The sequence below is a fragment of the Bos grunniens genome, chromosome 3 (assembly GCF_055505025.1).
Source record: "Bos grunniens cultivar Pamir isolate PY7600 chromosome 3, Bosgru_T2T1.0, whole genome shotgun sequence".
In the NCBI taxonomy this organism is placed as follows: Eukaryota; Metazoa; Chordata; class Mammalia; order Artiodactyla; family Bovidae; genus Bos; species Bos grunniens.
Genome location: NC_141167.1, coordinates 62,187,994 through 62,309,889, shown reverse-complemented (window position 1 = coordinate 62,309,889; position 121,896 = coordinate 62,187,994). Strand labels below are relative to the sequence as shown.

The window sequence follows — 121,896 nt, the reverse complement described above, 5'->3', positions numbered from 1 at the left end:
GCATCATCATTGCTAGTTAGGACAGATAAGCAAAATTGAACGGTGATTCAGTTCAGATACTTCCCAAAGGTAAGAAAGACAAATCTATGAGCCCCTGCCCTATACTTGGAGGTCTAAGCTGAGCTGGGGGCAGAGGAACAGGAGCCTCTTTTCATAAGTCCTGAGAGGAAGAAGTCCTGCCTGTGTCCTGTTTTGCTTCTCATCATGGCAGCTGGCTGACCTGGTTTTAGTTTTGTTTGCTTGTTTATTTACTTTGCAGCATTTATTCCCTGCCAAGTAAATGCTGGCTGACACAAGTTCTCCAAGGTCATAATTGTTCTTCCAGCCATCACTACTCCATTCTATCAAGTATTGTAGAATCCATCCCCTACACTGGCCTGCCTTTCCCCTCATAGAAACAATGTTATAAATCTTTGGGTCTCCAGGAACATAAACTAGACCAGTTTGTATACAGGAAGCTGATCAGCAAATGTTTGTTGAAAAAGTTTTGAATGATTTTCCAGCCAGTGATCTTTAAGGCAAAGTATATCCTCAGGCTTTGTGTTTACCATTTTTTGCTGTTAATTTTAATTTGGTTTTACTGATTAAAATTTTTTTTTTTTTTTAAGAAAAGTGAGACACTCTAGGCCCTACAAGGATTTACAGAATCTGGTGGATAATCCCTCCAAAAAACTAGAATTTAGAGCCACATTTGTCTCTTTACTTGCCCTTTGCGTTCTGTCTCCTTTTTCCTGTTCCTGCCTATAGGTCAATAAACTAGCTGTTCTTCCTGCCCCATCCCCTCTGCATATCTTTCTCGCATCACTTCCTTGTCTTCTGCTCAGATTTATTAAAAACCATCTAGTTAGAATGTCTTTTTCCTGTTGCAACACAGTTCACCATCTTTCCTTCTCCTTTCTCCCTTTTAAGGATTCATACATCAAAGGTAATCACATCTGGCCTACAAGATCCCTGTTCCACTTTGCGTTGCTCCAGTTCAGCAAGTTCCCAAGTTACAACATAATGAGTTGCCAAAATCCCTTTGCTAATAAGTTGTTTGGAACTTGGAACAAATTTCCCAGCAAAAAGAAGGCTCTAAGTGGTGTTTACAGTTCCCAGTCCAGCCTACAAGTTACTCACTCAACATACTACAGATTTATTGAGTCAAGCATTTGGTAAGTGCTGGTGGTTGAGAATTTTTGTGTTTACCACATTGCCCTTCAGCACTGTTATTTGAGTTGAGCTGTTCCCTCCCCTGGCCTCATACTCATATATATCGTCTGCAAGAGTTTTGCTTGTTCCGATAAACATGATCTTTAGCACTAACTACAAGTTGTATCTCTCTATATACAATTCATCTGTAAGACAGCACAGTCGTTTTCTGCACACCCAGAAGAAGCAATAATATTTTGGGCACATGTTGATGAACGTATAACCCAATCTCTATGAAAGTTTGAAGCACACTAGGCTGTCATGGCCTACAGGATGAGATCCATTGCATAAAGAATAAAACATTATTATTTTCAGAGGAAGCAGAATTTCTTTAATGGTAAGAGGGAAGTTATCATTCAGATTGTTTCCTGGGATATGGTTCCTAGTTAGCATACAAAAGGGCCCGATATCAGCATCGAATGATGAGTGAAAGAATGGATGAATGAATGGCAAAGGGTTACAGGAAGACATCTCCGCTTCTGTCTGGGTTTCCCAAGGTTTTGAAGTATGAGGAGGAAGGACCTCACTTCACCGTATTTCCCTCCTGTGTGGTCACTGGGAAAACGCGACTCTCTGCACGTCTGTGCCCTTTTTGCTTTGCAGACTTTAGAGAGAACAAAGTCTTCATGACAAACATTGTTTTACTTTGCACCTTCCTTCTTTACCAAAGGTGGGTCAATGGAGGCTTTATATTTCAGCTTTGAGAAACAGTATCCAAGACTCTTGACCCCAAGAGGCCCAGAATTCTCTTACAAGAAATTTAAATATTTTTTGTTCCCTGTTGCAATAAACAGGTGCCTAGGAAAAGGCCCCGAATCAAATGTCTGTAAACACCCTTAGCTTCTGGGACTGCCTGCTCCCTTAAAGGGCTTTGGGATTCGAGTTTTAGAGCAAGCGGCCAGCTGCCTCCCACGTGGTCTGTACTTTCCTGAAGCCACTTCAAAGGAATCTCTCCCCGCAGAATGAGGAGAGGTACAGGGGGACAGTGCTTTAATACAGGGCTCCAAGCTATGGCTCTGTAGGGCCTGTGGGTGCTAGGGGTCCTTCAATGAGTGCCATCTCCTGGAGGCCGGTCGCACTCCTGAGGACCAGTCCCAGGCAGAAGGGCATCTGCAGAAGAGCCCCGAGCGCCGATCCGTGCCTCGCCGGTGGGGGGCGCTCTCCCGTGGGAACAGTCGGGCCGGGCGGAGCGGGAGAGGCGGAGCTGGGCGGGACGCGGACCCTCCGCCCCCTGGGCGCCGCCCCTCGCTCTGCCAAACTTTGGGTTCCCAGCGGGTCTAAGCGGCCACTGGAGAGGAGGCGCGCCGCCGCCCGCCCGCCCGCCCGCCCGCCGCGTCCTCCGCCGCTGCTAGCGCTCGGCCCCCGGTCGCCCGTCGCGCTCGGCCCCGAGGGCATGCGGCAGCAGCAGCGGTCCCGGTTCCCGGGCTCGGCGGCGCGGGCGAGCGTGAGCGGTGAGTGGGGCGCGGAGCTCGGGGAGGGTTCCCGGAGCTGCAGCCGGCCGGGCCGCGTGGGGAGGTCGGGGCGCATCTCTGCCGGGCCCAGCCCGCGGCTTTTTTGGGTTGCCTGACGTCTAGCCCGGACCCCAAACCTATTCCATGTACCTTGGACAGACCTCTTTGGGCGACGTGGAGCACATCTTGCCCTTTCCGCCTTCCTTTTTTCCCTGCTAGGAGTAAAAAGCCGTCGGGATGCAGAATCCGCGCTGCGTCCTTCCCTGCTGTGAGCTGGTGGGCTGGGCTCAGAGGAGCGGAGAGCCGGGCGCAGGTTCCGCTGGCTTTGCACAGGTGCTTCTTTTCCAAACTCGATCTTGCAGCCGTCGATGGTGAACTTAGGTTCTCCCGTAGAGCCCACAGATAGAACATTTTCCAGCCATCAGCTCCTCCCGGGAGTGGCGGTGTGTTAGTTAGGGAACAGTTCGAACCATGCGAGGTATCCAAAGATTTGGGAAATGGTTATTATGAATTCACTAGTAACTCTGTCAGGGGCAGTGCTTTGAGAGTAAGTGAAGGTCCTGACGGTCCCCCTCACCACCTGCAGACAAAAGTGCTTTGTTCTGTAGCAGTGTTACTTTATTGCTTTCCTTCAACAAGTTACAACTACCTAAAATTGCTTAGAAATTTCTCAAGCAAATACTTTGAGGAGTGACTGTGCTATTGGAAACAGTTTAGTTTTATTAAGGGAATCATTAAAACTGCCCCCAAAATATGTGGGTCATTTTTAAACGGCATTTTCCATGAAATGTTAGTTGTTACTGTCACTGCGGTGCGTTTCACCCCCCCTACTTCTTTGCTGCCCTGGGTATTACCTGGCTTTGGGATATTATTTTAGAAGTTAAGAGCTTCTTTCAGCTTCTCACGGCTCCTACTTTTGTAAGTCAGAGAATAAAGTAAATGCCAGTCACAGGTGATCCCTCTTCACCAGTCGGTTATTACTTCATGCACTGCACAGCATGTCATCAATGCATGACCTTTTGTATTGCTAAGGAGAGTTACTGGGTTTTCCAGTGAGCTACTTAATCAGGGGTTGCTAACCTTGCTTCCGATGAGGAATTTCATCCAATTTTGTGTGTTCTGATCCAGTGAATAGAATTTTCCTTTTTTTGAACAGAAGTGATAGTTAGAAACACACCACTTCTGCTCTACTAACACCATGCTTGTCCAAACAAAGTGGGCTGTTCTAAAATACACCGCAAGCAACCCCTGCCAGTGAGGTTTCTATACTTGAGATAAGCTTCTGGAGGTGTCTCTTGTACCATGCGACTGTATATATCATATAGTGATATCCAGTCATCTGGACATAACATATTCATTGTTATGTCAATATAAGTACCAAGTGCGTGCGTGTGTGGTATGCGTGCTTAGGCATATCCGACTCTTTGCATCTCCATTGACTGTTGCCTGCCAGGTTCCTCTGTCCGTCCATGGGATTCTCCAGGCAAGAATACTGGAGTGGGTTGCCATTCCCTTTACCAGGGCTTCCTCCCAACCCAGGGATCGAGCCCATGTGTCTTATGTCTCCTGCATTGGCAGATGGGTTCTTTACCACCAGCGCTACCTGGGAAGTCCATATAAGTACCAAGTACCTAGAAAAACAGATTATTTGAACACATTTTTCAAGTTTTATATTTTTGTCTTTAGAGTTCAAAACTTTGTAGCTTTAACTCTAAGTAACACATTTCTTTTCTGAATCTTACAGATGCATGAATAGTAGTTACCAGTCTCTTTATATTATTAGGTCAGGTCTAGTTAAATATCTAGGTTTCCCTGGTGGCTCAGTGGTAGAGTCTGTCTGCCAACACAGGAGACTTGGGTTTGATCCCTGCGTCAGGAAGAATCCCTGGAGAAGGAAATGGCAACCCACTGGGAAATCCTATGGACAGAAGAGCCTGGTGGGCTACAGTCCATGGGGTCACAAAGAGTTGAATAGGACTTAGTGACTAAAGAACAATTTACATATCTGGATGATTTACAAGGTGTTTAATTGAGCAGATCTACGTATGTTTTCTACAAATGAAGACTAAAATGAAAACATTTCAAAATGGGATAATTTTCCATTTATGTTCATCAGAACCTATTTGAAAATCTACATGCTAATCCTCTCTCATTTTTCCAAAACATATAGACACAGAGGAACCCCTGCACACATAGCACCATAGCCACTTAGCAGTCAAGGCACACACCCTCAAAGTGGTGCACCCATGCCCGAGGCTGGCTGCCTCTCCGCCAGGTTTTTCATCTTGGAGCAAAAATCCACCATAATCTAAGCCTAGCGTCTGATTTCTTTGGGCTGTGGCTGGGGGAATCATTGTAACTCGAATGGGAATTGCTATAACTCAAATTACCCATTAGCCATTCTCTGTGGAGTATACATTAATTCAAGATGCTTTCTGGACTGTGATTATACCCAACAGAGTGGTTAAGTCTGATTGCAAGGTTCTAAATGGCAGAGCCCAGGCCCAGGGCATTATTACTGTGGTGTAAAGAGAAGAGCTGGGCTTTGCAGTCAGACCAGCCTTTGTTCCAGGCCAGGCTTTGTGACTATGAATACTTTGCTTCACCTCTCTAATTTCCTTGTCTGTAAAAATGAAGATTATATCCACCTCCCAAGATGAAAAGAGAAAGCACTTAGTGGGGTCTTGATGTATAGAAGTACTCCTTAAATGTTGGCTGCCCCCTTTCCCTCCTGCTGCTAAGTCGCTTCAGTCGTGTCCAACTCTGCGCGACACCATAGACGGCAGCCCACCAGGCTCTGCCATCGCTGGGATTTTCCAGGCAAGAACACTAAAGTATTGACATTTCTATAAACATGCTGCTAATGTACATTGTACTGGTTAGAGTGCAAAGAGAGATTCCCAAGTCCTGAGTGACTTAGAGATGTTCTTCTCACTTCTCTTACTCATTTTCCTGCTTCCTCGCCATGGCCCTTTTACTCTTCTGTCCATTGTTTCTCCTGAAGATACTGAGCTGCCCCCTCTCTGACCTTTGTCCCTCATCCGGGATTCTTTGTGTATGTGGAGGAATCCCCTGGAACTTAGTCCTGCCGTGGCTGGGAAAGGTGGAGGTGAGGGGCGCAGAGCTGAGTGAAAGCCCCAAGAGCTTGTGCCCTTACAGTGCTGGGTTAGAGAGGCAGTTTGGTGTACAGGGGTCTGAGTTCTAACCCCAGCCACACTTGAGTGAACTCTTGTGACCTTGAATAAATTGTGTATCATCTTTGAATCAGTTTTCTCATTTGCACAATGGGGATAATGATTCTTTTTCTAGCTACCTGCATTGGTTGTGTTGGGTCCCATTAAATCAGGTATGCAGAAGAGCTTTGTGCCCGGCCAGGGTCACATAACAGAGAAGGCAATGGCAACCCACTCCAGTACTCTTGCCTGGAAAATCCCGTGGACGGAGGAGCCTGGAAGGCTGCAGTCCCTGGGGTCGCTGAGGGTCAGACACGACTGAGTGACTTCACTTTAACGCATTGGAGAAGGAAATGGCAACCCACTCCAGTGTTCTTGCCTGGAGAATCCCAGGGACGGGGGAGCCTGGTGCGCTGCTGTCTACGGGGTCGCACAGGATCTGACACGACTGAAGTGACTTAGCAATAGCAGGGTCACATAAATATTGGAATTAAAGAGGCAGGGCCTCCAGATATGGGGCAGACAGGCTGTAGGGGTGGGAGGATCTCCACATGGGTGTTGGACATGCTGAGTGAACTTGCTGCCTCCTCAAGGAAGAAATCCTGCCAAAGGCTGCAAGATTGCTCCATGGGAAATATGAGAGGAAGAGAAATTTCAGGACCAAGATTACCTAACATTGTGTGATCGAAGGTGCAGGGCAAAGGTCCAAAGAAGTTTTCATTCCATCTTAGAATTACCTGTGCTGTCTGCTCATCTCAGTTCTTAGTAGACAGAAACATAGAGTTAACAAACCAGCCAGTGAGTCAGAGCAGAGTGGTACTGGCGATCATCAGACATTAAATTGGGGTGCCCTATCCTGTCCCTGGGCTTCCCAGGTAGCACCGGTGGTGAAGGACCAGCCGGCCAATGAAGGAGACAGAAGAGATGTGGGTTGATCCCTGGGTCAGGAAGATTGTCTGGAGGAGGGCATGGCAACCCACTCCAGTGTTCTCGCCTGGAGAATCCCATGGACACAGGAACCTGGTGGGCTACAGTCCATGGGGTCGCAAAGAGTTGGACACTACTGAAGCAACCTAGCAGGCATGCTCAAGCCATCCTCCCTGGCCTATGCCTACTTGGTAACTTGAGTCTCCAAGGCTTACTCTGCAAAGCACTAAACCACTCAAGGCATTTCCCCTCCTACCCCAAACAATTAAGCTTATTATTTAATTCAGTCTGAAAGGTGTGTGTTGCTGTCTGTCTGACTTGCCTGGTGAGCCAGGAGAACAGAGCCCAGTGAAAGGAAAGTCTCACTTCCTGGCTTGTACCCCCTCTTCCCTCTCCAGGCTGATGTCTTCATCCTTATTGCTCTTCATCTCCTGGCCTGGCCTCTGTGGCCCCAACCCCTAGCCTCTTGTCCCATTAGCCTACTGCCTTGAACTCCTCGCTTGCCTGTTCCCCTCCCTGCTCCCGTAGACCTTGCCTCCCATCCTCAGATGTGAATTATTCATACAGCCAGGTCTGGGCCAGACTGAGAGTCACTCTGAAAAACAGCCTGCCGCACCCCTTCCTAACGATGTTAGTCAGCCCCTGAAATTACTCATCAGCTCTCCTGTGTCTTTATTGCTCCCTGGATGTTTGGCTGGAGGACCTACTAGCCCTGGTTGATTCAGCCTTGTGCAGCCTGATATGGCATCATCAGGGTGGCTTGGCAGGTGGAAGGGATGGGTTGAAGGGCATTTTATCTCCTCCATAAGTGCCACTAGTTTGCCCAAAGGCTCTCCAAACAAATATGCAATCTGAATAAAAGCAGTGTGCTTGCTTTGTAAATGCACCTTTAAGGCCATTCCCCTGGTCTCCCCTTTCAGTCATGCTGCCTCCAGACCCCTCTTTTTCAGAAAGGCTTGAGCTGTCCCCAGATGGACTCAGAGCATGTAAATCAAAGGTGGGCAGTAGAGTCCATCACAGATGTTCACTTCCCAAAGGGAGCTAGAATGCAATGTTAAGGCTCACAGCCCTTGAGAGTAACTAGTTGTTGAAGATCAAAGCAAGGCACTGGGTATAGAACATCCCTGAATAATTTGCCTCCTGCCCTGGTTGATTTCTAATAGGTCAATCCTTTGAATAGGAACCCTCTCCCTGAACTAAACTGTCACATGGATCTGGCAAGGAGAAAATAAGTATAATCTTTTTCTATATCCCCATGGCATTAGGCGGAGAAGGCAATGGCACCCCACTCCAGTATTCTTCCCTGGAAAATCCCAGGGACAGAGGACCCTGGTGGGCTGCCGTCTGTGGGGTCACACAGAGTCGGATACGACTGAAGCAACTTAGCAGCAGCAGCAGCATGGCATTAGGATTAGTCAGGGTTCTCCAAAGAATGGAACCAATGGGATAGCTGTTTATAAGAGGGTGTTTGTTTCAAGAATTGACGTAGGGTCATGGAGGCTGAGAAGTCACACAGTCTTGCCATCTGCAAACTAAAGAACCAGCAAAGCAGGTAGTGTAATTCAGTCTGAGTCTGAAGGCCTGGGAATAGAAGCGCTGATGTCTGAGGACAGGAGGAGATGTTATCCCAGCTCAGACAACAGGGAATATTGGCTCTTCTGCCTCCTTTTTGCTCTATTCAGTCTCTCAGCAGACTGGATGATACTCAGCCACTTTGCTTGAGGATCATCTTCTTTACTCAGTCTACAGATCCAAATGCTAATCTCTTCTAGAACCACCCTCATGGCACACTTACTTACCAGCTACGTGGGCATCCCTTAACCCAGTCAAGTTGCACATAACAATAATCCTTGCATCACCAAACCAGGAAGTTGCCATTGTTACAACAGTACCATCCAATCCACAAAGCCCACGCATATTTCATCAAGAGTCCCCCAGATGTCTCTTTTTTTCCTGCCTGATTTGGGATTCATGTTAAATTTGTCATATTGTTTTCTAGAATAGTTACTCAGACTTTCCCTTTCCTAAAGCCCTTGCAGTTATACAGGTCTTGCATACAGTAGATGACTCTCAGACTGGGTCTGGCCAGCATTTCTTCCCAACCAGACTTGAGCATATGTTCTTGGCAGGATGCTCTGCTCTTCTCAGCACATCACATTAGAAGATACACAATATCAGCCTATCCACCACTGGAATTTTGGCCCTAATCACCTGATTATGTTGGTGTCTGCCACATCTCCCCACCTTCAATTCACCATTTTTCCCTTTGAAATATATTGGTGTTTGTGAAGAGGCATTCTGAGATTATTCTAATAGCCTGTTCCTCATTAAACCTCTACCTAAAGCCTTATTGGGATTCCCTGATAGCTCAGTTGGTAAGAATCCGCCTGCAATGCAGGAGACCCGGTTTGATCCCTGGGTCGGGAAGATCCACTGGAGAAGGGATAGGCTACCCACTCCAGTATTCTTGGGCTTCCCTTGTGGCTCAGCTTGTAAAGAATCTACCTGCAATGCGGGAGACCTGGGTTCAATCCCTGGATTTGGAAGATCCCCTGGAGAAGGGAAAGACTACCCACTCCAGTATTCTGGCTTGGAGAATTCCATGGACTATAAAGTCCATGGGGTTGACGAACAGTCAGACATGACTTTTTATTCTTCCCTGCTGACTTCTGCCAGAATCAGCTACCTCTCTGAAGGTTGCCAAATGGTGATTCTTTAGTTCCATTACTCCTTTCACATTTGTTAGTTGGCATTCAATTATAAGGAAGAACTTTCTTTCTCCTTCATGCATTTATTCATTATATTAGGACGTATTTGTGGATTCTTTTTGAATACAATATGTTGAGATCTCATACTATCATTACTTATTTTGATGCTCAAATTGTTCTCAGTTTGACCAGTTGAGAGTCCCTCTGAACTTGCTCCTTTGTCCTTTTGGCATCTTTATCATTCACTGAGCATTTTAAAGTTTTCTGTCATCACGAGCTATCTCAGGCTTATCTTGTACTTTCCCTGACCTGGTTAGTCATCCCTTTTGGTAGAGAATGCTATTTAGAAAACAAGATATGGAAGGTTGGTGTGCCATTGTTACTGGGGTATTGTTGCTTTAGATCTCTCAGAGGACAAACTAGGAAATATATGTATATATACATATACATTTATATATTGTCTACATAAGGCCATATATTATAAAATCATGAGTTCATACTAAGACCTCCAATTCCAATCCAACACCCAAGGATCTTTCTAGTCTTACCTGTTTATATATTTCTACATATCATCTCTGGCAGTTAGAAACTTGACTCCCATTGCCTTCAGTATTTTTACTTATTTGTTCAAAGTAGCTCATCTCTCAGCCACAAAGGCCATCCTGCTTCCCCTGTGTCCACCTCTCTTCCCACTGCTGCCTGTCTTTGACTGCCAGGCCTGTTAGCTCAGGCATGTGTGCAGCTTTATTATCAGCCTCCAATCCCTCCAGCTCCCTATGGTTCCCCAACTATAGCCCATTCTTCCTTGCAACTCCCCAGACTCCCTTTCATCATAACTGCATTCTCAGCCACCTGCTGGCCCCTCAGTTCTGGGGAGGGAAGAAAAGAGAAGGTAGAGAAAGAGAGAAGATAGGAATGATAGAAAGCAAAAAGAGAAATAGTATATACATTTTAAAAAGTTTCCATGGGTTGATATTAGGTCAACACTAGCCTTTCTTAGTTAAGTTCTAATCTAACTTCGGTAGTCAGATAATTGATGTCTGTGGCCTAGTTCAGCTGGTAAACTCTGTTGAGATGATGGGGAAGGTAAAATTCGTTAGGAGAAACTATTTCTTAAATTATATGATTCAACATGTTAGAAGTAAATTGAGTTGCTTGCTCTTCTGAGTTTTCTCTGAAGGAGGCAAACTAAATAATTGTTGCTATTTTCTATCTGTACTTAGAGTTTTAGCCATTTTCATTTGATAATGGATTTTCCCCATAAACTCTTGTCAAAAATTCCAAGTAGAGATACATTTACAAATTTTATTGACATTTACCACAATCATATTACTTCTAGAATCACTAAATGCTTGCAAAAGGCATTAATGTCATTACAAAAAACAAATCTGCATATTTTATTTCTCATGGGGTTAGAGGATTAACTACTGAAAAAAAAGAGGCTGCAGTGGTCAGAGTGGTGAAAAGAGCCCTGGGCTCAAAGGATGAGAGCTGGTCAGAGTGAATCAGTGTCTCCTGGTTTTACTTTTCTCCTCTGTGAGAGGGAGAAAGCTATCCTGCCCATCTCACCATGGGCTCAATGGGAAGAGACATGAACTCACCTCGAAAACTGCTCATTAGTCTTTTAGTGAATATATTTTGATGGGTTACTCTAAGATCCAAAGTGGTAGAGGAAGTGTAGTAAAATTATTAGAAGATTAAACATGGGGTTTAATTTCATCGGGTGAAGATTAAACACCCAGCTGGCTAAACTCCATTTATACTTTTTCTCTGGGGCTGCATGTTTCCAACTGGTAGTGAGAAACACCAGTTAGTGACCCTGGACAGGGTGGTAGAGGGGAGATGTCTTGAGGTTGTAACGCCAGTGACCCACCCAGCCTGAGGGAGGGATTTCCTCCTTTGATCTTCCCTCCCTGGTCTCTCTTGGGATCCCCGCCCCCACCTGTTGGGAACAGACTTGCCCTGTTGCTTTACTGGACTTGTCTGACGCCTCTGGACCTGGAAGTGGGCTGAGAACTTTACACTGGCTGTTTCGTTCACTTTGTCCCAATAACCCAATAACCTGACAAGTTAGTCTTGTCTCAGTTTCATAACAGAGAAAATTGAGGCTCAAAGAGGATAAGTAACTGTCCTCGTGTGTGCATGCTCAGTTGTGTCCAACTCTCTGTGACCCCGTGGAATGCAGCCCGCCAGGCTCCTCTGTCCATGGGATTTCCCAGGCAAGAATACTGGGGTGGGTTGCCATTCCTTCTGCAGGGGATCTTCCTGACCCAGGGATGGAAACCCAGGTCTAGTGCCACCTGGGAAGCCCAACTGTCCTCAGGCCCCACTGACAATAACAATACAGCCTCTATGTCAGAGACTACTCTGAATGCCTCATTAAATCTCACAGTAGTCTTAGGAAGAGGGTACTGTTGTTACCCCCATTTTACAGATGACACAATTAGGTACAGAGAGGTTAAACCTGGTAAGCAAGGCTTTAGGTTTACCTGTTGGCTCAGTGGTAAAGAATCTGCCCACCAGTGCAGGAGACATAGGTTGGATCCCTGGGTCAGAAAGATCCCCTGGAAGAAATGGCAACCCACACCAGTATTCCTGCCTGGAAAATCCCATGGACAGAGGAGCCTGTCAGGCTACAGTCCATGGGGTCACAAAGGGTCTGATACAGCTGAGTGACTAAACAACAACAACAAAAGCAAGGCTTTACACTCAGGCCAGTTATCACCAGAGGCCATATTCTTTTTGGTCTTTTGATATCCAGTTTCCCCAACACTATTTGTTGAAGAGACTGTCTTTTCTCCATTGCATATTCTTGACATCCTTGCCAAAGATCAGTTGATCATATACACATGAATTTATTCCTGGGCTGCCATTCTCTTCCATTTGTCTACGTGTGTCATTCACTCAGTCGTGTCCGACTTTGTGACCCCATGGGCTGTAGCATACCAGGGTCCTCTGTGCATGGAATTCTCCAGGCAAGAATACTGCAGCAGATAGCCATTGCTTTCTCTAGGGGATCTTCCTGACCCAGGGATCAAACCCAGGTCTCCCACATTGCAGGCAAATTTTTTACCATCTGAGCCACCAGTGAAGCCTCCATTTGTCTATTCAGTTCAGTTCAGTCACTCAGTCGTGTCCGATTCTTTGCAACACCACGAACTGCAGCACGCCAGGCCTCCCTGTCCATCACCAACTCCCAGAGTTCACTCAAACTCACGTCCTTCGAGTCAGTGATGCCATCCAGCCATCTCATCCTCTGTCGTCCCCTTCTCCTCCTGCCCCCAATCCCTCCCAGCATCAGAGTCTTTTCCAATGCGTCAACTCTTTTCATGAGGTGGCCAAAGTGCTGGAGTTTCAGCTTTAGCATCAGTCCTTCCAAAGAACACCCAGGGCTGATCTCTTTTAGAATGGACTGGTTGGATCTCATTGCAGTCCGAGGGACTCTCAAGAGTCTTCTCCAACACCACAGTTCAAAAGCATCAATTCTTTGGCACTCAGCTTTCTTCACAGTCCAACTCTCACATCCATACATAACCACTGGAAAAACCATAGCCTTGATTAGATGGACCTTTGTTGGCAAAGTAATATGTCTGTCTTTATGTCATACTTTTTCTCATCACTGTAACTTTATATTGGTTTGAAGTATGTTTTGAAACCAGGAAATATAAGGCCTCCAGATTTGTTCTTTCTCAAGATTGTATTGGCTATTTGGAATCCTTTGTGTTTTCACATGAATTGTAAGATTTTTTTTTCTATTTCTGTAAAAAAAAAAGTGCCACTGAGATTGTGATAGCAATTGCTCTGAATTTGTTGTGTAGGCATCTTAACAATCAATTCATTTAAGTTCAGTTCAGTTGCTCAGTTGTGTCCAATTCTTTCTGATCCTGTGGACCTTAGCACACCACACCTCCCTGTCCATCACCAACTCCTGGAGTTTACTCAAACTCATGTCCACTGAATCGGTGATGCCATCCAACCATCTCATCCTCTGTCCTCCCCTTCTCCTCCTGCCTTCAATCTTTCCCAGCATCAGTCTTTTCCAATGAGTCGGCTCTTCACATCATGTGGCCAAAGTATTGGAGCTTCAGCTTCAGCATCAGTCCTTCCAATGAATATTCAGGACTGATCTCCTTTAGGATGGACTGGTTGGATCTCCTTGCAGTTCAAGGGACTCTCAAGAGTCTTCTCCAACACCACAGTTCAAAAGCATCAATTCTTCGGAGGTCAGGTTTCTTTATAGTCCAACTCTCACATCCGTACATGACTGCTGGAAAAACCATAGTTTTGACTAGACGGACTTTTGTTGGCAAAGTAATGTCTCTGTTTTTTAATATGCGTCTAGGTTGGTCATAGCTTTTCTTCCAAGGAGCAAGCGTCTTTTAATTTCATGACTGTAGTCACCATCTACAGTGATTTTGGAGCCCAAGAAAATAAAATCTCTCACTGTTTCCATCTTTTTCCCATCTATTTGCCATGAAATGATGGGACCAGATGCCATGATCTTAGTTTTCTGAATGTTGAGTTTTAAGCCAGCTTTTTCACTCTCCTCTTTCACTTTCATCAAGAGACTCTTTAGTTCTTCACTTTGTGCCATAATATCTTAACAATATTAGGTTCTAATCCATGAGCACAGCATGTCTTTCCATTTACTTATGTCTTCTTCAATTTCTTCCACCATTGTTTTATGGTTTTGAATATACAAATATTTTGCTTCCTTGGTTATATTAATTCTTAAGTATTGTATTCATTATAGTGCTATTGTGAATCAGTTTGTTTTCTTAATTTCCTTTTCAGTTTGTTTATTGTTGGTGTTTAGAAATGCAACTGATTTTTGTATGTTGATTTTGTGTCCTACAACTTTACTGAATTAGTCCATTAGTTCTAACAGTTTTTTTTTTTAACGTATGTGGGATCTTTAGGGTTTTCTACATATGAGATCATGTCATCTGCAGACATATAAGTTTACGCCTTCCTTTCTGATGTGAATACCTTTTATGTCATCATCTTGTCTGATTCTCGCAAGAACTGAGATACTGTATTGAACAGAAGGGGCCAGAGTGGGTATCCTTGTCTTGTCCCTCCTGATCTTACAGGAAGAACTTTGAGTTTTTCACTGTTGAGTATGATCATTGCCGGGGCCTTGCTCTTTAACCACTCTGCTCACCTGCTTTACTAGTAGTACTTGAACCCAGAACCCAAAACCCGTGTTCTTCCACCACACCACGTCGCCTCTCCTCTGCTTCCTCACCCCCTTCTACCTGCCCCTTCCTGCTTCCCTGCTTTGTTTCAAGCAGCAGAAGAGGGAAGCAGCAGTGCCCGAGGCCTCATCACGGCAGTGCTGGGCCCATACTTTCAGGCAGGGGACGGGTCTTTCCTGGACTGTAGGTAGTGTCGTGCAGGTAAAGGATGCCTTTGGTATTGGTCCTTGTTAAATTGAAGTGTTAGAGCGTGAACAGTGATTCCAGAATGCCAGCTGCATATTCCACTGAATTTGGGGGAAATTTTGAGTTAACTGACTTTCTTGAGAAGTATTATCTACCATTTATTGAGTACACCCTATGTGCTAAGCATCTTGCTAGGCGCTTTATAAACAGTGCTTTCATTATCCTTTCAACAATCTATATCGTTGTTGTAGTTATTGTGCTGTAGTTACCTTTAGAGAGGAAGGAAAAGGCTCTGGCCAGATCAGTGATGTGCCAGGTTAGAGGTGTTGCTGACAGTGAAGAGCCTACATCTGACCCAGGGCCAGCTGTCGCCAAAGCTCCTGCTGCTTTCTCCCTGCTCCCCAGCCTCCCCTGTGTCACAGCCTGCCATACTTTCCTTGAAAGGATTTAGATGACCAGAACTCCACAGGTCTGGCCTTCCCTTCTCTAAACCTTGTTTTAAATACTCATGATAAAATGTCCATTTCATTGCTTATTCTGACCGACAAACATTCATTATACAATGGAGGGATAGAAACAAGCAGACCACAACAAAATAAAACTCCCACCCTTCTGAAAAGTGGAAGACACCTAGCAGCCACAGGTGTGTAAAAATGATGAACCACTGCTGGGAAGGAATTATTAAGATTTCCCTGCCTCAATCCCTGCTACTGCTCTCTGAGAGAGTCTTCCTAGTGGCCTTGACTTTGACTCTGTTGCCTGGGAAGTTCTTCCTTATCCATTACCCTCTATGGCCATATCTGAAATGGCTGTTGGAAAGTATGAGCTCCATGCCTCGCTATAGCTTCCATGGCAGTGTGGTTCCTTAAAAAGTTTACAGTCTTCTGATCTGTTTGCTTCTGGTCAATTCCATACACCAGTTACCATATCCAAGTTCTATTCTGGACCAAGTTCTTTAGCATTCCTTATTTCCCAGTGTCTGTCTGGGTCCATCTCTCTCTTCCTCTCCTTAGTTGTCTCTACTCTGACTTCCTCTAAAACATGGACTTGGGCAGGAGGGTGCACGCTTACTCTGATCTTTCCTATCAGCCTGACTTCTTTGTTCCAATGCCATGTTTTACTGAGAGGCCTTTGAGAAAGGCTGTGAGCAACGATATTATTTTCTAGTCTTTGCAGTTGTAGAAGCAGTTAACTTTTCTGATCCTCCAAGGCCTCCAGCTTCTAGGTACTGCCCATTTTTCTCCACTTTTGCTTACAAATGATCCTTGCCTGAGCTCATCTCTTTCTGGGAATGCCTTTCTAAAAGCTAGGGCTTCCCATGTGACTCAGGGGTGAATAATCTGCCTGCCAATGCAGGAGACACAGGAGATGCTGGTTCGATCCCTGGGTCAGGAAGATCCCCTGGAGAAGGTCATGTCAATCCACTCCAGTATTCTTGCCAGGATAATCCCATGGACAGAGGATGCTGATGGTCTGCAGTCCATAGGGTCATAAAGAGTCAGACGCGACTGAGTGAGCATGCACACACACACACACACACTAAAAACTGTGAGGAGCAGCCATTGCTTGCTCACAGTATGTTTCCTTCCAACACTTGCACCTAGAGCTGCAGGCTTCTTTGGCAGAGAAGCCCCCAAATACAGTGATTTGAAGATGACAGAAGTTTTTTTTTTTTTCTCTCTCTTGTTAATAATCCTGAGGTTTGGATTTGAAGGGCTCTTTTTATTTTGTTTCTCCACCATCTACCAGGGTAACGTTTCACAAACTCCCTTTGTTTAAAGATAGATTTCTTTACATCCAGTATGCTGAAGACCAGTATTTTGGTTTGGACTCTACAGATCATGCATTTGTATTTCATAACAATGTCAAATTGTGACAGACATTTCTAGGTGTTTATTCATAATTTCTGTAGTTTTATCTGTTTATTAATGGAAAGTTGTCCCCGGATGACTTTGAGTTGTGCTTCTAGGGCTCTGCCTTGGTCTGAATGTTGAGTGCCGGATCACAGGCCTCTCTGAGCTCTAGCATGCAGGAAGGTGAAAGAGCATGAAGTTGTCGGGCTGCTCCAGGGCTAACCCGGGAGCTGTGCTCTTCATTAATGCTCACAGTCCATTAGCAAGGAGTTAGCCACACGACCACCCTGGCTGTAAGCAGGCTGGGAAATGGAGTGTATTACTCTGTAAGAAAAGGAAGACATGATCTAACAGTCTGTGCCATAGACCATAAAGCCAAGAATGACGAAAGAAATAATTATGAGAGAAGTCACAGGGCAGCAGATAGTCATGGGCAAGTGAGTTGGAAGAACTGTCCTGAGCTCAGTGTCCTGTCACTCAGAACAGGACCTCTTGGAAGTGGAGTCTGGGGTTCTGCTGGTCCTTTTATGCAGCCTGAGGGCCACAGGCTGGTAGTGTGGTGAGGTTAACAAGGGGAAGTTCGCTCAAGAAGGGGCCAAGAACCATTCTCAGGAGGAAATCCAGAAATGAGATACACAGATTTGGCATTAGAATCCACAAGGCTGTGTTCAAAGTGCTGGGGCAGAGGTGGATCTGATTGCCTGAGATGCTGCAGTAATCAGGATCGGTGGAGCACCGGGAAAGGGGTTATACTAGTCTGTCCTGAATCCAAGCAAAGCCCTGGAAGAGGGAAAACAAAAGATCCTGGCCAATGTGAGCTGGGAGAAGTCTCTCCAATCCCAAACCTCTCTGCCAGCTTGCAAATGCTATGCTACAAACAACCAGTAAAACCCAAGACCACCCTTGCTTTAGCCCCTGCGTTAAAACCTGGTGCTTAAGCCTCAAACTTTGTTCCTATTCCAGCAGCTGAACTGAAGGAAGTTTCATCCCATCCTGCACAGATGCTACCCTCGTGGTGACTTTCTTGTTTATCTTGGAGGCAGTTTGGGAGCTTAGAATGAGAGAGAGAGGACATGAGCAGTGTCAGGGCTTGAGCTAGTTCTAGAGTCACCATATAGAGGAAATAACTTAAGCAATCATAGCTCTGGTGCAAGAAAGTTTAAAGGGAAAAGAAGAGAGACCTGAGGGCCGAGTCTAGGAATATGTACACTCCAAGGCTGATGGAAGAAAGCATGACAGAAATATTGAGGACAGTGGAACGAGAACCAGGAAAGAGTAGAGTCACAGAGGCTTGGGAGGGGAGTTTCAAGAAGAGAGTAACTCTCTGTCCATATCCACAGTGAAACCAAAGAAAAAGAGAGACTGGAAATAAAGGATTTGTTATTGAATTATTCAGTAAAATTGAGCATATTTTTATTATGTGCTGATTACAGGCAAGTTTCTGTGTCTGTGCTTCAGAGAACAGGGAGACAGAAGGATACCAGCTCTGCCCAACAGGTTTGGAAGTGAGGTGAAGACAAATAAATATTTAATACGGTGTGTTGAATGCCATAGGAGAGGTACCAAGTATTTCATAGCCGAATTTCTTGAAAGAATAGCCTATACTTTCTTTCTACTTCTGTATCACCCAGGCATCATTCAATAAAGTGTGATCAAGTTCTTGCCTCCTGTACTCCCAACCAGCAAACTAAAACTAACCAGCACATGAACTAGACACGTGTTGTCCATGCCCATGGGCATGCCCATGATGCCCATGTCCATTGGGCATCAGGTGCACAAATTTAAGTAAGAAACTGGTGGCCTTTCAGAAGCTTGCATTCTGGTGGTCAAGGCTGACACTGAGACAGAGGCTGCTTCTACAGTGCAGTAACAGGGGAGTGCCCTCCAGTGGCTAAAAGAATCTGAATTTAGTAAAGAGTCACCTTAGGAGAATGAATGTATATATGTCTGAAAGTTCCAGGGGTATACATGTGTATAGGTTCCAGACTTAAGGAATGCTTCTGGCCTCCCCCAAGTGTGTTTGTATTCATTTTGGAGGAGTAAAGGTGATGAATGCTGGAATAAGATGAGACTGTTGATGGAATGGAGATGAGCTGATTCCCTCCCTCTCCCTCAGTGCCTTAAGCCCCCATGCTCTTTGTCTACTTAGGGACTAAGTCTGGTTCATGTCCGCAGGGCCTAAAAATCATCTGCCATCATAGCATCACCACCATTATAGTATCTCCACCATTTTAGCATCTCCACCAGCCTGCAGAGCTTCTGGGAGAACAGCACTCGTCTAGCAGCCCCCGTGGCTGGCCCTGCCACTGGAAATGCCACTGTGGAGGGTGGATCAGTGGTGCCACCAAAAGGCAGCCCTTGTGGCAATGTCTGCCTGGCCTCAAATCAGGTGGCAGTGCCCCTTGGTTCAGGTTGTCATTACCCTGCCCCTCTCCACCCCGCCCTCTTCACAGGACCTTAAGGGAAAGTCTGCTGCTTCTTTCTCTCCACTTCTAGTTTCAGACTTGGCTAACCTGAGGCCCAAATGAACACCTCAACCCACATCATTTATTTCCATGGTATATAAGACCAGGAACTCAGAGCTGGGACTGATGCTGGAGAACACTGCAGGGCATCCATGAGGTAGACTCCAGCATGCAGGGATCTGTTGTGCAGTCATCTTTCTTGTATAGAACCCCTGAGGCAGATGCGTGTGTGCTCAGTTGTGTCTGACTGTTCCCAACCCCATGGACTGTAGTCTGCCAGGCTCTTCTGTCCATGGGATTTCCCACACAAGAATACTGGAGTGGGTTGCCATTTCCTACTGCAAGGGATCTTCCTGACTCTGGGATTGAACCCGTGTCTCCTGCACCTCCTGCATTGGCAGGCAGATTCTTTACCACTGAACCACTAGCAAAGCCTGCATATAACCCCTAACTGTGGGCAAATCACTCATTGATTGAATCACTTAGTGTGTGTAAGGAAATTTGCTAGGGTTCTGGCATGACTAAGGGGACATAGGGAACATCTAAAGAATTGTAATACTGGCCCATGCCTTTGAGAATACTGTTTATTCCTCTTTCCTTCTCTGAGAGTTGCTACATTTATAGCTGGAAATATTATGTGTGCTTGATCATACTAAAAGATTTAAGAAAATCTATAGCATATTAACACCTTTAAAATAACACTGTTGTATTATAATGTACTTGAAGATGATATCTGTTTCACTACGTGAGAGTTAATTTGGTATCTGGAGGAGGGGGTTGATCACCTGGTAACTGGGGGAGGGCAGAGTTCATGAAAATCAAGAGATGGTGCAATGACCCAGAGCTGGAAACAGCAAGGAGCTGTTAACACCCCTCAAGCTGAAAGCCAAGGAGAGGGGGAAGGGGAGGCTGCCAGTAACGAGAGGCTGCCTGCCAGGTACTAACCCGGCCAACTCAGAGCAATATGCCAGGGAGTGAGCAGGGGAAGTCAGTGTCTCAGCTCTGCCCCAGCCCCTCCTCTTCATCTTTCACTGTACCTCTCAGGGTAGGAGCTGCAGGGCAAGGAAGCCAGTTGATGTGTTCCCAGCAGGGAAAAGAGCAAGTGGAGAGGGTCGGAGAGGGAGCTGGATGGGCGGATGGTTGAAATCAGACACAGCGTTCTCTTGTCTTTTACATGCACTTCTGTGACCTGATTACCTTCATACAGGTGTGCTGTTTTACTTCTCGACGTGCATAGGATGGTAGAGGGGGATGGAATGGGGATGGCTGTGAGACTCCTGCTTTAGTGACCAAACAGCGGTGCTCTCCTTTAGAGCCTCTGAAGCTTTCATTAAAACAACAATTTCCCTCTATAGTCACATGATTTGAAAGTGTGATTTTCCTTTCTGTATCAAATTTCAGGATTCAAACAGGCACTAACCTGGGCAGGCATGCTTTCTAGAAGCAAGGAGGGGTCACTGCAGGTCACTATTCACCTGTTACTGGGAACAGCAGGGGACTATTTGGAACACACCATGTCAGTGAACTCCGGGAGTTGGTGATGGACAGGGAGGCCTGGCGTGCTGCGATTCCTGGGGTCGCAAAGAGTCGGACACGACAGAGCGACTGATCTGATCTGATCTGATCTGATATAGAGCTGGAGATTCTTGAACATCCTTCTCAGTACCAGAGGCAGATTTAGTCACGAAATGGATTGAGCCAGGGAATGAATGCAGTATGTGGTTACGTTAAGACAAGCAGTTTGGGCCAAAATTTTCTCTTGTGAATTTTATAAGGAAAAGAAATCTGATTTTCTTCTTCTGAGAAGTCATTGGCTGTAAGTAGGAACTTTGAAATTTCTCAAAATATATCTTCACAGAGTGACAAAGTTCTTTGTACAAAAAATATCTCTTTCAGGGATGAATGTCCACATTTTAAATTTTGGCATTCTCTCCTCCTTCAAACATGTGATTACATGATGATCTAAGGATCATTTGCTACATAATAGAACATATGGAGTTATATGTAAATATTATTCATTTTAAGCATTCTGATTAGCATCTTTACTTTTAAGACTGCCAAAATGTATGTCATCTGTCCAGCCTAATGAATTAGAGGAGATTAAAATTGTATACGATTGACAGAGTAAACACAGTTAAAGATTTATATTACATGTGGATAAGCTGAGTCAGAGAATTTGCTGATCACGTAAAATCCATGTCTCACCTCTTTTATTTGGTTTAGTTCGGTATGTTTTCAAGTTTGCTTCCTGTTTAACCAAGAGGTTTAAGACAGTCCTCAGTCAGTCATCAGTGACATCTGGGGAACAATACGTTTGACTCTAGTTGTTTATTAAACAAGTTCTTGGGTAAAAGCTGTGTGTTTACAGCCTGCGCTTTCATAAATCCACCCACCTGATGGAGAGAGAAAGCAGTGATCGATCAGCTGACATGCAACAGGCGGTCCTCCCTACCTACAGGGCTTAGAAATGAGCCCTGACACAGTCATCTGTTTATTCTGCTGAGCTCTCGGTGCCGTTTCCCCTGTGTGTCACCACTCGAAGCTGAAGATGGCTCGAGGCACGGAAGTTTCTCATTTCCCAGGCGCACCCGGTTGTGCCTGCTCCTCCCGTGTGTCTGCTGCTTGGGGAACACCACTACCAGTAGCGTCTCTCGGTGTACAGCGGGACCTGGGTGCTATGCGGAGAACAGGGGTCGAGATCAGAACAACTTTATGTGCCTGAGTTTACCATTTGCTCTTAAACAGAGTAATGAAACTTTTTAACAGAATTGAGTTTAACTTGCTTAAGAGAAATGGTCTAGTGTATTCAGAGAGGGTAGCAGATTTGTAGTAGCCGTGCGCTTAGCACGTAGCCCTAATATAAATGTATGAGCTTTACCTGAGAATATCGAGGATCCCAGTCTTCTGTCATGGACGGTATCTGTTTAAGTTGAATCTCCAATAGATGGCTGCTCCTATGTGTTATTTTGCTACAGCAAAGAGTAAAATTACTGCTTATGAAACCTACAGGCTTTATTTATTTTGAAATTGCTGCAGTATAGCAGAGATGACATCCTCTCCCCTCTCTTTTTAAAATCTATTTTAAATATTATTTGCTTATAGGACAATTTCATATTTACAGAAAAATTGACCAGACGGTTTAGAGTTCCCATGTTATACCCCTACTCCTATTACTAACATCTCCCATTAGTATGGTGCATTTGTTACACTTAATGAACTGATATGGAAACATTATTAACTAAATATTTATTTAGTTATTCTCAGATATTAATAATATTATATAATTATAATAATTGCATATAATTATTATATATAATCACATGTAATTATGTACTTAATATATTTAAATTTATAAATTATGTATTTATAAATATATAAATATACTGTTTATATTATAATTGTATATATTCTATAATAATAAATATAATAATATTCATTCAAATAGTCTCACTTTTTACATAATATTTCTGTTCAAGGATCTGAGATACACATTATATTTAGATGTCATGTCTCCTTAGGTTCCTCTTAGCTGGAACAGTTTCTCAGATTTTCTTTGTTTTTGATGACTTTGATGATTTTTGAGAATGTCCTCCTGTTGGGATTTATCTGAGGTTTTTCTCAGATCAGGCTGGTATTATGGGTTTTGTGGGGGTTCCTTGGTAGCTCAGCTGGTAAACAATCTGCCTGCAAGGCAGGAGTCCCTGGTTCAATTCCTGGGTTGGGAAGATCCCCCGGAGAAGGGGTAGGCTACCCACTCCAGTATTCTTGGGCTTGGGCTTCCCTGGTGGCTTAGATGGTAAAGAATCTGCCTGCAATGCGGGAGACCTGGGTTCAATCCCTGGGTTGGAAAAATCCCCTGGAGAAAGGCATGGCAACCCATTCCAGCATTCTGGCCTGGAGAATCCCCATAGACAGAGGAGCCTGGCAGGCTACAGTCCATGGGGTCATAGAGTGGACATGACTGAGTAAGCAGCAGCAGCATGGTTTTGAGAAAGAAGATTACCGAGTAAAGTATCATTCTTAATGTATCTGATCAAGGTTACAGGCTAGCAGTGTGACTGGTCACTGTTGATGCTGACCTTGATTACCTGGCCGAAGTCATGTTTGTCAAGTTTCTGCACTGAAAAGCGGCCCAAACCCTGTCATGCTCTCTTTGGGAAGAAGCTACCATGCACAGTCCACATGTAAGGACTGGGAGAGATGTTCCCCTCCCGGGCAACATGTACATAATTTATTTGGATTTCTTCTGCATGGGAGAGTCATCTCTTCTTTTTCGTTTATTATATTTTTCAGTCTTTTATTTCCATCAGTATGACTAATAGATTTTTTTTGAATACTTTGGGTGATAGTCCAATCCTACTTTACTTTGTTGCTCAATTGGCCTATAGCTTTGGCCATTGAGTCCCCCTTTTCTTTGGAAGTTGTGTTCAAAGAGGAGTCATAATTTCTGATGTCCATACAGACTGGGGAGGGGTCGCTACCATGGGACTACCCTTCAGACCACCCTGATTTGCCTGCTCTTGTGAAGTTTCTGTTCCAAGGTGGCAAACACCACTCCTCACACCTCTCATCTAGCAGGGCTGGGAGCCAAGTCTACAGAGGAAAGTGAAAGAGTTCTGAGACCCTAATTAGAGAGTATGCAGCAGCAGAAGCAGCAGCGGAAAGTAATAATGCTCAGTTTGGGTAAACAGGCAAGGTGCATGTGGGCACATGTGTGCTTCATTTAATTCTGCATTGGACTAGTATCTACTGAGTGCCTACTATGTGCTGGGCATTGTTCCACGTGCTAGGGACATGCCACAATAGCACAAAGGCCCCAGCTTCCTAAGCACATGGGGAGACAGACCATAACCCCAAGTAGACAGTGTCAGGTGGTGAGAAATGCTGTAAAGAATAATAAAGCAAGGGACAGGGTGACAGTGCAGTTGGCAAGGGGTCGGGTGGGGGTTTGGAGACGTGCTCTTTTACAAAGTGGCAGGGAAGGGACTCTCTGATGAGGTGATGTTTGGACAGGAATGAGGTGGCAGAGTGAGCCCTGGGAATATCTAGGGGAAGAGGCTTCTGAGCAGAGGAGCAGCAGTTTAAGGGCCTTGAAATTCATGGCTGAAATGAACCTCAGGGATCATATGTAGAGTTAAAATATCCCATGCTATCCCAATTTTGCCATTAACATGAATTAATAAGAAGAATTTAGTGCACAAATGTGGTTGATTGGCAGGAGTGGTCTCTTTTCTGGTTGTTAGTGTACCAACTAACCTGATCTCCAGCTCCCATCTGGCTGGGGTTTCCAGAGAGGAGAGGAGAGTTCTACACTTGTGGACCACAAGAAACGAAAATGTGCACAGCACCAACAGATCTTGTTTTGGAGGTACCCTGTTTCATCCTAAGGGGAAAAAGAAAGTGTTGTTGAAAGCCAACTAAAAGGCCAGCAGCAACTTGTCTCCCAAGATGTAGTTTGAAATAAGCAGCTTGAGTGGTTTTCACATGTTTTAATTTTCATAATTGTTTCCACATTATGGGCTGGCTGGACAGTGTTTTAGAGAATCAAGTTTGGGAGAGTCTAAATGAAAGCTTTGCTCCTGAAGTTTTCATTTGGATTCTACATATAGACTTTCTAAACCATCATTTTCTGAAGTCTTAAATTACTGAAGTTTAAAGTTGTGGTAATACCTCCAGAGTTTAACATCTTTTGTTTCTGGGTCAAAACTATTCAAACTTGGAAGGAATGATGCTAAAGCTGAAACTCCAGTACTTTGGCCACCTCATGCAAAGAGTTGACTCATTGGAAAAGACTCTGATGCTGGGAGGGATTGGGGGCAGGAGGAGAAGGGGACGACAGAGGATGAGATGGCTGGATGGCATCACTGACTCGATGGACGTGAGTCTGAGTGAACTCCGGGAGTTGGTGATGGACAGGGAGGCCTGGCGTGCTGCGATTCATGGGGTCACAGAGAGTCAGACATGACTGAGCAACTAAACTGAACTGAACTGAAAGTTGTGGTAATACCTCCAGAGTTTAACATCTTTTGTTTCTGGGTCAAAACTATTCAAACCCTCTAAACCTTTAGTATAGAAAAAAAGAAGAAGAAGAAGAAAGGAAGAAAAAGAAAAAAAAACCAAGCTTGAGATTTGGCAGAATTCAAGTTGAACAACATTAGTCTTAAAATTGTATTGTGTGGCCTGCTTACTATGAAATTTGAAAGCGTATTTTCAGAAAACATGCCTTTTCCTATATTTCTCAGGGCTTTAAAAACAAAATAAAAAACCTAAAGGGTATTTAGGCTGTCCCAATTTTTTTTTAATATGCGTATAACACAAGACAGTCTTTGAACGTGATTTGATGGGATCATTCTATTTTGGTAATTCTGTGGTTATTGTAAGTATGACTATAGTTCTCGGTCTGTCTGGTATTTCATTGTCTGTGGAGAGAAAATGTAGTGTTGTAGAGAAGCTTGTGAGCCTGGGAGCACAGCTGCCTCAAGAGAAGCCGAGGTCTTCCACTTACTAGCTGTGTGACCTTAGGCGAGGATACTTCAGTTTCCTCACCCGCACAATAGATCATATAATAGTATCTGCATCACTGTGGGTAGGATTAAATAAGAAGACCTACATAAAATGCTTAGTCCAGCATCAGGCACAGAGTAATCATTCAAATATTAGCAATTAAAAATAGTAAAGTCAAGATACTAAGTAACTAACCCAAGAACACGAAGTTAATCAGTGAAATTCTCCAATTGGCATAGTTAGTGGGTGATGTGTAAGTCATCAAAGGCATTTAACTGAACCTCTTCCTTTTAGTGGGGAAGAGATAGTGTTAAATGGAGATTCATTTGCCCCCTCCACACATGCTGATGCTATAGATGTGAGCATAAAAGGCGAGGTCCCTGGTCTCATGGAGCAGAGAGGTCTAGCAGAGGGGGATGGATAATAAAGACGAAACACACACAAAAATATGTCATAACTGGTAGAGAAAGCAAGGCTCTCTGATAGCGGGAACTGAGGGTTACTTTGGATTGGTTTAGTATCTCTGAGGAGGGGATGTTTAGAATTTATAATAGAATCATATTTTGAGGTTTGAGAGAGGCAAGAAATGGTAAGTCGATCATTTGTTATAAGCTCACTAAGTTTTTGGTAATTTCCAGCTAAGAGAATATGGTGATCTGTTGTTAATATGTACTGGGGACTGTCAACAAGCTGGACAGCTTATGGCAGAGAAAAAAAAAATCAGAAGTACTAGTTCACAAATTTCCATTATTCATTTTTGGGACTCTGGGGTGATTGTGTTGGGAATGTTTTATAAGAGAGAGAACCTCTTGATTTGGCCTCTTGATGGGACCTCTTGATTTGGCCAGTTGTCAGCATTATAAGGTTTTGTTGTTTCATGAAATTTTAAGTAGAAAACCATTTTATTTTCATTATCACTGGAAAACTCTAAAGTGTGCTGTGCTGATAAGAGTAATAATAATGAACATAAGTGAATCCTTGAGGTTTTTCCTTTGAGGATTAATTTTGATTTTTCAGTGTCATAGTTTTCAAAGAAAGGTATACTAAGTAGAATGTGTTCTCCTAAAACAGAATTTGCAAACCAGCATTTAAGAGTCTATTTATTTATTACAAAAAATGTAGACTGTAGAAAAAACTGGAAAGAATTAAAAAATAAAACCCCACAATTCTACCATTCTTTGTTAACTATTTACACTTTGAGTTTTTTCCCTCTTCTTTTTTTTGTCTTTTAAAAGTAGTCCAGACACACACACACACACACACCCATATTTGTGTGTGTTTATATGTTTATATTGTTTTAATTAAAATAAAGTATATGTATGTATACATATTTATGTAAGTACACATATATTTATATATATATACACACACACATATGTGTGTGTGTTTATATGTGTGTGTGTATATATATATAAATATATGTGTACTTATATATATATGTATACATACATATACTTTATTTTAATTAAAACAATGGCATATGCTTTTCTTCATATTAATACAGCTTCACAGTAAACATGATTTTCAGTGGATACATAATATTCCATCTTGTGGAATCTTTTTCACTAATTCCCTATATTAATTTTTTAATATTCTCATTGTCTACTTCTCCCGAAAGTAGAATTAGAGCCTGGGAGGTAGGAAACTGTGGTGGGCGTTCTGGTTAATCATGGTTTTCCTGTGGTTTTTGAACTTTGTAAGACAAAACTACTTCGCATTCCCTGGACAAATTTTGCTAAAATGTGTCGAAGAATGTGCCATTTTGGTTTTGATGAGGGAAAGTTGAATTTGAAGATTTTTAAAGTTTTTAATAATCATTGTAGTTTTAGGGCATGATGTAATTACAAATTCAACCAAGTTTATGACCACAATAAATGTTAAAAACCTCTTTTAAATGAAATTAGGAAAATTTAGCTTTCTGCTAGTATGTTAATTCCTACATCTTTCTGACATTAATCTTGATAAACTGATGAGTTAAAGATAAGATAATTTTAGGACTTCCCAAGAGGTTCAGTGGTACAGAATCCACTTGCCAATGCAAGAGACTCAGTTTTGATCCCTGAGTTGGGAAGATCCCCTGGAGAAGGAAATGGCAACCCACTCCAGTATTCTTGCCTGGGAAATCCGATGGACAAGAGGAACCTGGTGGGCTACAATCCATGGGGTCACAAAAAAGTCAGACATGACTTAGCAACTAAACAGCAATAAATATAATTTTTAAATCAGAACTGTATTTCTCTTAGCTATCTAGAACATATAGCAAAATAAAATACATGAAATATTTTTCATTAGTAGAAGGACACATAGCAATTGCCTACTAAAAAGACACATAATCATTAAAATTTCTCATGTGGTTTTTGGATTTTTTGTCCTGAATTTCAGTATATTTTCAGTACTGTTGAAAGCTACATTTTCTCTTTGGATATTAAAATTGAATTTTACTAGATTAGTGTCTTCCATTCAACTCTCATCTGCTGCTGGTGGGATTAGAAATATCTGTCTTGAGGGCAGTTCGACAACATATACAAGAAACCGTTAAATAAGTTTATATTTGCTACTTCATCAACTAAAATCTATGGATTAATCCTAAGGAAATAATTGGCCAAGTGTGTAAAGATTAATGCATAAGAATGTAGTCTTTCTTGTCAAAGTAAAATATTAGAAACAACTTAAATATCCAACAGTTAGGGATTAGTTAAGTAAATTATGGTATAGTCATACTGGAATATTGTGAAAATTATCATATAGATGCGTAGTTTAAATTTGGGGAAATTATCATGATATAATGTAGATATATTGACCTGTTTTATGAAGTTGTCTGATATTGGCAGTTAGTGGTTGTTCAATATCTTCCAAAGAGAATAGTTTTTGTTTTGTCATTAGTAAAAGGCACTTAGACCTATTTGTATCTTGAGATCATTCCCATTTGTTTATCTGAAGCATATAACATGATATTTTACCTTTCATTATTTATGGCAGAGACACATATATCTAATTCAGTAAAAATATCATTATATCATTATACATTAAAATAAAGACTGTCTACAATAAATATCTATTTTGTACTACTTTAGACTGATATTTGATCCCCTTATCCTGATTCTGGATGTGATATTGAGCTTTACAAGAGCCTTTAGAATTTATAAGAGCCTTAAAAGCTGGGGATTTCCATTAAGTTTTCACCTTTAGAGCCACTTCATTCCCACCAGTGGACTGCTCAGTGCATGTGTCTACCAGGTATCCAGTTTTCCAGAAGAAATATTGCAGCCTTGTTTCTTGAGAGAGAGCCCTGGTCATTCTCTCCAGAAGGTAGATTTCCTGGTCTTCGACTCCATTCTCCGTTGATTGGACCCTTCCCAGCAATGGCCGGATCACTCTGAGGCAAAACACCTGGTCTTCCCAACAAGCACAGATGCGTGGGCATCGTTTGAGCCCCTGCCCAGCCCCTCCTTGGTCAGAACCCCTCACTTTCGGACTGCAAGAGACCTCATCCTGAGATTAGTACCTAACTTGTCTGCCTGGTACCCCAGTGTGGGGTCTACTTTCAGACGTGTGTCTGGACGACTCGTCCTTACTTGGCAAGTGCATTATCGTACCCTCGGACTCCAGATTCTAGTCTTAACCATGAAGGACTGGTCTTCTGCTACTGGCCGTTACACAGAGCCCAGGGAAGGAAACTGACTTGAAGTGATTCAGGTGGATAATCAAATAGGCAAATTCACATTGGTGCAGTTTGGCTTAGGAGAGTATGAAAGAAGTGAACAAGAAGGTAAAAAAGGAGGACTGAGGACAAAGTTGCCAGCCCTGTACCACGTGCTTAACCATGTCGTCGTAGCTTGAAACTAAAACGTGGCAAAGGTGGATCAGAAGTCTTGGGAAAGGTGTGTGGTCATGTGAAGAGTAACTCAACACCTGATATATTGGCAAGAATGTGCCTGGCATTACCAACTTGCCCTTGATTAATAAACAGAACCTATAAATAAGAAATGAGCTGGAAACCACTGAGAAGTGTTAACATGCTATGCTGTAATTGTTACCAGTATAGAGTGGATTATTGCAAGGTTCAGAATATTTGACTTAGTTTTGCCTCCTGATCATTCATTCTTTCAGCCAGCTAGCCAACCATTCAGTAAATATTGGTCTTGAGACAGCCAGGGCAGATGGGTCCTGGGCTTATCATGATGAACAAAATGGATACAGACCCTCCCTCACTGAGCTTGCACCTAACCTGAGAAACAGACAACAGTGACTGATGTGAGATAAAGGTTGTAATAGGTCGAGGGCCAGGGTCCTGGAGCAAGGGACATTTATACTGGGATCTGAAGGATTAACAGGAGTTGACTAGAATAAGGGGCTTAGCAATGGCAACTGGTGGTTTAGTGATTGATTTTTGCAAAGAGTGACATTTGTTTCTTCTTTAAATTTCTTTCTAGGATGTTCAGTTCTTCTCCACAATGAATGAGTGTTACTATGATAAGCGGATGGACTTTTTTTATAATAGGAGCAACACTGACACTGCTGATGAGTGGACAGGAACGAAGCTTTTAATTGTTTTGTGTTTTGGAACGTTTTTCTGCCTGTTTATCTTTTTTTCTAATTCTCTAGTCATCGCAGCAGTGATCAAAAACAGAAAGTTTCACTTCCCCTTCTACTACCTGCTGGCTAACCTAGCTGCTGCAGACTTCTTTGCTGGAATTGCCTATGTGTACCTGATGTTTAACACTGGCCCAGTTTCAAAAACTCTGACTGTCAACCGGTGGTTTCTCCGCCAGGGACTTCTGGACGCTAGCTTAACAGCCTCCCTGACCAATTTGTTGGTTATTGCCGTGGAAAGGCACATGTCGATCATGAGGATGCGGGTCCACAGCAACCTGACCAAAAAGAGGGTGACGCTGCTCATCTTGTTCATCTGGGCCATCGCCATCTTTATGGGGGCTGTCCCCACGCTGGGCTGGAATTGCCTCTGTGACATCTCTGCCTGCTCTTCCCTGGCCCCCATTTATAGCAGGAGTTACCTCATTTTCTGGACTGTGTCCAACCTCATGGCCTTCTTCATTATGGTCGTGGTGTACCTGCGGATCTACATGTATGTAAAGAGGAAAACCAACGTCTTGTCTCCACATACGAGTGGGTCCATCAGCCGCCGGAGGACACCCATGAAGCTAATGAAGACGGTGATGACTGTCTTAGGTAAGAGGAACCAAGTCAGACATTATTCCCCTTCATTCGGCAAATATTTATTGAGTACCTGCTGTAAAACAAGGCACTTACTAGGTAGTAGGAATGCAGGAGTTAACATGAACAGACACAAACCCCCACCTGCCTGGAGCTTATACTCTAATAGGGGAAGGCAACGTAAGTACTCTGATGGGACAAACAAAATAATTTTATAGTAAATTTTATTATAAATTTTGTAAAATAAGATGTTGAGTCTAATGGGAAAAAATAGAGCAGCGAAGATAAGGAGTGCGCTAAACAGGTACAGTTCGCGATTTAAAAAAAATGTTGTGAGGTACAGCTTCACCTAGAAGATGACCTTGTAGCCAAGATAGGAAAGTGGTGAGGGAGTGAATCGTGTGGGTATGGGGGGATGGGTGTTCCAGGCAAAAGATGGAATGAGTTTTGGAGGCTGAACAGCAAGGAGGCCAGTATGGCTGGAGTGGAGTGAGTGAGGGGGGCGATGAGGTCAGAGAGCTGAGGGGGTGGGGGTGGGGAGACTCAGATTCAATGGGGCCGTGCAGTTACTGTAAAGGCTTTGGCTTTTCTGAATGAGAGAAGAAGCCATTGGAAGGTTTTGAATGATGGAGTGACATGATCTCACATTTTAGTGGCATCTCTCTGACTGCTGCTTGGAGGAAATACTGTAGTGGGGCAAAAGCAGAGGCTTAAGAGGGCGTTTCAGTGCCCAAGAGAGATGGTCCAGAGAGCAGGACCAGAGAACAGTCTAGACATGGCTGGTTTCTGAATTTTTTTAGATGATAACCTCTATAGGATTTGCTGATGGGTAAGGTACAAAGGAAGATGGGAGGGCTAGGGGAAGGTGAAGATGGGGAAGACAGAAGAGGAGATTTGGGGAGAAGGTGGGGAGTTTGGCTTTGGTCTAGCTAAGTTTAGGGTTTTTTTTTAGACATCTCATGGAGTTATTGAATGAAGCTTTCAGGATTTAGGGGTGGACTGGAGATCTGGGGGGAAAAGTGGTATTTTAAACCAAAAAACTGGATGAGCCCACTGTGAAAGGGAGTGTGGATGGAAGAAAGAAGAGGACCAAGGAATGAGACCCAGGACATTCCAATGTAGGGAAGGTGGAAAGGCAGGAGCAACCGGCATAAAACCAAGAAAAGGGATAGCCAGAAAACCCAGGGGAATACAGTGGCCTGGAAACTGTGAAAAAGAAAGAGTGTATCAGCAATGTTCATACTCCTGAGAGGTAGAGTCAGACAAGGTCCTGGGTTTAGCAGAGTGGTAGTTGTTTGGTGACCTTGGAAAGGTCAAAACTCAGGAGTTTTGACCAGCTCTCAGGAGTTTTGCTTTCCACTGTGATTCTTGGACCAACAAGACTCATTTGGGTGAAGAATTTTACCTTTGTTTTGTATTCCCTCTGGCAGGTAGCCAGTTGTGCACCAATTCCAGTCCTGTTCCAGGTGACAGGTAGACTTTGTGATGGGTGGACAAAGACTTTTATGGTTTTGCAGGCCTTGACTTCTACATGAGAGAGGCCATTTCTCACCCTGTGTGGTGGCTGCAGCTGTGGGGACCATTGTTGAGAGAGATTCTGGAGTATAGTCCTTTTAATTCCCAGTGTGAAGGAACTATAAAGTGAATTCCTGGGGAGCAATTCATAATGGAAGATGCAGTGGATATGTGGTCTTGAATGGGAACCATCAAGATATCTATAGGTCCTGAAACTGCTAGTGTGGTTTGGAGGTCATCAGACATGTAGTATGATTGTTAAAATAATTTCAAACTGAAATAAATTAAAATAAATTCAAACTGTTATTTTAGATAACAAATATTTATATAGGGTTTAATATGTGTTAAGCACCGTCCTAAGGGTTTTATAGATATTAGCTTATTTAATCCCCTTGGCAACCCTGTGAGGTCAGCTACTGTTACCCCTATATCAGATTAGGAAACTGAGTGGAGGGTTTAAGTACTGTGGCCAAGGTCATTCATTGTTAATGGTGGAACCAACACTGACCAGTTGGCCGTTGAAGTCCACATGTTTATTACCACATTCTGTAACTAGTTTTGCTTTATTTGGACTTTTTACTGGCTTCTTTGTTCTGTCTTCAAGTTTGAATACCTCATTCTCCTTGTAGTGCCTTGACAAGAATGTAGACAACAATAAGAAAAGGTGGAGTCATATTGATCCATGTTTCTACTCTTGAGCTAGAGCTATTGATGTTTTTGGTCTTTATTCTTAGTGTCAATAAACTCTACTTTTCCTACTTGCAAGCATAACCATTTGCTTTGTTGTTGTTGTTCAGCTGCTTAGTCATGTCTGACTTTTTGCAACCCCATGGAGTGCAGCACGCCAGGCTTCTCTGTTCTTTACCATCTCCTGGAGCTTGCTCAAACTCATGTCCATGGAGCCGGTGATACCATCCAAAAATATCATCATCTGTCATCCCCTTCTCTTGCCAACAATCTTTCCCAGCCTTGGGGTCTTTTCCCAGTGAGTTGGCTTTTCGCATTAGGTGGCCAAAGTATTAGAGCTTCAGCTTCAGCATCAGTCCTTCCAATGAATACTCAGAGTTGATTTCCTTTAGGATTGACTGGTTTGATCTCCTTGCTGTCCAAAGGACTCTCAAGAGTCTTCTCCAACACCACAGTTAGAAAGAGTCAATTCTTTGATGCTCAGCCTTCTTTATGGTCCAACACTCACATCCCTACATACAAGAAAAACCATTGCTTTGCCTATACAAACCTTTGTCATTTTTTAATACACTATCTAAGTTTATCATAGCTTTCCTTCCAAGGAGTAAGTGTCTTTTAATTTCATGGCTGCAGTCACTGTCTGCAGTGATTTTGGAGGCCAAGAAAATCAAGTCTGTCACAGTTTCCATTGTTTCCCCATCTATTTGCCATGAAGTGATGAGACTGGATGCTATGGTCTTAGTTTTTTGAATGTTGAGTTTTAAGCCAGCTTTTTCGCTCTCCTCTTTCATCATCTTTCCTCTTCACTTTCTGCCATGAGGGTGGTGTCATCTGCATATATGTGGTTATTGTTATTTCTCCTGGCAATCTTGATTCCAGCTTGTGCATCATCCAGCGTGGCATTTCATATGATGTACTCTGCATATAAGTTAAATAAGCAGGGTGACAAGATACAGCCTTGATGTACTCCTTTCTCAGTTTGGAACCAGTCCATTTTTCCTTGTCTGTTTCTAACTGTTGCTTCTTCAACTGTGTACAGTTTTCTCAGGAGGCATGTAAAGTGGTCTGGTATTCCCATCTCTTTAAGAATTTTCCAGAGTTTGTTGTGATCCACACAGTCAAAGGCTTTAGCATAGTCAATGAAGCAGAAGTAGATGTTTTTCTGGAATTCTCTTGCTTTTTCTGTGATCCAATGGATGTTGGCAGTTTGATCTCTGATTCCCCTGCTTTTCTAAATTCAGCTTGTACATCTGAAAGTTTTCAGTTCATATACTGTTGAAGCTTAGCTTGGAGAATTTTGAGCATGACCTTGCTAACATGCAAAATGAGTGCAATTGGATGGTAGGTAAACATTCTTTGGCATTGCCTTTCTTTGGGATTGAAATGAAAAATGATCTTTTCCAGTCCTGTGGCCACTGCTGAGTTTTCCAAATTTTCTGGCTTATTGAGTGCAGCATTTTTACAGCATCATCTTTTAGGATTTGAATTAGCTCAGCTGGAATTCCATCACCTCCACTAGCTTTGTTTGTAGTGATGCCTCCTGAGGCCCACTTGACTTCACACTCCAGGATGTCTGGCTCTAGGTGAGTGATCACACCTTCGTGATTATCTGGGTCATGAAGATCTCTTTTGTATAGTTCTTTTGTGTATTCTTGCCACCTTTTCTTAATATCTTCTGCTTCTGTTAGGTCCATACCGTTCCTGTCCTTTATTGTGCCCATCTTTGCATGAAACATTCCCTTGGTATCTCTAATTTTCTTGAAGAGATCTCTAGTCTTTCCCATTCTATTGTTTTCCTGTTTCTTGCATTGTTCACTGAGAAAGTCTTTCTCATCTGTCCCTGCTGTTCCTTGGAACTCTGCATTCAAGTGGGTTTATCTTTCCTTTTCTCCTTTGTTTTTCACTTCTTTTATCTCAGCTATTTGTAAAGTTTCCTCAGACAACCATTTTCCCTTTTTGTTTCTTTTTGCGGGGGGTGGTTTTTATCACTGCCTTCTGTGCAATGTTTGAACCTCTGTCCTTAGTTCTTCAGGCACTCTGTCTATCAGATCTAATCCTTTGAGTCTATTTGTCACTTCCACTATATAATCAACAGATTTGATTTAGGTCACACCTGAATGGCCTAGTGGTTTTCCCTACTTTTGTCAGTTTAAGTCTGGATTTTGCAATTAGGAGTTCAGGATCTGAGCCATAGTCAACTCCTGGTCATGTTTTTGCTAACTGTATACAGCTTCTCCATCTTTGGCTGCAAGGAATATGTCAATCTAATTTCGGTGTTGACCATCTCATGATGTCCATGTGTAGAGCTGTCCCTTGTGTTTTTAGAAGAGGGTGTTTACTATGACCAGCGTGTACTCTTGGCAAAACTCTGTTAGCCTTTGACCTGCTTGCTTCATTTTGTACTCCAAGGCCAAACTTCCCTGTTACTCCTGGTATCCCTTGACTTCCTACTTTTGCATTCCAGTTCCCTATGATGAAAAGGACATCTTTTTTTTGGTGTTAGAAGGTCTTGTAGGTCTTCATAGAACCGTTTGACTTCAGCTTCTATGGCATTAGTGGTTGGGACATAGATTTGGATTACTGTGATATTGAAGGTTTGCCTTAGCAACGAACCGAGATCATTCTGTCATTTTTGAGATTGCACCCATGTACAGCATTTTGGAATCTTTTGTTGACTATGAGAGCTACTCCATTTTTCCTAAGGGGTTCTTGCCCATTGTAGTAGGTATAACGGTCATATGAATTAAATTCACCCATTCCCGTCCATTTTAGTTCACTGATTTCTAAAATGTTGATGTTTGACCAATTGCTGTCTCCTGTTTGACCACTTCCAATTTACCTTGATTCAGGTAAATTGACCTGTACCTAACATTCCTGGTTCCTATGCAATATTGTTCTTTACAGCATTGAACTTTGCTTTCACCATCAGACACATCCACAATTGGGCTTTATTTCCACTTTGGCTCAGCCTCTTTCATTCCTTCTGGAGCTATTTCTCTGCTGTTTCTTCAGTAGCATATTGGACATTTGCTTGGCCATGTACCTTCAGAAACTACTTGCCTGATTGAAGAGAAAACTTTTTCCAGCATGTTCTATATTTTACACAGCATGAAATGGAAAAGAACTCTGTCATCCTGTTCTGTCCTAGAATAAGACTCTTTGTGAGGTGGTCATCATGGTCACCAGCTTCAGTGTCATATGTAACTTTGTCTGGAACATATAACAAGTTTTTCTGGAAGGATTAAAATTAAGGTTGTATAGTTTGGGCAGGTGTGGTGTTGGATAAGGGCCAAACCAGAAGAAACAGTGAAATTGCCAGGCAGGATAGGAGAAGTCATGGCATCAAGAGGAAACAGCATTGAGGAATTGGTTAATGTCAGGAAAATAGCTTGGTGTGGAGGACCTGGGGAAGTTCTTCAGTGGTGAGACAGAGGCATCTGGTGGAAGACGGGAAGTGTGGGGACAGAGGAAGTGAAACTGAAGAGCTCGGTGGTATGAGGTTTTTAGACTTACAGCCCCAGCTCCTGACTTCTTTGGATAACAGATTTAGGTTTTTAGCCCCACTTCTATGATTTTCTACAGAGATGATGTGAAGCTCACCTTTTCCTGGTTAAATTTCCTTATCAGAGGTTCAATAGGTAATCTTTAAATTGTTTTAAAGTTCTGAAATTCAGTAGTCTACCATGACAATAAATAACTAAAGCCTACACAAAGTTCAAAGATTCACTGAGTATCAAAGCACAAAGTCTCCTTCCATAAGAGCATCTTCTATGGTGTTCCTTAGGAAGGGAGCCACTCAGTTGCTCTGTCTGATGCATGTAAGAATTCAGTTGCCTAATACGGGTGTCTGTCATATGATAGTATATATATTAGAAAAATCAAAGGACTGGCACCTACCACCATTATAGTCACGGGTTCTGAGTATGTTCAAATTAACAGCTTAATACTTATTTCTTTAATGATTACTTGATTTAAATAAATTCATGATAAAATACTAAATCCTCGTGTTTACTCCTTGATGTGTATTTTGTAGAAAATTTTAATTTAAAATTAAAGTTTCTTACAAATATAAATTCTTTTAAGTATTAGAAAATTAATAAATACATATCAACTGTCTGTTAAATAGCATCTAAGAGGCCAAAGGCTGTACAAACTCAGTGAGCTTAATCTCATTTCAAAGAAAGAAGAAGGGATAACAGGCCCATAGAATTTGGGGAAGGCTTCTTAGGGATCTGGAATGGTGGGTGGGATTTGTATTGGCAGGAGGGAAGGAATTCTAAGCCGGAGAAACAGTATAATCAGAAGTGTGATGGTAGAAACATCTCAAGCTTGTGCAGTAGCACAAGGAATGCCCTGTGAAACACAGATGGATGTTGAGGTACAAGGGGAAGTGACTATGAAGAAGAAGGTTTAGTTGGCTGTCTCTTTGGAAGGAAAAGGGTAGATCCAGATGACCTTTATGTTTCTTTCCAGGTTCAGGATTTTGGTTGAACACAAAAAACATACAGAACTGGATGGGGAGCACTCTTTAGGCTTGAGGAGATAGATGATGGTAGCGACGATGGCAATATGAATTTTAAGTCTGTGCGTGACTGGAAAGGCATCTAGGCAGTGTGTTCCTATTTCAGCTACCCTGAGGCGGAATGCTGCTCACATCTGGGTTATGATGTGTGGTGATCCCTTTACATGAAAGAAGTTGCTTGTTGAATGTTCTCATTGAAAAGACACTGGAGACATACGATCCTACTTTCCACAGGGCACGAAGGCCCCGCCTAAGAGAGACTCCTGTATTTTGAAATCTTACTGGTCAGCCAGCCTATGGCAAACAAACACACAAAATACCCTGTGTGGAAACCTCTAACTTATTGTCATCAGCAGCACGCTATGTGAACTGTGCACCCAGGGATGTCATGTTTCCTAGGAAATGGCCTGGACTTTCTTTTATTTTGCAATATCTGGAAATGCAAAAGAAAAGAAAGATTCAAGGGATTTGTGAATCATTCTTTTGAAATTTTTCGTAAGTCTTCCTTGTCTCTTAGGATGGTGTTTTCAAGTTGCAAGTGCGACCTACTAGCAAGTAATGAAATCAGTTGGGAAATTGTAACTGACACTTTTTTTTAATGACATACAGTAGAATAGAAGAGGAAGTATCAGAGTGAGTTACATATAGTAGATATAAGTGTATTGTTTAATACTGTGTATGTGTGTGTGAGAAAGGGAGAGACTGGTTTATGTTATATTTTTTTTTACTATGGGTTATGAAGAAGAGTGGGCTTCCCAGGTGATGCTAGTGTTAAAGAACCCACCTGCCAATGCAGGAGATACTAGATAACGCAGAGACGTGGTTTCAATCCCAGGGTCAGAAAGATCCCCTGGAGGAGGGCATGGCAACCCACTCCAGTATTTGTGCCTGGAGAATCCCATGGGTAGAGGAGCCTGGTGGCCTATAGTCCATAGGGTCACAAAGAGTCAGACACAACTGGAGCAACTTAGCACACAGACATGCATGCGTGGAGAACATTTGAAAAGCCATGGGCTTAGGGTCAAGGTTATTTTTTGCCCAGTACAGACTGAGGTTTTAAAAATACGAGCAGCATTAAGTTAAAGGACTTTTCAGTTTGTGGTCATTGAAACAAAGAGCTGAAAGTTTTTATTTCTGCCTCCCACCTCTCCACTTAGATCAATGCTGAATCCTCCTTACCTTCTCTCAGTGGGGAGGGAAGGGTGGCAAAGTGGTGGTAAGAGTAGAAGCAGTACCTGGAGTTCTCATGCTAGGAAACGGGTGAAAAGTTAGTGCCATATCAACCTTGCTAGAGTACTACTACGGAGAAGGCGATGGCACCCCACTCCAGTACTTTTGCCTAGAAAATCCCATGGATGGAGGAGCCTGGTAGGCTGTAGTCCATGGGGTCGCTAGAGTCGGAAACGACTGAGCGACTTCACTTTGACTTTTCACTTTCATGCATTGGAGAAGGAAATGGCCACCCACTCCAGTGTTCTTGCCTGGAGAATCCCAGGGACGGGAAGCCTGGTGGGCTGCCGTCTATGGGGTTGCACAGAGTCGGACACGACTAAAGCGACGCAGCAGCAGCAGAATACTACTAGTAATCATATACAACATTTCTGCGACACAGTGTCTTTTTCAGTGTTTTAATTGTTCTTGTTTGGACTTGTGGAAATTCTATAGGGTAAGTGGGGAAGATTCTATTATCCTTTTTTCCTGCCACTCCCCTAATTGCTCCCTGTTACTCAGTTATAAGTCATTATTGAGTTCCTCAGTTGGCATCACTGAGCCTTTGCTCAGACTGGAACACCTTTCTTCTTGTTCTTCCTGGGAAACTCCTATTCAGTTTGTAAGGCTCAACCCAAGGGCCTCTATTCTCTGAATCTTGCCCTGCCTAGATACCCTGGCTCCTATCTCCTTTGGGCCACTCTCTGACTTAACTACAGCTCAATCAGCACACTTCATTTGTTTGCATGCCTTTAGTTTGAACTAAGGTGTCCACTTTTGGAAGCTGGGACCTGTACTTGTTGGTCTGCCTTTGCATATCTAACATGTAGCGTGCTGTCTGGAATACATGTACTGAGGTTACAATAGAAGGAATAAGTGAGGAAACTGAGGTTTAGAGAAGTGGCTTTTCAAACACTAGAACTAAAAATAGAACCCAGTTTTCTTCACATGCAGCCGGACCTTCGGCAGGCTCTGGCTGTGACTTGCCTGTGAGGTAAGCGATGATGGGGAGTGGGTGGGTGGGTGTCCCCTGTCATACTGTGGGAGACTGAGGTCTCAGAAGGGCCAGTGACAGTGGTCTCTTGGGAAGAGGAAAACAAATGAATATTTTCTGAGTGCTTACTATGAGGTCTGCATCTTACACGCTTTTAGGGTTTTATTTCACTTAACCCTCATGACAACTGTCTGCCAATCTGCTTTATAGATGAGGAAACTCAGATGGACTTAAGCATCTTGCCCAAAGGCCCATACTAGTAAAAATAATAGTAGTTAATACTCACCGTGTGCTATACATGGTTCTGAGACATGTTTTACTTCATTTAATCTTCATGACAACCCTGTGAGGGAGGTTCTGTTATTATAACCAGGAAGCTAAGGCCCTGAGAGGTTCAATGTCTTGCCTGAGATTAGTATTAATAACAGAGCTGACATTCAAATCTGAGCAGATTGGCTCCAAGACCCAGTTTTTCAAGGTTAGTTAGCAGCCTCTGGTAAGTGGTAGGGCTAGAGTAGCATTGATACACGTAATGAGGTTCATGGGCTTCCCTGGTGGCTCAGATGGTAAGGAATCTGCATGCAATGCAGGAGACACAGGTTCAATCCCTGGGTTGGAAAGATCCCCTGGAGAAGACAGTAGCAACCCACTCCAGTATTCTCGCCTGGAAAATCCCACGGAGAGGAGCCTGGCAGGCTACAGTCCATGGGATCACGAAGAGTCGGACACAACTGAGAAACTAACACTACTAAGCTTTATACTTTGTATCTCCCTTCACTTGTAGTTCAGTTTATCTCAATAAAGGCCCTTGATAGCTGACGTTTACCTTGCTCTTTGTCTTAAAGATTCTACAGCATGGTGACAGTGATGACAGCATCTCCCAGGGAGTGAGTGACAGCACCACATCTTCAGACTTTATGTTCTTTAAAGTCAATGGCAAGCGTAGGGGCTTTAAAATAGGGAGGGAACCAGATTTAAAATACGACTTTGCTGCTTCCAAAGTGCGTGACCTTGAGCAATTCACCTGACCTCTCTGTGACTTAGTTTCCCCATCTGTAAAACAGAGATAATATCAGTACCCCTGGCATTCCAAGGTTTTGAGGATGCAGTGAGACAATGCGCGTGAAGTGCCGATACTAGTGCTTGACACGTGGAAAGTACTAAACAACTTACATAGTTAAGTACTAAGAAGAGTAAGTTGCTCTGAAGAGCTCTGCCCTGCATTCAAGCCCTCTTATCCCCAGTAACGTGCAGGTACTGTGGAGATGGAGACTGGAGGCCCACTGTTGGCACCATGACGGTGGCAGATTTTGTAACATGGGCAAGCAGCCAGAAAGAAGCTAAGTGGGTGTGCTTTGCAGAGGCTGCCTGACAGCAGGCACATGGCAGCAGTTCAGTTCCTGGAGACCCAGGCCACCCTGGAAACATGGCCACCATGGCCATGAAAGGCTCTGCACTTACATCGCTAGTCCCTATAAACCACCCTCTGCCGCCCCGTCAGCCCTAGTAAAATCCTGTCAATGGTTCCTATCTTTAACAAATGATCTTTGCATTAATAATTCATTTTGCTTTTGCATCATTTATGAATCAAACATGCCAAGTGAGACCCTGACTATCAAGTGTTAGCTTAATAGGAATCCTGTAATATAGTACCAACATCTTATGTATGCATCTATAAGATATTTCTCATAAGAAACTGTCCTCATCTTCTAATGAATTTTACTTGGATTCCTAGTTAGCCACGTACTGTTACCACCTTTACTAGGATTGGGAGATTTGCTCTTTGAAAAGAATTGGTAACACACACAGACATATATACACACACACATGCACAGAAATCAGGACTCAAGAGAAACTAGCTATGGGTCCCCAGGAAATGTGAAATGTTTCTTTCTAGCTTTTGTGACCTTGTAGTGGCTTCTGCATCATAAAAGCCTGCTTTCAGTGTTTGCTGCCTTGCATGCCTTCGTAATCAAATTATCTGTTTAAAAAAAAAGTTAAAGCTTTGCCTTAAGAAATGCTGAGTGAAATGATCAGATTTTTGGCACTCAAGACTTCTCTTGTTGCTGTGCAGTTGTTTCAGAATGACTAATGCTTTTCAGAGTCAAGCCATCCAGGCACCAGTACTCAGTACATTTTGTCCAGGGGTGTTGGTACTTTTGTCTTAGAAACAGCTAATTAAAGGAGCACCTTTGTGGCAGACGCTTCTCCCATAGGCTTTTCACTGCAGCAGGGGCCTGGCTTCCAGGCCAGCTGTAAATGAATGAGGGTAAAAATGCAGTCACTTCCCAAATGCTGCCCCCAGCAACACAGTGTCACAGACCCTTCCATTCTGAGGGGAAATGTGTAGATTGAGAAAACCTCAGCATCTGGATTTAGCTCTAAATTTTTTAAAAAGCGTCATTGTTGGTCACCGTATCCCGCCTTTTCAAATTGTCTGCACTTCTTAATACTTCTTCTTATCCCACATTTTTAGGAGTCTGTCTCTCCCCGTCTGCCTCTGCTATATATGTCCTTTGTTTTATCATCTCTGGCTCTTAGTTCTTTTTTTTCTTCCTGCTTTCTGTTTTAGATACCTTCCTTTGCAAGTCAGTTCAAAAGTCATCTTTCCAAATCTTTGTCCTTATTTCCAATGTAATCACTTCTCTGCCTTCTTCCCACTTCTGTTTCCTCCATGTGCCCCCTTGAGTTCTGTTCGTCTAAATTCACTCAGCTTCTTTCATTTTCCGGTCACACGCCCTCCTTCAGAACTGTTTTTTCTGGTTTTTCATCTTTTCAGAAACCTGAAACCTTTCTCTTCAGCTGCAACAATGACTGAATATTTCCTGAGTATAAGGTACAAGAACACGTCTCAAATTCTGCCTCTTTGCTTTCCCCCCAACTTTGTTAAGGAATAAGATAGAATTGTATGTGTGTAAAGTACACAGCAGGAGAATTTGATAGACATTTACCTTGTGGAATTGATGACCAAGATCAAGATAATGAACACATTCATCACTTCATATAGTTAACTCTGTTCCCTTTTTTTGAGGTGAGAACAAAAAGATACATGCTCAGAAACTTTCAAGTAAGCAGTTACCAACTCCAGTCATCATACTGTATATTAGATCCTCAGAACTTAGACTTCCTCCAACTGAAACTGTGTGCCCTTTGATCTGCACCTCCCATTCCTCCTCCCCTCCCTCTGGCAATCACCATTCTGTTTTCTCTGTGAAGTCAGCCTTTTTTTTTTTTTTGAGTTCACATATACATGGTATGTGCAGCATATGTTTTTCTCTGTCTGGCATATTTCATTTAGCAGAGAAGTCTCATTACTCATCTGCATCCCACTCTCCTGCCGGCACCTAGCCTTCTGGAAGGTTGGTTCCAGAACTCAGTGATGCCCTCTCTCAGGTCCTTGGCATCTGCCAGAGGAGAATGTGCTTATTTCTGTCATACCAGCTGAGTAGCTTAACACCTGGAAGAGCATGGTATATGTTGATCCATGGTAGAATTTACATCAAATCTGTGTTAACCATGTTTGTACTTTTAAAATTTCCACTGGCTCCAAGCGGGGAAAGGAGGGGAGTGGGATAAATTGGGAGATTGGGATTGACACGCACTATTTTTGTTATGTATTCAGATATTGCCTTTTATTTTTTGGGGGGTATAGTTGCTTTCCATATATATACTAATGATACTATGTATAAAATAAATAACTAATAAGAAGCTAGTGTATAGCACAGGGAACTCGGTGTTCTGTGGTGACCTAAATGGGAAGGAAATCCAAAAAGAGGGGATATATGTAAACCTATAGTTAATTCACTTTGCTGTGCAGTAGAAACTAGCACAACATTGTAAAGCAACTAGACTCCAACAAAAATTAATTAAAAAAATAAAATTTCCACTGGGGACTGCACTCAGTGTGTAGCTAAAGCACATATTTTATGGGAGGGAATTGGGAATAAAGGGTGTTTGCTGGACTCACAGCCGCTCATAGACCTAGGGGTCAGCATGGAAGCTGGGATAAAGGGAAACCAGGCAATACTGGCCGGGAGGGGACTCCACATGGGCAGCCCTCCCCCTACTCTGATTGTCCCTCTAGTCCTTCTCTCTCCACCAGGTTGATATCATAGCTCTGCAGAGTGTGAGAAAGAAAGATCCCATTACCTAGAAAAATCAGTATTGGTTGAGAGATTTATTCAGGTTCATTTTGTAAATCATCACTAGTGTGGGGGCCAGAGCTTTGGGTTTCCTAGCCCCTGCCCATGGACAGAGGAGCCTGGTGGGCTGCAGTCCATGGGGTCGCAAAGAGTTGGACACGACTGAGAGACTTCACTTTCACTTTTCACTTTCATGCATTGGAGGAGGAAATGGCAACCCACTCCAGTGTTCTTGCCTGGAGAATCCCAGGGACGGGGGAGCCTGGTGGGCTGCCATCTATGGGGTCGCACAGAGTCGGACAGGACTGAAGTGACTTAGCAGCAGCAGCAGCAGCAGCTGCTGCTTCCTGCAGGTCTTGCTTCTTGCCTTGGTGAAATACACCTGTCCTTGGGTGCCTGCGGGGCAGTGATGAACAATAAGAGCTGTTTATTTCCATCGAGTCAGAGAGTTTACATAAACAGTAAAACAGATAAAACAGTGGGCCTGTTTTATCCTTTGTGTTTTCTTAACAAGAAGAAATTTCTGCTTTTTATACTTCCCCATCATAAATGTCTACTGAGTACCTTCTTGATTTTAGACTGTATATTAACTGTAAGACATGGCTTCTGTTCTGAAGGCTACAAATCTGTGCGGCTCTAATGTTTTATGGTTGTCAGGGCATGGCCATGATTTAAGACAATGGTTGGGTGGTGTGTAAGATTGTGTGAGTGACTTATAGGGAATCCTACTTATAGGCTTATCTGAGGAAATAAGCTTATTAAAAAAAGATAACTAAAGGAACAAAGAAATATACACAAGAGCAAGTAAAGGGTCCAGGCAAAAAGTACCGTGGGTTTGGATGATCTGTGGAGTCCTCCTTGAAGAGAGAGGAGAGATTAGGGGGTCTGTGTGATGTATGGAGAGGAGAGGGCAAGGCCTTACTGATAGGGGAGAGGAGGGGTGGGAGGCAGGCATATAGACATCTAGAGAGACATGCCGAGGTCAAGAGGGGGAGGACAGGACAGGGAGGTGGGTCTCTGGAATAAGGGCTTTGCATGGTGATGACAGTTTGGTTTGAGAAGTGACTGGACCAGAGACTGAAAGGCCTTGAATCCCAAGATTGCATGGACTTTATTGTCAAATGTCTACAGAGACCGAGAACACCTTGGTGTGTGAATTGGGCCTGGGGTGGGAATCAGGCCCTAGGGAGGGGTGGCACCTGTGGCTAACCTGACAATTCAGTTCAGCTTTTGTTAAAAGCCTCCGTGCAGGCCAAGGCAAATAGGTCTGGGGCCAGTCTTCAGCCCATAGCTAAGCTGCCTTACCTGGCAATGGAGAGCTCCTGTAGGATCTTGGGGTATTGATGGCTTGAGAAGAAGATGGGAACTGCAAGATGGGCTGGAGAGGGAGAGATCCCTTAGGAGACTGCTGGTATTGGCCCAGGACTCTGTGGGCAGTAGATAGCTCAGATACCAGAGAGAGACAGAGATGGCTTGTCCTAGCATTAGTTTGCCAACAAAGGTCCGTCTAGTCAAGGCTATGGTTTTTCCGTAGTCGTGTATGGATGTGAGAGTTGGACTGTGAAGAAAGCTGAGCACAGAAGAATTGATGCTTTTGAACTGTGGTGTTGGAGAAGACTCTTGAGAGTCCCTTGGACTGCAAGGAGATCCAACCAGTCCATCTTAAAGGAAATCAGTCCTGGGTGTTCATTGGAAGGACTGATGTTGAAGCTGAAACTCCAGTACTTTGGCCACCTGATGCAAAGAGCTGACTCATTTGAAAAGACCCTGATGCTGGGAAAGATTGAGGGCAGGAGGAGAAGGGGATGACAGAGGATGAGATGGTTGTATGGTATCACCGACTCAATGGACATGAGTTTGGGTGAACTCCGGGAGTTGGTGATGGACAGGGAGGCCTGGCGTGCTGTGGTTCATGGGGTCGCAAAGAGTCGGACACAATTGAGTGACTGAACTGAACTGAATGGCTGCTGCAGGAAAGCACATCTGTCACCAGCAGTCCCAGTCTACATGGGGAGGCAAGAGCACCCAGGGAGGCCCAGGAGACTGCAGGGGAGAAGAAGAGAAGCAGGCCAGTGGAGCATGAGCTGGTGGAAATCTGGCAGGGGAGGAGCTGGAATAAGCAGGTGGCCAAGGTCGGAGAGACCTGGAGGCAGGAAGCAGGGATCTATCATGGGGACTAGGATTTGGGGGTAGGGGCTGGTAAGAACAAGATTGGACCTACTCAAAGTTTTCCCACTTTCCTTTAGGCTTTTGGGCTTTTCCCTTTTCCCCTCCCAGCTGACCTGTCCTTCCTTCTAACCAAGAAGACATACGTTACCTGCCATGAGTTCCCCTAATTTCCTTCCCTTCACCAGCTTAGCCAACTGGAAAGGCCCCCATCTGTTACCTTCTAGCTTTTCTGTGACAGTGATTTCTCATCTCCCCAGGGGCCTCATCCTTATTTTTGCTCTCAGGTGCTCTATTTTTGGCCATTAAAAAATATAACCCTTGATCTTAACCTCCCTTTTGTAACTACTGCTTTATCTCCTACCATTTATTATACTCTTTTCTTAATACCTCAGACCATGCTACACTTGCCATTCCACTGAGACTGCACTGATGAAGCCACCATCACCATTTTGTTGCTTAACACTGCATCTGTCTGGATTCCTTTTTCCCAGTCTTCTCTGCCCCAGGCCTTCCTCCATACCACCAGCTGAGGCATCTTCCTAAAAAGCACAGTTAACTCTGTCCAATCTTTTCTCCTTCCTCCGACGTGCTAGGTCAAACTCAGATTCCTTTGCTGGAATTGCAAGGCTCTTTTCATCTCTCTGTTTCCAGTCTTCTTTCCCATCTCCTGCCCCCATCCCAGTCCATGCTTCTGTGCGTCAGGCCTCTCCCTGTCACCTTGCGGGAATGCAGGGATGGTTTAATGCTCCTTGTGGTAATTCTTAAAAGGGCAAACTCCTGTCCATCTTTCAAGATCTTTCCCTGTGGTATTTTCTGACTCTCAGGCAGAGTTTAATTATCCAGTGCTTCTATAGCACAGTTTATATACATAAAAATATTTAGCCCATTTTATTGTAATTCATTTGCAAAATTTCTATGTCTCTTACTAGATTGTGAACTTGTTAAGGACAGGAATAACAAAGAATATCTTCATTCTGCACAGATGTTTATAAAATGAACTAACAAACATATTTACTGGATGGGTCACTGGGAGGCAGCTGCCCTAGCCTGTATCCTTGTCCTTGTCATAACCGCAGGGATGGTCCTGCTGCCACTCAGGATCCTTCTTACTAACTCTAGGCTATCTTAATCCGATTGCTTTCTGGAATGCAGGTCCCCTATGTCCTGCTTTTCACCAGTGGCCTTCTTTTTTTGAGCTGGGAAAGTTTTGAAAAGGGTAGAAAGTAAAGCTGGGATTGGAACTGACTTGTGTGAGGAGTGACCCTTATCTCCTTCAAAGGAGATTTCTTTGGGAGGCATGGGACTAAAGGTTGAGGGAGCTCCAGAGAATACCTGGAGTTTTATTATGTTGCTTGGGAAGCAGTTATATCAGGGCTGCTGACAGGACCAGCTGCATAATTTGTGGACCTCTTAAAAGAATGCAGGAAAGGGGGAGGATTGAGAGTTTGGGGTTAACAGATGCAGACTATTATATACAGACTGGATAAGCAGCAAGGTCCTACTATATAGCCTGTGTCTGTGTGTGTGTGTGTGCGCGTGTGCGCACATGCATGCTCAGTCGCTCAGTCATGTCTGACTCTTTGCAAACCCATGAACTGTACCCACTAGGCTCCTCTGTCCATGGAATTTTCCAGGGAAGAATACTGGAGCAGGTTGCTGTTTCCTATTCCAGGGAATCTTTCTGACCCAGGGATCAAACCCATGTCTTTTGTGTCTCCTGCATTGGTAAGCCGATTCTTTGCCACTGTGCCACCTGGGAAGCCCCACTGTATAGCATAGGGAACTATATTCCATATCCTGTGATAAGCCATGATGGAAAAGAGCATAAAGAAGAATATATATATATATATATATATATCTTAATCACTTTGCTATACAGTAGATTTAACACAACACTATACACTGTGAATCGACTATACTTCAATAAAAATTTTTTTTAATTACAAATTTACAGGGAAAAAAAGTACCACTAAAGGTGGTAAGATATAAAGCTCCTTCCTTTCTTCTGCACATCTCCTTTGCTCACACTCATACTCATTGTCCTGTCAAACTTCACTTACAAAAAGTTAAGTTCAAAGATACACTTAGGATTTCAAGCAGAGCTGTAAACCAACCACAGGGCTCTTGTGTGAGCGACTTGTGACTGCACAGTCTTCACGCCCACAAGGTTGGCCCTGGCTGCTCAGTTTGACTCCTTGGCCTTAAGTCACCCAGAACCCCGCTGCTGTGATGCAGGGCACTTTGAACGACTTAAGTCTCACTGAATTTGTGCCATCAGTTTTATGAGGACCAGCCATGTGCGTTGTCTCATGATCTGTCTCCTCGACTGCGAGAGGTGTTTTCTTAGAGGCTTCCTTGTCTTCGCCAGGGCCTGTGCCTGTCTCTAGGGCGAGTCTCCTTATCACCAGTTTTGAGTACTGGTGGGAGGTGGAGTGGGGTTATGTGGCTGAGACAGACCTGGGGCTCCAGCTCAGAGCTCATGCTGGGGTTTCAGAACTGGATTCACCGATGAGTCAGGGAACAGCCTGTTCCTGCTCTGTATCTGCTCTGAGCTGCCTCTCTGGGTTCAGGACAAGGCTTATGAGATAAAGGTTGTATCCAGAACAGTCCCCCTCATGACTGGATCACCATGAGAACACTGCAGATGGGCCTTGTACAAAAGGTCAGGATTTTGCACTTGACTTGAACAATCCCTCCCTTGGGAGGTCTGTGTTTTCCTCCTGAGGACATGTTCCAAGCTTCTCAATCCTGGGGCTCCTCATCGCTAGGTCTGTCATTCTGTGGACAGCTCTGGGCTCCAGAGAAGTTGTAGTGAGTTTGTTCCCGAGGGTCTGGATGCTGGAAAGCATGTAGCCAACTTCCTAGGACCTGCGTGGCCCCTTTGATATCTTATCGTTACTCTAGAGACACATGGCAAGCCTTTTGTTTTGAAGGCTTACAAACACACACTTCTTTTCTCATAGTTTAGAGGCTGGAAGGCCAAGATCAAGCAGGGCTGGATTCCTCTGAGCCCTGTCTCATCATCCTGTAGATGGATGTCTTCTTGCTGTGTCTTCACATGGCCTTTTTTCTATCTACCACGTGGCAGACTTTTGAATGTCATCTTGGAGTGGAGTTCAGTGCTCTCCCCTTAGACCGGGGAGTCTAAGGATATTGAGGTCTCACAGCAGGCCTGAGTGGTGCTGGGTGCTCCATTGGATCTCTCTGCAGCTTAGAAGCTAAAATGGTGTCTCTTTGGTAGCACAGGACCCTCAGAAGGACATAGAGGTGGTCCTACAAGAGGGGAATGTTAATTTCTGGAGTGATAACTGGACTATCTTCATTTGTTCTGACTTGGAGGGGAAATATTGTTCCCCTGCTTTAAGGCAACTCACAGTTCAGGGCCTGGAGGATCTTTAGGTGTCCCGATTCTTCCTTGGGACCTCTGTATAATAAGGGGCTGTATAGACCCTTCTGACACAGGGAGTCTCTCCGACTGTGGTCCCCAGGGGCAAGGCCAAGAACCAGCCCCTGGATTCTGGATTTCTGCCATTCGGGAGAGACATTGGCCAGCCTGGGGGCCCTTCAGGGAAGTCTGGACATTTTTAAGTTGAGGGCTTTCCATGGATTCCCTCAAACTCAAGGATGAGATAACACAGGCAACTTCACTCCTGGGTGGGAGAGTCAGGCCTAGGTCTGCCGCACATGGAAAACCGATGCTTGGGTTCAGCTTGGGGGGCCTCAGCGATTGTAGACTGGAGGAGCCGTGGCCTTCGAATCTGGCCAAGAAGAATGGGGATCTCTAAACTGTGGAGTTCCCTGGCATCTGGCTCTGCAGCTTCTCTGTACCCCCCAGGGCTGGGCTCTGGGAATGTGGAATCAGGGCAGCCTTAAGAGGTGTCAGGGCCTCAGGAGAGAGTGCCATCTTGAGTCATTAAGAGACTGGCTTAACTTGGCACTGGAAGGCAGATTCTGGTAGCTCAGACAGTAAAGAATCTGCCTGCAATGCTGTAGACCCGGATTAGATCCCTGGGTTGGGAAGATCCCCTGCAGAAGGGAATGGCAACCCACTCCAGTGTTCTTGCTTGGAGAATTCCATGGGCAGAGGAGCTTGACAGGCTATAGGCTATGGGGTTGCAAAGAGTCAGACGTGACTGAGCGACTAACTTAAACTAGGCACTGGTCTTCCAGAGAACACAGCCGAGCCAGGGTTCATTAGCTGGAGGCAGCGTTGGACAATGGAAAAGAAAGTGGAATAGGGTCCAAGGGCTCTATAGGAGATGCCATATTCTCTTAAGGTCCCTTGGAGGCATACTGGAGGACACTAATGCCTGTCCCACATTTGTCAGTCAGGGGCATTGGATGAGACAACCCTTCCTATGCTGAACAAGAAAGATCAGATGCAAAGCTCAGTGCACCCTTGGGAGATGAAGTTCTCTAGCAGCTGTGGGCTCCTCTGGAGTTTCCTAGGGAGCTCTCTGGATATTCCCTTGACATGGGAAATGGATGCCTGGAGATCTGGTAGGACAAATGGCCCCCTGGAGTCTGGTGGCCACCTACGTGGAGCTTTTCCCACACATCTTGACCAGGATCAGGTCACAGAGTGATGGCAGGACCCCCTGTAGGGTTAAGGAAGTAGTACAGATAGGGGCTGGCCACATTCAGGTGGAGAATGCTGTTCCCTTCAAGCTGCCACTGTCCAGTCTCTGCTGCAGGTGAAGGCGGGGTCGGCTGAGAGGAGGGGGCCGGGTTGTGGGACCGCTGTGGAGGGAAGGAGCTGGCTCCAGGCAGGCTCACAAATGCCTGTGCCTGCTGTCAGAGGTGGTGCTGAGGGAGTGCCACAGACAGATCAATGTAAGTGGCGGGTCTTTATTGACAGTAGGGGCCCGAGATTAGTGCCCAGGAGCCTCCAAGGAAGAGTTGGGATCCAGGCAGAAAAGCTGGGACAACAGATGCCACTTCTTGCAACAGCCAGGTGCAGGCAGCCCCCTTGGGAGTGGCAGTTGGAAGTGAGGGTCAGGGAAAGCTGACTGTGGGTACTGGGAACTGGTCATCAACCTGGGCCAGGTGGGGATCAAAATGGGTGGATGAATTGTCTGCAGGGCTGGAAGGTCCCTGAGAGACTGACAGTCTCTGAGAGTCCTTGAGACAGGTCTCTGAGAGTCCAGAAGAGGCTCAGCCTCAGTGGACCTTGAGTATCAGGTTGCCATGGAGACCTTCTTAGTGGGGCCGGAATATAAGGCAGACACCAGGGTTAAAGCGGAACTGAGGCTTCAGGCTCCTCAGATTCCTCCCCATCAGAGATGGGCTCTAAGTGGCTCCAAGTGCTTGGTTTGGAGGGTTGAGAAAGGAGGGGCCCAGAAAGTTCATTATAGAATGTGGTTTCAGGGTGGTGTGGTGACGCTTTGCATCAAGGTCGCACGGGTGTTTTGCACATACTCAGAGCTCTCCTTCCCCTCCTACACACGCATACCAGTTTCTACTTCAGTGGTCTGCTGGCACAGCCCTGATGTGCATATTTTGAAAAAACTACTGAGGTGTTCTGAATGCCCTCATTCCACGCATACACGCTGCAGAAGCAAGAGTTCCTGTGATGGCACTGAGAAAAGAAAAGAAAGATAGAATTAAAAGACATTAAAATGATAGATGCCTCAGAATGTGGAGACATATCAGACATGAGGGGAGCAGCCAAAGAATGACTCCAGATTCCAAATTTTAAATTTGGGTGACTGACAGAACAAAGAAAATGGTGATTTAGAAATGGAAAAGTTCAGTGAAATAGAGAGAATCAAACCCAAATCTCTGATATTCCTAAGAAACATAAAATATCATTTCTTTTAAGGCCTTTGGAAAACACCTGCTTCCCCAACTCCAATCTCTAGGAGAATAACCTATAGGCTAGATCCTTACAACTTCCAGGTAGCACATCAAAGCTGTGTCATTTGCTCTGATAGACCTACCTATTTATATACATTTCTTCTCTTCTGCCTCTCTGTTATAGAGACTTAACACATTTTTCATCAACGTCTTATTCTTTTCGTTATAGGAATAAACTATTTTGGTAGGTTGAAATTAGCCAGTGTGAATTTGTATCAGATCTCATTTGCTCTGACACAAATAATCCCTTGGTGGTGGGTAATGAAAACAATTTAGGGATGTGGTTTGAAGGAGAAAACAATATTACTCAAACTATTGACACCAGGGGACTTCTCGCTGACCTCTCAAGATGCCCTGCAGACTGTGCTTGCAGTATTACTGCACTCTTGAGGAAACATGGAGTGGAAGCTTGCCCCAAAATATTTTAGAGAATGCTTCATGTGGGAAAGTCGTAAAGGCAGAGAAGGGGAGAAGGGACTTCTAAAATTAACCTGATGATAAGGTTGACTCGTTTTGAGAAACGTCTCTAACACCAGTCTGTCTGAATTGTGCACAGGAGCCCGTTGCTATAGCATCTTGAAGATAAAAATTACATAGGGTTCTGCAATATTGTGTTTTGAGATTCTCTAATAGGACTGGAACTTTCAAGGAAATGCAAATTAGGCCTAGCATTTCTAGCCTTAATTCTGAGTGTTGGGTGAAGCCCTTTGAGGCAGAGACTGGTTTGTCTTTATATTGTACTGTAAACTACACACAGGAATTGAATTATCCAAGCAAGGACATCTTTAAGAAGACGACCTTTTCGTGCCTTGAAGTATAGATGAAGGAAGAGAGAATAATGATTATTATTTAAAATTAATGTCTACTGTTTCAGTTATATAAATGGGATATCTTTAAAATGCCTGTTTTAACATAAAGGAAAATTTATCTGGGAAGTTATTTTTAGTCTTTTATGATCAATAACGGGCTTCCCAGGTGGTGCTAGTGGTAAAGAACCCACCTGCTAATGCAGGAAACATAAGAGACATGGGTTTGATCCCTGGGCCAGGAAGATCCCCTGGAGGAGGGAATGGGAACCCACTCCAGTATTCTTGCCTGGAGAATCCCATGGACAGAGGAGCCTGGTAGACTACAGTCCATAGTGTCGCAAAGAGTTGGACCCTACTTAAGCGACTTAGCATGCACGATGATCAATAAACATGCTATCTTGAATTTGGTTTTTAGATCCATAGTGCTGGGAAATTGATAGAACTTTGTAATATTGATTAAAAACTTGCTTGAAGCTGAAAGAATTGAAACATACCCACCTTATCTGGGAATGTGCCCTCTTATTTGAGTCATGTCAAGAGTGAGAGGGGCTTCCCTGGTGGCTCAGACGGTAAAGCATCTGCCTGCAATGCATGAGACCCGGGTTCAATTCCTGGGTCAGGAAGATGCCCTGGAGAAGGAAATGGCAATCCACTCCAGCACTCTTGCCTGGAAAATCCTGTGGACGGAGGAGCCTGATAGGCTACAGTCCATGGGGTCGCAAAGAGTCGGACTTGGCTGAGCGACTTCACTTTCACAAGAGTGAGAACTTCCAGGGTTATGGCTACTTGAAACAAGTAGGACATGTCGTGCCCTCGTCTGTACACCCGCTTGTGTATAATGGTAGCTGTGCCCCAATGAACAAAACTTCCTTCATAAGCTTCCCAGCAGCTAAAACGTCCACCCCTTCATAGATCTTAGCCTTATGGTGGCAAAAGGTCTTGCATAACTGAATGATGCTATTAATATGAGCCATGCTGTGCAGGGCCACCCATGGTAGACAGGTCATAGTGGAGAGTTCAAACCAGTCAATCATAAAGGGAGTCAACCTTGAATATTCTTTGGAAGGACTGATGCTGAAGCTGAAGCTCCAGTACTTTGGCCACCTAATGTGAAGAGCTGACTCATTGGAAAAGACCCTGATGCTGGGAAAGACTGAGGGCAGAAGAGAAGGGGGCAACAGAGGATGAGATGGTTGGATGGCATCATCGACTCAATGGACATGAATTTGAGCAAACTCTTGGAGATGGTGAAGGACAAAGAAGCCTGGTGTGCTGCAGTGTGTGGGGTCACAAAGAGTCAGACATACTTAACAACTAAGCAACAACAACAGAGTATCCCTTTCTGCACTTTGGTGGAATTAGTGCCCCTTCTTTTTTCTAAGTCTCATTTTTCCTCCCGGTAAATGCATGTTTGTCTTATCAAAACATACATTTTCTCTTCTTAAGTAAAATCCTGAAAATTTATTCTGAAGAAGTTTTCCTAAATTGTTCTGGTTTTAAGTGCATTTATTTGAGCATAATTAAAAAGAGTAATTGGCCTTTGTAAAGATGGACCAACACACTTTGCAGGAAAAGAAATGTACAAGTTTGTTTTTTTTTTGTGCTGCAGTCATTTTATTTTATAGTTCCTTAGGTGCTTATTACTGCTCCTGACTATACCCAATCCCTTACATCTTAGAGGATTTCATAGTTTCCTGAGTCTATTCACCTCCCTTTTCTCTGGGTAATGTATGGGATGAAATGGGAGTTTAACGTCAAAGCATTTGATTCTAGTTGTACTATCCGAGGGAGAAATTTAATTTCTGTCTGCCCGAATTTCCTCACCTGTAAAAATCATAACACACATCCTTTCTAGAGTCTATTCTTAGGAATAAATGAAATATAATGCTAACAAGAAACTTAAACCATATACATAATGGCTTCTTGGAATGTAAAGTGTTTTTAAAACTCATCCCATGAATTTGATTTAGCTACCCAATAACCCTGAGCAGTAGACAGGACAAGAATTCCTAGCTTCATTTTATGAGTCAGGAATAAATAAAACCTAGAGTCGATAGAATTTGTTAATATGAATGTCACAACGAGAGCTCAAAATGTAGATAATTTTATAAATATTAAAGTTCTCTAGCTCCAGAATTTAAATGATGTTTAAAACCTTTATTGTTTTTTATTATTATGAACATGGCATTTGCTTGTTGCTGAAATGTACACATGACAGAAATGTATTATTTAGAAAGTGGAAGTCCCCCTCAGCCCTCTCTTTAGAGCCAGCACCACTGTTAACAGTTTCACGTGTCATCTTGGAGACATTTTCCCTGCAAATAAAATATGTGCTACACACACATAGTGATAATTTTTGAACAGAGAGGTAGTCTTAATACTCATAATAGTTCTCTAGCTTGCTTTGTTCCCTTGCCATAATATCTTGGATTTTTTTGTCATATCAGTATCCACATATGTATCTAATTTTCTTCAGTGACCGTATATGATTATATTGTATTCCACACTGAGTGATTGATATTTTATGGATTACTTGGGCTTCCTAGGTGGCTCAATGGTAACGTATCCACCTGCCAGTACAGGAGACGCAGGAGACGTGGGTTCGAAACCTGGCTTGGGAAGATCCCCTGGAGGAGGAAATGGCAATCCCCTCCAGTATTCTTGCTTGGAGAATCCCATGGACAGAGGAGCCTGGAGGGCTACAGTCCATAGGGTTACACAGAGTTGGACACAGCTGAGCATGTGTGCACCTATGGGTTACTTCTGGTTTTTCACCGTTAAAAATAATGCTGCAGTGATCATCCTTGTATATACATCTCCGGGGATTTGTGGGACTATTTTGTCTACTATATTACTTGAGAGTTAGTAGATCAAGAAAATGCCTGTTTAAAATTTTGTTGGGTATTTCTAAACTGTCCTCCAGCTGATTTTATCAAACCCCTATCCTACAAGCAGTGAAGTATTCTTTATCCTCATGCTTTCCATCAATACCAGGTTTATACAATTCACAAACCTTTAAATGAAGTGTTTCTGCTTTAGCACAAGATGTACAAAAGGGTGAGAGCTATCCATCTCCCGATTCCTGTCAGCAAACCAAGGGCAAAAAGCATAGAGGAGTAAATCAGAGCTGACAGGGAGTTAGAAATGAGAGATCTGGCTTCTGTTCCTATTCATTCATTCTTTCTTAGCATTCACTGAGGGCCCATATGGGCCAGGCCCATCTTAGGCCCCAGGAATAGAATGATACAAAGACAAAGTCCCTGCCTTCGTAAGCTTACATTCTAGTGTGCATGAACCTTAAATAAATTATAATATCATCTCAAGTAGTGTGATGTTCTTTGATGGAAACATAAAGCAGAGGAAGAGATAGAGAGTGTGGCAGGGTAGAGATGGGAGGAGAGGGGGTGGTCCTGGAATTTTCTCTACAGACTTGATGCCTGAGTAGAACCCCAGATGCAGTGAGGGCAGAGCCCACTGCTGTTCAGAGAGGGTCCCCCCAGAGCTGGCAAGAGCAAGAGCAAAAGCCCGAGAAAGGAGCAGTTTGGCGGGTTCCAAAAGTAGCCCCAAGGCGTCACTGACTTTTGATGTGTCTGAAGAGGATAATGGGGCTACTTCCTTTCTTTATAGAAGGCCATGTGCAGGTGAGTGAACTTGGAAATAAATTAAGTGATGCTCTTAGGGTAAACTAGGACTTTTAAGCACTAAAATCCCTCAGCTAGTCCCAGCCAGGGTCCAGCAGACATGGCGTTCTCACATTGTCTCTGTCACTAGCAATACAGCTCGCTGCGTAGAAACACGAAAGTGTAAAACCACACCAACCACCCCTCAGGTTAGACCAGCATACTCATGACTGACGTGTCCTTCCCCCTTCTTCTTTGCTTCATAAGAAGGCAGTTCTTTATTGAAGTGTTTTAAAAACCACCAGAGAGAAGTCACAATTGAAAACCAAGTTTGTTTGGAAGGTGGTCACAGAAAGCAGCTTCCACTCTCCAGGTCTGGGAAGTTACTCCTGTGTCCAAAGATGGATCACCTGTCCCCTCATCTCTGACTTGGGGACTCAGGCAGAGGCTGAGGGCAGCAGCCAGGAGATTGAAGGGTAGCTGAGTGGAGCTTGAAAGAGGATGCCCTGAAAGCAAAATGCAGCTTTAAATGTGAGGATGAAGGTAGGAGTTAGAATTTTCTGTGGGCCAGAGCCTCCATAGGCATTGAACTTCTGGCTCATCCCTGACAAACACCCCAGGCTTGAGTTCCTTTTAATGATGTGAAGAGTGAGACAGGAGTTTACTTTCTCTTCAGCACTCAGTCCCCTCCTTGTAGAGCTCATCTTGTAAGGAAAGGATGAAGTTGCCTGGCTTTAAGGATTATAGAGGCCAAAGCACTGCGCACTGGGTGGTTTATGCTGCTTACCCACCAGCTCCTTCATGTCTCAACGTGTGGCGAGTCTTTTTTTCCTTCTCCAAGAGTCTTATGTAAGAAGGCTCAAACAAGAAAAACCTCCCTGTGAACCAAACAGTACCCCTGGAAGACTTTGATATTCATGCCAAGTATGATATTGAACTTGAAATTCAAACATAGGACTGTTATTATCTTCTGCTTCTGAAAGGAGCTCTTGAGTCTACCCCTTTACCTACATAAGGAAGAAATGTGCCTACTTAGAAGTGCTTCAACAGATGATTTTTTTTTTTAGGTGACAAGTTTATAAGAGTGCAATGAATAAACAGATGGATGCACACTTAAAGTCTGCACACTTTGCACTTTATCAAAATGAAAACTAATCTATTTAAGTGCACCTCTTTAATATGCCTCTTCAAATCTCTGACTTATGAAGCTAAGGGAAATGGAAGGAAAATAATTTCTAAAAGCTTATTTACATCATTAAAGCCACTTGTGTGGCAATACATTATGTTCTATGCCAGCCCTTCCCCCCAAACTCTTTGGGAACTTTTTGGCTTTTGACCAATGAATGACTCAACTTTTTTTTGTCTGAGACTCTAAAATTATAGCAGATGATTGATCTGATTGCAGTGGTTATGACACATCTGGAAGAAACTATATATTTCAGTTTCTGAAATATATGGAAATCTATGCTTACATTTAGAGTTCCATTCATTTATTAACTATACTCTTAATTGCAAAAACAGGGACCAACTATGTCTGTCAGCTTAAGTGAAAAAGTTGAAGAACCAAGAGTGTATAGATCACCAGACCTAAGGAGTGGCCTGGAAGCAGGGTATGGAAAGTCCTGTGTTCTCCAGGAAATTCTACTCCCTTTTCATCTGAGTTTCCCCTATGTGCTTATTTTCTTCTTATCTCCCTCTGCAAACTGCTTTTTATTAGCCTGCCAGGCTCCTCTGTACATGGAATTTTCCAGGCATGACTACTGGAGTGGGTAGCCATTTCCTTCTCCAGGGGATCTTCCCAACCCAGGGATTGAACTGGGGTCTCTCACGTTGCAGGCAGATTCTTTACCATCTGATCCACCAGGGAAGCCCTTTTATTTTCCAGCTACTTCTATCTAGATTGTGCAAAATGTGCAGCCAGTAGCTCCTGTGTGTATGTATCAAGGTCTCCCTCTCCCATTTACGTATTCTCTGGGATGAGTCTTACCTGGTCCAGCCCGAAATCAGAACAAACCTTAGAACATTCACATCTGGCCAGAAGCTGGGGTCTAAGGATGGGATTTTGATTGGTCCAGTTTGGGTCAGGTGTTTCAGAGGAACCAGTTTTGGTCAGGGGTAGTATCAGGTGTGCCAGGAGCCTTACCTGTGTAACCAGGTGGATGGAATGTCTGTATGTGTGAGGGAGAGAGACAGAGTGAGAGAGAGACAGAAGGATAAGGGATGTGATATAGAAAGATTAATTGAGGCATATGCAATCGCCAGAGAAGAGGGAATCTTTGACTTGCAGGTGTCCGTTTTAACCTCCAAACATGATACCCTACACACTGCATAATTTACAAGTACAATGGTGGGTATTGACAAATGACAGGGGAGCCCCTGAGAATTTCCTAGGATCTCATAAGGGGCTTCATCCACTTATCTTTTCCACTAAAGAACAAACTCCACTTCAGAGAAATCTAAAAACTCTCCAGATTTTTAGTTGGGGTTTTGTTGTTTCAAAAAATTTTATTAAATTCATGAATAAAACAAACATTATTTGTCATAAGGGACCATTAGTTGTCCTTCCAAACTTCTCAAGCAAATAAAGAATTTCATGATTATGCTACATTTTAAGGAGGATTTAATATCCAGCACAGAAATGGGAAATGGAGTTTCAGGAATTCATTTTTGACCTGGGATCCAGAAAGAATAGACAGCCACAGCACCTCAATGAATACTGTTTTATTTTCTTTGCCAAGCATTGCCAAAGAATGGATCATTGTTGAAAACTGAAGGATAATGTTTATAGTAAAAGTTCTGGTTGCTGTTTCTTCACAGGGAAATTCCTGTGAGCATTTAAAGGGGTCACAGATGAGAGGACCGAGGCTTTGGACTGCTTGGCAGAGGGTCTACTCTGAATGAAACTTTCCTGTATTTCTATGTCTCTTTTGGTGAAAACCAGCCATTGTTTTCAGCAAATAGGGTCTCCATTCCAGTATTCTCTAAACAGAGAGTGTTCCTAACAAGGGATGCAATACTCAGTGACTCCACAGAATCCTGGCAGAATGTCTTTTCGTTCGGTTATATCCTTTCTAAATTATTGTTTTAATAAGGCATCTGCTGTGTTTTTTAGAGCACACAGCTAAATCCCTGTCCAGGTCTGAGGATGCAAGTTTTTTCACTGTCAATGAATAAATTGTTCAGGGAATTTTTGCCATAAAATTTTCCCCATCAAATGGAACTTCTTTGGTCCTAACCCTTCTCACAAATCTGAGCTTGTCCTGTTAGTCAGTCTTAGGAAACATTTCTTGATAGCTCTCTTATTTAATTTGGTCCTTATATAGGGCTTCTCAGGTGATGCAGTGGTAAAGAATCTGCCTGCCAGTGCAGGAGATGCAAAAGACATGGGTTCGTTCCCTGGGTCCGGAAGATCCCACTGGCAACCCACTCCAGTATTCTTGCCTGCAGAATCCGCCTGGAAAAGCTGAATGACAGAGGATCCTGATGGGCTACAGTCCTCGGGTTGCAAAGGGTTGAACATGACTAAACACAGCACAGGAGCATGCGGGAGTTTATTCTTTATGTGAGTAAGTGGTGTGCTCTGAAACTTCCAGGCCTTTTCCTCTTTAGAGTTGGTTAGAGCTGACTCATTCATCTGCTGTTTTTGTTAGTTTGTTGTTTTCGTTGTTCTTTAAAAAAATCTGCTGACAGGATAGTTTGTAAGGAATCCATCCTTAAGCTGTTTCTTTGATGCTTTGTAACAAGTATTTGGGCAATGGTGTTTAATTCTAGGACCAGCAGATGTTTGAGGATTGTCACTTTATCTTAGTTTCTCTTGCTTGTAAAATTGAACTAATGATATTCATTCCATTTTACAAGTGCTTTTAATTTCTTTGTTAACAGGAATGCTAATAATAGCAAACACTTGTATAGTCCTTATTTGTGCCAGGAATTCATCTAAGCATGCACAAATATCAACTTATTTAGCTTTTACATGAAATATATATTATCATTATCCCCATTCTAGGCAGAGAGGTAAATTGCTCATGGTTACACAGTCATGGGAAGACCTGAGATCTGAATGCAGAAAGCTCCTAGAATGTGCTGTGTACCATCTGTTCTGTGCAAGTTGCTTCAGTCGTGCCTGACTCTTTGACCCCATGGACTGTAGCCCGCCAGGCTCCTCTGTCCATGGGATTCCCCAGGCAAGAATACTGGAGGGGATTGCCATGCCCTCCCCCAGGGGATCTTCCCGACCCAGGGATCAAACCCTCGTCTCTTACATCTCCTGCATTGGCAGGCAGGTTCTTTACCACTAGCACCAGCTGGGAAGCCCAAGAATATGCTACTAAACTTTATACCATTTGCCACCCTTTCTACCACATTGCCAAGCATTGCCGTCACTGCTGTCAGTTACTAATTTACAGACATTTATTGAGCTTCATCTCAGAGACCACCAAAAATCAGACATGCATTTTCCCTTCGGGACTGCACTCTGTGCAGAAGATTGGGAAAATAGATAACTGTAAGTTTTATGATAAACATAGGAGCCTCTGGGAGGACTTTAGAAGTGGCACATAATCCAGCTTTGTGAGATCATGTGAGCTCATCTATAAAAGAGAACATGATAATCCCTACCTCAGAGAGTTGATGAGGGGATTCAGTGACTGGATGCATAAAAATGCCCTGAACAGAACCACTCACATTAAGTGAAAGCTATTCTTTTTATTAAACCGAACACTGGAAGCTGTGGAGTGGTGTGAAGAACTGGCATGTGGTTCTTTAAAGTGTGTTGGAGACAGAGGGAGCTTCAGGGACAAAAACCTGGAAATGAAAGATGGCATGGGCTGTTCGGGGTGCTGCAAATAACACAGAGGGTAGGAACAAGGGGTGCAGGGACAAGGAGACTGGTGGATCAGTCAGGGTGAGCTCACGAAGGACCTGCTGGGCAGGCTCTAGACTTTGGGCTCGTCCTGAAGACTTCTAAGCTAAGAGGTAGTTTTGTCAGTCTTGACACATATAGAGACTGCTGACCACACTTTGCAGAATATAGGGGCACAAAGACCATTTGGAAAGTTATTAAATTAACCTAGGCTAGCAATGATCTACCACACAATTTCACTCATCTCACATGCTAGCAAGAGAGTTCCAGAAAAACATCTGCTTTATTTACTATGCCAAAGCCTTTGACTGTGTGGATCACAACAACTGTGGAAAATTCTTAAAGAGATGAGAATAACAGACCACCTTACCTGCCTCCTGAGAAATCCATGTGAAGGTCAAGAAGCAACAGTTAGAACTGGACATGAAACAATGGACTAGTTCCAAATTGGGAAAGGAGTAAGTCAAGACTGTATCTTGTCACCCTGCTTATTTAACTTCTATGCAGAGTACATCATGCAAAATGCCAGGCTGGATGAAGCACAAGCTGGAATCAAGATTTCTAGGAGAAATATCAATAACCTCAGATACACAGATGTCACCACTGTTATGGCAGAAAGTTAAGAGGAACTGAAGAGCCCCTTGATGAAAGTGAAAGTGTAGAGTGAAAAAGCTGGCTTAAAGCTCAACATTCAGAAAACTAAGGTCATGGCATCTGGTCCCATTACTTCATGGGAAATAGATGGGGAAACAGTGGAAACAGTGAGAGACTTTATTTTGAGGGGCTCCAAAATCACTGCAGGTGGTGATTGCAGCCATGAAATTAAAAGATGCTTGCTCCTTGGAAGAAAAGCTATGACCAACCTAGATAGTATATTAAAAAGCAGAGACATTACTTTGTCAACAAAGGTCTGTCTAGTCAAAGCTATGGTTTTTGCAGTAGTCGTGTATGGATGTGAGAGTTGGACTATAAAGAAAGCTGAGCACCAAAGAATTGATGCTTTTGAACTGTGGTGTTGGAGAAGACTCTTGAGAGTCCCTTGGACTACAAGGAGATCCAGCCAGTCCATCCTAAAGGAAATCAGTCCTGAATATTCATTTGAAGGACTGATGCTGAAGCTCCAATACGTTGCACACCTGATATGAAAAGGTGACTCATTGGAAAAGACCCTGATGCTGGGAAAGATAGAAGGCAGGAGGAGAAGGTGAAGACAGAGGATGAGATGGTCGGATGGCATCACTGACTCAGTGGACATGAGTTTGAACAAGCTCTGGGAGTTGGTGATGGACAGGGAAGCCTGGCGTGCTGCAGTCCATGGAGTTGCAAAAAGTTGGACATGACTGAGCGACTGAACTGAACTGAACTGAGGGATGATGGTAATTCAATCTCTGGGAAACATAGGGTAGTTGGAAAGAAGCAAATGGATTAAAGAGATACTAAAGAGATACTTGAAAGTCCTTGGCGATTGTTTGCATGTGAAGGTGGGAGAAGGGACAAGTCAAGGGTGATATCCAAATTTTTGGCCTGGACAGCTGAATGGACAGTGATCCCATTTCCTTGAACTCATAGCATATAACCCATATATAAGAGCATAGGTTCTAGCAGCATTGCGGAACATGAGAGATGGTGGCGTACACAGTGAAAGAGGGTGACCTATGAAAGAATCCACCATGGAGCCGGCGCAATCAGTACTGGGTGGCACAGACTTCTCAACATTAGTGCAGAGAGGCTAGTAATCAGACTATATTAGCACAGGGTTGTAGGGAAAAATGGTCCTCATCCTCAGATTTCCTTTGTTCTGAGAATACCTGCTGGCCCCTTAGCCTCCAGGGCGCTCCCTGGCAGGAGGGGAGTGCACCTTGTTTCTCAAGAAGTTGGCCTGATGCTCTTTATGCCCCAAGACATGATATACCTGTGTTTTATAGAGCTCTGCTATTCCAGGGAGTTTTAAAATCACATCCTGTTATATCAGGAGGGACTTCAGATGCCATCTAGTTTGGCTGTTCACGGAGGATATTTCACAAGTAGATGTGATAATACTGAATTATGTATATTGTAAGGACACCATTTCTGACTCACATCATTTTTGCTTCCAGCTCCAAGTAAGATTGTTTTCACCCTAGTTTTTGTGCCAATAAGAGCATAACTCTCCCCAGCCTCACTACCCTCCTATTTCTGTATCTTGTTACTTCCGTAAGATTTCGGCATTTTTTTTTTCAGTGGCAACAAACTGATAAGAATATTATTTGTGTGTTTTTTACATATACATGTGTTGTTTTACATGTATATGTGTGTGTATATGTGTTTTTGCATATAAATGTGTATATATATATGATATGTGTGTGTTTTAGAAATATGTGTGTATAATATATGTTTTACATATATGTGTGTATATATATTATGTTGGGCTGTGTGTGTTTTACATATATATGTGTATATATATTATATATTAATATGTTCCTGTGTGTATGTGTTAGTCACTCAGTCGTGTCCGACTCTCTGCGATCCCATGGACTGTAGTAGCCTGCCTAGCTCCTCTATCCATGGGAATTCTCCAGGCAAGAATAGTGGAGTGGGTTGCCATTTCCTTCTCCAAGGGATCTTCCCAACCTAGGGATTGAACCCGGGTCTCCTGCATTACAGGCAGATTCTTTACCATCTGAGCCACCAGGGAAGCCATGTATTAATATATGTGTCATATTTCCATGTTTTATCATGAGAAACTCCTGCCTAAGTTCGACATTTCATGTACCCTCTGTAGATTCCATTAGAGTTGTTTTTTTTCTAGAATAGGAAAGGACCCCACATTCTCTGAACTGGCCCCTAACTGGCTCATAACCTGAGGGGAGGCATATCTGCTGCCTAGAATCAAGCTGGGGGAAGTTTCTGTCTTTTTTAAAATGAAGTGCTTTGTTCATATCAAGGGAGTTTTATAATAAATAATTGATAAAGTAAATGTTTTTCTTTCAGTGATATAACTTTTTTTAAGAATGTAGGGCTTTTAATTTGCTTAAAAGATGAGCCTTAATTGTATTATTTGCTGATAAGATTTACTAACCCCTTTATGTCTCAGTTCCCACACCTGTGAAATGAGGCAGTTAGCACAGAAATGATTGTTTATTTTGATACTTGTGGTTTTAAGATTTTGTTCTAATTTTCCAAATAAAGTCCCAAATGAGCATTTATGGTTGATTGTAAATGAAGTAGTCTTATTCTTTCCTGGGACACAATGTATATGTGGAAAAAATAAGTTTTGGACTTTAGAAATTTAAATTTCATTGTCTGATCACCTTTAGAAGATCTCTGAGTATTTTATAAATATGAAAATTTTTATATGAAGTCAGAAGATACATCATGAATTTATATTGCACAACTATTTTAATATTTGATAAAGAAACATATGCTCAGCAAAATTGTAGAATGAATTTTTAAGTTAAAAAATAAGAAATGGTGCTCATAAGACCCACATATATTAAATAACAAATTAATTCAGTTTATAATTTGTGATAAGGTTCCTAGAAGAGTAGCTAAGAGAATGCTATAGACAGTATGTATATGTGGATGTCAGGAAGACCTTTGATAATTGGACATTGTATTCTCATCATCAAGAGGAACTGTGGGCAGGATTATAGAATAGTCAGGAGATTCACCAGTAACTGAATGTTTCAGGCTTGATGTCAACCTAGCAAGAATCTCAGGACTTCCAGAGGACTCTGTGCTTGGTCTGTATTTCCCCAGCAAAGTAGCAATGATTTAGAGAAGATGGGAAAAAACATTACTTACAGATGTCAAAATATGCAGGTAGCAAAAAGAGAGAAGAATTGCTAATATGTTAGGTAGGAGGTTCCAGACTCAAACAGCTTTCAACAGAATAGGTCTGCCAAAGCGAACAAGAACAGCACTTTATAAGAACAGATGTAGTCATTAGGTTTCAACGAAACACACACACGTTGCAGTTATACAACCAAAGAGATTAGGAACATCTTAAAACAACACATGTTGGGGGGTAGGGGGAAAAGAAGAAGAAAGGGTTTTTATGGACCAGAAGTGCAGTTGTGTCGAGGACATCATGTTGTGTAATTGTCCCAAAGTGGAGTGTAGTCATAGACATGTTTATTGAATGTGAAGGATCTAGACTTAGGAAACTGTCCTGTATTCTGTGGACACAAGGACTTTCACAGTGGCACTATAAAGCCAGATCTGGAGCTCACATTTTGAGACGAATATTGTCAGTGTAGTGAGCACCTACTGGAGGGTGACTGGGGTTTGGAAGGATCCAGAACAGATGAAGGAATTGGAATTGTCACCAAAGAAGATAAGAAATGAGGACACAATGAAAAGGAATTACATTTTAGAAGTTTGAAAGTTAAGATAGGATCAAGGGGTAGAAATTACAGAAGGAATATTTTAACTCATTATCAGATGAATTTCCTAAAAATGAGAGCCTTTCTCCAGGGGAGCCAGCTGCCGAGTGATGTGAGGGAACTTCCTCCTGCTGGAGGTGCTGGGTAACTGAGAGATGATTCTTCATGTATGGTGCTATCCAGGGATTCTTACACAGTGTGGGAGGATGGATGGACAAACTGTAGGAAGGCTTGTGAGTCTCAGAGTCTATGACTCTATAAAAAATGTTTTATTGGATTTATTGATAATATTTTTGTGCAAGTATGTATGGGAAGATGACTTGATCTTATTTGAGCTGGGTGCAAGCATTAAATACTTTAGTTGGGTTGGGTGTATATCATCCACATAAAGCAAAAACAATCTTGCCAAAGGCCCCATGCAATGCATCAGCTCTGGCTAGGCTAACTAGAATTGCCAAGAGGATTCATAATAAAATCTTTCTATGGTAAAAACTAGGGACTGTGAAATTGAGGTTCCAGGCTATAGGGACATCATTCTTGTTCATCTTTATTTTCATTTGCTATTGGTTCCTACTTGGTGATCTAAGAGTCAAATTCTACTCAGATAGTATAGAAAGATCTGCATGATATGCTTGTACTTGAACAAATGTCTACATGTATCTTAGAAAGTGAAATGAAAATGTTAGTTGCTCAGTCGTGTCTGACTCTGTGACTCTGTGAACTGTAGCCTGCCAGGCTCCTCTGTCCATGGAATTCTCCAGGCAAGAATGCTGGAGTGGGTTGCCATTTCCTCCCTTAGGGGATTTTAATTCACTCATTTGATCACTCGCTCATTAATAAATATTAAGTGCCTGCTTTATGTCAGGCACTCTGCTAAGAACTGGGAATGCCAAAGTAAGTTGGCTGAATGTAGTTCTCATCCCTTGAGGTATGTACGGTCTAGTAGAGAAAACAGGCACGAAGATGAAAAATATCTGCAGCATCACCAGTGCTATAATAGAGATGTGCTAAATGGATAGGGCTCTGCAGGCTACTTCTGCCCCTCAGGTCTTCTCACTTAGTTATTCCTATGTTCTAAAAGGCTGTTAAAAAACATAATGAAAAAATTAAAGACTAAGTGTCTTGATAAAAATCATTATCCCAGTGGGATGACTTAGGAAACAACAACTAATTTTTGCATCTTAAGTAATTGGTTTCTTAGTATGTTCCCACCTCTTCCCACTCTGGAGTCTGATTCTGAGCATCTTTAAACCTGGAGAGCAGGGTCAGCAGCAAGAATGGCTAACACATTATGTCTAACTCAGTGCTGAGCACTGATCTAGATACTTTATGTATGATCAGTTATGTAGCCCTTACAGCAACCCCAGGAGGTGGGCATCCTTGTTATCTCCATGTTACAGATCAGGTATAACTGACGTATAGGTAGGTTAAACAGGTTAAATAAAAATAGCCTAAGGGTACCCCAAAGCAAGTGTAAGTTAGGGGTTTGAACCCAGTAGTTTGGCCCTAGTAGACAAGCTATTACAATTCTCTGCCATGTTGCTCCTCTGACCAATGCTGTTGTATTAATAGGTTTTTCAAATATCAAATCACAAAAGCCTTTTCCTCGAGAAAGAATAAGAGATGCTGATCAGGATGATGACTTTGTGCTCCATGTTGTACTGAAGAAACTTAAGTCCATTCTCCCAATTGGGCCTCACCAACCCCACAAGGGGAATTTTATTGTCTATTTTGTAGATGAGAAAACAAGGTTTAGCAAGTTTAAGAAAATTACTCAAGTTTACCTAACTAGTAAATCCTTCAGTATATGAATATCGTTAAGTAAAAAGATCAAATTAGTCATTGTACCCAGTAATAAACACACATTTGCTTCAGGAAAATATTGGGTTGGCCAAAAAAGTTCATTTGGGGTTTTCCATATCTTCTAGAAGAACCCAAACAAACTTTGGCCAACCCAATAAAAAGGTATATGTTGAAAGAGGAAGTGTTTAATATTTTCCAGTGGGTGGGGGCTAAAGGATAAGAAGATAAGCTTTCTGCTATTTGAGTATCACGATGTCTTTAGTTCCACAATTTGAGTGAGACAGTATCTCAGACTTTATTTATTTGCCCTTTATTGAACTTAGGGTGTTTGATGTACCCAATATCCTGTACCAGGGTAAATAGATAGTCTCTAGAACAAAGACAGACTCCTTAAACTTTGAATGACCTTTCTCAGCATCCATATCTATGTGATTTGGATGTTTTTTCTTCCCTGATTAACAATTTACAAATTATTTATTGTTGTTTACATATTTGACTTACTAATCTTACTTGATTACTAGAATAGTAAAGCTAATGTTTTGAACAGAGGGTTCTTTCAAACTATGATGTAATGTGACTTAAATGTGTTTGATTAACCCAAATATAGCTTCCCTGGTGGCTCAGACAGTAAAGAATCCACCTGCAAGGCAGGAGAACTGGTTGGGAAGATCCCCTGGAGGAGGGCATGGCAACCCACTCCAGTATTCTTGCCTGGAGAATCCCTATGGACAGAAGAGTATGACAGGCTACAGGCCATGGGGTTGCAAAGAGTTGGACACGACTGAGCAATTAAGCACACAACCCAAATGTGGAAACACATGGACTATAAGATAAGCCGCAGACTCCTCTGTTCTAGATTATAATAAATCATCTCAAATGAGAAGAGGAGTCCTTGGCCTCCCAGGTACCTATGATAACATGGTTTATAACATGGGAGAAGAATGCACTGGGAGCTCTACCATTTTGCTGCTATTATTGCACCAAGGGACAGTGCCTCATCTCAAAGCTGTTTGGTACATTTACATGTCATGTGTGTGCTCAGTGGGTTAGGAGCATGTCAGCTTTCCTTTCCTGCTTTCTTGAAAATTGAGTAACTACTAAACATCCAGCCCCCACCCCCCATTAGGTGTCAGGAATCCAAGGTGAATATGGCAGCACCTCTGCCCTTCAGGTGCTCTCAATCCAGCTGGCCAGATGAAGGGATAATCCACTAACAGTGTCTGATTCAATGATCCATATGTGGAGAGCCTATGGGAACATGGGATGGGGATCACTTGACCCAGCCTGGGAGGAGTGTCTGGGGAGAGCTGCACACAGGAGGAAAAAAAGGAACCAGCTTCGAAAGAGTAAGAAGAACCCAAGGCCATGAAGTTAGCAACAGAAGAATGTGGGTGAAGCATGGCGCCAAAACTGGTTTCCCTCCTTCCCTCCTCCCTCTGGCCTACCCTCTGGATTGTGTGTGTGTGTTTGTAATTAACTAGAATGCCATCGTGTTTATTTGGATTGAGGAAATAAAATTACCAAGACGTCTGGATACTTAATACCTGGCAAATCCAATTACCATCAGAGGTTGCTTTTTGCACAGAATCAGAACAAAAGCGATATCCCAGCCATGAAAAAGGCTGACATTGACCAAGAACTTTCTCCCTTGAAATTGTATATGGCCACTCTAGACATCCCTGGCTCTGATGACATTCTTTCTCCTGAGATGTTATTGCCTTCAGTCAGATTTCAGGAGAGGTGTTGCAGGTCTGGGGACTATAATATCTCTTTAGGACTTAACTAAAAGAACAACCTTTTTCCTCTTGTTTCCAGGTTCTTACAGAATGTTTTACTGGCATCTCCTTGCACTACTTGTAGTGTCCATTGTTTCTTTCACACTTATCTGTTACATGTATTCTATTTATGTCCTCCAACCTTACTTTGCTTTCTTCTCCTTTCATCCTCATCATATACTTAACTACATACTCCCTCATATTCCTTCTGTCAGGCTTTGGAAGTTTGTTCAATGCAAACTAAACGTATTTCCAAATTATGGTTTTTTTTCCCTCTTTTTCTGATTACATAGTATGTTCACTAGGGTATTAACCAGATTGTGCTTTACCAGTAACTTTCTTTTTCTTAAATATGAACCTGACTGAAAATGGCTTTTATTAAGTTCCTGTAAGCCTATACAGTTCACCATTATCAAACTACATATCACAGGAGTCTACAGAGTATATTCGAATTGAAGATTTTTCCTTTCCTGTGGGAAGATCCCTAAGTGGGATGTAAGCAGATTTGGTCTTCAAACTTTAAGACCTGGGTTTGTCTAGCACTTTGTACATTTACCCTGAGCATGAGACTCCCTTGGGACATTGGTTAAACATTCAGATTCTGTCCAATTGGGATGATTTGCAATTAGTAAATGAGTTAACCAACCAGTCAACAAATAAACAAGATAATTGCAGAGAGTGACACAAGGAAATCCAACAGAATAATATTTGAGGAAATGACTGGGCTGGGTGCTGCTTTATATGGCACAAAGGAAGAGCTCACCAAAGGGTATGCTGGAGCTGAACTCAGAGAAGGAGCCAGTGAAATCAGGAACTGGGAAAGAGCTTGTGTGTCTCACTTTATTTACCTGTGCCCTGGGTGGTTAGCACTGTTGTTGGCATCTCTTGTGGCTCAGTGAATTTTTGTTAGATAATGCATGCAGTCCTGAGATAGCAGTGCTTATACCCAGATTCTGAACAATGGAATCAAATAAATGCTGTTTAAGTCTGCAGGGGTCTCTAAGTCAGGTTTAGAGCATTTAGAACTTGAATGTTTAACAAATGTCCCAAGGGAGTCTCATGCTCAGGGTAAATGTGCAAAGTGCTGGACAAACCCGGGTCTTAAAGTTTGATGACCAAATCTGCTTACATCCCACTTAGGGATCTCCCCACAGAAAAGGAAAAATCTTCAATTTGAATATACTGTGTAGGCTCCTGTGATATGTAGTTTGATAATGGTGAACTGTATAGGCTTACAGGAACTTAATGTGGGGTTATTATCACAAGTAGGATACAAGCAGAATTCCTGAAGAAATAGAGAAAATGAAGAAAAGTGGATAAAGGAGAGCATCTGGGATGAATAGGACATGGTTGGGGGAGGGGGAGAGAGAGGATGGTAGTAGAGCAGCTAAGGAGTTGAGGGGGGAAAAAAAAAACAAACTAGAAAAGAAGGTCATCTTTGCACCCCTGGCATCACTGTACTGCTGTCCACCAGGGAAGCCCCTAAAGAAAATTAGAAAAGAAGGCCATCTTTGCACCTCTGGCATCACTATACTGCTAGTTAATAGGTTGATCAGTAATTATTGCCATCTTCTTGGGATTTGAGCAGTGTGCTCTGACTAGCATAGCATTGCTTTCTATTTTGTAAAGTAAACTAAAAAAAAAAAATCTTTGGAAAACAAAGATGGTGTCACATTATGGTGGTGGTTTAGTCACTAAAGCAAATTACGGTAAATACCAATTCCAGCTAGCTTAGGACAAGTTAGATGTGATCAGAAGTAGTAGGTAGAAAATATTTTGACAGAATCTGAATGGCACTCAAATTCATATAGCTGCCAAGTTAAAACTATAGATGTTTGTCACTTGGATTTATTTTTACCCACTTGGTCACAGAAAGCATAACACATGCAAAATGAGTTATTGGGGAAGCTAGCAACTTAAGAACTATCAGGGTGTATTTACAGCTGACTCTCTCCACATCGGTGTGTGGAGAAGGAAGCTGTAGGTGAAACCCAGAATTATCCAATGTAAGAGCCAGAAGGAAACTTCCAGGTCATTCTAGTCCCCCTTTAATATACAGAGGAAGAACCTCGGGGGAGAGACATAGAATGACCTTTTTCAAAGCCTACTCTAGTCCAGGGCCTGGATTTGAATCAAGATCCCTTCTTCATTTAACAAGCTTATGTTAAGTACCCATTGAGTGTACCATGCATGGCAAAGCACTGGGTATCACAAGCTGAAGAAGATATAAACAGGATCTCCCCTGAGGATGTCATTCTAGCAGGGCAGCCAAAATAGGACAGAGTGTAATAAAGTGTGTGTGTGTGTATGCACGCAGGTGTGAGTGTACAATAGCAACTGAAGCTCTCTACCAGATGTGTTTCTAAACTGAGAAAGCACAGCAGGGGAAGTATCTGACCCCATCTGGGCAGTCAGAATGAACATTTTTGGAGTGTTTTCTGTGTTAGATACTCTCCGCCCATTATCTCATTAAATCTCACAAAAATCCTGTCCAGTCAGTATCTTTCATGCTCATTCCATAGCTAAGAAGTGCAGAGAGGCTCAGGAAAATGAACTGATGTCCCTGTGGGCATAAACCAGGATTTCAGCTCTGGGACTGCCTGATCTTAAGCCCTTTTTACTGTAATAGGGATAAGTAGACTCATTTCAAGGGCAAATTCCAGCTGATTGCTAGAGGCTGAGCACTGTGCTGTGAAGGAGTCCAGGAAGTGTCTAGGTTCAGAAGCACATGGTGTGATAGGTTAATGATGGCGGCCATTGGGCTTCCCAGATGGCGCTAGTGGTAAAGAGCCTACCTGCCAGTGCAGAAGACATAAGAAATGTGAGTTTGACCCCTGGGTTGTGAAGATCCCCTGGAGGAGGCCATGGAAACCCACTCCAGAATTCTTTCCTAGAGGATTCCATGGACAGAGGAGCTTGGCGGGCTACAGTCCATAGGGTCGCAAAGAGTCTGGACATGATTGAAGTGACTTAGCGCTCATGGGTGTAGAATGGAACGGGTAGCCCTGAGTCAGGACTTTGTACTTCCTGAGCTATACCATGCTCTCACTGTTCCAGGCCCAACTCTGAGTCACATCTTCCAGCTCCTAACACATCCTGTTCCCTTCCTCTGAGCTCAGGATAGTATTTTGTGCCACTGAGATGTCTAGAATCTTGTCTCCTAATCAGGTCAGCTCCCCTGTGCAGTGTCCCATGCTGTTTGTGTGTGTGTGTGTGTGTGTGTGTGTGTGTGTATGCACTCAGTCATGGCCAACTCTTTGTGACCCCATGGACTGTAGCCCACCAGGCTCCTCTGTCCATGTAAGAATACTGGAGTGGGTTGCCATTTCCTCCTCCAGGGAATCTTCTCAAACCAGGGATCAAACTCGTGTCTCTCATATCTCCTGCATTAGCAGTAACTCTTTTCAAAATTTTCAGCCCCATCAAAGATATCCCTTTTGCAATGCCCCACAACCTTGCTGTGTGCTAATGGCAGCTTATGTGTTATATAAATTATTACATGCCTACAGTTTTGTATGTTTGTATGTATAGTTATAATGGCTGCTGCTGCTGCTGCTAAGTCGCTTCAGTCGTGTCCAACTCTGTGCGACCCCATAGACGGCAGCCCACCAGGCTCCCCCGTCCCTGGGATTCTCCAGGCAAGAACACTGGAGTGGGTTGCCATTTCCTTCTCCAATGCATGAAAGTGAAAAGTGAAAGTGAAGTCGCTCAGTCGTGTCCGACTCTTAGTGACCCCATGGACTGCAGCCTTCCAGGCTCCTCCGTCCATGGGGTTTTCCAGGCAAGAGTACTGGAGTGGGGTGCCAGTGCCTTCTCCGAGGTATAATAATGGCAGTCCTTCCTAATTCAAAGGCGTGACTCCAGCAGAAAGAAGTTCAGATCCTGGGGCAGGCTAGCTGGGATGTGTCAGGGTTTAAGATTACACCAGGCAAACAGCTGCTGTCAGTACACACAGCTGACCTCACACCTTTTCTTAGATGCTGGAGAGCCCTTGTTATAGTAGTTACAGAGGTGCTGAGATATGCAGGCCCCTCCATATGATGCTTAAAGAGGAATCTGGAGGTGGAGATGGTGTTCTCTTACTGCTGCAGTTTATAATTTCCAGCTGTCTCTCTGAGTTAGACACTAGAATTAGGTTTAGGCTGTGGTTCTAGCTGGTATGCCTCTGCTTTAAATTTTATCTCCTAACCTCTTGGCACCAAAGAATTTCAATTTTCCAAAGCTGGCCACAAATTTGAAACAAGTGTCTAAAACCAGTTGTTAGAGTCAAAAGGCCCAGCAGTAGTAACAGTCGTGTTAAATGAATCATTTGTGGAATGCTTAACTGCTCATCATCTGTTTGAAGTGTCTCAGTGCTTTCTTGTTTTCTGCAGTAAAAATAAGTCAGGTTTACTAAAGGTATATATTTTCATTCCTTTCACATATGTGACAATCTATTTTCTGAATTATTGGAGTTCTAAAACACTGTGGGTAAACGAGTATAAATTTGAATGCAAACCACATCTGGAGGTGTTACTTTTAAATTATTAATAAATTCCTTAGTGTCATAAGAGCATTTTCACTTGAATATTCCATTAACATGTAACTTACGCATTGTGATACTTCTAACCAAGAACATCTATTGATTTAAAATTTTTTACTTTTAAAATTCTTTTCAAATAAGAAGAGAGCTTCCTGTGGATGAGGCTCCCAACCTGATTTTTATGTAGAGTTGTAATTTTCTATTTTAGTAAATCAGACAGTCCTGTGGCTTAGTAGGTTAGCATTATTGCTAGTACCCTGCTGTTTTTTTCCTGGACTAAAAACAAAGAATAACAGAGTGAACATATCTAAAATATATCCTCTTATTTGATGAAATGAGTAGCCCATGTGCCAAAGTGAAACTGTTCTGTGTGAGTGATTTATTGTTATGGATGTTTTATTTGTGTGCCACTCACATGTGAAGGTTTCTTTTTAATTGTATGTGTCAATTTTTAAACAGATGAAAATAAGGCGTACTAGACAGAATAGAAAACTATGAGTACTAAAGAACAGGATTATAAAAAAACTTGAGGCAAGTCTGGATCCTCTACATATCTTGTCTGTCACCCAGACCCCAAGAACTATCTTAAATACATTCCAGTGAGGGGCTTTCTCCCAGATGGACTGGTATTCTTCTTTCCTATGATATAATGGGAAGAGAAGAGATATAATATGTATCTCTTCTTTCCCGTAATGCAGTGATGAGGTATTAACCGGAGTATTGTTTGAGATATTTTGAAACCTTCCAAATAAGGTAGGTGGTGGTTATAGATTATTTCAAGATAATATTGACTAGAGAATTGGAAAGATCTTTGATTTCACTTGCCACCAATATTTTCAGTTGTAATTTTATTTTCCAAAGTGTTAAACATTCCTTAATTTGATGTTTCTGATTACCTTAAATTGCAGTCATTAGATATCATTTCAGCTAGTATCTGATTCACTGTACTTTAGAAAGTTACATGAAACTCATGATACTAGTTTCTTAGTATAGCACTGAAACTAGTTGAATTACTGGAGGAAGGCTCATTTGTAGTCTAATTGGACTATTAGTGAGTCTCTTATTAAACAGATACTGAAAGAAAAGAAAACATCATTAAAATAAAAAAATTATTGCAGGAGCTTCCCTGGTGATCCAGTGGTTAGGAATCTTCCTTCCAGTGCAGGGGACATAGGTTTGATCCCTGGTCAGGGAACTAAGGTCTCACATGCCAGCAAGGTAAGCCTGCAAGCTGATGAAGACTCAGCACAGCTATAAAAAAGATAAACAAATGCTTCTCATCAACATAACTGACCTGTCATGTGGCACTAGAAGGAAGTTATATTCGTTATCCAAATGTAATCACCTGGAAGCCGTTCACTCTTAGTAGCTGGCGCATGGCATGCAGTTGCCTAGTAAGTATTTATTAATGAAAGAACAGCTTCAATTCCACCTACTGCTGATGACTCCCAAGGCAACATTAAAATTGGGAGCGCTCATTATTCTGACCCATGTTTCTGGCTGCTTTCTCCTCTTGTATACCTGGAGGAGCCACAGATAGTCCAAGTTCCCAGTGCCTAAAACTGAACCACCATCTCTTCCTTCTAAACCTGTCCTTACTCTCTCTCCCACTTGGTTATCAGAATCACATGCTGCCCAAGCACCGTGGAATCTTTCCTTTCCCTCCCTTCCTGCTGCTGCTGCTGCTGCTAAGTCACTTTGGTTGTGTCCGACTCTGTGCGACCCCACAGACGGCAGCCCACCAGGCTCCGCTGTCCCTGGGATTTTCCAGGCAAGAGTACTGGAGTGGGGTGCCATTGCCTTCTCTGCCTGCCTTCCTAGATCTAGTTATTTATACATCAAATCTTACAGGTTTTTCTTCTTACCACCTCCTAACCTGGTTACATCTCTCCATCTCCATCACCAATGTTTTTTCAAATCCTTAAACTTTTCACCTGAATTTCAGCTGGTCTTCAGGGGTGTCTCCCTGCCAGATCAGTGGTTCTTATACTTTACAGTACTAAAGCATTTCCCAGGGAGCTGTTTAAAACTGGAAATGCCCAGATCATACCTTCATCAGGTTCTCATTTGGTAGGTGTGGGTGGGACCCAGAAATCTGAATTTCAAGCCAGCATCCCAGGTGATTCTGATGTGTACCACCATTCCATCCTGAGCACTCAGATATAGCTTTGCTCTAAAATATAAGACTTATCCATGCTACTGATTAAAAATATTCAAAGAACTACCATTCTACAGCAGTGGTTTTCAAACTGTGGTTATTGAGGTTCCCAGGGGTTCCTCAAGGGTTCCTCAATGTGTGTATGTGTAAGACATGGTGGTGGGGGGCACATTGTATGGTGAAGGGTAAATTCTCTATGAAGATCCTTATTCAACTACCCCCATCCCATCTCTTTCTTTAGTCACAGCAGCTCTCATTTTGAAGTTTAACAAGAGATTTCCTTTGGGAAGTAACCCTCTACATTTTTAAAAAATAATGAAGTAGATTTCAATTTAAAAAAAAATCAGGACCTCACAGTGAGGTCCTGTACATTCTCTATCATGACCCAAAACATAAAAATATTTTTCTGTGTATCTGAAACAAGTTTGATGAAACATACCCTTACTATATTTGATACGTCCTGATGTTTTTCTGTTCTATTTTATTTTTTAGAAAATTGCTGGTTTCAGCCTATTAAATGATTTCACAAGCCACTGATGAGTTGCAACTGAGCCAGAAAAACCTCAGCTCTAACCTTTCTCAATAGGTTTTCTTTATGAAATGTGGAACATAGAAATATTTTCTTAATCCTCCCATGATGGTCTATGACTCATACCATTCTAGGTGCTTGGAAGAGAGGTTAATTCAGTGTTAATACACTGCATACCTGAGGGCATTCATACTTAATTCTCCTGATGAACTCCTCATTGAGAAATACTTATGGGATGTGATTTACACAATAAATCCAAACTCTTGAGAACTTCCCACGGGGCCTTTCCAGGTCTTACCCAAGTTCATCTCTCAGACTTCATCTTACTTCCCTAGTCACCTTCCTGGGTTAAAGCCATCCAAACCTGTTTGGAATTCCCCAAGTGTATCACACTATTCCTCACCCTGGCACAGTCATTCTTGACCTTCAGCACTCTGTTCAACTGAGTGTCATTTCACCCGACACCTTCTTTGACAGGAGTCAGAACCATCCATCCTGGTTCCCTGCCTGTCAGTGCCTGAAGGGCAGGGCATTATACTGCTTGCATCAGAAATGCTAGCGCTTATTCATTACCTGGCCTTGTGGTTGTTAATAAACTTCAGTTACATTCAATGGACATGTCTTCTCTGCTACTTGAGTGTGGGGCTCTATACTTCATTCTGAGGATACAGACAGGTATGAGGCATAGCCTGCATGCTTGGGAAGTTTATAATGGACCTGAACAATGGGACCTATGTATTGAAAACTACTTCAGTATAGTACAATGCTCAAGAATTTGCATGGAGGAATCAGGCTGGTGTTCAAATTCTGACTCTTCTATTCATTGGCTTCTGACTAAACCATTGAGCCATTCTGAAGTTCAGATTCATCAAGTATGAGACTGAAAATAAGAGTAGCAACCTCACAGGGCCATGAGATTTAAACAATGGGTATATGTAAAGCTTTAAGCACACTGCCTAGCCCAGAGGTCTTGGGAGATGCTAGAGTGGAACTAAGCAGGTGATATGCCCAGTGCCACGTGGATGTTGTAGGTGGGAAGTGTCACAGGAATTGAGAGAAGAGAATGGTCACTGTGGGTTGGACAAATGGGAGAGGTCCTGTGGAGGAGGCAGAATAGGAGCTAAGCTTGGAATGAAAAGTAGACCTTAGATTAGGAGCCAGGAAGGCATTCTTGGCAGGGTGAACCAGAGAGCGAGCTAAGGCCAGCAGAAGATGGGGTATGCCTTGCCTGTAGACTAGTTTTCATGATTGTGTTTATACATTTCTTTTATGTATAAGATCTGTTCAAACATTTTTCCAAATAAAAGCTGAAGGTATTGATCTAAAGGTGATTCTTTTTTTGTTTTAAAGAATTCTACCTCCTTTCCATGTCTTTTGGCCAAATCTATATAGAGTCTACAATTTTGCTGACAAGGTCAGCTTGATGAAACCTTATTGGTCACCATACAGAAGTGATTTGTGAAACTGGTCATGCATTGTAACCACCCAGGAAACTTCTTCTACAGATTTCCTCATCTGACCACAGAGAGTCTGGCCATTGGGTCTGATATAGGACCAGAGGATATGCATTAGTAAAAAGCTCCCTTGGGAATTTGATGGGCAACCAGCTTTGGGAATTGCTATCTTGGAGAATTTGTCTTAATCAGTTTTTAGCCATACTGTCTGATAATGATGTCTGGGAAACCAACAAGTCGAATTTCTTTGGATTGCGTGGGGAGTTGAAACTCATAGTTTGTAGATAGCAGTTTTCTACTTGGAAAACAGTTCAGAAGCCACTTAACCCTCTCTCTCTCTCTCATTTGGGGAAAATCCCTTTCCTTTGTACATCTCAGGATGATCTGGGCAAAGAAAATACTCAGGCCAAGGGAGGCTCTCTGTCTGTTGGACAACAAATTCCTCTCAAAAATAGCTTTATTTTCTTTAAAAAAAAATTTATGTTCAAATTCTGCTTTTTGATACTTTTCCATTTGGTTCAGGGTGACCTTCAAGCTAAGTTGTGCTTCTTTTTAATGTAATGACCCTTCAGGTATTTGGGGACAGTTAATATAATCTTGTTTTCCTTTGCCTTTTCTTCTCCAAGAAAAATGTACCTGATTGCTTCCATTTCCCAGATAGATACCTTTAAATCTGCTTCTATTTGTTAATGCCTAATTTAGGGGGAAAAAAAATCCAGTCTTGACATATGTCTCTTGGTAAGCCTTGCTTATTCCTAGCTGTTTGTTCTGAGCATTGAGTTTAAATACTCAAAAAACACTCATCTTAGTTTTTTCTTCTAGAATTTATTGGAAATTCATAAGGGGCTGACTGATATATATTTGCTAGGATGCACCATCTGGCCCTCTTTTAAGAACTGGGACAGTTGCCCATTTGTATGCTTCTGACATCTCCCACATTCTTCAAGAATTCTCCAAGAAGACAGATTCCCAAGGCCAGAACCATTCCTGGCATTTTCTTCTCCTTTTAAATATTTTTGAGGGACCTCATATCTGCTGCTGCTGACACACAGTAAAAAACCCCTAACAAATGAACTGTTAAGATAAGCTGCGCCTCCACTCTGTGGTGTGTTTAGAAGGAGAGCCTGGCCGCTGGGTGGAGGAGTCATGGAGCTGCGGTTTCCCAGGGTCCCTGCTTGGAGTGTAATCGTCACCTCAAATGGCACCACTGAAGCACCATCTCTGGATCAGCAGCCCAGTGTGTTTGGGCTGTTCTGTCAGAGCCTTGCCTTTTGTTGTTCTTGGAAACAGTGTAATAAAAAGGTCAGCAGATTTTTTTTTTTTTTTTCTTGGCTCTTCATACCCCAATGGCCAGCCTATATTTTTGCTGAAATTCTTTCTCCTTTCCTCCCTCCCCTTCCTCTTCTTTCTTTCCTTCTTCATCTTTCTTGCTTCCTTCCTTCTTTCCTTCCTTCCTTTGCCACAAAATCTTTCTGTTAGCAAACCAAAGAATGACGTAGTTGTGATATATGCAGCTTTAGGGAGAAGGCAATGACACCCCACTCCAGTACTCTTGCCTGGAAAATCCCACCAGAGGAGCCTGGTGTGCTGCAGTCCATGGGGTCGCTAGGAGTCGGACACGACTGAGAGACTTCACTTTCACTTTTCACTTTCATGCATTGGAGAAGGAAATGGCAACCCACTCCAGTGTTCTTGCCTGGAGAATCCCAGGGATGGGGGAGCCTGTGGGCTGCCGTCTATGGGGTCGCACAGAGTCGGACACGACTGACGTGACTTAGCAGCAGAGTTAGATATGACATTCTATGAACAGGACTTTAAAAGTCAAAAGTACTCTCTCCTCTTCCCCATTACTTATTTTAGAAATAAGATCCTTTGTACTCACTTCTGAGCCTAGCACATGAACAGGAGCACAGGCTCTGGGGCCAGGCTGCCTGAGTTCAAATCCTGGCCCTTCCACTTATCAGCTGCATGGCTTTGAGCAGATTACCAATTTATCCATGGTTCATTTTTCTCAGATTTAAAATGAGGGTACTCAGACAGTACCTAGACAGTATCGACTCAGACGGTAAAGAATCCGCCTGCAACGAGGGAGACCTGGATTAGATTCCTGGCTTGGGAAGATGCCCTGGAGGAGGACATGCCAACTCATTCTCCTATTCTTGCCTGGAGAATCCCCATGGACAGACGACCCTGGTGGGCTACAGTCCATGGGGTCACAAAGACACGACTGAGTGACTAAGCACAGCACACAGCACTGTGTGTGTGTGTGTGTGTGTGTGTGTGTGTGTGTAGTAGTACCTATTTCCAAGGGTTGCTATGAGGATTAAATGGTTAATTCATATAAAATGGTTACAACAGTGCCTAGTATATAATCATTGCCCAAAGAAAAGTGTTTCAGTGTTGATTGAATGAAATATTTTATGAAGTTCAATGCAAAAGAAAAATGTGTATGAATTACCACATTATGACAAACATATCTGAAGATTTATTTAGAGTGTTAAGGTCCCCTGATTAATCCAAACTAGAGTTTTATGCTGAGGAAAAAAGCTTCAATGAATTTTAAAAATTCCATTTTAAAAACAATCTTTAGAAAAACATATTGGCAATTTACTTTTATCCCTTTTTTGATGTTTGTATATGAAATAGATCATTCAAACAAAATTATATGATATGTGTACGGTTTAAAGAATAATACTTAAAAGAATTTAAAAAATTAAAACACCTGTGTACTTGCTACCCAATGTAATAGATCATTATCAATGTCTTTAGAACCTCCTTTGTACACTATCCTGGTGGGCCCCTCTCTCCTGTAGAAGTAACCATATCATAAATCTCATGTTAATCATCTTGGCTTTCTTCATGGGTTTTACCACATATGGTTGTAATGTTAGACATTGAATTATTTCAATTGGCTTTTTTAACTATACAGTTAACATTGATTTTAATTGTTAGGATATCATTGACCCTTGAACAAAAGATGTTTGAATTGAGCAGGTTCATTTATGTGAAGATTTTTTTCAGGAAATACATTCTACAGTACTACATGATCTGATCTGAGGTTGTGTCTACAGATGTGGAATCATAGCTGCAAGGGCCAAATGTAGCTATATATGGATTTTCGACTGTGCAGGGGTCAGCACCCCTAACCCCCGTGTTGTTCAAGGGTCAACAAATTTGGATTCATTTCCAGTACCTTATTTTTCTCTTTATCCCGACTTTTCTATGTTTGCCACCTTTCTTTTGTGTTGAGACCCTTTTTTCCTTTGCTTGCATCCTTCCCCTTCCATTAGTTTGGAGGTTATATACACTATTAAAGTTTGACAAGGAGCTTCTCTGGTGGCTAAGTGGTAAAGAATCTGCCTATCAATGCAGGAGACACAAGTTCAATCACTGATCCAGGAAGATCCTACATGCTGTGGACCAACTAAACCCATGTGCCACAACTTCTGAGTCTGTGCTCTAGAGCCCAGGAGCCAAAACTGCAGAAGCCCTTTTGTCCTAGAGCCTGTGCTGCACAAGAGAAGCTGCCACGATGAGAAACCCACACACCCCAACTAAAGAGTAGCCCCTATTCACTGCAACTAGAGTGAAGCCCTCACAGCAACAAACATCTAGCACAGTCAAAAATAAAAAATAAGTAAATATTAAAAAAAACTTTGATATGTATATTTAACTAAGTATGAAGTTTACCAATATTTCCTCCTACCCATTCACACAAAACCCTTGGAAACTCCCTCTGGAATTTCTCTGGAATTCTGCAGTTTTACACAGAAAGGACACGTCAAATCAAAGTTGGTAGCTACAGCTTTTGATGCCTGCTTTCTTTAGTTCTTCCCTGTTGACAACACAGTAATCCTGTCTCAGAAACAGCAGAGAGAGCAGAAGTGTTATTGTTCTAGGAAATACAGACCATTGGAGCTAGACGGGGCCTTTTTCAAACTTTCTGACTAATCCCAACAGTCAGAAATATCTTACTTTATGCCCAATGCATGCATAAATGTAGTATATAAAAGTGAAACAAAAATTGCATGAAACAGTATTTCCCTTGGTCTGTGTAATATACTCTGAGCTGTTTCATTCCATTGCATTTTATTCTTTCATTAAAAAAAAAAAAAAAACTTTTCCAAACACATTAATTTGATTGCATACCCACTAAGGTGCCCCAACTCACAGATTGAAAAACCCACAACTTTCCACAGATCCTCAATTTACAGTTTAGAAAGATGAAGCCCAGACTCATAACACCGATCTCCCAGAGTTGTACAGTAAGTGAAGAATTTGGACCCAAATCTCTGATCTTTTAACTCCAAGGTCACTTCTTTCTTCATATATGTCAGCCAACCCCCAAATAATAGAGGATGGAGAGGAAAGGGAGCCACTGGAGAGGTGTAGTTATGAAATGGGAAGTGAAACCCCCTGAGAACTCCGGCACATCTTTTGTCAGATGTCTCTCACAAAGCATCTCATGATAACCACTGCTGAGTGAACCCAGTGCAGTGTTAGACTCCACTTTTCATTACCTCTGACCTTCCCAATTACTTCCTAAGTCAAGATCATTATCTTTATTAAATGAGGGGATGAAGAAGGCTCAGAGAGGTGATTTGCCTTATTAGTAGCTCATAAGGTGAGGAGCTGGGCCTAGCTGTCTGACCCCAAAACTCATGGAGTTTCACGGCCTCAGACTTCCTCTTTATAATTCTTGACTCGACTTGCTTATCATTATATCTCTCAGAACAAAGATAAAGCACTAAGAAGAATACTGTCCAGGTCTGAATCTAACCAAGAGGAGTAACTAGTTAGTGATACAGTTCACAGACTTGCTTGTCCATTCTCTCTCCCCCATTAGCTCCCAGAGCGCATGGGCCTCACCTCATTCACCTTCTAGCACAGTTCTTGGCACATTGAAAGCTCACAGTGACTATTTGTTGAATGCATAAGTAAGGGCATTAAGAAATGATAAGGACTTTTGGAAAAAGAAATCACACCCCAAGATGGAGGTAGGTCCCATAGTGGCCAAGTGCACAGCCTGTGAAGGAAGATTGCCTAGGTTCAAAATTCAATGTCACCTACAAGCTGTTTTCTCATAAGCAAGTTACTGAATTTCTCTTGTACCTCAGTTTCCTGAGGATGATCATGATGTCTGCTTTCATAGTGTGGTTCTATGAGTTAATAAAGGGAAGCATTCATGTATTAGCTGTCATTGTTATCTGATGTTATGCTGACTAAGTAGGGAAATAATGAACCTGTGTCTCATATCTCAGGAAGAATAAATCAGAAAGTTCTGAAGTAAGCTAAATTGGTCAGATGGATAGAGACTCAGAAGAGGCCCTCCTTCACGTGCAGTTGGTGCTAAAATTGTGCTAAATAAATGTGTTAATAAAAGCACATCTCTATCTCATCATGAAAGAGAAAAACTTATTTCTGACACAAATGTCTATCTCAACTTAGACCAGTTGATTAAGCAGATGGCCTGTGAATGTTAAAAAGAACTTTGTGCCTACTCAGCTTAAACATGGTTTTGTTAAGAATATAGTTTTTGAGCAAGTGACTTGATTAAAAGACTAGGAGATACCTATGTATGCAGTGTGTCTTATTAAGGACAGCACTTGGAAAGTCTGAGTTGGAGAACAGCAGAGTGCAGGGTTCCCCACATACACTATGTGTGTGAGGCTTCCCCCACATAGACTCTGGAATTGGGCCTCAATTTTCTCACCTGAAGAATGTGGATAATGACAGCACAGCCTTCTAGTGTGATTCGGAGAACACATGGAAATAAGGTCTGTGTTGTGCTCAATATGTAAGAGATAAGTGTAAGCCTCTAACTAAGGTACCTGGGTAAGCAGATGGGAAGGTGAAGTGGCATGTGGTTTATAGTCTGCTTCTAACAAGCCCAGGTCTCAAATGCTTAGAGGAAGTCTGGAAGTTTGTTTTGCAGTTGTCAAAACAAACCCTCAAAGTCCCTTGATGCCACTGATGGAAGACTGGGAGAGAAGAAACCTAAATAATTAAGCTGACGTCTGAGTGCCTGTTGCTTCCTCTCTCTCTCCCTCCAGGGGCCTTCGTCGTGTGCTGGACGCCCGGCCTGGTGGTTCTGCTGCTCGACGGCCTGAACTGCACGCGGTGCAACGTGCAGCACGTGAAAAGGTGGTTCCTGCTGCTGGCGCTGTGCAACTCCGTCATGAACCCCATCATCTACTCCTACAAGGATGAGGACATGTACAGCACCATGAAGAGGATGCTCTGCTGCTTCTCGCAAGAGAACCCGGAGAGGCGGCCCTCCCGCCTCCCCTCCATGGTCCTCAGCCGGAGCGACACGGGGGGCAGCCAGTATACGGAGGATAACAACCGAGGCCCCGTCTGCAACAAGAGCAGCTCGTAGGCTGCGATGCCCCTCCGCCCACCCCGACCTCCGAGGGGAGAAGAGGTGTTCGGAATGGTTACCTGTCTCCAACAAAGCCCGCGTACAGTGTTATTTGAGCTCTGAATGAATCATTGGGAAGTTTGTTTTAAAAATTGTTTTACGTCAAGTAAAGCACGGGCAGAAGAGAGAGGACACGTGCATTTACAGAGAACGCACAGAAAGAGGGGCGGCAGCACAATGCGTTCCCACCCGAGGCCCGGTGACTCTCTCGGAGTACCGCCCACCAGGCCGTGCTTTCTGGTCTCTGCCGCCATCTTGTAGGCATTGTCTCTTGTTTTCAAAGGATGTTGTTAAAGGGCTTAGGACAAAATAAATAAAAACGTTACTTGAGCCACTATCCGTAGCTGCTTGGAAAGCATATGTAGTTCTTTCTGCATGCATTTGAAATTTTAAAAAGTGCTTCAGCAGTGATGTTTTTCTCCTCAAACAAACCATGGCCAGTAGCTAGGTGTTCAATAGGAATCTCAAAGTAACACATCAGTCAGGGCTCCAGATTAATTAACTTGATCTTTGACTGAAAGGACGGTATGAGGAAAAAGATTTACTTTAATAACAAAAAAGGTAAACGTTAAATGCTCTATTTGCAGTGAAAAAAGAGCCCTTTATGTAGTCCTCTCAGTGTGCACGCTTTTGTATACACACCTACATATTGACATACTTCAAATTTGTATTGAGAGACACCACAGATAGATAGTGATGGTGAAATAAATTCACTGGCCACCTAGACTTTTCAGTCTAGGACTAATAGTTGTAGAAATGGCCTCTTAGCTCTAATAGCAAGGGGTGATTCATTTGAAAACAGATCAGCAGGGTGAAAAGTATACTAGCATGTGAGCTGAGTTCCTTGCAAGTCGCTCAGTGTCTGACTCTGTGACCCCATGAACCGCAGCACACCAGGGCTCCCTGTCCATTACCAACTCCCGGAGTTCACCCAAACTCATGTCCATTGAGTCAGTGATGCCATCTAACCATCTAATCTTCTGTCTTCCCCTTCTCCTCCTGCCCTCAATCTTTCCCAGCATCAGGATCTTTTCAAATGAGTCAGCTCTTCACATCAGGTGGCCAAAGTATTGGAGTTTCAGCTTTAGCATCAGTCCTTCCAATGAATATTCAGGACTGATTTCCTTTAGGATGGACTGGTTGGATCTCCTTGCAGTCCAAGGGACTCTGAAGAGTCTTCTCCAACACCACAGTTCAAAAGCAGCAATTCTTCGGCGCTCAGTAGTTGAGTCTTTCTATTAAGTTCCCTCCATACCCTGGTAACTTGTCAGATTTAATAAATAGAGTAATTTTCACATCTCATATTTTACCTACAATTATTGACATATTTCCAGTACTTGCTTTACTTATGGACTGCATTTTGATCTGGGTTCTATTTAAAATTTTTCTCCTTCCAAGACCTAAGTAACATGAAAGGCAAGTCAGTAAGAAAAGCTTTAAGCACGTAGGTACTGGCCAGAGTTTTCTATGTAAAGCATGTAGATTATATTCTGATTTTAACATAAGAATAACTTCAAAGCAGATATTATAGTATTTATGTAGTTTGCAAAAGAAGTTTACATTTTTTTTGCTATTGTGATATAACATTTCTGTGCAAAAACTACTTGTAATAAAAGGATTTGAGAAGTCATGCTTTTAGATATAATGACCTAAAATAGAGAGTAGTATGATTTGAAGGTATAGATTTCACAAACTGTGTAGTAAGTGGATCTATCTGAAGCTTATACCAAAGCTACCTATAAAATAAAATAAAAAAGAGAGAATCTGTTTTCTTTTGTTGGAGGTGTATTATTACTTTGTGTATTTTCTAAGTAAAAATATAGTTTGTGGTAACTATAGCTCTCATTTCTATTACAGAAGAAAAATCAGATTTGCTTTGAAGTACATATTCTCAGTGTTTTATGTAAGCATTTTGAATCTACAGCTGGGCAAGGGGTGGAGAATTGAAATTGAAAACCAGTCCCTGAATAGCTACTAAGGGACCTTTAAAGGTTTTATTTTGAGGAAAGCACCATTTTTAGTACCCTTCAGCAGAGTGTCATGTTCAGAATGGTGTCTGGAGGGGATCCAAGTGTGGAAACTCAGGGTGGAAATAGATAGCTTTTGTTTTTATGCACACACATATCTCAGCACTGGTCCAAGAGCAGAGGAGTCATGTATATTTGAAGATGACAAGTGCCAGCCATCTCGGCTCACCAGGAACACAGCAAAGCCATCTCTTTTTTGGAAAAATATAAAGAAAGAATGCTCCTATTCAAATTCTAGGACCCCCAAGTTTATCTGTAAGTCATTGAGATGATAGTTCTAAAAATCTGACCTAACTTTTTCAGACAGGCCCTTGACTCAAAGCAGGGGCTACACCCAAGCCAAACAAGATTCATTTTCTCCTTAGATTCGTAGCACTGCCCGAGATGTTCTGCTAAATATGTATTGATGAGAGAATTTAGTTCTTCATGAAGACTGTCTCTTGGAAAGAAAGAAGTTTTTTGGAAATAAATTGAAATTTCTTGGTGAACAATTTTTTAAGTGAATGGTAGACTTGTGTAAGCCTCTAACAAAACTCTAACTTCCTTCACAGTCAGCACTTTGATGCTTTTTATAAATATTTGCAATCAAAGTTTGGAAACCTCAATGCCCCTGCTTCGCTGGCACCCTGAGCCCATGTTTGGATGGCCCAGGATCAGGGATTGGGGGAGCTCAGCAGCAGCAGCAGCAAGCAGGATGGGGGGAGGGTACAGGAGAAGTGTGGGGCGTACAGCTCTGTTCATCTGCTGGGGCTGCCCCGTGTAGATGACAAGGCATGCAGTGCCCTGTGTTCCTAGACTAATTGCAGGAGATTAAGAGCATTTTGTTTTTATTAGCTCATTGATCCTCTAATCATTCTGTGAGTGGGAGCGGAGGCAATCAGAATGCTTGGCCCTCTTTTAACTGATTGGACTAGGCATAAGGCAGGTAAGCCCTGTGATGACACTCATGAAATTGACTTAGAGACAGACTCAAGCCCTGTTAGAACCTGGAGTGAAAATAACCGAAGTGTTATTCTACACAATGGTGCATCTCACTGCACACTAACAAGAATTTAAAACACACACATACCTGACTCATGGGATGCTTACCAGAGAATTCTATGCCCTTGGTGGGTCGCTAAATGTGAGATTAAATTGGAAACTCCTAGGGCTCCTTTTAACATTGCACATTGTCTTTCAGGCATAGGGGTTGGGGTTAGAATCATTTAAAGGCACGAAGGAGCTTGAGGAAAAGCTGCATTTTGTGAGAAATGTTCCCGTGAACACACCACATAATTTAAGATACTCATCATGTAAGACTAGTTTTCACAGAGAAATAGCATTAGGATTGTAGGGATTTTTATTTGGCCTTAATGCCTTACTTATTTTCACATCATTCTCTCCAGTGTCTTAGAGTGTGCTCTCTCCTAAATTAACAGATGGTCAAGTGTTTAAGGATTCAGAGTATTTTGTCACATGTAATTTCTGAGCTAAAGGTTTATGGTGCAAACACTAGTGCAATGGTCACCACAATCACATGGGGAGATTCCGGTACACGTGAATAAGAGGGCGGGTCACGTTATGCTATATAGATAATGCAGCACCTCTGCATGTCAATCCATGAACATGGTTTGCAATTTACTGGATTTTGGAATTTACCGTTCTTGCCAGCTTTTTAGAGAGCTGCTATTTTATACAGCAAACTTTATAGAATTTTTTCTAGATTACAAACTTCAAGTTTACAGAAATTCAAATGTCCATAAACGTCATCTGTATTGTGTTTATTACTGAAATTAACACCTACGCATTCTATATTAGTCACAAGGCTATATTGAAGAACAAGGGTGGTGCCTGCCACAAGTCCATGTTACATCTTTGTGCATATTCAAAAATGCTCTCCCTTCCTCAAGACACTTCACTTGGATCTATTGGAAATCATCTGATATATTAATTTTGTTAGAAGTTTACCACTACTTGTCAGATAACTATACTAACACATAAACATATCCACAGTATGATTGGCACACATAACGGGGTTGTTCACTTCACCACTCACACAAATGTTATGATAACCATCTTAAAGAAATCACTAGGCTGAAATTCAGAATACCGAGCTTCTGAGTTCTGTTCTGTCCTAAACTATCTATGAAATTCCAGATGATCGCTGATCTAAATAACAGACTTAAATGACCTGTGAGAACATTTCCAGCTCCAAAATTCTGTCATCCTATACATCACCTCCCAGATGTGAATCATAAAAAGAATCCCAAGCCTTGGATTCTTTGGATTTTATTCCTTGCATTAGGAATTTCAACTAAAAGGAGCTGATTCATTGCAGTGGTTCTGAAGATTTAGTGTATGTAAAGATCACCTAGGGAGACCAATTGAAATCTAGGAGGCAGGTGTGAAATGTGTAACTGTAAACCAATCATCAACACAGGGAAGAAGGAATTTCTGGAATAAAATGGAACTGCTAATCAAAATAGAGAAACTAAAAGATTTGATGATCTGTTTATGGGTGCTAAAGCGAACTTAAATTCAAAATGTGTGAATTGTTGTTTACTCCATCCAGGCAAATGGAAACCCACACACTTATTTTTACATTGCATTTAACCAACATCTTTGAACATTTCCTAGGTGCTAGGGAACAAACAAGCAAAAAATCCCTGCCCTTAAAAGAATGGACAAAATCATACACACAAGTAATTGGACAGAAATACAGAGAAAGGAAGCTGAAAATACTAAGGATGGACTATGGCAAGTTAGCTGTCCACCTGGTATCATCACTTGGAGCATTGTTTGATATTGGTGTATTTTTTAGATCCAGCTTCTGTAATAAAATTATTGATATAGAATTCTCCAAAAGGAGGGGAAGAAAAATCACAAAAGGGGGTACTTCGGAGATTAAAATCACTTTACATAGAATTAATGGGTTGGGGGTCTGGTACTGATCATCTAAACTAGACTTGTCTTTAACAGGACACTTGACTACATGTTTATATAAATTAAGAGATGGGAGATTTCAGTCAGTCTTCCTACTGAAAAACAGAAACCACTCTGGACACTTGAAGCAGGAAGGCATTTAAAATATGTAATTAGATGCTGATAAGAGAGTTGGAAAAGCTAGAGGAGCAGAGGTGAAAGAAACCCATTGTTAGCTTGCAGGTTTGTGGCTAACCTTGAAGGAATTCTCGCCACACAGCTCAGGAAATTGTGGAAGCCACCCAGCGAGGCAGGTGATTTGTGGGGGGATACACACGCAAAACTGCGGTGGAGGGGCCACCGCAAAGTCTCATAGCTATTGCTGGGAAGAATGTGGCTGCCTGCTTTCTGCCTGCCTTCTCGCTTGTATGTGGCACTTGCAGAATCTAAACTGGGAAGTTTGCTGGCTTCGTATTCTGGGAAATATAATTCCCAGGCTTCCAAATTTTCGGATTCAGGGGCAAGCAGAGAAAGGATCAGCAAGCCAGTGGACTGCTGACAGACAATGCAGCAGGTGGAAAAAGAAAAAAGGAAGGTGGCAGGGTCTTCTTGGCTTCTGAGACTCTGCCTTTCTGAGATATGGGTCCCATTAGTTTTTCTTGACTGTGGATAGAAGACAATATAACTAGTTCTAGAGTGAGTGAAGTGTGAAAGTCGCTCAGTTGTGTCCAGCTCTTTGTCGACCCCATGGACTATACAGTCCATGGAATTCTCTAGGCCGGAATACTGGAGTGGATAGCCTTTCCCTTCTCCAGGGGATCTTCCCAACCCAGGGATTGAACCCAGGTCTCCAGCATTGCAGGTAGATTCTTTTACCAGCTGAGCCACAAGGGAAGTCCAGTTCTAGAGTAAGAGTTGAAAATTCTGTAAAAACTAGTGTTTGTATGTGCAACTTTTGAGTTCCACCTTACAGTATATGGATCTTCTGAAGACTGAATGGGTAAATAAGACCAAAAAAAAAGTAAGAACATAGTTTACTTATTGGCTATTTATTATCCAAATCTGTGATACCAACTTGAGATTTGAACATGAGAAATACAATGTATGGTTACAGTTGATATATAGCCATGGCAAATTTAGTACTACTTAATCATCCCTGGTGGCTCAGTGGTAAAGAATCTGCTTGTCATTGCAAGAGACATAGGAGATGGGGATTTGATCCCTGGGTTGAGAAGATCCCCTGGGGAAGGAAATGGCAACCCACTCCAGTATTCTTGTCCAGAGAATCCCATGGACAGAGGAGCCTGGTGAGCTATAGTCTATGGGGTTGCAAAGAGTCGGACACGACTGATAGACTAAACAACAACAACCTTTCTTTCAGATTTTGAGATGGTGAGAAGAGAATCTTGAAACAATGAGTGAGCCAAGGTAAAATGAGGTGTTAAATATAGGTGTGCAAAAAAGTCAGAACTGAGTGTTCCACAGTCTTAAAAGAGGCAATGGACCAATTCTTTTGTAGAGCTGAATGGAATAGATCTAAGTTTCAGAGTTTGTGGCTTGTTTGGGGGGCAGGGGGAAGTAGCACTAAAGTTTCTACTTTTGATAGAAATAAGGGTCTGATTTAGGCATTATTTCGAGGAAGTTGTAATGTAGGGATTGTCTTGATGTTACAAATGAGGAAACTGAACACCACAAGATTGAAGGAGTACTTAAGTGACTAAATCAGGGGTAAACTCAGCTAAGTTTTTCAGAGGTTCTTCTCTATTAAGAAAAAGCTTCCTACAACTATACATGTAACTTCACATTTCAAAGAGCCAACGTTTACTAATAATACATAGGTTAGCTATTTTAGGGATTGAGAACGTTTATACTCTGACCAATTCAGCTTCTAAGAATGTATGCTAGAGAAACGATTCTAAATTAAGAAAAGGTTTATTACACAAAGGTGATCAAAACAACATGATTCATAACACTGGAAACTTCTACACAATGTAAATATTCAAGCATGTGATAAAGGTAAAGCATTGTAGTCAAGCCTGTGAACTCAAATCAATTTCCCTGCATTTACAATCAGCCATTTCACTTACTAGCTCTGTGACTTTGGGCAATTCCTCTGTGCATCAGCTTTTAATCTACAAAATGGGATCACAAGTCTATCTCCCTCATAGAGTTGTAGATCAAATTATAAGTCAAGCACTTGGAACAATGCTGGGCACTGTGAAAGTGTATTTATTGTTAGAATGCTATTTGGTGATTTTAAGTTATGGGTAGAAGCAGGAATAATCTAATAAGGAAAAGCATGTGATGATGTAGGATTTGCCAGTGGATTGGATGTGGCAGCAAGAGAGGTGTGTTAAGACAACTTCAAGTGTTTTGATCCAAACCACTACAAAAGTGGGATTTCTTTTAATGATGGAGAGGTGGCAGTAACAACAGATTTGGGGATGGGTAGGAATCAAGAATTCAGTTTTAGCGTGGTACTTATGTTGTAGAGATACATGTAAGTGGAAATGTTGAAAAGTCAGCTGTGGAAACAAACCTCCCACTCGGGGAGAGGTCCAGGCTGGAGATACTAATCTTGGAATCACCAGTATATGAATGGTATTTATAGCCACAAGGCTGGGCTAAGTCCCAGAGACAGTAAGTATAGATGGATCAACAGATTCAAGAATTAACCCCTGGGCATTTGCAATGTTGGAGGTCAGAAAAATGAGGAATTAGTTGAGGAAACTGAGGAGGAGCAACCAGTGGCATAGGGAGAAAACCAAGAGTCAACGAGACCTGGGAGTCATCAACTGTGTCCAAACTGGAACTTGAGGCTCAAGAATTGACTGTTGATTTGGCCATGGAGGTGTTTGTGATCTTGACAAAGCTGAGTGAGTTAAAGTCACTCAGTCATGTCCAGCTCTTTGCAAATCCACAGACTATACAGTCTATGGAATTCTCCAGGCCACAAAACTGGAGTGGGTAGCCTTTCCTTTCTCCAGGGAATCTTCCCAACCCAGGGATAGAATCCAGGTCTCCCACATTGCAGGTGGATTCTTAACCAGCTAAGCCACAAGGGAAGCCCAAGAATACTGGAGTGGGTAGCCTATCCCTTCTCCAGCAGATCTTCCTGACCTAGGAATTGAACTGGAGTGTCCTGCATTGCAGGTGGATTCTTTACCCACTGAACTATTGGTGGTGAAAGCATAACTGAATGATTGTAGGGGGTTCAAGAGGGATTGTGAGGAGAGGGGAGGAGACAAGTGAGGACTAGATTTTGTTTGTTTTATTTGGGATGTGCCAAGTGGCATGTGGGATCTTAGTTCCTAGATCAGGGATAGAACCCTGCCCCCTGCAATGGAAGTGCAGAATCTTAACCACTGAATTGCTAGGGAAGTCCCAGAGCTAGCTATTTTTAAATTATTGTTTTTGTTTTCCTAAAAAGGCATCAAAGAAATGGGGCAGTAGTTGAAGAGATATGCGAGGTCTGGGGGCAGGGGTAGGGATTTTTTTTTTTAAGATGAGAATCATTGCAGCTTATTAGTTGCTGGTGGGAATGCTCCAGTAAAGGGGGAATACGTGATGATTCAGGAGAGTCATGGTGATAACTGCTGAAAGGAATGGGCTCTGAGATACAAGAGGAAGATTTGACCTTTGACAGCAGTGGGGACATTCCATTCCTATTTGGGGGGCGGGGGGAGGAAAGGTATGCAGGCATGGACCTGGAAGTAAATCTGATGGGTGTGTGTATGTACTTTTTTCCCCATCTTATCAGTTAGTGAGGGCTTCAGATCCTTAGCAAAGAATAATGATGAGGCAAGAAGTGTTGGAGGCTTCCCAGGTGGTTCAGTGGTAAAGAATCATCCTGTCAATGTGGGAGACACAGGTTCAATCCCTGGGTCAGAAAGATTCCCCTGGAGAAGGAAATGGGAACCCATTCCAATATTCTTGCCTGGGAAATCCCACGGACAGAGGAACCTGGCAGGCTACAGTCCATGGGGTCGCAAAAGAGTCAGACAGGACTTACTGAGTATACAGCAAAGACGAGTTGGAGGTTTGAGTAGCAAAGGTGAGGTGAGAAACCACTGTTCAAGGAGTAGGCCAGCGAACGCATTTAGTAGTGCTTCCAATAAAGGTCCACCCAGTGAGACTTAAGACCAGAAAGTTCATGTGTTTCCCTTGAGTTTGACTAGTTGACTGGCTGCAGTCATGGTGAAAACAGAGTTGAAATGTCTGTCAAGTAATGTCTGGGCTCCATCCCAACCAATTAGATCAGAATCTCTGGAACTTGGCCCCAGGGGTACATCCAAAGTGATTGCCATGTGTAGCCAGAGTTCAGAACCATGGATTAAAGCAAGAAGGTGAGGGTGGGGAGCGGGGGTCAGTCACAGAAAAGCCTAAGATCTTGGACATCCTGCTGTGAAAAAAATTCAGTATCTGTTTGATAACCTAATTGTGGGCTGAAATTTTAACTGAGAAAAGAAGGCAAAATAGGAGAAACTAACATTGATTGAGTGCCCATTATGGGTTAGGAGTTGTGTTGTGCACTATATCCATATCCGCCCCCCCCCCATAAGATAAGAATTAGATAAGAACCTTGGAGATAAGAATTTTAATCTCTACTTCATAGCATTGAGATTTAGACAAGTGATGTGAGTTGCCAGTACTAATATGTAGTCAAGCCAGGATTTAGATCCAGAACCAGTTGACTCTAAATTTTTGCATAAGATTTTGTGGTAAATGTGAGACTTGAGCTGTGTGTCAAGGGTGGAGTGAGGTTTTGATTTTGAAGAGGCAAGAAGGCTTCCCAGCTGGAGGGATGCTGTAAGACAAAAAAGGAATGGCAGCAAGAAAGAACATGATGAACACAAGGAAAATTCAGGGAGAAGGGTACCTCCTGTGGCTCGGTAGGTTGAAGTAAATGAAGGAACGAATGATTCAACCAACCAACTAACAAACAGAGCGAGTGTCTTCTCTCAGTGGCCAGACAGCTGGGCAGCCTGCCAGGGGATTTAGGGCTACAGGAAGTTGCACTGCAGAACTGCTAAGCAAACGTTTTCTGTATTGTTTGTACAATTCATTATTTTTAAGAAGTGTTAGCTGTTGGGGTCCATTGAGATAAAAGATGGCCTCTAAGTATAATCTCATTATCATCTGTCACCCTGGCTTGGGAGTTTTATGTGTCTGCAGAATCTTAGAATCTATATTTCTCCAGCTTTAATCTCAGGGTCAATATCCCAACACAGCACTGCTCATAATAAATAGCTAGTAGAAAATGATAAAGTAGGCTACTGTGTTTTATTTTATTTGGCTTTCAAGCCAATCCATTTTATAGCTGTCTGCTTGAGTGCTGGAAAAAAAAAAAAATTCTGGAGACAGCAAAGAATCATATGAAAAACTAGAACTTGCTGACAAAAAAATCTTTTTATCTCCCCCGCTGCCCCCACAGAAAGAGGCCCTAGATAGACTGTTGATTATGCATCTAATAAGGTGGCTGCTCATGGAAATGGTCCCTTTGATTGGTTTGCAGAATAACTCTGTTTTATGCCCCTTTGGCCCATAATACAGCTTCTCAGAGGCACCCGTGTGGTATGCTCAGTCATGACATTGCTTTGCTTGCCTTCTCACAGTTTGTTTGTTTTTTACTTTGAGGCTATGGAAAATCATAATTCCTGAAGTGATAGCAAATAAAAAAAAAAAGAAAGAGAAATGAAAAATAAAATAGCCTGTCCTCAATAGCAGTGGTGATTACAAAGCTGAATTTCTCCTCTCTTTGTCTAGTTATTATTTTTGGAAATATATGTGGTTCAAATAAGGTTGAAAGTGTTTTACCTGCCCTATGATGGAAAACCTACACTTCTGAGGTTTTACATTATAGAAAAAAAAAAGTATAAATGGTCCAAAAAAAAGTATGCAATAAATTCAGCATGAAAGACAATGATTAAGTATACTTGTTATGCTTATCAGACTTTCAGTTTCTGACCAAGAACGTGTTTTTATTTCAAGTCATTCATTAATGCATCATGCACTCACTATTCATTCATTTTCTGAGCACACTTTCAGAGTACCTATCATAAAGCACTGTGAAATAAATACCAAGGAAAATGAGATTGACTCTAAGCTCATAAAGAGCTTACATTAGTGACTAAGCCTCTTCGAGTAGATATTCATGGAGCAAGAAAAGGGCTAAAATCAGTGGTTGCCCACACTGTCCAAGATGCACAACCTTTGCAAAATTTACAGACTATGGCATAAAATTCGCTGTTGTTATGGAACCAACTGGAATTTTCCTAAGAACCAATGACTGCAAGAGTATTTGCATGTTAATGTGCACATTTTACGTGGGTTATATGAATGAGTTTTATAAGCCTACTTAAAAAATTATTATTGCTATCCCAAGGTGTATTTCTTGATTTTTATTTCCTTTATTACTTTTTAACACTTAAAATCCATTTGAGTTCCACTACCGAAGTCTATGCAGAAAGTCAAAAGATGTTGAGCTAGAAAGGAAGAGTTAGGAGAAACTGAGAGGGCTACAACAGATATAAACAAGCTGGACTGTTAAGGGGCTCACTGACTTCGTGTGAAAGACATTTCCAGTTAAAAACAGACTCTAGTGCCATTGAGGATCGGCCCCTTGCTTCCAGGACACACATTTCTCAGTTGCCCCTTCTCAGTCTCTTTTGCTGGGTTATTCTTCTCCCTGGCATCTCAGTGCTGCTGGACTCTGCTATCAGTCAAGTTCTCTTTTCTGTTCACCTCCACTATCTTGGTCATTTCATTTAGTCACGTGGCTCTAAGTATATATATGCTGATAGCTCTGACATTTTTATCTATAGCCAAGACCACTCTCTTTCTCTTTCAAACTTTAAACTTATAGAAAATCCCCCCTTGAGGGAGAGCTAAATTAGAACTTTAGTATTAACATACAAACACTACTATATATAACATAGATAAACAACAAAAACCTATTGTATAGCAGTGGAAACTATACTTAATATCTTGTTCAGTTCAGTCGCTCAGTCATGTCTGACTCTTTGCAACCCCATAGATTGCAACACACCAGGCTTCCCTGTCCATCACCAATTCCCGGAGCTTACTCAAACTCATGTCCATTGCATCAGTGATGCCATCCAACCATCTCATCCTCTGTCATCCCCTTCTCCTCCAGCCTTCAATCTTTCCCAGCATCCGGTCTTTTCTAATGAGTCGTTTGTTTGCATGAGGTGGCCAAAGTATTGGAGTTTCAGTTTCAGCATTACTGATGCTGAATATTCAGCACTGATTTCCTTTAGGATGGACTGGTTGCATCTCCTTGCAATCCAAGGGACTCTCAAGAGTCTTCTTCAACACCACAGTGCAAAAGCATCAATTCTTCAGCTCTCAACTTTCTTTATGGTCCAACTCTCACATCCATACATGACCACTGGAAAAACCATAGCTTTGACTAGATGGACCTTTATTGGCAAAGTAATGTCTCTGCTCTTTAATATGCTGTATAGGTTGGTCATAGCTTTTCTTCCAAGGAGCAAGCATCTTTTAATTTCATGGCTGCAGTCACCGTCTGCAGTGATTTTAGAGCCCAAGAAAATAAAGTCTTTCACTGTTTCCATGGTTTCCCCATCTATTTGCCATGAAGTAATGGGACCAGATGCCTTAATCTTAGTTTTCTGAATATTGAGTTTTAAGCCAACTTTTTCAACTCTCCTCTTTCACTTTCATCAAGAAGTTCTTTACTTCTTCTTTGCTTTCTGCCATAAGGGTGGTGTCATCCAGCCCAGCATTTCTCATGATGTACTCTGCATGTAAGTTAAATGAGCAGGGTGACAATATACAGCCTTGACGTACACCTTTCCCGATTTGGAACCAGTCTGTTGTTCCATGTCCAGTTCTAACTGTTGCTTCCTGACCTGTATACAGATTTCTCAGGAAGCAGGTCAGGTGGTTTGGCATTCCCATCTCTTCCAGAATTTTCCACACTTTGTTGTGATTCACATAGTCAAAGGCTTTGACATAGTCAATAAAGCAGAAGTAAATGTTTTTCTGGAATTCTCTTGCTTTTTTGATGATCCAGTGGATGTTGGCAATTTGATCTCTGGTTCCTCTCCTTTTCTAAGTCCAGCTTGAACATCTGGAATTTCACAGTTCACATACTGTTGAAGCCTGGCTTGGAGAATTTTTAATATTATTTTTCCACTGTGTGAGATGAGTGTAATCGTGCAGTAGTTCAATTTGAACTACTGCACAATTTGAAATAGTTCAACTGGAATTCCATCACCTCCACTAGCTTTGTTCATAGTGATGCTTCCTAAGGCCCAATTGACCTCACATTCTAGGTGAGTGATCACACCATCGTGGTTATCTGGGTCATGGAAATCTTTTTTGTATAGTTCTGTGTATTCTTGCCACCTCTTCTTAGTATCTTCTGCTTCTGTTAGGTCCATACCATTTCTGTCCTTTATTGTGCTCATCTTTTCATGAAATGTTCCCTTGGTATCTCTGATTTACTTGAAGAGATCTTTAGTCTTTCCCATTCTGTTGTTTTCCTCTATTTCTTTGCATTGATTGCTGAGGAAAACTTTCTTATCTCTCCATGCTATTCTTTGGAACTCTGAATTCAAATGGGTATGTCTTTCCTTTTCTCCTTTGCTTTTCGCTTCTCTTCTATTCACAGCTATTTGTAAGGCCTCCTCAGACAACCATTTTGTCTTTTGGCATTTCTTTTTCTTGGGGATGGTCTTGATCATTGCCTCCTGTACAATGTCACGAACCTCCATCCAGAGTTCTTCAGGCACTCTGTCTATCAGATCTAACCCTTTGAATCTATTTGTCACTTCCACTGTATAATTATAAGAGAATTGATTTAGGTCATACCTGTATGATCTAGTGGTTTTCCATACTTTCTTTTATTTAAGTCTGAATTTGGCAATAGGGAGTTCATGATCTGAGCCACAGTCAGCTCCCAGTCTTGTTATCGCTGACTGTATATAGTTTCTCCATCTTTGACTGAAAGAATATAATCAATCTGATTTCAGTATTGACCATCTGGTGATGTCCATGTGTAAAGTCTTCTCTTGTATTGTTGGAAGAGGGTGTTTGCTATGGCCAGTATGTTCTCTTGGCAAAGCTCTATCAGCCTTGCTTCATTTCATACTCCAAGGCCAAATTTGCCTGTTACTCCAGGTATCTCTTGACTTCCTACTTTTGAATTCCAGTCCCCTATAATGAAGAAGACATCTTTTTGGGGTGTTAGTTCTAGAAGGTCTTGTAGGTCTTCATAGAACCATTCAAATTCAGCTTCTTCAGCATTATTGGTCAGGGCATAGACTTAGATTACTGTGATATTGAATGGCCCAACCCACAGAACTGTGTTTGAGTATCTCCTGTGGAGGTCCAGGTCAGTAGTGGCCTGCCTCAGGGGCAGGAACTCTGGGTGGAGCAGACCTGGGTATGGCATAAGACCTCTTGGAGGAGGTTGCCATTAGCCCTGCCATAGAACTGCCAGAACTTACACAGGACTGGGGAAACAGACTCTTGGAGGGCACAAACCAAATCTTGTGTACACCAGGACCCAGAGAAAGGGGCAGTGACCCCACAAGAGACTGACCCAGACATGCCCATGAGTGTCCAGGAGTCTCCAGCGGAGGTGTGAATTGGCATTGGCCTGATGCAGGGTTGGGGGCACTGACAACAGCAGTGCACGCATGGCACCTTTTGAAGGAGGTCGCCATTATCTTCATTACCTCCACCATAGTTTGGCCTCAGTTCAAGCAACAGGGAGGGAACACAGCCCCACCCATCAACAGAACAATATCTTGTAATAATCCATAATAGAAAAGAATCTGAAAACAAATATATATATATATGTACAACTGAATCACTTTGCTGTACACTTGAAACTAGTACAACATTTTAAATCAACTATGCTTCAATTTTTTAAATTGGGAGGAGAAAAAGAAAATTCCTCTTTGAATGTGTAGTTATTCATGCATGCATGTTCAGTCATGTCGAACTCTTTGTGACCCTATGGGCTGTAGTCCACCAGGTTCCTCTGTCCATGGTATTTTCCAGGCTAGAGTACTGGAGTAGGTTGCTATTTCCTCCTCCAGGGAATCTTCTTGACCCAAGGATTGAACCTACATCTCCTGTATTGGCAGGGAGATTCTTTACCACTGAGCCACCAGGGAAGCCCATCTTGTCATTCACTACCCCCCTGAAACCTGACCTCCTCACAGTCCTCCCCATCTCCACTCATGGTAACATAATTCTTCAGGTTGCTCAGGCCAACGATCTTAATGCCTTCCTTTACTTTTCCCCAAAGATCCCACAACCAGTATGTCAACAAATTGCCTTAGCTTTTTTTTATCATGAAAGCAGAATCTGCCCACTTTTTCACCAGCTTCAGTGCTACCTCCTGGTCTGAGCTACCTTTGTCTCTTGCCTAGATTCCTGTATACCCTCTGACTGGTCTCCCTGCTTTTACCCTTCTCTTCCAACCATCTACTATCCACACTGTATCCAAAGTGATCCTTTTCAAATTCAAGTTAAATCATGTCGTCCCTCTGCTCTTAATCTTGCAGTGATCTCCCATCTTATTAAAGGGATGCTAATGACCTTCTGCTTTATTGACTATGCCAAAGCCTTTGACTGTGTGGATCACAATAAACTGTGGAAAATTCTGAAAGAGATGGGAATACCAGACCACCTGACCTGCCTCTTGAGAAACCTGTATGCACATCAGGAAGCAACAGCTAGAACTGGACATGGAACAACAAACTGGATCCAAATAGGAAAAGGAGTACGTCAAGGCTGTATATTGTGACCCTGCTTATTTAACTTCTATGCAGAGTACATCATGAGAAACGCTGGGCTGGAAGAAGCACAAGCTGGAATCAAGATTGCCAGGAGAAATATCAATAACCTCAGATATGCAGATGACACCACCCTTATGGCAGAAAGTGAAGAGGAACTCAAAAACCTCTTCATGAAAGTGAAAGAGGAGAGTGACAAAGTTGGCTTAAAGCTCAACATTCAGAAAACGAAGATCATGGCATCTGGTCCCATCACTTCATGGGAAATAGATGGGGAAACAGTGGAAACAGTGTCAGACTTTATTTTGGGGGGCTCCAAATTCACTGCAGATGGTGACTGCAGCCATGAAATTAAAAGATGCTTACTCCTTGGAAGGAAAGTTATGACCAACCTAGATAGCATATTGAAAAGCAGAGACATTACTTTGCCAACAAAGGTCCGTCTAGTCAAGGCTGTGGTTTTTCCTGTGGTCATGTATGGATGTGAGAGTTGGACTGTGAAGAAGGCTGAGTGCCAAAGAATTGATGCTTTTGAACTGTGGTGTTGGAGAAGACTCTTGAGAGTCCCTTGGACTGCAAGGAGATCCAACCAATTCATTCTAAAGGAGATCAGTCCTGGGTGTTCATTGGAAGGAGTGATGCTAAAGCTGAAACTCCAGTACTTTGGCCACCTCATGCGAAGAGTTGACTCATTGGAAAAGACTCTGATTCTGGAAGGGATTGGGGGCAGGAGGAGAAGGGAACGACAGATGATGAAATGGTTGGATGACATCACCGACTAGTTGGACATGAGTTTGAGTGAACTCCGGGAGTTGGTGATGGACAGGGAGGCCTGGCATGCTGCTATTCATGGGGTGACAAAGTGTTGGACATGACTGAGTGACTGAACTGAACGGAATGACCTTCAAGATCTAGCTTTGTCACCTCTCTACCTCTTTCCCTTCTACTCTCCTTCTTGCTCATACCACTCCAGTTACATCACCTCTTGCTTGTCCTTGAACATGTCAGGAATGCTCCCACCTCAGGGCCTTTGCACTGTTGGTTCCTGAACTTCCTGAAATGCTGTAACCCATCTATCTGCATACCCATCACCTCCTTCAAGTCCTTACTCAAATATCTCCTTCATTATGGGGTCTGCCTTCTTGGCACTGCCTTTCCCCCTTCCCCTGCTCCATTTATTGGGTCATACTTTTCCTTTCAATAAGTCTCCTTCCAGTAGAACTTAAGCTCCATAAGGCAGAGATTGGTGCTTGTTTTTATTTGTGATCCATCCCAAACACGTAGAACAGTGGCTGGCAAATAGTAGATGCTCAATAAATATTTGAATATAAATCAAAATGAATGAATGCATTTTATGGAAAAGAAAACCTCCTTTTAAGGACTATAGTCCTCTATCTACCAAATTTGTATTCAATAGTCCCTTAAGGAACACAGGAACACTCTTCTGAACAGCTACTAGATGTATAAATTCTAATATTCTAAACACTAACACTTTTTAAAAAATGCTTTTTGCACTGTAAGAAGTACTGTACAGGCACTTCTCTTTTAATCCTCACTACCCAATGAAGTAACTTGAAATGATGTTGCTTCCACTTTATAGACAGGGGTCCACCATCTCAGAAAGACTAGGTGATTTTCTCAAGTCATACAGCTTATACGTATAGAATAGTTTTTTAACCACTCTACAAATCCATCTCCTTTAAGTAAGAACCTACTATCAGTACTGGTTCTTTGAGAGTCATTGTTCAATGATTTGTTCAAGGTCCTAAGAGTCCTACCCAATTGTTTGAAACTGGCAGTGGAAAGACCTTAGGAATGTGACCAACTAGTCAGGCAAAACCATAACAAGAATGACAGACTTCAGTTGGGTTCCACTGAGTCTCTAACCTTGAGAGTTAGTGAGCCTAACAGATTGAAAAGACATGGATCCAGGATTCTGAAGTTCAGATGTCTTTAGAGATAAGCAGAAAAAATATTTTTATATGTTGTGTTAATAAACACAAAACTTAATCAAGTGAAGTATGCAGTCCAGGTAGGAGGAGGGTTGGTGCCAAATTCCATGAGAAGTTAAAGACAGTCAATAAAATAGGATATAAATTCAAGGCTGGACTGTGAAACAAGCTCACCTGGAGAGCATTGGTAGCTAGGCTATAAATAGCACTAGTATGTCCCAGCGGTGTTGCCGTCAGAAAAGCACCCAGTTACCACCTCTGAGCATTACCGTGATTCATTGGAATGACAGCCACTTTGTGGGGATAGTGGATTGAATGGTGGCCCCCAGAAAGACATGTCCATGTCCAAATCCCTGGAGCCTTATCTGAGAAAAGGCTCTTTGCAGACATAATAAGATTAAGGATCTTGAAATGAGATCATCCTGGCTGGATTACCAGAGTGGGCCCTAAATCCAAGGCAAGAGTCCTTATAAGAGACAGAAGTGGAGGAGTTCCTTGGTGGTCCACTGGTTAAAAATCCACCTGCCAGTGAAGGGATAGGGAAGACCCCTGGTCTGGGAAGATCCCACACGCCATGGAACAACTACACCCATGTGCCGTAGAGAGCCCATTTTTTTGCCACAAGAGAAATCACCACAAGAGAAGCCCACACACCACAAAGAGCAGTCCCCTCACTGCAAATAGAGAAAGCCTGAGTGCAGCAAAGAAGACCCAGTGTGGCCAAAAATAAATATATAGATATAACTAGTAAGTTTAAAAGAAACACAGAAGAGGAGACACACAGAGAAGGTGATGTGAAGATGGAGGCACACATTGGAGGGATGTGGCCACAAGCCAAGGAAGCCAGGGAAGCCTGGAGTCACCAAAGGTACAGAAGATCTGGAAATATGCTCCTCTCCAGCCTCCAGAGAGAGCAGGGTCCCGCTGACATCTTGATGTCAGACTTTGAGCTTCCAGACCTGGGAGAGAATAAAACGTCTGTTGTTTTAAGCCACTCAGCTGTGACAAGTCTGTAACAGCAGCACTAAGATTGTGATACAGAGCTTAAACATCACTCCATCCCAGTCTGGCTTAGATTTATGTATGTATGTGTTTAAGGAAATCAACCTGCTGTATAATAATATTTTGTGTGAAGGAGAAGCATATATTTGGTATTTCATGTGCCTGTGATGTTTAACATGATTTGGCCTAATATTAAAATTAACAGATTTTCAACTCCAATTTATAATATGTGAATAATTGCTTTCAGTTTTTGTTATAATTTTACTAAATTTATATACAACATTGAAACATTTAAAAGAAGTTAAGGTTGACCCTATTTATAAGTTTGAATTATGAGCGGTGGCTCAGATTTCTTTCTTTCTCAGAAAAGAAAAATTCTTTCTTTCTCAGTAAAGAATTTGCTTGCAATGCAGTAGACCTGGGTTCAATCCTTGGGTTGGGAAGATCCCCTGGAAGAGTGCATGACAACCTATTCCAATATTCTTGCTGGAGAATCCCTATTGACAGAGAGCCTGACAGGCTACAGTCCATGTGGTTGCAAAGAGTCAGACACAACTCAGTGACTAAACATGCTCTTGTCATTTGAGTACTCAGGAAAATTGTGTTAGTTCAATGAAAGCATGGAAATAATAATTAAAGAAAGAAATAGAATACATTGATTTATAAATGCAATTTAAAATTCTTGAAGGTGTTAATTTAGCTAAGCTTAGAAATAGGATCATATATTATCCAAAGGCCTTTGACACAGTTTTAAAAAATATGACAGGATATATATATTATTACAGTGAACAATAACATTTGATGCAGAACTTAAAAGCTTCAGAAAAAAATAGATTTTTAATCTGTAACTTTAAATAAATTGAACGTTAATTTTTAAAAGCAACGTTAACCTCTGAGTGATTTTTACTGCCTCAGAACCACTCGAGGGCACCAGAAGGCTTGCATTTAATAGAAGCAACATGAAAGAAACTTTCTAACTATGCCATCCTTCAGGAGCAGGGCCCTGGGAGGTGGTCAGCAGAAGTGAATCAGTGTCTGGACTGATCCCCAGATCTGAAAGTGATCTGGGAGGAACGTCAGGTCCAAAGGCCTCTAGTGACTGAACAGATAAAGTGAGCTCCGTTGAAGCTCAGCTCCGCTCATCCCTGCCTCTTCTCCCCATGACAGCATTGTGAGGATGGCATTCAGTCTAGTGTGTGATTTTCTGTTAAAAGGAACAAACTCTGTCCCTCAAACTCATGTCCATTGTGTCAGTGATGATTGGATGGCATCACTGACTCAATGAACGTGAGTTTGAGCAAACTCCAGGAGATAGTGAAGGGCAGGGAAGCCTGGTACATGGCTGTCAGTGGAGTCGCCAAGAGTCGGACGTGACTTAGCGACCAAACAACAACAACATAACTCTGTCCCTACAGAGAAAGCCACAGAACGACCCTTTCTGGCTTTAGTCCTGTAATTCCCATCACTGCTGCCCTTATCGTTGGTTTCTTGTGTGTGGCTGCTGGTCCCAAAATTTCCAATTTTTTTGGCCCATTGGTCGGATCCCAGTGAGAGAGCCCTGGGCAGATGCTGCCATGACCTAGGATATAGAATGTTAGTCTTAACTTTACCATTGTCATTTCTTTGAAGAACCACAGCAAAAGACTTAAAGATGTATCATGGCAACCATTTAAAAAAAACAAACTCTAAGGAAACAGAAATGATTTTATGTGAAGAAAAACCTGAAAAGAGAGTTGATAATGATCTTAAAATGTGTAACCATTGTAAGACTGTTGTTAGTTCTGTCTGCATCTGTATTTATTTTAAAGCTGTCAGCGTGCTCCAGGGCTGGGAATGGAGCAGTGGGAGAAGCGAGGTGAGTGGGGAGCTTGAGGCTGGATTGGCAGAGATGTGGCCCCAAAGTTACATGCCTTCCCACCTCGGACTGCCCAGAGCTCAGCGCTCTTTCTCCACTCTGGGCCCGATTTGCCAGGTCTGGAAAAATAGGCAACATCCCACTTGCTACTTCCCACTACAGTACCTCGTTAAGAAAGCATTAGCCACTCAGTTATGTCTGACTCTTTGCGGCTGTAGCCCGCCAGGCCCCTCTGTCCATGGAATTCTCAGGGTAAGCATACTGGAGTGGGTTGCCATTTCCTACTCCGTGAGAGAAAAAGAACACTGGTTTTTACTGGATTGAATCAATGGAGTGTTTATGCATTTATCTCCATGGAGATTATTTGGTAGGAAACCAAAGCACAGTATACCAAGATTTTTATTTTATCTACTTAGAAATTGTTCCTGAAGTCTCTTTAATGTAGTTGAGTCTCCAGAAATCTCTTTAAGGAAGTTGAGCGTCCAGCTGTAGCTGAGAGACAAGGAAGAGGAGCCAGGTGCCTTCTCTAAGCAGTCTTCCCCAGGCTACCCTACATGAGCCCCCTGCTCTGCCATCTTCCATTTTTTTTGACGAATATTTGTTTGGCACTTGCTATATGGGGCATCTAGTAGTCTCTGACTTCAAGGAGCCTGCAGTATAGTGAAGAGAGAGAAAAGGAAACAGATACTCACAACGCAGTGTTAGAAACAGTATGATGTAGAAAGACTTGTGGTTTCAAGTGATGGGAACTGTGAGGGAGAGATAGAGTAGGAGTGTGGGATTAGCAAATGCAAACTGTTATAAGTAGAATAGGGCTTCCCTGGTGGCTTAGTGCTAAAGAATCTGCCTGCCAATGCAGGAGACAGGGGTTCAATCCCTGATCCAGGAAGATCTCCTGGAGAAGGAAATGGCAACCCACTCCAGTATTCTTGCCTAGAGAAATCCATGGACGGAGGAGCCTGGCAGGCTGCAGTCTATAGGGTTGCAAAGAGTCAGACACGACTCAGCAACTGAACAACAGCAACAACAATATGTAGAATAGGTAACAAGGTCCTACTGCATAGCAGGGGGAACTATATTCAATATCCTGTGACAAACCATGTTGGAAAAGATATTAAAAAATTATGTTTATACATGTGCAGCTGAATCACTTTGCTGTACAGCAGAAATCAACATGACTTTGTAAATCCACTTTATTTTGATAAAAATATAAATTAAAGTTGAAAAAAGTAGGAAACACTTTGATGGAAGTGGCAGGGCTGCTGTGTACGATTATATAAGTTGTGTGCTACACAAATCCGGGTGGGGGGCAAGGTGGCTTTCATATCGCACAGCCACATGTAGCAACCTGGGTCTCTCTGGAGGTGAATAGGAGGAACAGTTAGTCTGGGCACATGAAGAAGAGTAAAGATGCTAAATTCTAAAGTGGTTCCTGTGCTTCCAACACACTGTGTTCACAATCTTCTGTCACCCCTTCCCCCGGGTCTGTGACTTCATTTTAACCAACATGGCAAAGGTGATAGGATGTTGCTTCTGTACTATGTTACATAAACTGTAACATCTCTCTTGCTAGAAGACCCTCTCCTTGACTGGTTTTGAGGAAGCAGGCTGCTGTGTTATGAGCTTCCCTATGGAGAGGGCAACACGGTCAGGAGCTGAGGCAGCTGGCTGCCAGCAAGAAACGGAGGCCCTCAGGCCCACAAGATCTGCTTTTCACTGTGCCTGACTTAGGAAGTGCTCATTAAGTACTTCTTCTACATTTCCAGGGCTTAATACAGTGCCTTGGAGAAGGCAATGGCACCCCACTCCAGTATTCTTGCCTGGAAAATCCCATGGATGGAGGAGCCTGGTAGGCTGCAGTCCATGGGGTCGCTAAGAGTCGGACATGATTGAGCGACTTCACTTTGACTTTTCACTTTCATGCATTGGAGGAGGAAATGGCAACCCACTCCAGTATTCTTGCCTGGAGAATCCCAGGGATGGGGAAGCCTGGTGGGCTGCTGTCTATGGGGTCGCACAGAGTCGGACACGACTGAAGCGACTTAGCAGCAGCAGCAGCAATACAGTGCCTGACACATGCATTATAAATGTTTATTGAATAAATGGTCAAGTGCAAGAATTGATGGAGAAGTCCAGTGTATACCAACCTTATGGCAAAAGGAAAAGTGTCAAAATTTGGTCATCATCCCTCAAGGTCTGAGAGAGGAAACTAAATCAACAATTGTGCCAAGATGACTAAGCAAACCCAGGCAGAAGCAGGCCCAGTTACAGTGGCATCTATTAGAAGCTGTCTCCTTGGTTCTGCCCACTCTGGACACCTGGTTCTTGACTGAAATAGATGTGTGGGTTTCACCCAGAGGTTCTTTTTAATGAACCCACATTTTGTATTAGAACAATAGACAGTTTACATACACAATGCAGTATGTAAGAGAATCAGCAGATTGTGATGTGACTTTTTAATCCCTCCTTTCTAAGGATCTGGTAAGATCCTTCAATCCTCCCTTTGCTGCTTCTTTCATTTGTTATGTGTTTATGCATTCCACGCACAAAGGTTTACTGGGAACTCTGTGCTAGTTGATGGGTTAAACGCTGGGAATACACAGAGCTTCTCGTGGTCCTGGGGCTCATTAGAGGCACATCAGGTTGGAATCTCTTCTCTATGTCCTGGCAGTCCTCAAACTACCTCCTTGCTGTTTGTGCTATGCTGGAAGTTTCTACTCCTGTTTTAAGGTTCTCAGTATTTTTTGTAGTCTTTACCCATTGCTTATGCACTTGCTTCAAGAAAAGGCTCTAACAGTTGTTATTTAGTTGTGGGGTGGGCTGCAGTAAACACCAACAGAAGCACAGAGAGAGCATCAAGGAGAAAGTCTAGGCACAAGCAGTTTAATGCATCCCAAGGGGATCTGGCAGGACCAGCATCGGACACTGCAGCCCAGCCTACACTTATTGCTGATTTCTTAGCAAAATGTTGAGTCCATCAGGTAGAATTATAAATAATTAGACTTGCTTTAAAGTTCATTTGCTTGTTTTTAAAAAATTAAAAGAATAAAATGAGCAGTTATGAATCTACAACCCAACTTAAGAAAAAGAATGTTATAAATATCATGGAAGCTCCTTGTTAGTAGGGTTGCCAGATTTAGCTGAAAACAAACAACAGAAATGAAAAAGGACACACAATTAATTTTAAATTTCAGATAAACAACAAATAATTTTTAGTATAAGTATACCCCCATGCAGTATCTGGGATATACTTAAACTAAAAACATTATTCATTGTTTAATTTCAAAGTTATGATCAACCTAGACAGCATATCAAAAAGCAGAGACGTTACTTTGCCAACAAAGCAACCCTCTAGTCAAAGCTATGTTTTTTTCAGTAGTCATGTATGGATGTGAGAGTTGGACTATAAAGAAAGCTGAGCACCGAAGAATTGATGTTTTTGAACTGTGGTGTTGGAGAAGGCTCTTCAGAGTCCCTTGGACTGCAAGGAGATCCAACCAGTCCATCCTAAAGGAGATCAGTCCTGGGTGTTCATTGGAAAGATTGATGTGGAAGCTGAAACTCCAATACTTTGGCCACCTGATGTGAAGAGCTGACTCATTTGAAAAGACCCTGATGTTGGGGAAGATTGAAGGCAGGAGGAGAAGGGGACGACAGATGATGAGACGGTTGGATGGCATCACCAACTCGATGGACATGAGCTGGAGTAAACTCCAGGAGTTGTGATGGACAGGGAGGCCTGGCATACTGCAGTCCATGGGGTTGCAAAGAGTCGGACACGACTGAGTGACTGAACTGAACTGAACTGAGAATAGTTCGCTTTTGCTACTTTGGTTATAAGTAAGACTGACCTATAAAGTTTCCTTTCTAGTCATATTTTATTTGATTTTAGGATCAATGTTATGCTATTCCCACAGGACAAATTGGAAGAATTTAAGATTGATACAAGAGGATGCTCAATTAAGTTTCAATTGAAGCACTAAGATTCAAAAGATATGAACTTCCAAAGTGGGATGATAGGCCAAGATAGCCTTTTCAAAGGAAGTAATCAGGAATTAGCTCATTGACACCAGCTCCTCATCCTCTTGAACATATAAATGGCTTGAGAGAATGAAGTTTGATGAAGATTTTGTTCAATAAGATTTTTCAATTTTTTCCTTTGGAAAGTGTTCCTGGTGTGAATTGAGCCGGTTGAGAAGGGATTCAATAGTTCCCCCTTGGAGAACTCCCTGTGAATCCTCTGCAGCTAAGCAGGTCCAGTGGCCCCATGTCTGGCTCCTATCTGGAACACAGAGGGCAAGACGAGGGCTGGCTAGGGTAAAAGAAAGGTACCGCTGGGCTTGAATAAGCTTGTATCCCCCAGGTTTGCCTGGGCAAAGAATGTGTGAGTGTCTCCTTGGCTTATACACAGAGCTGGCACAGGGTCCTCCTAGACTGTTTCAAATAGAGTCAGGTCAGCTGGAAGGTGAATAGGTTCCATTACAGGGGAAGCTGGAGGTGGGTGCTGCTCTCTTTTTCTTTTTTTGGTATTAAAAGAGGATTAATACGTGACTTATAGAATGCAATGCATTCATTCATATCTAAGGAAATTAGCAGCAAGGAGGTAAGAAAATGGATTCTTCACAGGAAAGCATTCCATCAGAGAACCAGCTTCAAACACCCAGCAGGCCCAGAGGGAGCCAAATACTCTAATAACAGTATTGATTCAGTAAGGACTTGCACTTCCTGTTCCTTCCCCTCTTCCAAACCTGGACAGGATCAGAAACAATGCTGAGTTTCAGCTCTTTAGGGTCCCTTGTCTAAGCTTTGAAGCTTTAAGACTTTTAACTTCATCCTTTTATTCCTCCAGCCCTGGAGATGGTAACTACTTCTTAAAATTGTTATGTTTTTGACACCTTAGAATCCTCTTCTTGTCTCTTCAGTTACCTGGTTAGTAATTTTACATTTAGTTGATAATTCTTTATATTGAATTCTTTCTCAAATAACTGGTGTGTCTTCTGTCTTATTCATTGGACCCTGATTGGTCGGGGAGGGAGAAGGTAGATGAGAGGAAGTGAAGAACCTGATTCCATCTCCTGTCCCCAAAATAGGTGGTCAGCCTGCCACAGCCTCTCATTGGGGAAAAAGAAGGTGGAATGAAGTTTTAACTTTTGAATTGAAAGTGTAGTTTATTATATTGTACTGGACATTTTAAGTTACTAACTTGGGTTAGAGTTTATGTCTAAAAGTAAACATAAGCATTTTTTTTATTCAATAATAATCGTAAAAGTCTGGGCCAATGGCAGGGGGAGAAGACTTAAAAGGACTGTGCTCAGTCACAACCAACTGTGTGACCCTGTGGACCCCACCCGGCTCTTCTGTCCTTGGGATTCTCCAGGCAAGAGTACTGATGAGTTGCCATGTCCTCCTCCAGGGGATCTTCCCAACCCAGACATCAAACCCACATCTCCTGCATTGGCAGGCAAATTCTTTACCACTGAATCATCTCACATGCTAGTAAAATAATGCTCAAAATTCTCCAAGCCAGGCTTCAGCAATATGTGAACCGTGAACTTCCTGATGTTCAAGCTGGTTTTAGAAAAGGCAGAGGAACAAGAGATCAAATTGCCAACATCCGCTGGATCATAGAAAAAGCAAGAGAGTTCCAGAAAAACATCTATTTCTGCTTTATTGACTATGCCAAAGCCTTTGACTGTGTGGATCACAATAAACTGTGGAAAATTCTGAAAGAGATGGGAATACCAGACCACCTGACCTGCCTCTTGAGAAATCTGTATGGAGGTCAGGAAGCAACAGTTAGAACTGGACATGGAACAACAGACTGGTTCCAAATAGGAAAAGGAGTACGTCAAGGCTGTATATTGTCACCCTGCTTATTTAACTTATATGAAGAGTACATCATGAGAAACGCTGGACTGGAAGAAACACAAGCTGGAATCAAGATTGCCGGGAGAAATATCAATAACCTCAGATATACAGATGACACCACCCTTATGGCAGAAAGTGAAGAGGAACTCAAAACCCTCTTGATGAAAGTGAAAGTGGAGAGTCACAAAGTTGGCTTAAAGCTCAACATTCAGATAATGAAGGTCATGGCATCCGGTCCTACCACTTCATGGGAAATAGATGGGGAAACAGTGGAAACAGTGTCAAACTTTATTTTTCTGGGCTCCAAAATCACTACAGATGGTGACTGCAGCCATGAAATTAAAAGACGCTTACTCCTTGGAAGGAAAGTTATAACCAACCTAGATAGCATATTGAAAAGCAGAGACATTACTTTGCCAACAAAGGTCCATCTAGTCAAGGCTATGGTTTTTCCAGTGGTCATGTATGGATGTGAGAGTTGGACTGTGAAGAAGGCTGAGCGCCGAAGAATTGATGCTTTTGAACTGTGGTGTTGGAGAAGACTCTTGAGAGTCCCTTGGACTGCAAGGAGATCCAACCAGTCCATTCTGAAGGAGATCAGCCCTGGGATTTCTTTGGAAGGAATGATGCTAAAGCTGAAAGTCCAGTGCTTTGGCCACCTCATGCGAAGAGTTGACTCACTGGAAAAGACTCTAATGCTGGGAGGGATTGGGGGCAGGAGGAGAAGGGGACGACAGAGGATGAGATGGCTGGATGGCATCACTGACTCGATGGACGTGAGTCTCAGTGAACTCCAGGAGTTGGTGATGGACAGGGAGGCCTGGCGTGCTGCGATTCATGGGGTTGCAAAGAGTCGGACACGACTGAGCGACTGGTCTGATCTGATCTGATCTGAACCAACTGGAAAGCCCAAAGGGACCATATGAGGCAACAAAGTGATCACTTTCTCAGTTACATCCCGTGCATCCTGCTTATTTAACCTACTGATCATAATCTGATGTTATAATTAAAATGTCTCCTAGAACTCACAAATGAAATTCTGGGAGAAAAAAAAGAAATTCTGGAAGACTAGGATTTCTTTTGTGGAAAGATATTTTACTACTGATTTTGCTTTCTAGTTCTTATTAAGTCAACATTGATAAGTTATATCTTTACTAGATTTTTTTTTCCATTTAAAATGCACATTTTCAAGCTTACCAGCTTAAGGTTTTTTCTATTTTATATTTCTATTATTCTTTTGATCTTTGTATATTCTCCTTTTTCATTCCTAATATTATTTGCACCTTCTCTCTTTCTATGTATATATATTTAAATTTCCTTTGTCAGTCTTTCCAGGGTTTAGTCTCTTCAAAGAGCCAGTCTTTGGCTTTGTGGATCATCTTTATTGTATCTGTTATCTGTTTATTTCGATTAAGGTTGTTTCCTTTTTGCTACTTTCTTTGGAAATATTCTGTTGTCTCGTTTCTCCCTTCATATGGTTGATGCTTAGCTTAATGATTCTAAGCCTTTCTTTTTTTGTTTTAACCTAATAAACTTTTAAAGCTACCTGCTTTCCTTTGTGTTGGGGAACTCGTTATTCTCCTCCATCACAGTTGCTTCTCTGTGACCTGAGTGAACTCACTGCATACTGTAAATGTTGAGAACAGTGTCACGTGATTCTTTCTCTTTATGTTTTACAATTTTTTATTGACTCCCAAGTTATTATATAATGTGTTTTTGCTGTTTAAAAACTCTTTCTCAAAGCATAATGCAGAAGATGTAAATATATATTCATATTACACAGAAAAGTGCACATATAATAACTTGAAAAAGTTTTAGGAACTGTACACACCTATGTACTCACAGATTTAGGATTTAAACAGAGGTAATGAACACTTCTTTACTGAGGTGGAAATTCACATAACATAATGTCAGCCATGTTGAAGTGTATGATTTGGTACATTGAGAGTGTTGTGCAAACACTAGTCAGTCTAGTTCCAATGCATATTCTCATTACTTCAAAGAAAACCCCATCCCCATTAAGCAGCCACTCCCCAGTCCTCTCTCCTCCCAGGCCATGCAACTGCAATCTGCTTTCTCCCTTTAGATTTTTAAGTAATGTGCTTTTAAATGTCTAAATGTATGGAGGTTTTAAGTTGTAATTTTTTTTCTGATTTCTAACTTAATGATGGTATAATCTTATAAAACTAATTCTTTGTAATTTGTTGAGATTTACTTCGAGGCTTAATTCATCATTGGTTTTTGTAAATGTAATATGTGATTTTGGAAAGAGTATATACATTCCAGTGGTTGAGTGCCATGCTCTGAAGTCCTTTATGTCAAACTTGTTAATCATGTTGTTCAAAATCTTTATAACTTGACTGAATATTTTTGGTTGTTTCATCTCTCAATTACTAAGAAAAAAGCGTTAAATCTCCCACTCTGATCATGGATTTGTCAATTACTCCTTGAAGAACTGTCAGTTTTGGCTTAAGTGATAGACTTTTTCAGCTAACACAGAGAGGCACTAATCAAAGCAGAAACTTCAAATGTGCTACATTTGCAAAAAAGATTATCAGCTGTCTCAGTCTTTTCTGCCATATTAACCCCATTTAGCCAAAGTCTTTCCAGAACAAGATGGCCCTTTCTCTGTCTTTCACCTCTTCTCTTTTCCTTCCTCCCATTCCTGAATGCATGTAATTAAAATCAAAAGAATGATCTAAGAAGATGCGGAATAAAAATACTCTAGACCAAGTATCTCAAGATTAGATATGCAGCTGTCCCATAAGAGAGTTCTTTATTTCATTTCAGCAATACAGCTGAAAATATCTTTAAAATATTGCTTCCCTAACTGCCATGCAACCTTGTAGTTTTTCATTTTCTGCAAGGACTGAGGGTGGCCCAAGCACTGTTGGTACCTCATGGCCATGTGGCCTCCAGCATCGTGCTGCCTCTTCTCAGGCAGCGAAGGATGAACTGTGTCCACTAAGAGGAAAGCCTCCATCATCCATCCCTCAGCTGAGTTCACTCTGTGTTTGTCTGCTGTTTTAGCCAGAACAGCATAGAGAAGCATGGGTACTGAATGGTTGGGCTGGGTCCAGCATCTTTATTCTTCATTACCTTCTACATCTAATACCATTGCTAATTGCTAATTGAAATAATTACTGTCTTTACCTGGTAGTAAGGTTCTATTTTGCTTCTATGACAGTCTGACGGACGTGCTTTGGAAAAGCAACAAACTTCTACTAAGCTTAGATTCATTTCCCTTAGCAGATGATTTCAGGAACTTCACATCATTTTCCATCTGGCAAGTCAAGGAGAGCCAAGTTCTGAGACAAATGAATCTTGTTCCCTGGAGTGGAACAACATCCTGGAAAGTGAAATGACTTCACTTTCCCTGCACATGTGTATGCAGAGAGAGGTGCCTGGGTCTGCTCAGATCCGCTTGTGGTTCTCATACTAATTGGGTGTTTGAAATGGGTTCCCTGTCTGGCAGCTGCTTCAGCCACCAGGATGGCCCTGGGGTTGCTGAGTCATTTCTCTCCCTAAGACTGAATGGCCTATTATTTGAAAGGGATGATGGAGCCAACCCAGTTTGCCCCAACTTGCTTTAGGTGAGCTAGGAGGGAGCGGCCTCTCCCGTGCTGCTGTTGAACTCTGAAGTCATTTGCATCTTAGCACAAGAAACAGCCTGAGGAGATGGTTCCCTGGAGCCTAGAGGACAGACTGTGTATGCTAAGTTGCTTCAGTCATGTCCAACTTTTTGAGACCCCATGGACTGTAGCCCACCAGTTTCCTCTGTCCATAGAATTTCCCAGGCAAGAATACTGGAGTGGGTTGCCATGCCCTCCTCCAGGGGATCTCCCCAGCCCAGAAATTGAATTCATGTCTCTTATATCACCTGCATTGGCAGAAAAGTTCTTTATGACCTGGGAAGCTAGAGGGCAGAGAAGGTCATCAATTCTGCTGGGTTGGAGACTCAGGGATGAGACAAGTTATGCAAACCAGGCGGCTGGCACGGTTTATATTAATAGTATTTGGGGTTCTTTACTCAACCTCGGGACCCTCATTTTACTCATTTTTCTGAGCTGAGAAGTAATGGCAAAGTAAAGGGTTGTGGAGCAGATAATGACTTGCCAAGTTTTGTGATGATGAACACTCTAGTATTCATTGATAGAGCCCTGTATGCATCTAGGCCTTCTACATCTGTTTCTTGAGCGTCTATTATACACACCAAATGGTACTAAGTTCTGTGAGGGATATAAAAACACAAGTCCAATAAGATTTCTGCCCTCAAACTCCTTATAGTCTGATCAGGGACCCAAGACCTAAATACTAAACATTAAAAACAATACAGAAGTTAAATTAGGCCAAAGTAATCAAACATTTTTTAAAAATGCCAAACTTATTTCTCACAGTAGATAAATTTCAACCTCTGGAGGCAAATGACTTTGAATCTTTAGCAGAAATACCTGTGTGAATAAAAATGAATAGAGGCAGCATTCTTGAGGTTTTACTATAGTAAAGCATTTGCAAGCCCTTTACCCATTATTTTATTTAATCTTCAGAAACATCACTAAAATGTAACAAAAATCTTAAAGAGTGAGGCATGATTCAGGTTTAAAACTAGTACTGCAATAAATACCACTCCTTTGAATTTCAGCCATGGCCTGATTTGTGTCAAAGTCTGGAATTAAGTTCTTTATGCTGTAGCATGTTGCATCGGAGAAGTTGATCCAGGTCCAAGCTATAATATTGTGATGTAGACCCAAAAATGTACAAATAGCCCCATGACACTGAATCACAGGGGTTAAGAGCAGGAGATAGGAACAAACCTTGATTAATAGGATGGCTTTATGAAGGAGAAAGTATTTCAATAGAAGTCAAAAGGTCTATTTACAGTTTAGGAACTAAGGTAGAGACTGAAAGTTTCGACCTATAAACTTTCAACTAAATATCTCAAGATTAGATGTCCAGCTATCAAATTGTTTAACAAAGGAGCAGGGGAACATCTTAGGGCTGGGGAACATCTCTTAGGGCTGGGGAACATCTCCTACAGTGTGTGCATGCATGTTCAGTCGCTTCAGTCATGTCTGACTCTTTGTGACCCTATGGACTGTAGCCCACCAGGCTCCTCTGTCCATGGAATTCTCCAGGCAAGAATACTGGAGTGGGTTGCCATTCCCTTCTCCAGGGAATCTTCCCCACTTGGGATCGAACTCATGTCTCCGGTGTCTCCTGCATTGCAGGCAGATTCTTTACTGTTGAGCCACCAGGGAAGCTCTTTCCTTTCATTCAGTTCAGTTCAGTTCAGTCGCTCAGTCGTGTCCAACTCTTTGTGACCCCATGAATCGCAGCACGCCAGGCCTCCCTGTCCATCACCAACTCACAGAGTTCACTCCAACTCATGTCCATCGAGTCAGTGATGCCATCCAGCCATCTCATCCTCTGTCGTCCCCTTCTCCTCCTGCCCCCAATCCCTCCAGGCATCAGAGTCTTTTCCAATGAGTCAACTCTTTGCATGAGGTAGCCAAAGTATTGGAGTTTCAGCTTTAGCATCAGTCCTTTCAATGAACACCCAGGACTGATCTCCTTTAGAATGAATTGGTTGGATCTCCTTGCAGTCCAAGGGACTCTCAAGAGTCTTCTCCAACACCACAGTTCAAAAGCATCAATTCTTCAGTGCTCAGCTTTCTTCACAGTCCAACTCTCACATCCATACATGACCACTGGAAAAACCATAGCCTTGACTAGACGGACCTTTGTTGCAAAGTAATGTCTCTGCCTTTGAATATGCTATCTAGGTTGGTCATAACTTATAAAACTATGATCTTTAAAGCTTTCCTCTTCAGTGTTCTCAGGGTACTTCCCCTGGAGTAGTGGAATACTGAGCGAGTAAAATGTTATACCGACCATGTCAGCCCCTTTTGCTTCAAACTCTTGTAGGATAGTCTTACAGATAAAGGCCTGGCATTCAATGTCCTACTCAGGTTCAGGGTTTCCTCCCCTCTTTAGCACCATCTCACAGGACAGCCTGGAGTCCACACTCTGGCAGCATCTTTCAGCTTGCACCCATCAGCCTCTTGGTGGGCATGCTGGGCACCTACTGGGTGGTACATACTGTGTGCTCGTTGAAAGTAAATGCCATCATGTTCCCTGCCTGGTTCTGGAATGCCCACCCACTCCCCAGTGCTGGGGCCCTGCCATGTATCCTTGACAACTGAACCTAGGTCACATCCCTCTGAGGAGCCTACGCTGGGTGACGTACTTTTCTCTGTTCCCCCATTTATTGGAGTTGTGTTTCCAGGTGTGACTTAATCCCTCAGAGTAGAGGCTCATTCATTTTATATTCCCCAGCACTTGCCATCAAGCTTACCACACAATAGCTGCTCAATAGATGCTTGTTGAACTGAACTTAACAAGGAAAGGCTGGAGACACACGTGCAGAACATACATCAAGGCCATCGAGCGAGGCAGGGCTAGGGTGAAATGGGGCAGTGCACATGTTAGGTGACTCAATGGTTCTTTTCCCTGGGGAGGAGAAATGTGCTCAGATTCCTTGGTGTTCCTTTTCTTTGCAGGGGATCCTCTGCTCTCTGTGGGCTGATCACCGTCTCCCCTGGAGGCATGTCCTACTCTAGAGGGAGGATGTAGACCTTGGCCCAGCCCTCTGCCCTCTACATTAGGGGAGGGTAAAAATGAGAGTAGGTGTTGAACTGACCTAAGAGGATCAAAGATAAAGATGTGGAAACTGGACGGATGAAAGTTTGAGCCATAGCCCAAGACCCTGTGACTGGTTATGTGATGACTTACAGTGATTGTGGTCAGAAAGCCCAGTGAGGAACCCTGGAATGACAGACCCCAGATCCTGTGGCCAGTCTCTGCCAGTGGCTAACAATAACACAGCAAGAATAGTAAACACAGAGGGATTGCGAGCAGCGAGGCATGGTGCTAAGCCCTTTCTGTGGTCATGTAACAGGACTGACGGAGGAAGAAGGGGTCCGGGTCTATGAAAGGGTCCTCTGAAACATACTGACTTCACAGAGAAGAAGAAATTGGTGTGGTTTTGAGCACCTCCTTAGAGGAGGTCAAGATCAGAGTCAGGAAGAATGCCAGTAATCCCGAGGTTGGCCTTGAAGATTTATAGAAACCACCAGCCTGTGCCCCCAACCTGGCCCAGCAGACAAGCCTCTGGTAGGGGGGCCTGGTTCCTCTTGCACATCCCGGTGAGCTCAGGGCCACCCCTTTACACTGGCAGGTGGCACTGGTGGTAAAGAACCCACCTGCCAAAGCAGGAGATGTAAGAAACATGGGTTCCATCCCTGGGTTGGGAAGATCCCCTGAAGGAAGGCGTGGCAACTCACTCCAGTATTCTTGCCTGAAGAATCCCATGGACAGAGGAGCCTGGCGGGCTATAGTTCATGGGGTTGCAAAGAGTCGGACATGACTAAGCGACTTAGCACATGTGCACGCCCAGTCCTGGACCCCCGGAACCTGCCTATCTGGATCAGGCTCCCTGCTGGGAGGAATATAAATGTGAATGGAGCATGGCATCTTCAAACATCATACGGAGCAGAGGGACAGCAGGCTCCAAACGATAATATTTGAAAAGCCACAGGGAGCCTCCCCTGCTGTCGAGTTAGAATCGCTCGTCTTTCATGTGATTAAAGAAGCCCTTGTGGGTTTTTTCTTTTCCTTTGAGACATACCAGGGTGTCTCTCCTCCTACTACAGCACTGAATGGTTTTTAAGGCTCCTAAGTGCACTGCATTTACATTTGCTACTCATTCTCTAAATGAAAGCCAGGCTCAAACACATTAATGAGCATCCTGATTACTGCAGCCCTTGAGAAATTAATTAACGACAATGCAGCATGTACTTAACATTCCTCCTGCTCCAGGAGATGAGACGGAGAGCCAAGGAGTGGAGCTTTTATCCACATCCAGCCCCAGCCAAGAGCCACCTCCACACACCTCCTTCACCCAAGGAGCCACTTTTCCTAGGCACATTTTGCTTTTCCTAGAGAATACTATTCCCTGGATATTTAAGTGACAGTGTCTTTCTCATGGACTGGAGTTTTTCCCCAGGTGAGGTGTTTTTAACTGGAAGATACTTTGGTTTGTCTTCTTTCCCTTCTTGTTTATTTATTTATTTATTTTTTTGTCTGTTATTAGAAAGCAGTATCAAGCACCAGTACTTACCTGGTCCTACCCTTACACAATAACCCACACTTAATAGAGCTTGTCAGGGTCTCTGTGTACATGAGTATACATTTACTTATTCAATCTCACAAGAAATCTGGGGGGTGTGTGTGTTTAGTTGCTCAGTCGTGTCCGACTCTTTGCGAGCCCATGGACTGTAGCCCACCAGGCTCCTCTGTCCATGGGATTCCCCAGGCAAGAATACTGGAGTGGGTTGCCATTCCTTTCTCCAGAGGATCTTCCTGACCCAGGGATCGAACCCAGGTTTCCTGCATTGCATGTAGGTTCTTTACTGTATAAACTACAGGGAAGTTCCTGAACTCTGGGGTAGGTGCTATTATCATTGTTTTACAGAGAGTGAAACAAAGGAACAGAGATGTCAATTAAGTCACTTAAAATCACACAGCTAGAAAGTGGCAGAACCACAGTCTGAACTCAAGAAACTGGCTCAGAATCCATGCCTGAACGATGAATCACATCTACAGCTACCTACACATTGTATTTTTGGTCAAGTTTTAAAATTCCAAAATGTATTTATTGAGATGGTTTCTTATTTATCTTGATTCAGGGTGCTTTCTGTGCTGCTTCTGCCTAAAGGAACATCCTTCAGTGACCTTGCTCTGCCTCTAAAAGCCAGTAGAAGAGCCAACACACAGCGCTACTGTCTGAGCATGGATAAACACCAAGGTAATTTTATAGCATCCAGGCATTTCTCATCCGAGAGATAGGAGTCCGGCTTTGCACCTGGAATTTGGTTGTTGTTGTTGTTTTTTTTTCCTTCTTCAGGGGAGAGTTGAAGGAGATTCTTCACAAGAAGCATATTCTCACACTGAAGAGGGTAGAAAGAGGTTGACGTTTTTTAGATGAGGCTTAGGGAAGACTATTGACTTCCCTGCTCAGGGTCATGCAGGTAGTTTTTTGTTGTTGCTGTTTTGTGTGTGTTTTGATTTTTTGTTTGTTTTTTGTCTGTTTTTTGTCTGACTCTGCAAAACTGCAAACTAACTGATTCCAAATTGCTGTTCTTTTCACCACACCTCGCTGTGTCTGCGTGATTCTGCTGATAATGCATTCACTGACTATTCCTTATGCTGATTTCTGATCTTGGAGTTAATGTAAGAATAAATCAGCCTGACAAATGTGAATCCCCAATGCCAGGTTCTTAAAAGAACCTCTCACCTTTTTGGCACCCCCAGGAAGCCCTGAAATAAAGTTGAGGACCAGAGTAGCATTCATGGGCATCTTGGGAGCAACCACATTTACCTCATAAAAACCGTGAAGACACAAAGGCTTAGCAAGGCACCCCCAGAAGTAGCTTTGGCTGAACAGTGTTTCCAGGTAAGAGAAAGAAAGGAATCATAAAAGAAAGTGATTTGCCTGAAGAGCAAAGCATCTTTCAGGTAACACACAGTCTCAGAAACACTCTTTCCTCCACACGAAGCCCTGTGGGCTTGGGAGTGGCCTCTGCTCTAGCAACACAGAACACTGCAGCTGAGAGGCTGGGAACATGAATTCAGCCTAGACACAGGGGCTGAGTCTCGGCGCGGCCGTGTCCTATGAGGTCTTAGAGGAACCAGGCTGTCTTTCAGCCTCTGCTTCATCATCTCTAAGATGGGAGAGTAATGGTACCAGTGACACAGGACTGTTGAGACAATTAAATAAGATGGCATATGTAAGGAGCAGACTTCCCAGGTGGCTCAGTGGTAAAGAATCTGCCTGCCAACGCAGGAGACTGAAGTTCAATTCCTGGGTCCGGAAGATCGCCTGGAGAAGGAAAAATGGCAACCCACTCCAGTATTCTTGCCTGGACAATTCCACACACAGAGCAGCCTGGAGGACTATAGTCCATGGGGTTGCACAGAGTCGGACACGACTTAGTGACTAAACCACCGCCATGTAAGGAGAACACAAGATGTAACAGACACAATAAGCACTCAGTAGTAGTAGCTGTTCTTAGTGTCCAGAGTGCTCTTTGCCAGATTCTCCCTCCTTCTAAGGGAGAATCCCTCCTTCTAAGGGAGAATCCCTTCTTCTAAGGGAGAGTCTAAACACCCACGTATCCCTCTGAAATCCTCCCCACTCAGGACTCTGCTCCAAGCTCAGCTCATCAATAGACCTTCCCAGACCGCCCCACCCAGGGAGGCTCATGTCCTCCCAGCTTGCTTTATACTTTCCCTGGTGTGGATCACGATCAGATGCTAGGTTGTACAGTCATATGTTTTATTTGCTGATTGTCTGTTGCCTTCCCCAAGAATGTTAGCGCCATGAGGACAGCAGCCGTGTCGGGTTCACTCTTGGACTTTTGGTGGCTAGACCAGTGTCTGCCATGTGGGGGGTGCGGCGGGGGGAGGTACCAAGTCAGTGCTCCCTAAAGACACGTGCGTACAAGGCATCTCTTCTGAGTAGATTCCGTTCCATACAGTGACACGGCCTAAAAGTGGATGTCGGGCACAGGAGCGCTTGTGTACCTGGGACAAGCCTTGGGTTTCAGGGTGACGACAGAATGCCCAAAAGGTGCTGAGCTGTGCTCTGGGGAGCCCTACAGTCCCCAAACACACAGGGGATCTGAGCCCTTGCCCAGCTGGAAAGTTATAGCCTGAAGGGACTCCCGGAAGCTCCCCCGCCTCCCCCTCCCCACAGCCCACCTCCTCTCTCCCCCCAAGGTATCATTACTTCCTCCAGGACCAAAAGCGTGTCTTAAAAGTAACCCCTGGCAATGGGTGGTCTACTGCTTTTAAACTCAGGAATGATTTTTTAATGGCAGCACACAGCACGGATCTTGATTTTCAATAAGTAAAAGCAAAAGTTGAGTTTTGCTTTCGACTCTGCCTGGCTGCTACTGATTTTGCAGCAACCTGTGTTGGTCACACCCTGGCCTCTGGGAGGGCTGCCTGGTCCTGCTGTTTCTCTGGGGTGAGGCCAGAGGGAGCATTTAGCATCCTGGCCCTACCTCACCCAGACTCCAGGGTTCACACACCCCATCAAGACCGGATAGAGGGTGAACTGAATACAATAATGCGCCTTGGAGACTTTCTGGAGGCTGACTTAGAGGTGCGTCTAATGCCATGGGTTCTTTAC

General features: G+C 42.7%; 1 protein-coding gene across 2 annotated transcripts; it reads left to right on the top strand.

Moving 5' to 3' along the window:
* Window positions 1-596: 596 nt before the first annotated feature.
* LPAR3 (lysophosphatidic acid receptor 3) lies at window positions 597-86,009 on the top strand. Of its 2 annotated transcripts, XM_086390863.1 has the most exons (3): window positions 2,479-2,642; window positions 30,090-30,846; window positions 83,874-86,009. In XM_086390863.1, the coding sequence occupies exons 2-3, from the start codon at window positions 30,111-30,113 to the stop codon at window positions 84,197-84,199; spliced, it is 1,062 nt and encodes a 353-aa protein (XP_086246989.1). In that variant the 5' UTR covers window positions 2,479-2,642; window positions 30,090-30,110; the 3' UTR covers window positions 84,200-86,009. The 2 variants fall into 2 exon arrangements, with proteins under 2 accessions (XP_086246990.1, XP_086246989.1); XM_086390864.1 differs by lacking the exon at window positions 30,090-30,846 and having other exon boundaries at window positions 597-2,642.
* The last annotated feature ends 35,887 nt before the right edge of the window (window positions 86,010-121,896 follow it).

Bases quoted from the DNA above. Each gene is read 5' to 3' on its own strand.
- LPAR3 (XM_086390863.1), top strand. From the start codon at position 30,111: ATGAATGAGTGTTACTATGATAAGCGGATGGACTTTTTTTATAATAGG. The intron at 30,847-83,873 runs GTAAGAGGAACC...CTCTCCCTCCAG, and splicing joins GACGGTGATGACTGTCTTAG to GGGCCTTCGTCGTGTGCTGG.